Genomic DNA, 133462 nt, shown 5'->3' with positions numbered 1-133462 from the left:
CACAATGTTTCAAATTTACTGTGCCTGTCCTTCTGTCAGTCAGGACCTCTGATATCCAGATGGCATCTTAGGAATCCCTTTCAGCCCTCATCTGCCATAGAGAAATCAACGTGTAACATACTAATTCTCTCCTGGAGAGCTTTTATTTAAAAACGTACCTGAAAAAGTCATCTGTCTGCTGAAAGGAGCATTTTAATTCTGCTCTGTTCCACCTTTTCTCCATTCTCTGCAGTTCACCATACTTTGTACCACAGCCGTACCTGCAGTCAGTAGCGGGTAGCGCTCTTTTGCTGGGGTTGAGGGACGCTGCCAACGTTGGTCAAAGCTACGGGGAATGACAACCACTTTCCGTTCAGGAGAACAATCACATTCCTAGGATGCTTACATTAGGTTTAGGATTTCAAAAGTCAGTAACTGCTTAATACGAAGTTCATTTGCGGAATGGACCGAAAGACAAGATTAAAGGAGTTTCCTCCTTGCTTCCTGCATTCCCCCAAACCTCCCAGGTTCATTTTCTGCCAAATGAATCTTACGTTTCTTGTCAGATGCTAACAGAGTTTCAAGACCCACACTGTCAGCTTCCCTAGGCAGCTACATGGTCTTCCTAGTCCTGTACGTGCTTTCTGAAACAAAGAGCCAGGAGCTGAGGTGGTTCAAGAGCTAAGCTGACAGTTCTCTCTTCAGAATAAAGATGTTTCTCTCATTTTAAATCCTTGAGCCACCTTTTTGTCTGGTCAGGTCCGGTGATAGTCATCAAGTCAGACAGGCCCATAGCAATAAGAGAGGTCCCAGATCAAGCAGGGAAGTCAGTCCAGAAACCCACAGGATACCTGACCAGGCACAGCTGAGGTAACATCACAGACAGGTACACCTACAGCATAGCTCAAATAGGGGCTGGGGGCTCAGAGCTGGGCTTAAACAGAGTCTGTGGGCAATGGGGGTGTGGGTAGAGGCCTCAGGGCCCTTAAGACCTATGAGTGCTCTCAGGACCCTGACACTTATAGTTACAGGAATATTAGAGTTAATGCCAGTGAGAAGGTCAGCCCGTACAGCTGGGATAGGATTTCTGCAACACCAGCCCAGACTCGCTTGCACTGGCCCTCTAGGGTGACATTTCAAGTTACTTCTAAGCTGATCTAACAGCAAGCTGCCCACCATAAAAACCTCTTTTGCTTCTCATATGTTCATCATGACAAGTCCATTCAGCCACTGGTCACATGGAAAACACCCTCTGATGAGACAAAAAAGAGCAAAGTTCCTCCAGATCAGCCAGCTGGGTCACTGCCCCCACAGCTGCAGGGGTGTTAGGTCCAGCAAAGGCGAGTGGGACCCTCGTTCAGGGGTGGAACCGCTGCTTTTGGCAGCAGCCTGCTGTTAGATTCATTTAGCTGTTACACAGGATTGTTTCTTACTCTCCTTGTTTGTTGTTTAATGAAGCAAGATGGCTGTGAGGTCCAGACACCTACGAGTTGGGCCAAGGGATAACCCACTGAGTGTGCCTATGAATACAAAAGATGTCTGTGGCAGATCAGGAAACTAAATGTAAATTCCCCGAGTCTTTGGTTAGTTTCTAAATGTTAGATACACACAGTGTGAAAGGATAAATCATTTATAATTAAAAAACAAACCACTTATTTTTAGCTGCAAATCTACCAAAGTGTATGCAATTAGCAAATATAAATCACTTCCTGGCTTGAAGACTGTTCAGCGCAGCACATAAACGAAAGCTAAAACATACGTTTTGGGAATACATCGTACATCTGCTCTTAATCTGCAGCATTTTGAAATCAATACAAATATTCCCCCAACTTTTGCTTTAACAAACTGCAGTCTGTCATACCACAGTGGAAGAACTAAAAATATATTAAACAAAGGAACTAGGGTGGACACGATCCTAAACACTACAAAATGAATAACACAGAGTATTCATAAGGATCTGATGGCAAAAAGTAGCCAAGTTAACGATAAGCACTGAGCTGGGCGGACAAACTAGAGACAGTTTCTCCTACGTGGTTTGCAGAATGCTTGGGAGATACGATGCTCAGATAAAACTTCAGAAGGTAGCTCTGGGGAGAAGAAACAATTGTTTGATGCATGTCTACATATTTTAAAACAACAAAAGGCTTGTAGTCAATATCTTTCTGGAATTAGTTCCCGCAGGGAAAATGTATTACATGCAATTTTTTTTTATTCTTTTTTTTTTTTTTTAATGAAAAGATATCTAAGAAGCAGACTGTCTGGGAATGATTTGTAAGTACAATAAACCTAACAAGAGGATGATAAGCAAAATATTGTAAGAGAACAGTGTTAGAAGTACAGCAAAGTAGAAGAGAAACATTGCACATTTGTACTTACTGACAATGTGTGTTCTTAAGTATCATGTCACATTAAAAGAGAGCTCTTGTTTTCCTTTCCATCTCTCACTAACACTCCTATTAATCTATTCCAGATCTTTTTAATTTCAGCTACCAAGGCTATAACAACCACCCTTTGCCCATTCGAAATTCAACTAGAATTAGACCATGGTAAGGCTTCCGGAGTGGAAGCTGAAGATAGGGCTAGGCCCTCACATGTATTCCTAGAATCTGTGCACCCATGGAAAGTCTGCATTTAAATCTGATTTCACTGTTGATTTTTAAATGCTGACACAATGTAGGAAACAACAACTGGTGATAGTTTTTGAAGAGTAGAGATTTACATATATCTTGGCTTACACTAACAATTCTTTGGGGTAGGAATTCTGTCTTACACGCGATGACGTTGTCTCAATGTATCCTTCATTTTCTAGCTGTGTTTTCAGGAGCAAATGCAGAACAAATAATGATACATTTCTTTAAACTGAATAGAAGAGTGAATGTAAATTTTATTAATTCTAAAAAAAAAAAAAAAAAAAAAAAAAAGGAAAGAAAAACAGAAAGAGAAACAAAAGAAAATTAATTACTGTCTAGAGAATGGGCATGTACAAGAAAGACATATCTCTTGTTATGCCACTTTTTCCAGCATTTCAGATGCCTTGTAAAAAGCCTGATACAGACAGTTTGGCCAACATGCAAATAAAAAGTATTGCTTTATATGGTCACGTAGCAAAAGCTTGTCCTTTTGTTCATAATTACATGCGAAAACAGTTGATAAACCTGGTGATCATGGCAGAACGCTATTAAGCAATTAAGCCTGCTTTCAGTAATTGTGTTTGCAGCAGGGGTAAGAAAAGACACCAAGAGCAAGGAGGTAATGGATTGCTCTTGATGTGTTGTCTCAGTTAAGAGATAAACCCAGCACTGGTCCTTGTCAGGACGTTTCCTGGCATGCCTTGCACTGCCCGAGCCCGGCAGGTCAGCTGCAGAGACCACGGAGTAGCTCCGGGGTGTCCGTAGGAGGTGGGATACGCAGCCCCTCCGGGGCCTCGGGTTATTTTGAGGCTGACAGGTTATGCCAGTGAGTGGGGGTGTTCATGCCAGTCCGTGCAACAGCTCTGTCCCCTTCTCAGCCTGAAACCTTTGCCGTGAGAGGAAAGCAAAGGCGTGGGTAGCTGTAGGGAACAGTGGGAGAGAGCACTGTCAGGGGTCAGAGGACAGGTTGTAGCCCTAGGGAATGATAGCAGGGAGTATCAGGAGGTTCAGTACGATCTTGTTCAGATAATCTACTTCAGTTCTGTGATCTGGGAGTACTTTGAAAATTGGCAGGAGGCTATGGAAAAGATAAAAGGAAAAGCCTTGAAATAGACCACAATTCTTTCCCTTTCATATGTGTACTACACTGGAATTTTATATATATAGCAGAAGGACTCTGTTCTTTATATCCTTGAATTACATAGCTCCATAACATGTAATGTTACCCTTCTGGAAAAATGAGGGTGATAGAATGGGACACAAACTCTAACAACTACTTAATAACATACGCAAATATCGGCACGCTTATTATGCATTATTTTTGTTGTTGTTTTTATTTAATTTTCATAACTGTGTGCTGGCACATCAGCATTTCATTAGGTGCTGTATCCATTGTGCTGGGCACTTTCAAAGCTTTAATTTAACAACCAGACAAGGTACAGAGCAGGACAGGCAACAGGAGAAGCGTGCTACAGCGATGCTTCCAAATACTCACACAGGCTGGTGATTTACATTTCAGATGCTGGGCTTTGTAGTGATCTTTCGGGAGGAAAGAGTTACAATTGTTTTATCTCTGACTTACTCATTATCCCCAGAAATGAGTCTTGAAAAGAAGGTAATGAATTTACAGCTTGGTTCAGGCGTGACGGGGTTGTACTCTGCAAAATATTTCAGGTAATTTCAGGTGAAACTCCTTGTTAACTTCAAAGGGGCCACAATTTCTCTTATAGAGTTTGTTTGCTTTTCTGCAACAGGGATCACTTAACCCAACCCTCGAAAATCTAATTCAGGGAGGAGGTCATTAAAGCAATAGTCTGGAAAACTAAACTACTGTTACACTCTGCTGCCTCGATCCAGGACTTCACACCGTATTAGACAACTTTGCAGGTAGCCCCAGCCCAATGTGCAGTAAGCAGTCCTGCCAGGAAAGGGCCGTGGCATCTGGTCTTTACCTCCCAGTTCTCAGCATAAATTCATCAGTACGTGGTCCCACAGTCATCAGCATGAACAAGGGAGATTTCACCGCCTTCCTAAACAGTATCATCTTTGTTGCCAGGCCTGCAAGGCAGTAAAACACTTCAGTCATTAAATGAAGAAGAATGTCACAAATTTTGCAGGAGAAAAAATAGATTCCAGAATTCACGGTTTGACAGGTTAATGAGAAGGCCTGTACATTTGCCTTTACAAGTTATTTACTTGTAAGTCTACACAGGGATTTTGTTAGGGATTTGGCATCTTAAACAGGTTTTTATTCCAACAGCATTTCAATTCACCTTTAAGACTTTCAATTAAGACAAACTCAACGAGAGATCCATCAGTGGAATTTGCATGGAAGTTAGTGGGGGGTTGCCAAAACCATGATAACAGGTTTTAGGTATCGGGTTTATAGACTTGTATCGTACTATCTAACATCTCGTATTTTCCACTCATTTTGCATGTAAAACTTTTATTGATATCAGCGTGAGTTTAGCACGCCACTAAAATGGAGACTATGCCCCTAGGACACAAAATGATGTAAGGTACCCCGTTTAGTTATAACAATTTGGCTGCACTAAATCTTGATGTTGAATGTTTGGTTTAGTTCCCCCATAAACTTTGTCTGCTGGATTTATATATTTTGGCTCCTTTTATTTTGACTCTAGTGGCTAAATTTGCAATGGGCTTAAGTGAATGCAATTCCACTCACACCAGCAGCAAATCTGCAGCACAGTGGGTATTTCTTGTTATATAAATACAGGGCCTCATCTGGCAAGATGCTGGGTGGACTGACTTGTTCGGATTTCCATGAGATCCGAGAGTGCTCTGCACCTCGAGGGAGAAATTCCAGCCCTTGCAGCAGCCACATATCTGTGGTCATTTTCTACAGCCCTTTGTCAGGATCAGAATACACAGTGTATTTGCTTATCTTTTTTTAATCGCAAAAAAAAATGAAAGCTAAAATATTTATTTTCCTGGCTCTTATAATAGCACAACTCTATCTGTAACACAAAGTCCGTAAATTATGGGGATGATGCAGCTTTTCTCCTCTCTGAAATTTAGCTTTCACTCGTGTGGGTGTGTTTTTTGAAATAAAGCACCATTTCAATAATGGCTTCAGTGGGATTTTTTAATTCTTTTTCTCTACTTAGAGGTTTTTTGCTTTTTTTGTTTTTTAAATCCATTTCAATTCCAGTGAAAATGTCTCTGATCTGATAAAGGAGATGAAGTCACTGCATAGGCTTACCATTTTATTTCCATAAGGTTTGAAAGTTTTGTTCCCTGCAGTGTTTTGGAGCCCAGGAGTATTCATCTGTTTTGTAAAAGGCAAGTTCTATGGAGCAACATTTGGTCACTGTTGTCTGAATTTCATTATTCTGTTCTCCAGACTAGCAGAGGGGAAAAGTGCAAGTTAGCTGGGTCAAGTCTGAAATGTGAGAGCAGTCAACTTTTTCTGAAGTTTATGGGAATGAAAGGAAATTTAATACTGTTCAAAAGAGAGATTTAAAGTTGCATCATGTGAAAACAATTGGAGAAGTTTAATCCTGAGGTCTAGGGTTATTTGGTAACTTACATGACCATTTGTCAGCCTGCAAAAGATGAAGTTGGCTTTGCCTCTGTTAACAGTTGGCCTCTGTTTTGGGGTGGTACTGCGATGCAAAGGAACAAATACGAGTTATATTGGTTTTATAGACCACGATTAATTCTCTTCTTCTTTATCCTTTTCAGCCCATGCCATTTCTGCTTGTCTCCTCTGGGTTGCCAGTGCAGATCTCCCACCGATCTCAGCAACACGTGCTGACAAGCTCTTTGTGTAAAAGGGACTGCAGAGCTTGAGAGTTTGTTTGAGTTTTTAAATGCTGAATACAGAGCCATAATTTAACCTTTACCTCCCAAACTGCTTTGGGGCTCATACTTTTCACAGTACATGGAATAAAAGCGATGGGACTCTGGGAAGTAACTGAATACTTAATATTTTGTTATGATTCTAGTGTATTATTTATGTTAGAAGATGTTGAATAAAACATTCATTATATTTCTGTTAGTTTCTGTGGAGTAAATGAAATCTAAAATCCAGAGTTTTATATATATATAAAATAAAGATATTTTCCACAAACTCCATCAAATAACCCTTTGCAAAATCTCATATTGTTAACAAAATTCTGAGATGACAGCCCATGCCTTCCCATCCCACCCTCTTTTCCTACCACTGACGCCTCCGTTCTGCTCTTGGCATCCCACTGCTGCCTTCTGTGTTTGGCCACTACTCGATGTCTCACTTGACTCAGATTTAAACTACTGCTACTCCTTATTAATGGGAAAAAGATGAAAGAGGGTCAAAATAAACAAAACTTGTTCTTGAAGGATATTTTGTATTTTTTAACTGCTGTTTTGAGGGAGTTAAGTCCCATGACAAGATTAACTTTTAAGACACTGACCTATGCAGCTGGCAGGAGAGCTGGAGCCCGGCAGCAAAACCTTATATGTAGCACAAAGAAACATCCTTGTTTCTACTTCGGGGTTAAATATTCCTGGTTGCTTGGCAGTGCCCAAGTGCCCCCGTGCATAAGCTTTTGCCCATGTTCAGAGCTGGGCGAGTACCAAAGCTGCTCCCAGCAGTGAGCACACCAGGTTGTGGTCATGAAGCCTCCGTGCAGCAGGACAAGGCATGGTTTAATCCACCCCACTCAAGCTTGCGGTGCCTGACAAACCTCTTTCCCATTGACCCTCAGTGGGATTCGTTTATAAGTTGCTTATACCAGTTGTGAACATTTGGCTTTGCGTGTATTTTTTTCCAGTCAGTGCTTCATTACTCCAATTTTCCTTGCAGCAGGTCAGCACAGTCACCGCAGTGCCGTGAGGTGCGGGGCCGAGGCATTCCCAGATGCTATTGCTACTACAAACACTGCAGTTGCTATGGAACATGTTCTTTGCTTTAACATACCCGTACACATTACAACATCTCTTAGGAGGACAGACCTACACAGCTCAGGCTATATGGCCAAAACTCTCAGGCACCTCTTTCACTCGCAGCCAGCCCAGAAGGAGCCGCGACAGCTCCATCAGCCAGGGGAGCGCTTTCAAGGGACATTATAAAACCTGGATGTCTGGTCAGCCTCTTCTGCACGCTTTCCTGCTAGTACAGTAACTACATAAACATCTGAGCTGGAGTTGTATGAAGGGAATTTTGGTCAATGCTGAAAGCACAGAAAGTGGAAGGGTGGCAGGTGGTGGAGGTAAATACTGCTCTTGAATTCTGTGTTCCTGTACTACATAAGACAAGAAGCTGGAAGGGAAAAAAATATGATGCACGAAGAAGATGGAAAGTTGGAAAACAGTGAAGGAGAATGAAGAAGAGAAAAGTTGGATGCAAAGAAGGGAAAGAAAAAAAAAATAGATAGGAAAAGAAAGTCCAGAAGTTAAGGTGGAAAAAAGAGCCAGTATGCAAGCACTGAGCTACCAAACCATCACACTTAATTTTGCAGGAATTAGTGCATAGTGGGAGGAATCTGCAGCACTTCTCTGCATCTGAAAAGCAATCCCTATAAAATACCCAGCAGTTATAAGCTGTTCAGCATCAACCCACTCGGTCTCGGTAATGGCAGAAAAAATTAGTCGCATATTATTTATACATGAGCCGAGGTATATTCTGTACCTTCTTTCTGCCGCACAACAAGTTTAACATACACGCACAGGGGCATTCAGCTACTTAGTGGGCTTTCAAGGCCTGTATATAAAATTGAAAAATGCAGCTCAGCTGCTTTTTATAAGACATTTACAATAATCAGTTCAAAGTAGAACACAGAATAGCTGCTTAAAAATGACTTTGATTCCCTCTGTGACAGAGAGCTTACCAGTACAGCCTGAGCATTTGAAACCACTAATGTCTACTTTAGTTTCTGCTACTTTTTAATTTGCATGGATCTAATCCATCTCTTTTTCTTTTTTTTTTTAGTGAAAGCAGAAAAATAAAACGTTCTACATCGCCAGTACTGACATAACTGTTATCAACAGTCAATGCTTGAGATGGTGCCAGAAGCTCTACTGTCCCACCTGTTACTGTGAGCTGGACACTAATGAACAGCGCTGTACATGTCGCAGTTTTGCTTTGTAATAAAGCAGAAAATAAACAGCTTCAATTGACATTAAACATTCCTCTCAATCAAAATAAGAAGTATGACAATCAGGAAGTTTCTCCTGAAAATACAGAAGGCTCAGCTTAAAAATACCTCCCCGATTTTCTCAGACCAAAGCAGGCACATGCCTGCAGCATCACAAAGTGAAAGAATAAAGTGCAAATTTTTAAACAAGCTGCAAACAGCACAAGTGACCCCCTGCAGTTTTGTGCCCCTCATCCTTTATACTCACACCTCAGAGGCCTCCCGTGGTGTTTCCAGCACCCATCGTGACTCCAGCACCAAGTTTCCACCTCTTCGGGCGGTCCCAGCCTCTGCCCTCTCCATCCTCACTCCGTGCTCCTGCTGCAGCCTGTGCTGAGCTGCTGGTGCTGCTCACCCACAACTGGCCAAGGGGCAGAACAGGCAGAGGCTGTGGTCACACCACAACTTTTCCCTTAGGGAAATAAGCAGAAAATTGAGTAAACAGCAATGGAAAAAAAAAAAATAGCCTTCCAGCAGCTCCTTCTGCAGCTGACCGAGTGTGGCTGCTCGTTGGTCTGGGCCTAAGGAGTTATGGCATCCCCTTTTGTCGGTGTAAGCACAAAACTCCTGAGTTTGGAGGGCTCCCACTGTGTTAGGGATCATGGAAAGGAGGCTTGATGATGAATAACTGTGACCAGGGACAGGATGAAGCAGATTTCTGTGAGCTCTTCCATGCCCGCTAGGAGAGGAAGGAGAGAGCAGATCTGGGCCAGGGGCCCTGAGCAGCCCCACTACCCCCAGGGGAACAGCAGAAGATGAGGGGAAGCACAAGAACCTCACAACTTCCTTCTGAACAGGCCACAGGCCATTACAAACCAAGTAGCTCCATGGACCTGAGAGCCCACAGCACTTGATTTCTGAGGGTCTGCTGTGGGCGAGCAGTCCCGTGTGGGTTCCTGGTGCCTGGGAAGGGCTGAGCTGAGCTCCTCGAGCGGCCTTCAGAGCTCTCACCAGGGCCTCTCGCTGTGCCACGCTGCGGCAAAGTAGCACTGCCAGCACTTAATATCTTTGCAAACTCTGTGTCTATCCCAAATTGAAGCAAGGCAATAGGCTTCCAGGTGTAAAAATTGGTACTCCTGACAAAGGAGATCAGGGCCTAAGGGGACAGTAGCCATTTTAGCACTCTAATAAACTCTGCTTGTTAAAGAGATTGTCAAATTGTTGTTTAGAATAACACTTACACCCCAATTCATTTCTTGAGCCTAAGCTGCATATAAGTGATGCTTTCATTTTGCTTTGGTTCCTTGTAAAAGGCTGCGCTTCGTGCTAAAAGGTGGAGGCATCTGGAACTAGACAAGGCCGTCATTTAAATATCTATCATTTCTCTGTCATCCAGGAGGTCAGACTCTCACATTGTGAGAGTTCAAATTTCTTACAAAAGGATAAATACCTTCAAATTGTTGCCGAGCTAAATTAAAAAAAAAAAAAAAAAAAAAAAAAAAAAAAAAAAAAGCATTGTTTAAAAATTGTGTTCTTTCATTTTGTGCCATGGGTTGTTAGAGCTGAGCATCTGATTACTGCCATCATAAAATTTCTTCTTTGAGGTTGACGGTAATTACAGAGCATTTTAACGCTTTTATCTTTGGGCTGCACTGGGACAGGGTAGATTCGTAGTCGCAGTCTCCTGTTTCATGCAGTTTTGCATAGTCAGAAGAAGGCACAGGAAACTTTCCCTTTCCCCTCTTTGAGGGGTGATGTGTAGCATTAACAGCCAAAACAAGACTTGGGCAATACACTCAGTTCAGGGAGGAAACAGCATCAATGACCTGAGCAGGAAAACGCTTACAGACGTGCTTGTCTGTGATCCCAAACCTCAGGAAAGCCTCTTTCAGTGTAAGGCTCACTGATGGCCCCAAGGGGAAGGCAGAGCCGGGGCACAAACCCCGCGGCCTTCACCCACCCAGGGAAGAGCTGCAGCCATGTTGCGGGCCGGCCCCATGCACCTCGCTAGGCCGAGCGCCGTGTGGGGGTAAAGCTGTAAAGCTGTTTGTCCTTTCAGCAGCAGCTGTCTGGAGAGATTCAGCCTGCATTTGTCAGGTTAATTCTGCCTGGCTGGATCCTGCTCCGCCTTGCTCGTGGCTGCGGCCTGCAGCCCGAGCTTTGCTGCCGCCAGGTCTGCTGACCAGGTCATCCTTAGCAGGAACGGTGGAGAGGAGTGTTTCTGAGGGTCTTCCAGCCCTGCCATGGGAGGTTAATGTCATTGTGAAGGGATGCACATGACGGGTAATTTGGTGCCAGAAACAACACAAGCATTCTGCTTGCAAGCTTCCTAAACTCCTCCGCTTCCCTCCAGCTCCCCCCTGTCTCTGAGGAGCTGTGGAGAAACGTGGAGTCCAATGGTTCAGAGCTTCACGTGCTCACTCTCTGGACACAGGGAGCCCAATTTGCCCAATTATTCCCCTCCAACTGACTGTTCCCTTCACCTTTCTTTCTGCCGTGGGTGCAGGGAGGTTTGCAGGGCCTGGAAGAGCGGAGGAATGACCCCACATTGGCACTGTGCACTGAGGTGCAGAACGTCTAAATACTGCCCTGTGCCACCAAAACAGGCGCCTCAAGGGATCAGAGCATGAAAGCTTTGTAACAGTCCTTCCAGAATGGGTTTTATGGAGGAGACAAGGGATATAAATTGATTTTAAGTTAGTGCAGAGTCATTTGAAGCAGCACCATGGTATTAGACACAGCCCAAATCCTCTGACAGCTATCGCATCTCATCTACGTGTAGGGACGTGGTGCAGATGTGGGTGTGCAACCCCGGGTGTGTCAGTGCCTTCGTTGTGAGGGATGGCGGCCAGGAGGGGCCTCTACCATTGGAAATGAGAGGGTGGATATTTAATAACAACTTCAGACCCTGTACAAATCCATCTGAGCGGACTGGCTCTGCTCACCTGCTGTTGCACAAGCCCAGGTTGTGCTGCTGAGTATCAGATCTGGGCTGTTGCTCCTCACTAGGAGGCCTCATCCCAATTAAAACCTAATTCATTCCCTGTAATCAAGCTTCATGTGAGCATATCTGATCTTTTAGCCACAGAGGAAAATTTGATTTTACAGAATTAAAATACAGGTTTACAACACATTGCAGCCTGGGTGCTCTCTTAAAGACCTCGGAGGTGTGATTTTGGCTGGTGAATGAACTCCTGGACTTCAGCTGCAATCACACAGAGCCGAGGTGCAGCAAGACCCAGGGTCTGTCACAATGCCCTGAGACTCCTTACCAATACTGCCATCTAGAGAGAAACCGCCTGTCTGGGTGGAGCACTGTCAGGTCCTCCAGAACAACGGGGCTTCAGAGCTTTTCTGCCTCCAGCACAGGAGTTTGGCCTTTGCTGCAGGGGCTCACGCCACCAGTGAGTCAAACCTGGAGCCCTCAGCACTGCCGCCTGCCCTGGCCTTGGGCAACTCCAGCCCTGAAACGCCCAGCCTGGGGCTGGGACAAGAAATCGGGGAGGTAGTGCTGATTGCCACTCCTTGAATGATTGCCACTCCTCGAATCTCTCCGCTTGCTTTTGTCAGGGAGACCTTGTGATATATTTTCATTTTTTGGGCGGTGGGAGCTGCGTGCAGAAATCAGATATTGCATTACGTAAAGTTGGGGTAGAGATTAAAACACGTACGAATAGTGAGACATCTGGATCTAATTGGGCTCCTTGGGGACAGGAGTCTGTAGCGTCAGCCTGAAGAGAAGCAAAGAAAGAGCAGGAGTAATTTTTCATGCAAATATCTGTATGCTCAGAGGGGCTGAGTCTCTGCGAACACCTCCATTGCCACGTCTTTGTCCAACGCGGCCCATTAGGTGCCGGGCGGGCCGACCACGTTTCTCTGGTGCTGCACATAGTCGATGACTTGGAAGGAGTACGCTGTAATCCAGCCCAAGGGTAAACGTGAATTTCCTGAGAAAATTATGAATTACCCAACCTAGTAGCTCAGAGAGGAAGTCTCCCTTAGTCAGAGCAATAGGAGTTACCTTTGGCAATCGGCCGCTTTTGCCTCACTTTCTGCATGTTCCCAGTAAACTCGCTGGCACTTGAGCTGCGTCCCACCCAGCGACACGGCGGGGACAAACCCACACGGGTGTCACCAGGGGTGGTGGCACTGACTCTGCAGTGCCCCGAGACAGCTCAGCTCCACTGCGGCCGCTCTGAGCCCTTGGCCCTCACCCACCCAAGTGTCCCCACCAGGCTGGGGCAAGGGCAGCACAAGCAGAGGCTGAAGCTCTGTGATGTAAATGTGAATCCTTCTTTTGTCTCTCAGAGCACTTTATAATCACCGATTTACTTTGTTTTCAAGCTTGTTATTAGCTGGCCGAGAGATCAAATGTTTCCACGCCATGTGTGTCCCTCCAGAAGAAGCTGTCAAGCAGATTTAGGCTTGGTCTTCAGGCTCTCAGAAGCAAGGCGACTCCCTGCGTTAATTTGGACGCTTCCTTGCTGACTGCAGCTGCCCTTCCCCGGCCGCCCGGCTGGCGCTGGCAAACCCATTCGTTTGGCAACAAGTCCCAGCAGCGCCCGTGCTAACGATGCCTGATGTGTGGTGCCAAAACAGAGCCCTTCGTTAGCACCCCAGCACCTTGCTCAAACAATGGGGAACATCCTCTGCAGATCAGGAAGGGGACGGGGGCAGGGCAGCAGAGATGGGGCATTTTCCTCACAGCCCAGCACTAAGTGCTCTCAGGAAACATCTCAGGGAATTAATTACAGGACTGAAATCGCTCCTTGCAAGTCCATGCGTTAGAAAGGAAAGGAGCTCTCACTGAAGTGACTTGCTTGAATAAAATGAGGGGTCCCACACTACCCCTTTTGAGCTGGACCAGGGGAAGGGGCAGAGATTTGCCAGGAGAGGTGAGAAGCGGCCAGTTTTGGTCCTGTGCCACTGATGCTTCTCTGCCATCCCAGACGGAGATGGCCTGAAGTGACCCATGAGACTCTGCAAGGAGGTAACGTGCAGCTGGTGCCACCCAGAGAAAGGCTGCAAGCGAGGATTTACAAGTGGGAGGCTCCAGGTTTCACCGCCACGCTCCAGCCCCAGCCAGGCATCCTGTCCAACAGAGATCAAAGTCCCAAGCGGAGCATCCCGCTCACCCCTTGGAGGTGCCAGCGTTGCACAGGTCCCTTTGATACACCTTTCACCGTCTGAGGATGTAAGCAATGAACGCGGGCTGGGCCATGTTTAACTTCCATTCAGACACAACTCAGGTTTGATTTAGTGTTTTTTCATTTTCTTCTGTTAACACAGAAGCTGCAGCATTTGCTGGATTTCTGTGTCTCCTTCCTTGTATTTCATGAAGTGACACAACACAGCTTGGGCTTCTGTGCTGCCTGTGAGCAGCAGGAATCAGAGAGCCCCCCAGAGAGCCCAGTGTCTGCACAGGGCACTTCTGGGGACAGCCGGGGGCTGCCCAGTGCTCCCAACACCAGATACGTTTCAGGCTGACCTTTGGCACCAGGTTTTTTAATGATCCCCCTGACCAAAGCTCCTCTCCTCTATCCCCTACCACACACCAGGTACTCTGGTCCATCTCCATGCACACGGAAAACAGGTTGGTGGCTTGGTTCCCTTTTTTCACTATTTTTCATTGTAAAAGCAATCTTTGCTGCCCATTTGTGGCCAGCTCCCGAGCACAAGCATTGCTTCCTCAGACAGATTGCACGAGGTTTATTCAGGTTCTCTCGGGATTCTTCAACATGGGTTTTTAACATGCCCTGCACCAAAACGGCTCTGCTGGCAGAGCTGTTAGCGTGGATTCAGCAGAAGGTCTGTGTCAGAAGAGACACCTCATCTCCGTACAGAAGATGAGATAAAGAGCTTCTTGTCAGCACATCTGTATCGACCTCAGCAGTTTTGCTGGCAGCGTGGTTAAGGATGTTTCACATTCCTGGGAAACAGAGCTGTTCCCTCAGGGAAGCCCAGGGTCCTGGCCCGAATTTGGGCTGTATGGGCAGCGCTGCCGTGGCCAGCCTCATGCCACTGAGCCCAGTGAGGGCAGAGGGCACTGCAGGGCTTGGGTGACAAAGGCATGCCAGCCAAAAGGGGGAAATCCCCTGCTGTCACTCCCAGCACTGCAACTCCTTTTATTGACACAGTTTAAGCCATAGCAGCCTCAAGAACGAGGCGATAAACCATCAGGGTCTTGGGGATTTACCTGAGGGCATCTGCCAGAGCCCCCCTTGCTGGAGAACATCTCCTCCGTGGTTGAGGAGTTCCAAGTCAGCAGCAGGAGCACATCCCATCCCTTCCACCCATCCCGCTGGAACACAGCTCACTCGAAGGGGATGGCCTCCAGCTAAGGGGCAGGGAGCTGTGATAACATCCGATAGCAACAACTGCTTCCGAAGTGACCCCTCTGTGCCCTGGGATAAGATTTTGCACATTAATGCCTGCAAATCTGATTATTCAGAGAATCTCACCACGCACGTTCAACCAAACAAGAGCTCATCAAAACAGTCTTTTGCTCTTCAAGAGGGAGCCTGTCGCGATGCAAGGAAATAAAAGAGCACTGAGCAGTAATTGTAGCCCACATCACTTTAATATCCTACAATGTTTGTTATTGCTTATTTCTGTGGGGAGGGTTTGTTACATTTTTTTATACAGATAGCATGGCAAAGAGACCAATTTACATAATTGGCTTTTGAAAGGGGGAAAAAATCCACACGAGTAAAAAATACTCAGCCTTAATACACAGCTGTTGCTTATTTAGAGACATCAAATTTAAATACAATATATTAACAAGGGTAAAATGCGCTTCTTTTCCAGGACGGTTTCCAAGATAGAACCAAAACCCCTGAATTATTGAAGAATTTAGTCTCTTTGTTATTTCTAGAGCCTTTTGTTTAAGCAAAGAAAAAAAAAAAGTGCATATGCTAAACCAAAAGGCTGTGCTAATGAGCACCATACACAGCTTGCCAGCAGCGCGGTGTGACGCAAGAAAGCAGCACAGCAACGTGCGCACAAATTGTTCACAGGGGCTGGTTTTTATTGTCTATCCGTAGCGGTTCAGTACTGTACTTAAATACAGAGATAAAATTAATTTTCCTTTCATAGTGACAGATTGGACAAGACGGGGGTGACAGGCTGCCTTCCCTCACGCGGCGAGCTCTCCAGCACGGTGCCAGGACCGAGCCTTTATGTTATGACAGTGGGGCCGGTGCGGCCGGTTCTCTCGTGAAGCTGTGAAAGTTTCAGTGCAATAGAAATGAGGGGCGCCAGCATGACCTGCAGAGAGGGGAGAGATGGCTCAGAACTGCAGAGCAGCACACGCACCCCACACACATTGTGCCCACCCTGCCCCTGGCTCAAGCTGATCAGTTTAGTTGCTGCCTCCCAGAACTTTTCCACCCCCCAAGTCTTCTTTGTGAAAAATGGCATCATAAGTTATGCAGAAAGAGGTCAAAGACTCTTTGTGGAATATAAAATGAGGATTCTTTTCTTCCAGTATCTGCTAGAGAGCATTTTTAAATGATGCTGTAAAGAACATGCACCAAACTTAGTATAGAATGAGCCAGTGTCACCTTAAATGTGACTGCAGCATCCTCTCACCCACATTTATTTATTTTAAACAAGTATTTCCTGAATTCTGTAGAGGAATGAGCTCATCTTATCCCTAGAGATGCAACATTTCACCGAAAAGGTCAGTTCAGGTCTGCAAGTGTCCTTCCACACCTGGAACCAGCCACAGATGTAACATAAACAAACAGAAAAACTAATGTGCAACTGCAAAAGAAGCTGTGAGGGGTTCTGAATAAGTAATGCTTGTTCCAGACAGAGCTTTTTTAAAAGCTGTTTGCACTGGGATTAAAGATACCAAAGCCCTTGCTTCCAAAACGCCCAGCACCTCCACAGTGCTCAGTGCTGCCGTGCTTAGGGCCAAGATCTGTGTGCACGAGGAAGGCTGGGAGGCAGCACTGCCGTGCAGCACCCACCTGGGGGTCCTCGTATATCTTCTGGGCGTCTTTCTCGTAGCTGTCGATGTAGAGCCGCACGGTGGCCCCAGCGCTGCCAGTACCGCTCAGCCTGAAGATAATGCGGGAGCCGTCGGAGAAGATGAGCCGCAAGCCCTGGTAGGAGAGAAGGGAAGAGAAAAGCCTCTCAGCCACGCGCCTCTGGGGTACCCGCGGTGCTTCCCACGGCACCCAGCGTGGCCGTGCCTGACCCACACCACCCCTGAGCTCCGTCCTCCTGGGGGAGCTGCAGAAGGCACCTCTGCTGCACACTCCTGGAGGAGCAAAAGTCTCTCTCCTGACCCACTCTGCGCCTCACACAGGCCAGGATCCCACTGCCAGACACAAGGGAGAAGCTTTTCCAGGGGTCAAACACACTGCTTGGCCTCAAGGGAAACACATATGCAACAGACAACACTGATGTCGTGTTCAGCCCAGGCGAGGCCGTGCCCACCTGGTTTCTGGAGACGCTCCCATCCACGGGATCGTTGTACTCAAAGTTGTCGGCTTTCTCGACCGTGTAGACTTTGTCACCAGATGACAACTGCTTCCCCACAAAGGAGCGGTCGAACATCATGGTCTCCAAATCCTTCATCATTTTATTAGCTGCATCTGCATCCACCTCTTCATAGTCATATCTACAACCAGTCACCAGAAAACAGATTAGGAAGGTCTGTAATTAGCAATGTTTTGTGATGCCCTTGTTTAACAGCACTGTGGTCAGCCCCACGTATGTGTTCTACTCTTAATAGAGAAAAGGATGGGAAGAAAAGAGAGGAGGATCCGTGCAGCAGTTTGAGTCCAACACAAAGCTGTGGGACACACTACAACCTAGCACATGGAGCATTAGGAGAGATGAAAGCTCCAATTGTGCTGTCTTGTGCTAGCAATATTAAAGACAGAGAGCCAGACCCCAACAATGCTGACTGCAAAGCATTTATTCTAATTCCACTGATAGGATCTCGACAGGTTCCTCACAATCAGCTTTCCCTGAGCATCCTAACTTGTGTCCCACAGCAAAGCGAAGGTCTGATGGCAGCACATGATAACACAGCAGTGCCAGCTTTGATCTAACGACTGCTGCTAAGAGAGGCAGCAGAGAGCAGCAGCTCCAGCATGTGCTGAAGTGCAAATCAGGACCTGAGACTTTGCACTCTGATTGCCAGTGCGATTTGTGTGGTTTTTATTTGCCCAGCCAGCTAGATGGAGCATGCACGGGCTTGCTAACCTGCCAACCGCTGCACTTCACTTGCTACGCAGACGTAGCTCTGGTGCTAAAAGGCTGCTTTTTTTTATTCTAGACTTTGGCATTTTTTCCACAGGTTTAAATGCCTTAGATGTATGCTGGCTTTGTGGTGTGAAGAAAAAAAAAAAAAAAAGGAAAAAAATGAAAAGGCAAGTTCTTTCACTTGGCAATTTGAGACAAAATTTTCATGTAGGTCTTCCAAAGTGAAAGATTTCTGCCTAACGCTCCCCCTCCAGGCAGTGCCTCCTCTTCTGCTCACGTGCAGCTTAGCTCTTCCCCTTCCCTTTTCCTCTCCCGTGTCTGCTGTAGCTTAAACGGGAGTAGTTTGGAACCGGACAAACCCAACCAGGTAAATAACAGCCTAGGAGCTGGATGCCCATTCCATAATAGAGCCACCACTGAAGGTCCTACAAAGCAACTTGTAGCCTAAAGGAACAGATCACTCTAACAGCAAGAAACACTTGCAAGAAAAAGCCTCCGCTAAGAGAAAAAAGCTACTCTACAAACACAAAAATGCAAAACCTTTACAGAGTTTGATACCGAACAGGTTGCATTCAGAATAACAAACCCTAGACTGGACATCACCAAAGGTTAAGGTGAACATCCAGCTTTAATCAGCCCGGGTACGTTGCATACTGGTGTCAGCCGTGCTTCCCCCACCTGGTGAAGAAGTTCCTGCCGTACTTCTGCCAGTGATCCTTCATGATGTCCTCCACGCTCTGCTTGCGGGTGGCCAGGATGGAGAGCCAGGCCAGGACAGCCCAGAGCCCATCCTTCTCGCGGATGTGGTCGGAGCCTGCAGAGACCCACAGCAGAAACACGTTTCCCACCTCCTGCCAGGACAGAGCCCGCGCTACGGCCCTGCCTCGCCTCCTCTCCTCCAGCGACCTGGCAGCCGCACGGCCTCACAAATGGAAGGCATTTGGTGAGCTGGATCCCCGCTGCATTGGTAAAGCGGTTCAAGATATCGTCTGCTGTCAGCCATGGCCCAAATAAAACATTCGGCCCCTTTTAACACGCGCACACACGCTCATTGTTCACAGATCCTTAATTCCGTTCCCAAGGAAGCAATGGGGAATGCACGCTAAAAAGGTCATCAAAAAAAACAACAAAAAGAGGCAAACGCAAAGCTCAAGAAGGAGTAACAGCAACCTCCTCGAGCAGCTGTCACGTACCGTCTGCCAAATCAGCACACCCTGACCGGCAGAGATGCTGGCCAAGCACCAAGAAAAATGTCAGCCCTTGCTGAGGAAGCCAAACCCTAACAACTCCGAAATCATGCGGCAGTGGAGGGCGCAGACGCCTGTTGGGGTGCACCCGGCACCGGGGCCAGCAGGCAGCAGCACGAGGGGGGACGTTGTTCACACGGGGAAAATCAGCTCAGACCGGCCCCAAAAACCCTAAATCAAGCAGGGGATCACAGAGCAGCCCAGAGCATGTCCAACCTGGCCCCCCTGCTCCTGGCTGGCACGCTCGGTGCCGTGCCCCGCTGATTCACAACTTCTGAGCTTCACCTTTTGGGCTTTGGAAAACCTCCAAGCGGGCATTACCAAACCCCAAGGAGCCAGGGTACGGCTGTGAGCACGGTGAGCATGCCCCAGCCGCCCTTTTACCCTCCCCAGAATTGCCAGGGTGGACGATCGCCCGGGGAGAAGGGCTGGGGCCGCGCGGTGCTCAACACAAATCCCACCATTGTGGCCGCGGCGGTAAATTACCCTCCCGGTCCCGCACGGAGGTGACGGAGAGGAATGCTACATAAACAACGAGTCCCATGTGATGGATCAGCTTCGTGCTGGAATCAAATCCCCAAGAAGGCGGGCAGGAATTCTGTCATGTCGCATTACTCTAATTGCTGCCGGACTCCGGTCCCGCCGGGTCGCAGTTTGTTTCAATTTTTACCGGGTCTGCGTGGCTGCTCCTTCACCTCGCTCCCCTTCAGCACTCACGCTCCGTCAGACTCCAAACAACTCCTCATTAACTTGCTATCAGCCTCCCTCGTCCCTTTTCCTTCTTTAAAGGGCCTTTGCCAGATGGACAAACGCCCTGTGTGGTGCGGGGAGCCCAGCACAAGCCCTTTCCCACTCTGTCCCTCACAAAACTGTTCCGATCCCCAGCCCCAGATGTGATGCTGCACAGCCCAAATCCCAAACCTGCCTCCCAGCCACATTTATTTGTAAGGCAGAGTCACCTGCTGTGGGAGGTGAGAAGCTATGAGCTCATTGCACATGCAACAGAAACTGGAAATGATTTGAGAGCTGCTCGCTGGAGACCCTCTCCTACCAGCAGCTCCCCGAATCACGTGCTGCTTGCTGTCTGTATTTACCAAAATGCCCCTGCACCTCGCGTATCCTCCCGGCTGCCCCGTGGTCCTCAGACAAAGGACAAACAGGATCTCGAGGAGAACCCCAACCAGATAAAGCACGGCCTTTGTGCAGGCACAATGTGCCAAAATCCCTCGTGCAGGGCCAGCCCCGTTTCCCCCGTTGGGATGCCACCACCACGTGGTGGATGCCGTGGGATAACTCAGGCTCCCCGCAGCCTCCCGGGAATTCTGCACATTTTGATTGTGAGCAAAACCCGCTCGCTTCAGCCTCCCTGCACCAGGAACTGCCGTGCGTCACGTGCGCACTCCTAGGAAATTCCTTAAGATGTTCGCTTTGTTTCTCAGTAACCCAATAACTTGCTGCAACTGTTCAAAGGCAAGTGTTAATTTAAACTTTATAAATCATACCTTGTTTTTAGAACAGGAAAATGAGGGCCCTATTAAGCTCAGAGATTTAATAGTGACCTGAAACCTCCCCTAATAAAACTGCATGCTCCAAACCATATTTCTTTCCAGAAATGAAAACATTTAGAAGGTTTTCCTGGCCACCAAGAGTTGAAAAATACATTTAACACTGCACTTAATCCCCAAAGACTCAATGACCGGGCTAGTAAAGAGGCCCTTAAACTTCCTGCGTATCGACGTACGCCTTCCTTACTAACTGAAAGAGACCTAGCTTTTGCCTGACAGAACTCTTAGCATTGTGGACGCTTCCACCAGGGATTCTTGAAAGCTTTTTTGTTTTATTTCAGAAGCATTAACAGCTACCCACAGAAGATAAATCCCAAGTTACCCAGCAAAAAGAATTAAGAGGAGGAACAGCGCCTTCGTTACCGAGCTCAGGAACACCCACTTACCAGTACCAAAACTTTCCTCTCCACACAGAGACAGTTTGTTTGCATCCATCAAGTTTCCAAAGAACTTCCAGCCAGTTGGAGTTTCATACAAAGCAATCTTTGTAGCGTGGGCCACCCTTCGAAGGCAAGAAGGCTACGTCACACCACAGCTGGGCTCTTAGTGCACCCATGTGAAATGCTGCAATAGGAGCCTCGGTTGTTACCAGCATCTCTTTTGGGGTAACGCTGCAGGCAGCTCACGCCTCTGTCTTTTTTTTTGTTTTTTTAAGTGCAGAACTGCTCTTTGTGCAGCAGTGCTCGATTTTATCCTGGTGCTACCTTGTGGGAGATGGCTGGGAAGCACAACTAAGGAATAAATACAAACACACAGCTCTTCTACACCAATTTGCAGTCGTAGATGTCAAAGCATTTAACAAAGAAAGTATCACTAACAGATTTAAATTCATAAAAAAGGGGGGGGAGAGGGCATTTATTTGGGCTTATTTGTAGAGAAGAAAGAGGAAAGAGCAGAACCCAACCCTGCCACATTCCCAAAGAGGATTTAATGCAGCAACCCAGCAGTGCATCGCCCTCTGGGAGGGCCACGCACTCGCTCCCCACCCCAGGAGTGTGTCTGACCACAGGAAAGGGACAGTCCCTCCCCTCTGCCACCCCACGCAGAGGCAGGTGCTACCTATCGAGAGCCCCGCTGGTGGGCATGCTCCGGGCGAAGCCACGGACTCCGGTCTGCTGGAAGTAAGGGATGCTGAAGATATTGGCAGCGATGACGGCAACGGAGTCAGAGGGGTTCACGAAGAAGCCGTGCTTCCCGAGAATCATGTTGCGGTCCTGGCGAGGACAAGAGAGAAAACAGCTCACGTCCCTGCTCTGTGCAAGCAGGCTGCAATCCAAAATCCTTCTACTTCGCAGGCGCAGCCTGTAAACCCCGTGACACGGAGATTTTTGACTGCACTGAACTAAATATGACGTTTGGAAGCAGTTAAACAGCAACACCTCTCCAGTATTTCAACCTTCCTGCTGATTTTTCATAAGCTTTAAAGCTATTTAAAAACAGTTTGGACTTCATTATTTACACAGTAGCCAACTACTGCCGTGGTGGTGAACTGCAGTGAGTGGTTCACATCTGCCTGCAGTTACAGCAGGGAGAGGACTAAAAAAGGTCTTTGCCTCTCTCCATCCTCCTCTGCTGGTGTCCTGTCATGCCCCACGACCAACTAGAGGGTAAGAAGATGATCAGAGAGCAGCCCATTTACCCCATCTCCATCAAAGGCAGCTCCAAAGTCGTACTCTCCCGTCTTCATGGTCTGCACCAGGTCGGCAGCGTAGGTCAGGTTGGGGTCGGGGTGGTGGCCACCGAAGTCCTCCAGCGGGGTGCAGTTCACAGCAGAATTGGCCGGGGCTCCGAGCTCCTCACACAGGATCTTCTTCACGTAAGGGCCCACAACTGTCAGGGCAGAACGTGGGAAGGGAGCGAGTCAGGCACGGGATAAAGGCACCGAGGTATTGGCATGACAGCCCCGTGTAAGAGAATAGAAGGGATGCCTGACTGACAGGTCTCCAGCTGTACAATAGCGTTTTCTGCTCTCAAACACCAGAAACAAAAAAGTGAGAGAGAGCTTTCCCTGGGCAGCAGGAGGCACCTGCAGACCCACAGCCCCCCCGTACCTCCGTGCATTGCGTCTATGCGAATCTTGAGGTGGTTCTTCCCCGAAAGCAGCTCCTTCAGCGCGTTGAAGTCGAAGATGTTCCTCAGCATGTTCGCGTAAGCCTCTACCGAGTCCACAATTTCCACTGGAAAAAGAAGAGAGAAACTAACTGTGACAGCCTGAACTCGATGTAGAAAAGCAAGTTTGCTCCACGTGGCGCTGTGCTGACAGTCCCTGCGTGCAAAGGGCCAGGGCTGGGCATAAAGCCTTTAAACACCCCCTAGAATCATTTCATAAAGACAATGATAATGGTCCTATATTAAGGGCCATTTAATTACAGGCTGCCACTGCTAATCGGATTACAGACCAAACAGAGCGACAGAATCCTGAAGACAAACATTGTTCCCAGCTCTCCGCCGGTCACAGCCTCCATTCAGAGCCCCAGCCCCCCGGACATCCTTTGAGAGGCCTCTGTTCCACTCTGGCTATGTGTAGAGAGGGATTAAGAGGGAAAAAACATACACAAACAGACTTCCACCAACATGAGCACGAACTGTGCACCTCAGAGTCTGAAAAGGTTGCACCTTTGCAACCCATGGGCCATGAAAAAAAAAAAAAAAAAAAGTGAAGACAAAACTATTTACACAAAAATCCTGGTACACAGAAGTGGAAAATGAGAGAAATTTGGATTTTTATCACTTTTGATTTCATTTTGTTTACAATGAGTGATCATCAGGAGGTGGTGAAAATAACTTGCAGTAACTTTTTTGAAAGAAATCTATTTTTTTAGATGTATTTTTATTTTCACTGCTAACTGACAAAAATCACGCGTGAAATGTCACGGCTTTCCAGCTCTCAGACAGTTCTTTTATACATGAAACTCTGGAAAAAGCCAGTCAGAAAGATTAAACACTAACACTATAACATTTAATCTGGAAAATGAACTTTAACTGCAGATTTGTCTTTGTTTCCCACATACGTGTTAATGGGAGCCTTACAGACAATTAGTAGAATTAAAGTATCTAGACAAGGTGAGATGCAAGCAAAAAAATAAAAATAAAAATCCACAGCAACCAGGACAGACAATTTTGCTTGGATTATCCAGCAGCTGAGAAGGAGAGGTCAGAATGGCCGCGTGTCCTTCCAAAATACCACGTGTCCTTTCTTGGCAGGTCCACATCAACTTCACCTGCAACTTTCCACGAGGAAGAACAGTCATTTACCTGTAAATGGCTTAAATTTGTTCTCCAGATCAAACTGCTGCTTCCCAATGGTGCCCAGGTCCACCTGGAGGTCTGGGCAGATCGCATACTCTTCGATTTTCTTGCTGATTTGGAAAATTTTGTCTGTGACACCTTCAGGAGCAGGACCTACAAGATAAAAGGTACAAGAGGGAAGAAGTTAGAGGCAGATTGGAGGAGAACTGCCCTTCAGAGGTACAGCAGAAGACCTGGGGCTGGGAATACCTCACTAGCAGAGGAATACTGGGGAGCAAGGGGAGCAGATCAATCACTCCGGGCATGGTCCCAGGCAACCTGCTCCTGGTGGCCCTACTTGAGCAGGGCTTTGGACCAGATCACCTCCAGAGGTCCCTTTTGACCTCAACCAATCTGCGATTTGGTGTTTGGGGGAACCCCAGTGCTCGGGCCACTGAACCTCTGTGATGTCTGACAGCTTAATCAGGTTCCTTGGTACCAATAAAGAACTGGGAAGTAGAAAGCAAGCAAATAAAAGAGAAGGAAACCTTACCTCCATTGGCAGTATTGAATTTAATACCAAAATCTCCGTTGGGCCCACCAGGGTTATGGCTGGCTGTCAGAATGATGCCACCAATGGCCTTGATTTTCCTGATGATGCAGGACACGGCTGGAGTGGACAGAATGCCGTTCTGCCCTATGACCAAGCGGCCGATCTGAAAATAAAAGGGCAAAACGAACAACTGTGAGTCCCAAATTCTGAACACAGCAAGAGCACCAGACCCCCAAACGTTGGTGACAGGCAAAGCAAAGCCTCCTAAGGAGGCACCTTGATGGCTGGGGTGCTGAAGCACGCAGTGTGTTCCTGGGAGGCCATGAAGCTCTCTGCTGCATAGTTTGAAGGTCAGCAGCCCACCCCATTCTGCTGTGTCTTTTTTTCCCCTCACGAACATCACAGCTCAACGGGAAATGGCAGCCTGCACTGAAGAGCTGAGCTTTCCAGAGCCATCTAAACAAAACAACACACAAAAAAACAACACCCCTTGGCTATGGTCTTGAACTTTGCTTTCAAAAGACACAATGGGGTTGAGAGAAGCCAAAGCAAAAGCAAAATAGATCTTCATCGCTGCTCCCGTGGGACCAGATGCAAATTCTCTTCCTCGCAGCGGGTAACACACCTCCCTCCATAAATTCAGTAATATCACCGAGATTAAATCCAGACCGATGTGCTAAGCACTACAAGGTAATCAGGATCCAGTTCGTGTAGTAAAACAGAAGATAAATATTCTCCTGGAAGAGCATGCCCCTTACCATAGCCCCCAGATGAGGTGACAGAGGTTTAAGAACATACCAGACTACTCCCCAGCAGCCAAGGAGATTAGACCCTGTGTACGACTGAGGAAAGAAGAGGAATTTCATTCAAAGGCAAGAGAAACCCGAAAACAAAAGCCAGCCTGCCTGGAGTGAAGGTTCCTGCGTGGTGCTAAGCCAGCAGCACCAGCACGGGATAATGGGATGTGGTTCCTGCCCCGCAGCACCACGGGCAGAGACCTGGAAAGGCAGCTCATAAACCCAAAGCAAATGCAGCGAGGAGACTCGTATCCATCCAGGCTGCTCTCTGATTCGGGGCCCTCCTCGGCTGTCAGAGGTTTTCGGCTGTCATTTCCCTCCAGCCTGGTGCTATCTCCTTTGGGGTAACCACAGGAGAGGCTGCTCAGCCTAGCGGCGTGCTGAGCTGCTAACACTCAGCGTCTTTTTCAGTTTTCTGGAGTTTCTTACGAGCCAAAGCTAAGAAAGAAAACAGAAACACCTTCCCCAGGATGCTCTGGGCAGCCCCATTCACCCGACCTGCCTCTTGCAGCGATGTTGGGTTACGGCCCCGTGATGCAATCCAGAGCTTCCACCTGGAGTCACCAAAAGCCCCGCTAAGACACACGCAGACAGCGAAGGACTCCTGTGGGTCCCCTCCAGCAACACAAGCTGATGCTTTCAGTGCTTTCCCACCAAACCCACGTTTTCTAGCCGAGGAAGCTGGTGTGCACAGCTCCACTGCCCTCCTGGACGATGCACGCAGCACAAGAGCAATGCCCTGCACCGGTCACAGCCCCCGAGCACAGAGCAAACAACCCAGGTCCCTTCCTTTGATCAAACCACCAGAATTTGAAGCAGGCGAGGTGAATCCCCCCGCAGCAGCACAGCGAGCGTGCCTGGTGCCATTCGGAGATCCTGCTGATGCCGCGTTTGCGGAGGTGACAGCACCTGTCCCTGGCACATGCCGACAGAGACGCTTCTGCGCATCCAAAACACGCCAGGCATGCCCTCCTCGTGCCTTCTTACATTTTAACACATCCTTGGACTCATCCCTTCTGCTCTGCAGAGCGAGGTTAGCACAACGTTGATTAACAAAGTCACAGGATTCAGCCAGACTACATAAAAACAAGCAGTGAAAAACATCAAACCCAGCAGTGGAACTAGATGTTAGCCAGACACGGGCCACGCCGCCGGAAAGAAACGCAGGAGAGAAGCCTCATCTGGTGAGGATCAGCTTAATCTCATCTTTACCATCAGGAAATCTGTCCTGGTGTCAGAAAGCCCGAGCAGCAGGCCTGGCTCCTACTTTGTGCACATTCCCCAGCTCTCCTGCTCAGCCCGTACGCTGACTTAAGTGGAACACATTAATTTGCAATGCCAAAGGATTCATTTTTCCAGCCTGGAAAACTTGCTGATTAAAAAAAACAAAAAGAAAACTCTCTCCTCTTATCTGCCTGCTCATTACAAATTACCCGGTTGTGATCGAACAAGCTTTTCTGCCTAAAAATTCCTATGCCACAACTCTTAGCATCAAGTTTTGCTCTGCGTTAGGAGATCCAGGACAGACGGCAGTGTCTTCCCTTCTTAAAAAGCAAGGAGAAGCAAAGACACAACCCCAGAGGCTTGCAGCACCTGAACCACCCCGTGCCACAAACAGCCCGGTCTCCTGCCCTGCTTCCAGCACAGCCAGAGATCTCTGCAAGGGCTCCCCCTTGTTTCTGTTCTCATCTCATTTCAGTTTTCGGAGGCTCCCCGAGTGCTTACTGCCCAGCCACAGCTTGTAGCTGTGGGGAAGCAGCAGAGCCTGCGTTTTGCCTTCTCCGAGCAAGGCTGAAGGAGCTTTTGCCCAGCTGCCACCGCAGGGAGAGCCGTGGCTCTGCCACCCACCTCTCCTCCTAGCGTTATCAGGGTTTTACGACCTGATGGAGACACTACCAAGTCCACAAGTGCCAACAGCTTGAGGCACGTCAAACCACGAACTAGGAAGGCACAGAAAACGTGGACCTTTTCTGTTCTTTGCTCCGTGTGTTTCCCCATGCTTCTACCCAACTGTACCACTTAAAAGTGAACAAACAGTAATTTCAGCATTTCCAGTTGGATTTTCTGTTAAAAAGCTAACCGTTAGCAATTAGTGACTCCCAGTGACTAATTTATTACGGTTTTCTGCATTTATCAGCTACGCAACCCTAGGAATTCAGCCATTTAACCATTACCAACCCCGTTGGCTGCAGCCATTTGGACTATCAGTTCCACCGCAGACTTATTCAGGTACCTCCCATCGCCTCCAACCACCATAGAAGCTCCTTGTCGATCTCTTAAGTCTATGGAAAAAAATATACTCTGGATAAAGTTCTGCATATAGTTCGTCTTGGATTCAAAATAAAAGGTCTTCTTCCGTAGTCCACTCGTTCCTGGCTTCTGATCGTTGTAAGGAGCCGTGGGCATGGTCAGCAGAGGCAGAGGAGCGTCTTCCATGGCCTTTTTTCATATAAATGCATTTAAGAAGTAAATGACGATGAAACACAAAGGAAAAAATATGTAATTTAAAAAAATAGATCAATCTTGACACCAGCAATGGCACACCTACTGGGCAGAAGCTGAGTGAAGTTCTTGAGCACCCAAAAATAGCTCCTCGAACATCGAGCTGAACGTGGGTTCTGTAACTGAAGCTGTTTCCTTGCACTTGCTGAGGAGGATCAATGTCACGGCGAACACGCAGCTCCACCACGGGCAGGAAAAGGCGAATTTTGCCTCCCTCACCACCTCCTGCTCCCTGCAGGCACGGCTCCTCGCCGCTCTGTGCTGTCACCCGTCCGTCTGCCCGGGTCTCCGTCAGCGCATGGGCAGCTCAGCGCCCCGCTCGGACACCCTGATGCGCTGCCCCAGCGTTTTTGCCAGCCCAGCAAATCTCTGCAGGCACGGCAGGCCCCGGAGGAAAAGCCTCCAGCAGGCAGGGCAGCACGCGGCCGGAGGTGTTTTGCGGAGTCCGGCGAGCTAAAGGTCACTCTTAAAATGGAAGGCAGCAGATCTGTTACCCACAGGTCGCTTACACGAGCCCCGCTGCGACAACCTGACTGCCCCAGGGCTCCCTCCTGGGCACGGGGACGTGGTCCACAGAGAAGAGTGGCTCAGCCTTTGCTGAACTCAGGAAAACCCAGCACGGCTTGAAGCTGCTGAAGGCATGGTTTCAACCGAATACTCCACAAGCTGACAGCATAGGTGCCGAAATTTATTAAAAAAAAAGAAAAAAAACCACAACTATTGAATCCTTTAGAGCACGGCATGATAAAGTTATCGGGTTCGGAACGACTCACACACAGAAGAGATCCAAATGCCAACGAGCTTTTATGAGGCATCATCTCCCTGAGCTTGGGGAAGGTAACTTCAGACACTGGGATGGAACCACAGTATCCTCAAAACCCCTTTAATAACGCTCAGAGTCCCCTGTCCGAGCTGCTGGCAGCGTTTTATGGATATTAGTGGAAAATTAGAGACCGTGCACTTCATAATGACTCATTCATCCCATTATCAAAAAGGGGGAGGGAGAAAGGAGTTGTGTACACAGCTGGATTGTGACAACTTACGAAGGCTTCCACAAGACCGTTTCCTAAAATGCTGCCTCTGTCATTGCTCCAAAAATCATCAGATTTCTCCAATGGGCAAAGAGACGCTGTTATGGCCATCTTTATTTTATACCACCAGCGAGAAGGCCTGGGGTAGGCAGCCAGAAACAACCAGTGCTTATTTCATACCTCCACGCTAATCCAGCATCTGCTATTCCATCTCCTGCAGCTGCGACGCCCTAAATTTCCACGCAAAGGCACAGGTTTCCCTCTAGTGGCACAGAGAACAAAATCCAGCTCCCAGAACGAGCCTCCCACTGAGCAGCCGCCCTGGCAGGGAGAGGCCTGAGCAAGCTCTGTCCCTTCTTCTTCTTCTCTTGACCTGGTTGGGAGCTGGGCCATGTAATTAGGTGTGCACGTTCTGGCCATTCATGGTCTAGGAGGCACTGCTAGGGTGGGAGGCTCACAGCTTCCTCCCCAAATCTGGTGCAGGATCAAATACACCCAGGGCACCCTTCAGACAGCTCCCATACCCCGTTCTTTAAGTCCTCCTCTCCAGGTGAGCGGTGCCCACGCATAAATCACCTTGCAGCCAGGAGCGTGTCCCTGCGAGCTGGCCTACATCCTCCTCACTGTGGCTCAAGCCCTCCCGAGCTGTCAGAGAGCAAATTGAACACAACCTGACAGCTTCTTGCACTGCAAAAAAAAAAAATTTCAGCATACAGAGCCTGAGCATCCTCTGTTTTCTACAGGAAACAACCCCAATTTCCTCAACTTTCCCTCATGGCCACGCTGCTGAGGTGCCTCACTCCTCACCTTTCCCCTCCCTACCCTCCCTGTTTGCTCACGCAGCTCCCCGTTCACAGTCCTGCACTTCAGACAAGCAAGAGCAGAGCCAAAGCCATGAACTGCTGTCCTTTTATCATTAACCCAAGTCAAACAAGGCTATTTGGGGAGCCCTTAAACTTCAGTAAAACCCTGCAGAGCACGCAGCCCCTCCCTCAGCTCGATATTGCTGGCCCCTGCCCCATCCCCTCTCCCTGCTGTGGCTCTGCCACCTCTCCTCATCCCACCCCATCCTGCACTGGGACATTCAAAATAACTGGGGGAGAACACTACACAGAATCCAAGTCAGGTATTTTGTTTCCCAGCCTTCCTTTAAAGCACAAATCACATTTCCCTGCTCCTGCCCACAGCAAACCTGTGTCCTGCTGCTTGTGCAATCCCGCTGGAGGGGCCGGCAGCCCCGATAACCCCACGGCTGCCAAAACCACACACCTTCTGCCTGATTACAGCCTGCTGCCGGCGTGACGCTTGGCACTGCCAAGATAAATGGAGGCAGAGTAAAATAAACCAACTGCGAGCCCGTCGGTTACGCAATTGCAGAAGCTCTGCTTGTAAGATTCTTTGTTTCCCTAAGAATTAATTAAAATGCAGTTTTTGAGGCTGAAAGGGAGAGAGGCAGAGTGTCTGGCACCATCTCGGCAGGCTGAGCGCACACACAGGCACCCACGTATGTGCTGGTAACTCCAGAACTGAGACGTGCTGCTCTGTGCTGACTGTGCACCCCGGAGAGGCTCCGGGGGCAGAAAGCAGATCCCTGACAGGCTGGGAAACCAGCTCTGCAGGGCTAGGGGCGACGCTACCATCTGCAGGGCTGCTGCAGACCCCACAAAGGGCTCCGGGGCTGGCAGGGGCTCGTCCCCCCTTTGCCAGGAGAGGAGCAGACAGCAGCAGGCATGGCTGTGAAGGTTTCTGTCCAAAGGTCAGCTCCGCAGCGCACGCCCGTGACCGCGGGCTGCCCTGGCGTTTGCTGCCCTCCCTGGCACGGGAGAGGGATCTCGGCTGGTTCAGCTCCAGCAGAACCAGCACTGAGCTGGGGATCCTGGCCCTAACCCGCCAGGAGATCGCCTCTGCCCCTAGATCCTGATGTGGGGGCTTCGCCTGGAACAGCACGGATGGAATGGCAGAAAGGGAGATGCACACCAACCTTTTCTCACACACTTACAACGTGCTGGCAAAGCTTCACCTGCAGGCAAGAAGCAGGTAAAGCACATGGGGAGGGAAGGGCTGGGAGTGCTGTAAAAAGCTCACCCAGCCCCTGCACAGGGTAGAACCAGCTCTGCCCAAACCGTTCTTGCTAGAGGTTTTCCCAGGCAGAGATTTACTGAGCATCCCCAGGCAAGGCGCTCTTTCCATTAGCATTAAGCTTCCAAAAATGCTTTCTAACGTCTAGCCTAAGCCTCTCCTGCTGCAATTTTAATTCTTGCCTGGTCCCCAGCCAGCCAGAGAGCAATTTACCTTCTTCACTGCAGCATCGCTGCAGACTGCAAGTGTTCTTCCTACCTCTGGGCTAAGCTGAGTGTCCCTGTGCTTTCTGGCTGGCCACATGCGCCCAACCTCGGGATCTCTCTTTTGCTGCCTGCTGGAATCTCCCCCAGGAACCCCGCATCCTCCCCAGGGGTGTACCCACACCAGGCACCACGCTCCTGGGGAGAATATTTCCAGTTTTATTTTTTATTATTATTTTTTTGAGTTCATCATTTGAAGCATTAATGACTACAGATTAGCTTCGAGATGGGAGGGCAAGGAGAAGGAGCCATCACAATCCTTTCCTGGAGCTGGTCTTGCACCAGCTCAGCCCGGCTGTGAGGCACGCAGGCAGCATCTGCCAGGCTCGGCTCACCTAACCCAGAGCTTGGTGTGACAAAAAGAAGGCGCCAGGCCCTGCACGGCTGCCTGCCAGCACGGCCAGAGCTGAGGAGTCTGCTTAGAGTCACTGCTCCAGGAGATTACGGTTAAACCCCTATTAGTGTGGATTTCAACACTCTGTCTGCTGGATTTGCAAAGATTAACTACAAAGCACCCCAGTTCTTCCCTCCAGAAGGGGTTTCGTTACTGTAGAGGATAAAATTCCCAAAAGCCACCAAACCTGGGCAACCTCACCACTGCCTTAATAACCTTCAACTGTGAACTGATATAAAATGATGAATTTGAGAGGCAAAAAGAAACTAAAGTAGTACAAAAGCAGTCTTTGAGCTGTAGGGAGCTGCTGCATGTATGGTTGTCTTCTAAACCCCACCATAACCTGGAGCCAGGACATACCTGCAGGTAACGCTGACTGCACGCTCGGGATCTATCTCCTTACTTCAGATATCACACCTCACTTTCCTCTTCTGCTTCTGAGAAAAACAGCAACGTAACAAAGACCAGAAATTGAGACTTCTTATCGGCCTGTAGGATCTAACATCACTGCATGTAGGACTGGTTCATAGGGTTTGCTTTTATGGAATAAAATTCTTCTCACTCACTTTAATTTGATGTTATAGTACCAGGAGCTTTTAGTAAATGGGAAGATCTGAACCTGAGGACTGACAGCCTGTTCTTTAGGGTAACGCTGCTGGCTGCTAAGTGGATGAAGGGCTGTAAAGCAACAGGACTGAGGCTGACCTCACAGTCTTGTGCAGAATCAGGAACAGCACAAAATTAAAATGGAGCAGAGCTACCCAAGTAAGCTACAAGAGGGCCCTGGCAAATAACGAGCTGCTGAGCAATGCAACAGAATTTAAACACTTGGTTTCCCTGGGATAATAGGGTGGGGGAAAAGCTTAATAGCAGCCAAGCCAGGAAACCAAACTTTCTGGGGCAGAGAGCAGTGTTTCTAACTGAAGTACCGTTTTGTCCTGCAGCAGTAAAACAAAACCAGGCTAGTATTTACCATGCAAAGCAGCGCCTGGCATTCAAAACACCTTCAAGCAATTTGCTTTAATGCAGATACCTTGCAGCGCTTTGAAATCTCTTTACTTGAGAAGGAACCAGGGGCACGGTACACTTGTTGAATAGCAGGTGACAACGTTCGTGACTCAGCCTGGTATCAGGTGTTTAACCTCAGTTCTGCAATTTGTGCCTGCTTTTGACTTAAAGGTATTGCACAGCCCCAGTTCTACCCCAGATGGCTGGAGCTTTTAAACTTTATTCATTAATTAAGGAGTCAGACTTGCAAACTATGTGTGGGAAAAAAATAAAGGATACTTGGCACAACAGACCAAAACAAAGCAGGTAGGCTCTGCTGGCTGCCAGCTGAGAATGGTGAAACCAACGACTATTTTTGGTTACTTTTATACAGGCAAACTTGTAAATAACACTTGTTAATCACAGAACTACAAATTGAGGTATTGCTATTCAAATACCAGCATTTAGGTATATATTATCCATTCCAGGTGAAGAAAAAAACTAAAACTCACTTTAGCGTCCTCACCTTTTACTCTGTAAAACTAACCATCATGAACCGTACTCCTGTTTCTCCTGCGGCTTTGAGAGGACCACTCAGCCAGATCTTAAAGGCCGAGGATTTTAAAGCAGTGACCCCTTCACCTCTTACTCCCTAGGACCAGAAATACGGCTCTCCAGCACTGCTTTGGCACAGGAGGCGGGCTGGCTGCTGTTAGACGGGTGAATGCATCCTGGTATGACATACCTTGGTGATCAAAACAAGCAGAAAGGCTGTGTTAGAGAGGCCCGTAGCCCAAACTTTATTATTTCTTTATTATATCTTTACTCTGCTACTTGTTTTTCAGTTTTAGCACATTCTTAGTGGATCTATACAGTGGATCCCCTCGCATGCACTGCAATAATCACTTCCCTCCAGAAGTGATTATTTCAGGTGTCCAGTTTTCCTCTATATTACTCACTATTTCTCACCACGAGATTACTGAGCCTTCCTCTGAGACCTGGCTCCCAGAATCAGGAGACCCCCACAGGCCCCAGCACTCAGCCCAAACCAGTTTCCAGGAACCCGCTGCCACGTGCTTGCAGCACGCTTTCTTACACATTAACCAAAGTATCTCGCCCTTCCCTTTGAAGGGTGGGTGACCCCCAGTTACTTCACATCCATTATGAAGAAAGAGGATTTTCATAGCTACCACAGTGCAGTTGAGTAAGAGCTTACCAGAGAACTAGCACTTGCGATTACAGAGAAAAAACACGAAGCAAGCATCCCCTAAGCACTCCAAAACACAAAAGCAAGTGCTAGAAATTCATTAAAAACAAGTGTTTTGCACTGAATAAAGGAACTTTCTGTCTTTAGTTACCTCATTTCTTGGGACCTGAAGGTTTTGCCACACTGGAGTATTGCATTGCCGAACTTTAAGCCTGTGCAATTCAAACTTAGCCAGCAATTGTCACAGTATCACAGGATTGTCACAGAATTGTATCAAGCTTTCAATGGCCCAGCGGTCTGCAGAGCACCTCACCGTGCCTCCTTCTGGCTCCTTATTCAGATTTACATCTGCTCTTCAGTTATTAAAGAATTTGGGGGACAGTTTCCCCATTTCTTTAATGACCCTTTGAGGTCTTTTTCCCCCTCTTTTTTTAAATAGGATATTTAAATCTGTGATTTTGCAGCACTTCTGACCTGCCAGTCCTCCTCAAATTTTGGAGGGTGGTTGGGGAGGGGGGAGTTTATTTCATGGCTCCCTCCAGCACCCCAGAAAACCCACACCACTGTCTCTGTTCTGCCGCAACAAGGGCACAAAGAACCTGCAAGCAGATGAAGTAGATGACTGGCAGTGCTGTCGTATCACTTAATTTTTGCTTGAAGAAGTCTAACATTTTGTCTCAGGCCACGGCTGTTTTCTTATAAATTAACAATTCAGAATGAAAAGCTTTTAGAGTAAAACTTCCCACTTCGTATAGCCATGCCTTGGCTCTTACCCCACGCATTCACCCACCTGCTTTCTCCTCCTGTTTCCTCTTGCCTTTCCAGAACGTTTTTCTCTTTCTTTACAGACGGTTCTGCCCTAACACTTGGAAGCAAGTCAGACAAACCACCGCAGGGCAAATACCCGCTGGTGAGCGGACCCCTGGACACTGCACGGCCACAAGGACAGGACTCGAGCCCCTCCTGAGGGGTCTCCAGCTCAGCCACAGCCCTCGGCCCCTTACCCACTGTGGGGCTGAGGCAAGGTGCAGGAGGGGAGCCCCTCAGGCCCTGGTGGGCCACCACGTCCCCCGACCTGCTCAGTCACTGGGACCTGAGGTGCTGTCAGCACACATTTCAGCCGCAATTCACCTCAGACATGATAAATAAAGCAGTGCCAGCCGCTTTTCTGGCGGGGAAGGCCACATCGCCCGTGTGTGCGGGTGCTGTCAGGGGGCGCGGGCTGAGCGCTGGGCACCCACCCCGGGGCACAGGAGGCCCAATTTTGCACAGCTTCCAGAGACACTCACCCACTTCCTTATTCCATAACGAAGCAGCAAGCTCAAATTTGTGCCCCCGAGTGACTTAGCCACACTTTTACCCCCCTAATCACAGACACGGAGACATCCGAGTTGAGCAGGGCAGCACGGCAGCTTCCCCCCAGCGCCTGAGGCTGCCCCCCGGCATCCTCAGCTCCACTTTTCTGTCAGAGGAAGCCTTCCTCATCCTCCTCCTCCTTCCTCGTCCTCCCTGAGCCCGGCCCCGAGCCGCACGTACCCCGTTGGCGGCGGCGATGCGGACGATGAGGCGGATGGCGTCCCGCATGTAGTAGCGGCCGTCTCCCCCCACCACCAGCGTGGCCTCCTGGCGCTCTGCCGGCGGCAGGGTGGCCAGCACGCTCTGGATGAAATTCTCGGCGTAGTGGGCATTGCTCTGGAAGACCGAGACCCGCTTGCGGAGCCCGCTGGTGCCGGGCTTTTGGTCCCCGTACGCCTTGGTCTTCACCGTCTCGATGCGCACCATGGCCGGCAGCCGCTGGCAGTTCCGGGCCGGCCTCAAGGGGAGCGGGCAGGGCTCGGCACGGCTCGGCTCGGCACAGCCCCGATCCACGCCCCTTAAAGGCACAGCCGGGCCGGGCTGGCCCCATTCGGCCCCTTTCGGCCCCCTTCAGCACGGCTCGGCCCCGTTCCGCCCGCCGCTGTGAGGCCGCCCCCCGGGGGTGGTGGTGAGGGAGGCCCGGGCGGCCAGGCCGCCGCCTCATCCTCCTGTCACGGCTCCGCGGTGTCGCGGTTATCGCCGCTTTTTGCCCCAATTTCCAACCCCCCCGAGGAGGGCAGCCGGTAGCTGACTCCTTGTGTGACTCCAGAATGGTTTTAGGGGGCCTGGAGCAAAGGGGAGAACACCCAGCAGATAGGGCTGAGGTCTCGCTTCTGAGCTCCTCCTGAGAGGGGTGGAAGCTGCCTTGGGGCAGAGAACTTGCTTATATTCCCCTCCAAAAAGTCAGATAATAAGATTTCTTAACAACAAGATCAGGACAGCAAAGGGGTTCCATGCCCTGCTGCTGTGTCATATTTCACTCCACATTAACTGCAGCAAACCCAAGTCCTGCCTCACGCGCTGAGTTCTCAGCCAAGAGCTTCTCTCAGTTTTAAGCATTCCTGTCCTGAAGTGCAGGAAGAACAGCACATCGATTCCTGCTGCGCCTACCGAGACTAATGTCATAAACAGACGAAGGGCAAATAAGGGAGAGCTCATTTTGTACCTCATAATTTCCCTGTTCCTTCTCAGAGATGCAGCTAGGAACTTGTGATGTATCCACACGTTGCCTGAGGCAGCATTTACAGAGCTCTGTGTTGCTGGCAGGAAGTTACCAAAAATGTGTAGAGTCTCTTAATACAACTTCTACTTCTAGACAGTTCTGGAAATGAAAACGATATCTGCCGTGCTTGCTATGGGGGGACCAAAAAAAAAGAAATTAAAAAAAAAGAACGATCACCAGTAGACCTCCTTGAGCACCAGTTGCTGGAGTGCATAAATCACAGCCAGCCTCGAGCAGCGCTCTCTTTTTGTAACTGACATTTACTTTCCCAGTGTACGATTACAGCAGAGGAACACCAGAGTACAAGAGTCGCTGGCAGATAAATATAGCTTTTCTAGACTTGCTGCCCTTGCAGATGAGGTCACATACATTTAATGGCTATTTTAAACTCAAGCACTTTTTAAGCATCAAGTGACCAGGGTTATCATTTTTTACATTAACAGACATTTAAAGGAACTAGAAAAACATAACAGCCCAGATATTTTTAGTACCTCAAAGTTGTTTTTCATTTCTATTGCAGCCTATATTAGTGGACTTTAGCCTCCTTATTTCAGCTACCTTTGAAATAATTAATTGCAGTTAACAGTCAGGAGCACAAAATAAAATTGCCCTCCTCAATTAATGTTATTTCCTTATCACATGTGAAAAGCCAGACTTTATTTTATACAAAAGAATATAAAAACAGTTGGTAATCATTTAGAACAAGAGTAAGGTAAGTATTATTAGGTTACAAAAATAAAAGAAAATAATATAAAAAAGGGAAAAATCAAATCCTTTACCAGATGATTAAAGAACCCCACCCCTTTATATTTCTCACATAAAAATCACAGGAGTGTTGAATTAGGAATCCATCAGACCGATTTAACAAAAGTTTTTTCTCAGTGAAGCAGCTCCAGCATGTGGAGCTACCTTACATATTACAGAAAATAAGGGCATACTTTGGGAAACTAGCCCTTATAAAGCACAATTATGTTACAACTGTCAGCTATATTACTGAACAGTACTCACTTTTATTGTCTCTCAACATTTTCATGCCAATGTATTTCATTAGGCAGTATGTCAATATCCTACTCTGTCAAAGGATTTTACATACTTACAGTTATTCTGTCCCTATGCTATTGCTATTCATGTTTCTTAAAAGTCATTAGCAAAAGTGGGATACCAGAAATAAGTACTTATGTGATTCATTGGCTTTAACAAATGAAGCTCTGAGAAGCAGCCAGCTTTGGAGAAGGACAAGACTAGAAATGGTCCAGCAGAAGGAGCCAAGAAAAAAAAATCGTGGCTTAGTTTGAACACTGCCAAGAAACAGCTCTCTAACCAGAATGTTTAACGTAAAAGGGAATGTACACAATTGTAAAGCCATTCTTCCTGCTCGTTCAGTGGCATCACATGCTGAGAAACCTGTATACAAGAGAGAAAACATAGGTGAAACAGATGTTTATTGAAGATTTGTGTGTATGATACCTAAAATAATATGGAAGCAAAATTAAGTGCTTCAGAACTTATATCACAAACATTAAATGACAAACATTCAGCATCTCTAATGAGAGCTTAGTATTTAATTTAATGACAGCAAAAAATCCACAAGGGATGCTGAGCCTACAACTTGTACTGAATGAAGCAGAAATTAAAATTAATAAAACAACTTACAGGAGCAGGCTATAGATATCTAAATTGTCAGTAGCAGTATTAAAATAGGTCCATAACCTGCCAGTATCTTGGGACTGATTTAAGTGGATCTGAATGCACTCACACTAGAAAGTTGTGAAATATAAAATTGTTTGGATGTCTCTTCTTTGAAAGGGAGAGGGTGTACTTTTAGAATAATAAAAACTATATTTTCTTCATAAATGAATAAAGAAAATATCACCATATTTTTGCCTCAGACTAGCACATGCTTGGTGTGCTTCTCAAAGCCATCTATATACCTAAATATAAATTGGTTAAGTAAAAAAAATACAGCCTCAGAAAAATGATATTAAAAAAGTATCAGTAAGTGGCACATGTACCTGTTTTGGTTCAATGCATGTATGAAAAACTGAACAGCTACATACAGCGATCTGCACTGGGAAACATGGATACATCAAACACGCGTGCAGCTCTGCAATATCAAGAGCTGTATCTGATCTGTACTGGTGATGAAGACAGACTTCTCCACTTGCAAAAGGAAACTGTAAGGATGTCACATGATTTTTTGCTTTTTGCTCAGATTTTGAATTGGCTAAACTAGAAAAATCTTACCGTCATGGATTTTGGTGCCACTTCCACAGCAAAAACGGTAAGTCCCCTGTTACTTAGGCAGTTCTTACTCTGCTCATTGTTGACATGAATTATCACTTTGTTTTCAGACTGCAAGTGAAAAAAAAAACATGAAGAAGCCCATTAGCCTTAAAGGTTAAGTGGCTGCTCTTTATGTAACAATCACACATTGCTCTTACTTCCTCAACGATGCTATTTTTACAGGATAGGAGGACTTTCAGGATGCTGACGGCTATTCTCTCTGAAGAGTAAAAATTTCAAATGTACCTTAGCATCATCAGAACCCAGACCCATTCTCAAAAGCCACTTAAGACTGATTGAATTAACTTCAGCACTTTTTAAGGTGCAACTTGGGAACACAGCTAAGTGAGACAACTATTTGCCATACAGCGTTACAGATGCTAAAACTTTACATAGTTTCAAAAGATGACTGGACAAATTCTTAACAAAAATAATAAATAAATACAAATAATAATAATTAAAAAAATGCAGAGGGTTTTTAAGCACAAAGAACACATTTCTGTCTCAAGTAGTCCTTGAGTTGCACATCACTAGTGGCTAGAACTGTGATCTGGAGAAGTGTCGCTAGATTTGCCCAGTTTTTGTACTTGCAATATCCCCTGCAGGTTATTTTTTGAGGCAGGGCACTGACTTAAAATAATCTTTATGTGATATGGTGTAGCCATTCTGCTTTTCAAAAATCCTATCCCTCCAGCAAAACACCACCACCTCAGGAGCTCATATTATATGTTCTTAAATTCTCACCAACCATGTAGGCATTCAGCGGAGATGAGGCTCCTAACAACTGACGTTAAATGCCCAACGTGAGGAGTAGGAGCACCCTCCCTATTTCACTTCTTTTCATAAATAAATGACCACTTGGACTGCCACAAATCTAAGACACACCACACACAGGTATTTGTAAGAGATGCTCGTCAGGATGTGACCCATCACAATCTGCTGCTCGTGGTTTGATCCTAACTCTCCCTTGGGAAAAGCAGCTAACCTTAACAGAGATTTTAAGAAATATCTTGACTTAATTAATAAAGTACAGCCACTCAAAGAACAGACACTCTTACTAAAAGTGTGCAAATGCTTCCCAGAAGGATCCAATATAAAACTGAAAGCTGAGGTGATGGAAAATTCTTTAACCACCAGTTTACCCCAGGCAATATGCAGACTCGCGGCCTAAGGACATGCTACTACACCCTGTATAGTACATTTTCTTAATTTAATTACAGAATAACAAAGACACAATTATTTCCATGGAAATCAGCAGCACAATAACTGAAGGCATGATCAGACTGCTTACACTGTGGAAAGCTTAGAAGAAGGCAGATGCATAAAACTGCATTTTTATTATTTCTTTCCAGATGTTTACAATACAAAAAGTCTCCAGCCAGCAAATTCTCTGAAGAGATTTGCTTCAATGCAGAGCAGAGCTATTTATGAAATGGTGTAAATGGTAACGGTCAGTGATTTTAACCAGATAGCATCCAGTTTCCTCAGCAGAGAACTTGTCTCCTTCTCTGACATATCCCCAAACATATAAATAACTCCAGTATATCTACCCTAAAGGGCGAAGTGCACATCTAAAGCTGTGGTTCCAGAGAGCCTCAGCATTCAGTCCTAATATTAGTCCACCAAACCACACCCTTTTGCGTGTCTGCCCAATTAAAAATACACTTCTTTATGTGAACTTTTAAGGTTTAAAGCATTCTAAATTTAGCATCTTACTGGCATTTATTTACTCAAATAAAAATGGCATTTATTTACTCAAGGTTCCCGTTCTAATGAAATTAAGAATGAACGGAACATCCACTAGGATCTATGCAAAAAGGTTTAAAATCTCTGCATCTCACCAGCCACTTTTGCCTGGATTTATATTTGTTAGCACAGATTAATAGTGAAGTAGACCTGTAAGACTAGAAAATTAAAAATTCTTTCACAATATGCCTCTGAAACACAATCAGTGCAAATCACTTTCCCATAAACACTGAAAATATAAATGCTGTAGTCTTTGCTGTTTCTATAATTCTATTCCCTGTTCTTAGTAGTATTTGTGTTCTATTATAAATCCGTCTCCAATAATCATCAAAATATTGAAAAACTGAAATTTGAAGACAAATATTCTGCACTGCTAATAGAACCTCATTACCATAAACTGTCCTTTCCAAAAACACTGGAACTTTTAAGACTTTTGAACTGAGTCACATCTCAAAAAGAAATTTGTATCAAGCACATAGTTATTTTTTAAATGAACTAGATATAGTAACTTGCTGTCGGAAAATGTAATTCTCAGAAATGAAGTACAGAGGGAAGAAGAGCAACAATCATAGAAATTAACACAAAGTACCTTACGCAAGTATCATGCCATACCTTATTTTCAATGACAGAAGTGATTCGCGTGCCCGTTCTGTAGGTATAGACAATTATGTTTTCACAGCCATCCATTACTTTGGCATCTCCTTTATTAGCAACAGACTTGCAAATAGCCCTGTTGAGTTGCCAGCTGCCTGCCTCTAGATATATGGCTTTAATTCTGGGTTTGCATTTTTCTGCATAGATGTCAATGACAAAGGGGCATGCCTGCAATGGAGTAAAAAAGAGTTTTATCATTAATTTACCCTCAGTTTTTCCCTTCAGATTTTCATCCAGAGCTCGTAAGTATTTGCATATATGCTCTGAAGAGAAATTATCCAAACATAAGTGTGTCAATGAATAGTAAAATTTCAAAACCTGAAGCTGTGGTGATCTTTTAAATGGATCGTAAGGTAAGGACAGATGAATGTTCTTCATGCCAGTTACAGTACAGTCAATAAATATGCAGTTTGGTAACTTCCACTCCAACATAACCAACCCTTCCTCAATTAGCAAAATATATAGGAATTAAGATGACATATGAATGTCAGTGTCCAAAATACAACCGCCTGCTTTACCTGTCACACTGTTGCTATTTGTGCCATTTCACACAGATTTAAAATATCTGCAATGCTGCATTAAGCACTCTGCTCTTACCATATTTTGGCCTAGAACAGTAGGCATAACAAACAGGAGTTTGAATTTTCCTAGATTAAGTAATAACAGCTTGGTTTCTTCAAAAAGCTGTTGAACCCACTAGGATTTTTCAGTACTGTCTTGAACTTGTTAGGCTCAATGTTCCTGAAATATCAGATACTAAGTCTTCAAAAATCCAGGAATTAAGAGGTTAAATTACAGACACAAGTTAAGTAGATACACATTTTTAAATGAAAAACTAAAGCATTCAGAAAGCTATGTATTCCTTTAGAAAGCAATAACTATAGCCATAAACCACAGTTAATAATAAGGACAATATATCTACAAGATACATCTAACTTGATAAAAACCTCCTCAAAAATCTTCTTTCTTAGAGGATAGCTCCCTCTTATGGGTTAAATGCAGAAAGACAGTTTTGTACTTGCAATGTTGATCATACTTGCACGAAAAAGAGAAAGTGCTACCTGTTACATAATCATTCACCATGATGTCTGGATTTTCACTGAAGCCAGCTTTTCTTGGAAGGAAAAATGAATTATGAAATTATCTACATATTTAATGTTTTTAATGATTTTTTTATATTTTTTTCCCTCTTCATTCAAAACATCTTATTTCTTTAGTAGGAACTATTAATACCAACACCAATAATATTTGAAACAAACAAACAAAACAAAAAAAAAACACTGATAAGCACACAGAAAAAATAAAGAAATAATACCTGGTTCGTTAAGTAAATGGTTTGCAACCCAAAGCCCTTTCATTAAAATTTTATGTTAAACATGTTCAGACACTGTTGTGAAAGGCAACAGTGAGCCATGTCTGAAAATTTTTAACTTAATCATGTTAAAAACAAACTTACCCTCTTCAACACAACACACTCCAATACTTTCTAAATCCATTCTAGTCACCTTGTTCTCCATCTGATGTTTCTGTATTGATTTCCAAGTTACTATAAGCAGTAACAAGTTGTTTGCATTACAGTAACATTTCTGTTATATTGTGACAGGATATTCACCCTGGGTATCAGGAAAAGGTTCTTCACTGAGAGGGTGGGAGTTGGACTTGATGATCATTGTGGGTCCCTTCCAACTCAGATATTCTATGATCCTATGACTGTTTGCTTCCGTTATGGTTTGGGCCAGCAAAATAACTCTTTTACATAGAGCAAGTCCTGCATTTTGTAGGTTTGTTGACAGGTCACAGTTCTGCCAGTTCACTGTCTTCTTATTGCTGCTCACCAACAAGGTACGTAGATTCTTTCAACAGGTATAACCTGTTGAAGATTCCTTCCTGTACAATCCACAAAATACTGACTTTCTCTAAGACAGAAGGTGAATTCTTTATTTCAACAATACTAGGGTTATCCTAAGAAACAGAATGAATATTTACTGAAAGTCTTAGCGTAAACCCTGTATTAGCAGTGCTTGCACTGGATCACTGACATACTGAAATCAATTTATGATGGAAATAAACAATACTGCAATTAAACACGCGCAGCAGGTTGTATGTGAAGCAATTACTTTTGCTATACAGCTATCATACCTCTGTCATTTCTAATTTTTTATTGTAGCCCAGTGACAATAAAGTGACCCAAAGGTCACTCGGATCCCCTTCACGGTCATTGGCTTCCATGAGATTCAGATCCAAAAATCCCTGTCTTGTTAGTTCATTCTTCTTCATATCAAAATTCTCTGTTCAAAAAGAAACACAAGGTAACACTTCAATGTCTGATCTCTCTGCAAACACCCTTTGTCTTTCCAAAGCCAAACTCCCACTTAATGTTAATGAGGTCTCCAAGAGGGAGCCATCTTGCAGCCTCAGGCTGTCCAAACATGATTTGGGAAAGAATGCCCTAGATAAGACGCATGCTTTTTGCAGAGATTCGCTGCGGGTTTTAGATAACGACAAGAAACAGCTGGCCCCTTGTATTACCTAAGAGAGGGTGAGGTTTTGAAACAGAAATAATTCTTATCGTTTTATTTATTTATTTGCCAGCAGTATCTGTTGTGGCTGAGATTTGCAGAATAGGGTATATTAGGAATGGAAAATGAAAGTCTGGTGGGGCCAGCACCCTTAGCGCTTGAGGTCCTTGATATAGAAATGATTTACTTAGTTCTTAAAAAGCAATAAAATGCCAGTAATCCTAACAGCCCTCTCTTGATAGAATACGGTAGATTGACCACTCTAATGTCAGCAAACACATAATTGAAATGTCCTTGTGTCAGGGATTTTTAAAAATGGTTTTCTCATCTTCATAACAATGCTAAATCTTTACTATATATTATTAAAAAGGGATTACCAATTTAATAAATCTATCTAAAGGTACAGATGCTGTAATAAATGGCTTGAACTTTGGTGTCAAGATTTATGATATTCGTCTGAACCCTTCAACTGATTAATGACCTGGTAATGCATTCACCATATTCTCTTCTTTCCTCTCTTTCACTCTCCACACACCCACACCCCCCTCCTACTCACATTACGACTAGTTCACAAATGCGTAACACTGACAAAGCAACCAAGTGGGGAATAACATGTAAAGGGATGAAAGAGAAACTGATTTATAGAAAAGTATTTTTGTATGATCTTTCCATAATTTGGGAAAAAACTCCAATATCTTTGAGTGATTTGGGGAGAAACAGTTGGCAGAACTTGCCAGATCTCAGGTATTTTGGCCCAAATTAATCCATGCGTCATAGGCTACAAAGCAGTTGTCTCTAACAGATGCTATGGGCAGGTATGTGATGATATGCCACACTGGCATTTCAGACACTGGTTGCAGAAAAAGTGTATTTTATACAGAAACTTCTAGATTTCGTACAATGCCTTAGAAATTTCCAGTTTGTCCAGTCACTTCAGCTAAACTATCAATGCTTTGAAACCACTGCTTCTACACACTGTGTTATCAGGGCAGCCTACGGTCACTGGTGGTTATATTTTCCTAGCCCTGTTATGAGGTGAATATGTCAATTATAAAGGCCTTTGCGATGCCACTGAATTCCTTTTTTCTCAAAATTGACATTTGTGGCCCAGTGCTGCTCCTGCAAGCTGGCAGGATGTCCAGTAACATCGACGAGATGTATCTGCAGACAGAAAACAAAGTACAGCTGGAAGAAGCTCAGCTATCTGTCAGCTTCCCCATCTCACTCACGGAAGCCTCAGAAATCTCCCAGCACTCATACAGCACACCATGGACAAACTGACACACCGTATATGAACCTTTGAAAGACAGATTTCCAATGAAAAAACTGCTTACATCTGAAAAAATGTATAGTTGAAATAGGTGTTTTCTAATGTCTAATTTTCTAAGCAACCATAATAAGCTCTAGATGCCTTTGTAAGCATCTTACATGATTTAACGTCCCTCTCAACACCTTGTGAGATATGAAAGCAATATCAGCTTAAACTACAGAAAGGAAATTGAATCAATAAATACCTGTTACAGCCCAATTCACTATATGATCTGTGATTAGAAAACCTGTGCTTTTTGGCAGCCACAACATCTTTAACTTCCAGAACTTTGCAATTAGCAATGGGAAGAATTTTCTTAATAGGCCAGTGGCACACAAACCAGAACAAAGCAAAACAAAGGACAGGAGATTGGAAAAGGAAGGAAGAAAAGGGGGGGGAGGGGGGAAGAGAATAATATCATAAAATGGTAAAGAATTTCTTCCTAATATCTAACCTAAAGCTACCCTTTTTTAGTGTAAAACCATTACTCCTTGTCCTATCACTACACTCCCAGACAAAGGCTCCCTCTCCTGTTCTTAATATAGGCTACAAAATACTTAGCCCTTCCACACTATATACCACTTCACACATAGTAGGGTGCTACAGACAGGTTGCAAGTAGATTTATAGCCCTAATTAGTTGTATCAAGTGCAGCAACAAACTTACCTTTACATACAGCCCACGCTTCCTCATCACATTTCTCACCACTAGTTCTCAGCTCAAAGAAATTGTATTCCTCCAAACTCAGGAGGCCGTTTCCATCCAAATCAATTGTTTCAAATATATCCAATAAAGCTGCACTGAAAGATGAAAAAGGCAGAATTATTTCCAAATACTTAAATTTTTTCTACTGTTTCATAATATTGTTGATAGCTATTCAGTTTATAACTATTTTAGTAACGTACAGCTACTAAAAAGCTAGGTGTTATTTACAGTGCATACTTCTGTAGCAGTTACTATGCCTATTTGAGAAAATGACTCACCGGCACTCTTTGGTAAGAGCTAATTCACTGTCTTCACCTCTGTACACCAGTTTTGCTTCTCCAGTAATCTGTGTTTTCACCCTCTTCAGCCTACAGCCCGTTGTGAATGGGAGTAGCCAGTAAAATCCTGATGCAAGCTCCCCTTTCCATCCAGACATCTGCTCTTAAAAAGAAATCTAAGTTACTTCTCAAATGCTACCTTCCTTTATTACAAGTAATAGTCAAACAAAAGTGATTAATTACTTGAAAGCACTGGTAATGCTAGATTCTTTCCTAAAAAAAAAAATGTCTACAGTAAGATGCCGTGTGATGTCATTTTGAAGACCCAAAACTAGTGAATCTCCTAGTTGCAATAAAAGTTATGAGATTTTTGGGACGAAAAAGGAGAGGAGAGCAACTGTTACCGTAAATGTCTAATAGCAGTCCTATCGTTTTTCAGATCTGTAACTCTTTACAAATCTTAAACTTCAAAACAAAAGCAGTCAGAAACAGGCTGACAAAACCCACTGAGTTTTTCATTTCCTCTCTGATTTATCAGGTTTGTTCAAACTAGCAACTCACTATGTAAAAATTCACAAGCAACTTGGGGTTTAAGAAGCAAGTTGAATACTTCCTGAGTACCAGTTCCTTCTCCTCCCTTCTTCTTGCTATAGTGTAAGAACGTTCTGTGCACTGTGAAGTTTAAGATCTTATATATTTCAAGCAGAAAGAAAATAAAAGGGAATTGTAACAAATATTACTTTTGGTTTGGCATTTATATGAACACAACTGAGCTTCCACAGTTATACAGATAACCAGTAATTTGGCCACACTTGCCAACACACTACTTCCCCTACATGAACTTCATTAAAATTCCAAACACGTGGCTTTCAATTCACCCCATCCAAAGGTAATAACTTAGACGGTATTACATAATACCTTGTGTAAATTCTGTCCATTTTGAAAATGAACAAGCACAGAACAACATTTCTTCTCTCTTTTTTAGCCTGATTAAGTATAGTTTTGAATTCCTTGCCAACATATGAGGACTCCCATACAGCAAAAACAGATACATTGAAGATATAAAAAATAAAATAGGAATATAACAGAAACACCTAACCTCTTTGTTTTGTTGCTCGGTAAAGCCCACAAGCTGTAGATTTTCTTGGGTTTCATTTTCCTTCAGAACATACAAAGCTGTATCCACTGACAACCAATAACAAGATTTTCCTAAAAGAAAAATATCCCCAAAACAAATGCTTTACATTAAAAAAAAAAAGTTTTGCTTTGTTTTGTATTGGACTTCCAAAATTGATATTTCTATTGTATTTACAGCATTGATCCCTGTTAATGTAATAATAAAAAAATCTGTTCTATAGTTCAATGTTTTCTGCAATTAGTAGAGCATTACAACTTATTAGGTCTTTTTATACTAAGGTTTCTTGATCCCAGATATTTGCAATTAAGGATTTTAGGAAACTTACATCATATTCTCTTCTGAAGCTCTATAAAATATTTTAAAAATATTTCAAAATTTATAAAAATTTGCAATAAGCGTAATATATCACAAAATACTGTGAGAGATAAAAGGAAAGTTGTATCAGCAGGAGGAAAGAAAATATTTTTTTAGAGAGGAAAATTCTCCAAAGAGATACAAATACATTTACCTTCTACCTGACGAAGGTTTAAAGGCTTGATAGTAATACACACTGTAGACCTTTGAGGTATGTGCAACCTGTATTTGTGACTAATGATTTCACCATCTTCTTCTAAGTAGAAGCATCCTCTGGATTGTGCACATTGCCATTCCTGGAAACCAAACAAATACAAGGGTTGCCTTGATCTTTTATCAAAACAAAGACTCCTTTTCTGAAACATATTGACTTGATAATTTAATGAATGCTGCATAAAATTCACCACAAGGTGTAGCACTGATCTACTGCTCTTTTTTAAAATGAATTTTCTCGCATAGTCCTTTTCATAGTCAAGTTTGTGTATCAGTTAGTAACATTGCTTTGCTTATGAAAATGCTTAAAAAAAATGTACAGATTACCCAAAGCTCTAATGGTTGAAATTAAATTTGAATTGTCATGAAGAACCAAACTGTATTCATGAAATCGTCTAGTTGTGTGGTTTATCACTGAAACACTGGAATTTTGTTACTTTACTTCTATCAGACCAATCAAGCAAAAAACAAAACAAAACAAAAACAAACAAACAAGCAAGCAAAAAAACTGGTTAGGCAAACAATGAGGAGTTATTGCTCAGATGAGTGCCAAACAGAAGTACTCATAAAATCAAGTGATTCTTCTTGACTTCTGTTAAAGCCATTGGACAGCCACGCGCAGAAGATAGCAGCGTTTGTGAATAGTACAGTTCCTAGAGAAGTCATCATCTTGCTAAAATGTTAAAACAGCTACAAGCTTCAAAACTTTTTTTTTTTTTTTAAACAGTAAGTCACTATTTTCAAATTCAAATATCATTTAGCAAAAGAAAAATAAAGTTCTTATAGACATGTTGTATGCCTCAAAGAAAGGAAGACATCCTTGATTTTACTTCCCTGGCCTTGACTAAGTCCACTATTTCTAGTTATTTTCCTAGCAATGGAAGATTAAGTTTCTGAGCACAGCCTAGCAGAAGAACATGGTGTAATCTCAGCAGAGAGCTCTGTCCAGGTGGCTGTACTTATCTATGCAGTGTTCAGTGTAAGAGATAAATTAACCCAGATATCAGAAGTGAGCTTGTAAAAAGTGGGGGTCTGCAGAAAGTCTGCATGCAACTCCCAGTAAGGAGACTGACTCCTACCTAACTCAATTTAAGGCCAAACAGTCTTCATCAGAGTGCCATGTCTCATTTCACAGCTCCAAAAGTTAGTCCTCACTGCAATGCATTCACAGTTGGTGGTACTTTGCAGGCAATGACCTAAAGGCATCAGGCAAGAACTGGACTTTGCTAATGCACTTATACCCAGGATGCCAAATAACACAGTAACAGATGCAGCTCTGATCCTCAATTTATATTTCTCCACTCAGAACTCTACATTTCTTAAGAATATTTATATATTCTTATATATTATATATATATATATATACACACACACATTTCTTAAGAATATAAATTACTCATTACTTAAATTCATCACTCATGAATTAAAGAACCCTCAGGCCTGTCCCACAGTTTCTACAGAAATTCTATAGAAACAGTTAAGTAAGAGTTTGACAGTGTGTTAGAAACCAAATATTAAACTGTTATCCTTGCAGAGAGCATAAGGTGGTGCTATATTCTCTAAATTATCCATGTCAAACTAGTAACAGGGATGTAAATGTAGGGAGCTAAGTGATGATTGTGTGTTGGACTGGATGATCTTTGAAGTTCTCTTCAACCTGAATTATTCTAACCTATTTTCTTTCAGGGAAAAAAAATAATATATAAGGGACATACAAAATGGTGTGAGAGGAGAGGAGAGCTATGAACATATTCATGGGTTTTGAAGTGTTTAAGTGTAGATGTTCACCATGTTTTGACTTTCACTGTAATCTTCTGCCAGAGAAATGAAATTAGAATCAGTCCAACTTCACAATGGCAATCATGGAATGGTTTGGGTTGGAAGAAACCTTAAAGATCATCTAATTCCAACCCTGCTGCCACGGGCATTGACACCTTCCATTAGGCCAGGTTGCTCAAAGTGCCATCCAGCCTAGCCTTAAACACTTCCAGGGACGGGGCATCCACACAATGTTTATTTCTTGTCCCCAAAAGACACACGAACTGCAGAAAAAAAATTACTTTTTCTACATACTTTTATACTGTGGTCTCAAGGTGCACATTTTTAACACATCTTAGAAGTTTCCTGTTAATGTTTTAAATTTCTACAGCTGTTCTTACTTAACTTGCAGAATAAATATATTTTCTACATATAAGATAAAAAAGAAGAATTTGGGGGCTCTAGGTTCCAATCTATAGCTCAAATGACTTATTGTGTATAATAAGTTCATTGATTTTGACAGAGCTTGTGTTGGATCCTTAATAGTTAGGGTGAACATATTTAGCAGTTCAATTTAAACTTATTCATGTTTATTGATTGATTTAATTTTTATATGATGCTTGTCAATAGTATTCAATATCCGCAGCTGCTTTTTTTCAAGGCAGTTCTTACTGGCTTGTACAAAGAAAGAGGGATCCAATATTGGGAAACTGTGCAATGGTTTTATGTACTACATATCATGTTTGAACAAGGTGAAATTGCAGGTTAAATTGCATGGAGGTCCAGATACCTAAACAGACTGCAAAAAATTCCTTTGAGATTATGTTTTTAAATTTTAATATAGAACAAATGTCACTGTATGGCAATGCCGAAGATATAAAGGACTTCAGAGTTCAATAACAAATACAGAGTTGTTATTTGAAACAAAAATGTAACTCATGAGAACAATCAGTTCAGTTTTCTAGCAGCAGTTATACTATGTGGTCATAACCATTTTTTTCCTTTTATACAGAGGTCTCAAGGTGCACATTTTTAATGTATCCTAGCAGTTTCCAGTTAATGTTTTATATTTCTACAGCTATTATTTTCTGTTGAAAGAAAACTAGTAAAGGTTCAGTCGAGAAAGGGAAAACAAAGGAAAAAGATCAATATTAACACTCTACAAATATTGACTTAGCAAAGTGACTTTGTTGTCTTTCTCCCACAGGAATTATATTGAATGAGTGATTTATTTAAAAGAAAATACTGATAGAACATATTAGTCTAACTAAAAATCAATATTTTCAAGCTACAGCATATATTTACAAATTAATGCCCAGCAAACTGAATATGCTCAGAGATCTGTTATTTATTTCCAATTACCTTTCATGTAAAGGTTTATGATACACAATCTTTCAGACTACTTAAGCATTTAAAGTTCTCACCAACCTAATAAATTATTCAATTTTAAATTTCTCAAAAAGTCATTAAACGTTTTATCCAACAGTGGTTTCATTTATAAAAAACACACTTTGTTCTATTAAACCTTCACACCTGAAAAATTATTTTCAATAATTAGGTGTCAGCAAAACCAACAGTATATAAAAATGTTAGTAATAACACGTATCAGGAAACCTCTTGATAGTTTATAGCTGCCCTTGACAAACTGTTAATAAAACATAAGCTAAAAATCAGAGAAAAACAGTTTCTTATTTAAAATGCAGTAACATATGTGCCTAGAGGAAAACAGAATAATCTCAGTAGGACTAGCTTACATGATACCTTTATTGTGTGTGGCTCAATTAGCTTTGTGTTTCTGTTGCTACTGGCATCCATGCTGATAGTGGAAGAAACGGATGCTTTGCAACCTTGAGCTGATAAGGGTCTTGAAGGAGTTCTGCTGTCACCTAAAAACAGATATTTAGTTATTATTGCATGATTGTATCCCACCTCTACTGCTATTTGTCATGAAACCTTACACAGACAGAAAAAAAAATTGGGTAACAAGAACTTCAATCTGATAAACTGACTTCCCTTACAATAATTTAACACAATCATTCATTAACCAAACGTGTTTACTTCCCTGACTGTGCATCCCAGGTGAATGGGCATACAAATGGAGAACCTTGGAATCCAAATCTGCCTGAAGGACAAGAAATTGTTACCACGGGATTCCATTTACCTTAGAATCAAGGTAAATCTATCCTAAGTGGATAAGTTTAACCTGCTTCAAATGCACAGTTGCCCAAAGCAATTACTTCCAGGCTTTTACTTTCTGGTTCCTTATGTTCGAGCAACTTTGCTAGTACAGTTGTTGATTTAGCTACGTACATTCAGTTTGCACTGCTGTTTTGTCATCTGTGCACTTCCTTAGTATTTCTTAGAATTGAAGTAACTTAAACAGTATAGACTCCATATAAAAGTAACTGTGGACATTTAGCCACAGTAGAAATTAATGTTAGTTGACAACAGCCTCACTAATCTGAGAAAAATTAGAGCAAATACTCAACTGCTCATTGACCCAGAACATGATCTCTAAAACAATGAAAGCTCCTGTTACGAAAAATAAATACCTTTTGTTGGTGCTAGTTTGTGATCAGTCTTCCTGGAGATTTTTGGTGATGGTTTCAATACTGGCAGCGTGATCCCTTCAGTGGAAGTTTCACCTTCACTTCCAAACTGCTGACGCTTCAATCGACCATCAACTTCCAGTTTCTCTAGTGCAGTCTTGCAGCACTGCTCACTGGTTGCCATATATAAGTCACAGAACTTGGGACAAAGAAAGGTAATCTGGTAAGCAAAATATTCCTTCTCAGTTTTAAAAATTAAGATGTAACATTAGTAACCAAATGTCAGTCGTTGCATAGAGATGCTGTCAGAGTAATCAATAAGATGCTGCATCTTGAAAATTAGATGCTCAACATATACATGTTGTATATATTGTCCCCCCATACAAAGAATTGTGAAATATTACACACACAATCCTCATAAGTTAGCTAAATTTGCTTTCAATTCTCATCTTTATTCTTCCATTCCTTTAACCCTTATTTTCAGCCATGCTGTTAGGCTTTGCACTTACTCTTAGCCTCTGCCTAATGCATTAGGTTCACTTGCAGCAAGGAAAATGGCCAGGGCAGTACCCTGCCAGAAAAAACGAGGGAAACAGAAATACATACCAGAAGACATAACCATGTTCCAGAACATAGGGAGATGGTGGGCTGGGGTAAGGTCATCACTGGACCAACACATGTACTGCATTTGATAATACCATTAGTGCCCATAACATCAAGAACACACAATATCACTGTTTGCCATACCTTCTTGTAGTCGAGTTTGCCACTGCAGTTAAAATCAGCTAGGTTAGTTATAGCACTCACTTCATCCAAAGTCATTTTTTCACCCTTCTGCAATTAAAAACAAAAAACATCTCAGGTTTGGATTCTAGTGAATGATGTCGGTGATCTATTGATCAATCAATCAATAGATCGCCTACAGCACACATTTAATACAAACACAAAGGAAGATTATTTTAATATCCTTTCAGGAAATCTTATCTTGCAATGTATTTAAATGGATTTTGATCTAATCATCAAAATAGAGGTCAGAGTAAAAAAATATGACCCTACAATGCTACTAAATACTGAACAGATTAATTGCATCAGTTTATGCCATTTTGTGATGCCTTCTAGAAAGCCATCGTGAATGACACTTAACTCGATTTCAGATCTTCCATAAGCTGAGGAATACCTGTTCTCAGTCATTTGTACTTATAATGTCTTCTCCTATATGAAGAATGTTTCCTTACCGTTGCAACTCTATCTTTCTGATCACGCAGAATGAAGACTGAAGGTTCTGTCACTATGCTCAAGGTGAATAAATAAGTCTGCCTTGTTGGGTCAACCACAACAAATACGGTATGTAAATTGTTTTTTCTTTCTGTCCCAGTTTGCTCTCCTCTGCATTTCCTTAAACTTGTTTTATACTCACTTTGGAGCACTCTACTAGAATTCTACTACAAGCCATTTTTTAACTGTTCCTGCTCCTTGGTGTTTGTCTCGGTTTCTATAATCTCAGAATACCACAAAAATCTCAGCTGCTATTTTAAAAAACGCTTTTCTAGCCTTTCACATTATACAATGAAATCCAATACTACGGTGGCAGTTCAGTAGCTAAATAGAAAGCTCCAGATATTTTAAAATACGTCATTAATTTGAGGCATATTGACATATACAAGTAAATATTGCAACATCTGCATGCATCATGTTGACAATGCATCATCTCTAACCAAAGTATTGACTTAACCCCACATAGACTAAGACCATGATGAACTAAATACAGGATCCAGTGAAATCACAGAAGTGACATAACATCATGGCTGTGATAAGACTAAAACATTAACCTTAATATTTTACGTATAAGGTAGATAAATGTCATTAGTTTTTAAACTTTGTATCTGAATACGCATAGACAACTTGTAAAGGAAAAACAGCAAACATATGTCATTAACTCTCTTGAGAAAAGCTGATAACCCCAAAGGGGTGCAGAGGGACCCTGTAGAGAATAGAGGGATTTGCACTATCTGAATCAAGGGAGAGACACATACACGTGCTTCCCCTTCTGCTGCTCCTTTGCTGTACAGAGGGGGCTTCAGCAAAGTATGAGAAAGTATTAAAAACATCCTTCTGCCAGTTTCCATCATCAAGGAGCAACTGCTGAAATAGGCAGACAGGTTATCAACTGAAAGACTATATGGAATGGAAGAAAGATCATAGCTGGCCACAGAAAATAAGACCCAAAATTGGAGAAAACACAAAACTAAACACTTCAGTTATTGATTCTTTTGATCAGGAATAGTTTTACTATCCAATTTCCAAAATCTCTACTAAGGGCTACAAATGGATAATTAAGTTTCAGCTGATACTTACTGTTGTAAGAATTTTATAAAGTTCATCGTGTAAAATATATCCAGTGTTATCTGTGTCTATTTTCCTAAATGCCTCAAGCAATTCAGTTTTTGTGGCTGGTGTTTCTTCTTTTAAAATACTACAAAAATCATCAAAATTCAGTGTAGTTGTTTGAGAAGTCCAGTATTTATTAACTGTCTTCTGAGATGGATTTCTTCCAGCCTGTTGAAGTACTGAACAATAAAACACAATATTAAGCATATACTCCATCTATCAGTAGAGAAGTTACCTCAAAACATGCTTTAATCACTTCCCATGTTCAGATTTTTTTATTATTATTTTTTAAGCACCATCAATCCAAGGGAAAACTGGCTCTAAAAGACAGTTTTGTTTATAATCTCAATCCTCCGTTCTACTGATACAGACTGACAGAGACCTTCCCTGGCCTTCAGTTCTGTGGTTAGTACCAGGCAGCTCAGAGCAGCCTGAGGGGCAGCTGAGCACATCGGCTGCAGGCAGTGCCTGTTTCTAGGCCTGTATTCTACATAATCCCTCACAGAGAGGACATATCCATGCTGTTGAGAACCACTTTCTTCTACAGAAAAAGGAAGAAACCGGACAGCAGTCTTCTAATAACAGAAAAACATCACAAGAACCATTATTTTGCTTAAAGCTTACATCTTTACCCATGCTAACCTTGGGCACATAGCAATTGTAGCACACTGTTCACTTACATTTAACAGAGTACCCTTCAAATTTGCTGTATTTTTATATAACCTGAGAGATCAGCACTTGCTACACACTACGTCTCCCGAGTTTGTAGTTTTGAAAGTTCAATTAGACTGAGCTTTTTATTTATACTTCTTTACAGACTGATTCTGCTGAATACCCTAAGTAACATTACAACACAGGAAATGAAACTACTACCTGTAAAGCAAAACTCCTACAAGTAAAATTTTGCAGGGCCGATCTCTAAGTGAATGATGCACAGTTTAGATTACTAGCCAAACAGCTGCTTCAAAGGTAGCACCACTCATGATAATTGCCAGAATTTTAGTTGCAACGTAAGTCTATAACAACTGTCAGTAGTTACACGTTTTAAAAGAAGCAGATTCTTTTATATCTCTGAAAAGACTGGGAGCCTGAGCTACTACTTGCTCTTTCTGAGTTGACCTTGAAACCAAAATGCCCAGACACCTGGTACATACAAAGTGCCATATGGACAGAGATGAAAGCAAACCATATATGAAAGAGATGACACTTGTTCACACCACTCCTGTTTTAAAATCCAGATTATCCAAAACTATCATTAGGATGTTATAAAAGCACTTTTATTGCAGCCCAGAAAGCCTGGACAACACTAAGTCATAAGTCATAAGGTGGCTTATGTGGAGGCCTCGTGTACTTTAGGCACGGATGATGCAGCAGTTAGTGAGAAATGTTTCCTCACATATGCAGAAAAAAAATATGGTCACTAGAATTATGATCTAACTAAATGATTTGATAACACAGCATGGTTTTGTCTTTAGTCATTGCTTGGTTTTCCTTACAAAAGATTGCAATGCCACAAAACACATACCTCTTACTGGCATCATAATCAACGAGGAGGACTTTAGAAAGCAACCTGCAGTATCAACAATCCCAAGCGTATTATGAGCTGTACCTCAAAACCCACAAGATCAAAATAAAAATGATGACTTTTTAAATGACACATTTGGGGTCTTTTCATCTAACTGAAGGTTTATGTCTCATACTTTCTTTGTCAACTCTGTGGGCTAGAAACATTTCTTTTCAATAAAGTAAGCTATGATTTTCACATAACCGCAAAACTCCAGGTAGAAAACAGGACTGAAAGACACTTCATGGGTTCTCTAACACAATCCCATGCTACTACATACAACACAAATAATCCTTTTCATGAAATGACAAAGATATAATACAGATGGGAAAAAAAAATCATTTAATCTATGGAAACATTTTAACTCATGGGCAATTTTAATAAGAGTAAGAATCCTTAGGAAATGCCAATGTCTGAAATAATCCATTTGGTCCCAAAATTTGGCATAGTAAAGGCAGCATTTTCACATATTACTCAAAGTAGCTTAAAACTGATCTGTGAGACTATCTTTAGGGATGGTAAATTATCATATCCACACCTCTGACAAAACCTCTCCTATGGGTCTGCAAAGCTTTGTGTCACTCAATGCCAGTTACCACTGTGATTTTCTGTGATGATAGGGGTAATAGTCCACTAGAAACTGAACTGAGGTCAACTCACTTCATCATGTGTCAGGAAAAGGCAACTATTGCAGAAATGTCACAGTCCAACAGCAGAACCTATGCCCACCTCATGTAAGCAACAATGCTGCCATCAAATTTGGCGGTGTTAAACAACTCACTTAGGTCCCCTGTAAGCTGTCAGCTGGTATTGACTTTTGCCCCTTCACAGTGGTGATTTAGAGCTGAGAAGCTCTGTATACTATTCCCAGTTCCATGGGCCATCCAACACCTAGCAACAAAGATTAAGGATTTGAGGAAAATGAAAAGCATTGAGGAATGGTAGTTTCTATAAACTTTGAAAAATCACTGCATGACACGTTTTACAACAGGTAAGTGATGGACGTGTCTTCAAAGATACAGAAACCAATGCTTGAAATCCGAACCCTAGCTCAAACTACTGTAAATCCCTTAAAGTACGTACAGAGTTTATGCACTGGGACACTCTCAGTGCTGAATTACTGGCTGCTGTTAGTAAACTACCCATGGCAATCACCGCACACAACAGTTATGGGTGGGAAAAAAAATCAAATCATTACCTAAACGGAGTTGTTCTTTTGATTTAATATTTTCTAAACTGCTTTTTAAAACAGTTAGATAAGCTGCTCGGCAGTTCTTGTAGAAGATTGCTTCCTCTGCTTGCTGGGACTTCTTTGCTTGAGGACTTTCTGAGTGTGTGACTTTCTGGTCACAGAGGGACACATTATTCTCAGGACTGCTGGCCATTCTGCAAAGAACACAATCACATTTAGAATTTGTTACTCATTTGCCTGTTTGATAAGAGTCTTCTTTGTCCTCGGATGCATGGATTAGCACAAATTATCCTAACATCTAGACTCAATGCTTCCCATTTTCTAAATGAGATACTTATCTACATTTGTAGGTAAATGCCATGAGATCTGCAAACAAAAATAGCTTGAGTTATTGAGCTACTCATTATGCACAATTTGTTTGTTATTGACAGTAAAAGGTTTTCTTTTATGGCATTTTATTTTCATTTCAGACATTTGACACCACAGTGATTACAAGTTCATGTTATTTGAAAGCATAATAGCAAATTTTCAAGTTATCATATCTGATGCAAACCATTTCTATCCGTGTTTAGAAACAAATCAATAGGACTTGTCCTTATAACATATTTCCAATAGAACTTCCACTCTTGCCACGCTAGCTACATTCTCCTAATGACAGAAACAATGGAAAAAATTGTACAGAAGTGCACTTGTTGGCTCTGATGAACTCACCGCTATTTTGCATGATTTGTCACAATGGGAAAATGAACAAAAATGCTATATAGCATACCTACGATTGTTTTGCTCCCAGCGCCACTCTTGTTGTTGCTTAGTGATCACCAGCAGCAGCAAAAATGGAGTGGTTTGGGGGAAAAAAATGCCATTTTAAGCATGGCCACAGGTTGCGGGAGGCACAGACTAATTTAAAAAGCTTTTTGACCAAACAGCAATAACAAAGTGAGTACCATATCCATACTTGATAGTATTCAAGAGCTCTGTGGCTGCATGATCACTACTGACTTGGTCATGGGGGACTCCTAATTACACTTGTTGGTGTTAGCAGCAGAATAAAACTCCCCTTTGCCCTCCAGAGAAAACAGCAGGTGAGTGTGTTTATGTTGGACTGTATTTGTCAGCATTCCCTCTATCACCTAAAAGTTGACTTTCGTCTTCTGAACTAGCAGAAAAACTGGATAGTTTTATACAGCTTCAGCAGAGACACTATGTAACATCATAAACACCATAAAACATTCAGTGTTTAAAAAGTGACACAATTATTAAATTGATTACATGCTTTTTTTTCTTGTGCCACCCCATATCAGAAGGGGCTTTTGTTTTCTGTTTTTACAGTTACAACTCCTTAAAAAGAATGGCCAATAGTAGAATTGGTCAAAATTTTAACCCATCAAGCATGAAGTTAAATGCTTAACCCTACTTTTAAGACTTATTTATTTCTGTTCCTTATGTAAGTCTGAAGTTAAGCACGTACAAAACTGCCTTAGGACTTTTAAGTATAAGAACGCTAGCAATATAATTGTACAATAATTTTTGAAAAATCATTACTTTAAGTGATTCAAAGCAGTAACCAGCATCGTTTACTAATGGCCGGTAAACTTTAAGAGCAGCTTTCTGCTTCCACCAAAGGTGATCAGGGTTTTTAGACCACCACAGAGGGACACTAAATCGTGCTGTACTGTTGGTCTAACAGCCTCTCATATTATTTTACCCGATGTTGACTTCAGAAAATATATTCCGGTATAATAAATTGAATATCTCAAGTTCAGCAACAAGACAACAGCATCGCGGGGTCCCCTTCAGGACTCATTGGATCCTTACTTGGGAGGCCTAAATCACTCTCACCTCCTTGAGTTATATAGGTCTTTTACACTTGGGAAAGAAAGATAATAATCACTTATCATGGATGAAGTACCCTATTTATTATACACAGACCGCCTGCCTGACACTTTAATATTACACCGGCATTAGAAGGACCCCACAGGGACGCGGCGATACAGTCTGGCTCCTGCAAACGGGTGTCACTATAATTAAGCACCAGCGGTACACACACACACACCACGCAAGTAGGTTAAAGTCAAGGAGGAAAAGAAGAAGAAATGTTAATTTTCCAGCAACTTGTTTATAAAATGTGCGCCCTCGCGTGCACCCCTCGGGCTCCCTGTTACAAGCCAAGGGTCCGTGGCTGCAGCTCTGACGGGAAGAGGCGCCACAAACAGCTCGGAGCTCCAGGAGAGAGGTTTGAGGCCGGCAGGACACGGCCCAGAGCGGAAAAAATAATGAAGTTTTGGACAAAAACCAGAGTGAGGCGCTGCTCGGCGGCAGAACAGCGCTGCGGGATTTCACCCCTCAGGTCCCAAGACACAAAAACCCGTGGCAGGACCTCGGAGTCCCCTCCTCGGCGAGGCACCTACCGACCTCCTGGGCTGGCTGCCGGCTGAGGGGGCAGCTCCCGGGACTCCCCTCACCACACGAGCTCCGTCCCGGTGGCCTCAGAGGGCTCCGCTCAGCCCCAAAGCCGCTCAACCCGCTGAGGGACCGGGTAGCGCCCGACCTCCCCGAGACCCCCAGCGGGGAGAAGCTCCGCGCTCGTCCCCGGGCCCCGAGCACCTCCCGGCCGCTTGAGGGACCGGGGGCTCCCCGCCCCGACCACCGCCCCCGTCCCGCCCCCCAGGGCCGCCCACCGCCCTCCCGGCTCCGTTTCCAGCCGGCGGCGTTTGGCCGCTGCACGGCGGGGTTCGGGCGGGAGAACTGCGTGAGGCGGCGGCTGGAAGCGCCCTCATGTCGTAGGTAGCGGGAGCCTTGAGGGGGGGGGGGGGGCTCGGTTCTCTCCTCCTCCTGACGGGGCAGCTCGGGCAGGGGAGCTTGGTTCTCCTTGTGGGGGGTTGGAGGGGTGGCAGGAGCCCTGTGGTGGGGTTATGGGGTCGTGCTGGATCCAGCAGCCGGGCTGTGTGCTGCTGGGGGAGCTCCTGCTTGCTGTGGGGAGGGTGCGGGGCTGTGTCTCTTCATGTTGGCTCTGTCTGGAGTAAATCCTGTCCGTTTCGTGATGCTGGCCGTGTTTTGTGGAGTTTTGGCCTTCTGAAGAACAACTAGTGGGGAGAAAAAGTGCAGGGTGTTGCTGATTTCCACCCCACTAAAGTGAGGCCGTGAGGCACCAGCACGCCGCCTGCGTGTGGGTTTGGGGTGCTGTCCCGCTTCACAGCTCCTTACAGCTTCAAAGTTAACTTTTGTTAAATCTAGCACAGGTTCCAGCTTCTGTCACCTTTTCTGTGGACTGCTGGAAGTTAAAGTAATCGTAGAATGGTCACAAAGAGAAATCGATCAGTCCACAAGCTTTGATTTCTGGTGTTTAAGTCTGTTTCTGAGTTTAACTACCAATGTGGATAATGATTGTGCCTTCCTTCTGCTTTTCCAATTAACAGTACAGTTCTGTACTGTACTGTTCTGGCAGGTTTTAAAGATGGAGCAATACAGAAATAGCATAGAGGTGCTTTATTTTTTCCCCCAGTCAAAGCAGAAACTTACGAGGAAGCTGAATGAAATGGCCTCAAAGTGGGCTACAATAATCCCCAGAGTATTTTTAATGAAAGAATATAGTCATAATATAGTTTTTTGTATCCTAATCCGTCTGTGACTGCTACGATTACATTCATTAATAGATAGATTATGATGGAAAGAAAGAGAAGGATATGTGGAGTTAAAAAGAAAATAAGAAATCCATTTCTTTCTATAAAGTTAAACTGCATACCTAGACTCACAGTTAACCTCAGATTAGTGGTTTCACCAAAACAGTATGTGAGTGAGCAAAAATCTCTGAATATTATTGAGGAACTGACAACGTGGCCTAGAATGGTAGGTTAACAATATGCTATAGCAGTAATATGCAGTTCTTACACCTGATAAATATTATGGGTAAATAAACTTTGCAGGGTGCACAGCTAGCTATAAACATGTGTTGTCATACTCTGCATAGTTCAGAAAATACAATAAGCCTTGTCAGGGAATTTTGAACCAATTCAAGACTAGGAAATTCAGATAAGTAAGTTGTTGTGAACTGTAATCACTGTATCATCTTTCTACCTCTTCTTCACATTCTGGCTTTGGATTCTACTCCAGAGCCCTAGCAAGGCTTTTCCAGCCATATAAAAAAAGGTAAACCAAACTAAGGTTGGTGCTCTTCCTCCATGGTGTTTCCTAAAATGGGAATTTTGTTTGCACTTAGATGTGAACATCAAAAGATGTTCATCTTTTGAAAAATCTGAGAACAAAGGCTTTGGCTGACTGGGTCTCCAAAACTCACCCAGACATCTAACGTGTTTTGGTGGTCCTAGCCAAGGAGTGCGTTTAGACTAAGAGCAGAGATGCTAACTTGTTTTGGCTGAACAGCAAATGCCCAGAGATTTTTGCATTCTCTTGTTATAGAATCAGAAAGACAATTGCTAAAAAGAAGACGACAAGGAAAAAAGGCTGCTGGGTAGGACAGAATCTGACTGGGACGAGCAAGGCTAAGCTGACCTCCTGAAGCCAAACTTGTATCCATACTGCTTCTTCTAGCGTAAAAGTGCTTGTCTGGAGTGAGGCTGCTTCTTCAGCGCCAGGGCTCAGGGTGTTTGCTGAGGTTTTGCAGGCCAGCAGAGGGCAATTCGGGCTGTCTACAGCTCTATTGCCATACACAATATTTGACAGACTTTAAATAACATGGTCTTGACCAATCCACAACTTCTTCTGTACAAAATTTTCTAAATGTTTATAATTTAGTGCATTTTTCATGCAGTTTCTCATTTATCTTTATCCTACAGCTATGTTCAGTCCAGATTCTCCTTTACTTTGGCTCCCAGCATCTTTTGAAGTCCATCATAAAAACTTCCATCGTCACAGGCCTTAGTATAACATGCAAATGCATTGGCCCCTAGAGCACCCTTTCGGAGTAGATATATTAATAAATATAATGTTTCCCTGCTGCCACTGGGGTGGAAGATGTAATGGAGTCTGCATTCCTTAAGCAATATGGGTTGCTATTTAAAAAAGAAATACATTGTAAAGAATTCCATCAAACCAGTCCAGCTTTGACTGCCCTTTGGCAAGATTTTCAGTCGCTTTTTTATTTAATTTAAATGTTACATGTTTACTTGTTTTTGTTTTTTTTCAAGATAGAATACTTCTTTTCTTCTTTTTTTTTTTTTTTTGTGTGTGTGTGTGTGTAATGGAGATGATTGTAAACCAGTGTTCACTAAAAACCTTTACCTGAGTTACATTTCAAAGATGTGTTTTCCACGTTCCAATTTTTACAACTCTTTAATGCAGGTTTGGAGCAGTACCATAAATTAGAAGAGGATGTGTTTGGAATAAGGTCATCTTAATTCCTTACAAGACAAAACATTCTTTTCTGAGATGAAAATTGCGCTAAATTCTTGAAATATGATGTATTTTCCAAATCTTGTTTAATTTGATACAGTATATATGTTTCTTGGGGACTGTTCATATAAAGATTTTAGTTTTTTTTTCTTCATTGTTTTATATAATGCTTTAAACTGTTGTTAAGATTTAAGAATGTACTTTAAAAGTTTCAGTTGTCTCTGGGAAAAATAGTCTTAATTTATGTTGACCTTTCTTTCCTTTGAGCTTTTAGTCTGCATTCAATAAAATTTTGATGACTGCTCTTTAGAAGACAGCTGTACGATATAAAGTATTATAAATATTCAGCTTTCCTCTTCTAGCGTTGCCATTAACAGCTGGGCATCCAGTTCAGCAGAGCAGATTTTGCAGAGAGAGCTTGGCATGTTCCTGAATCAGTATAGTGAAGAAGACTAGAAAATAGTTTCTTATGGTTTGGGGACCTGTAAAGACATAGAGCATCTGTTCCCCAGTTAAGTCATAGTCTGGTAGCACTGAATCATGTTAAGAGCTAAAATGATGGGAAGAACTACTTTTTTCACCTTGGCTGTACCTGTGCTTTAAGTGCCTGATGCGTTATTTCTACTAATGGAAAAATAATTTCAACCCTTGCTCAGAAGGTAGGTAAATAATAATGCTTTTGCATTTTTTCATTGTTTATAGTCTTTTAGAAAGAGACAAATGAACATTTTGTGTTCTGAGCAATTTCACTTAAGTGTCTTAATTTTTATCTCTGGTATAAAATGGAATATTGGATTTTCCTGCGCAAACACTTTATCCTTCTAAACAAGCCATGTTTTTGTTGCACAGTATTTTAATCAGTTAATGTATTTGTTTTAGGTGAGATTAGTTTTCTTGTGCAGTATAAAAAAAAAAAAAAGCAAAACATATGAAAAATAAAAATGTCTTTAAAATTACAGATTATAAACCTTACTACCAGAAATCTTTGTGTCTAGATGACCATAAAATTTTTCCGTATTTTTATCTTGCAGAGCAAAGAGATCACTGCAGTTGGATGGTGTTAAAAAATGTAATGTAAGTACTTTTGGTTTATGGAATAATTTAGGATACGTGTGTGTGTACATGCACATATATCTGTATATAAATGTGGCATTTCATTAGTTATGCTTATGTTACAGATTGGTTGCTGTCTAGAAAAAAATCTCAGGAAGGCACAAAATTACTGATGGAAATATTAGTATAAAATCTGTTGTGTTCTATTTGTCACAGAACTGCCTGGCTTTAAGTAATGTATAACTGAATGAATCATTTGAAAATAATGGGTGAAATATGCATATTTTTATTGCCTTCCCTATTTACCCAAGAGCTGAATGAGTTAAGATCCTTGGTGAAATCATTTATTAGAAGTTAGCTCCGTTATCCTGGAAGCAAATGTTCTGCCATGTAATTGTACATGTAACAATATGGAATTATGATAATGCTGTAATCTGCATATTATAAACTGCAAAATTGAAATGAAAACATTAAAGGCATTTTCATGACAAGGATATAATTACCTCCCTCAGCAAATCTGGCATAATGAAACAATAAAGTACTAACACTGCAATAAATTTCACCACAGTTATCACAATAAAAATAAAATTGTACTGTTGCTATTATTTTTTGTAAATGCAGCTATAGTATACTCCCAGTACCAGCATGTCATGACATATGTCAGTTTATTATCTGCTTCTACCAACAGTGGGTGTTGCTGCAGACACCAATGCAGAGAAGCTTGTGAGGATAGCAGTATTTAAAGGAAGGAAAAATTTGGAAAAGTGTATAAAGAGGAAATAGCTGGTCGGTAAATGAGCTCCCAATAAATCTCCACGTCTGTGTCCTTTTGAAGAGCTTTGTTTATATGCAGCACGTACTTGGAAGTCTCGCTGGTAGTTTGCAAAATAGAAATGTGCAATTCTAAAAATTTGCTAGATTTTTTCTTTCTTTAAAGAAAGATGGCAAAATACTGCAATGGCACTAAAAAAAATCATTAGCAATTTAATTAGCAGCTTAGTGTACCATTACCCAACTTGTTCTGCTCAGAATGCAGCTGTGACTGTAATTTTGCATCTGTTTCTTGGGTTGTAGTAATGTTTTTGTAGATGAGTGGTCCAGCTGAAATTACACACAATTCTTTTTATGCCTTAAAGCTATTCCTTCCCTGCCTCCCTCCCCACAAGATAAAAAGGAAGAGTTGCTTGGTGGTTACCTGCGTTCAAGAAACCTTGTTCAGCATAAAGCTTAACAAAAGCCCATCTGAATGATGAAAACTTTTATTGGAATCTCAGTAATAATGTGGGCTTCCACTATGATTTTTAGTTCATACAATGCCTCTAACAGGTACGTAACAATGATTTAAAGTGTGCTGTGATTAAATAACAGTATTGAAGGTAGAAAGGAACGTAAGGTAATAAACACACAAGGTTTGTGTGAAGTACCTCTCTTAGTTCTGCCCTTTCCATTGCCATTTCTTCAGATCCTCTCCTGTTATTCTGGAGGACCTCATTCCACCTGCTAGTCAGACTACCGAAAGTATGCTCAAACTAACCAGATCAGAATCGAGTATTTTTCAACTTTTTAATTTTGGTATGCTACCATTTATTTATATATATATGTGTATGTGTGTATAACTGGACTAGGACCCTTCAATCTAGAACAGAAGTTCCTATTGTCAAATAAATACTGTCCTAAGTACTACAGTAACTTTTTTTTCCAGGTAGCTGCTCAAAGGAGTCTTGACTTATATCCAGAAATACGGTGGCTGAGGTGACTGCTGGTCAGTGTTAAGCAGGAAAAATGTTCTGAAAGTGTAAGCAGATTGCAGATTGTCCCTGTTTCAAAAGAAAATTTATGTCAATTAAATGCCTAAAGTGGTATCAATACTTTACAGTAATTAATATTTCATTTAAAAAAAAAATACGCACACATTTCTTCAACCTGGGTGAACGTGGCGTAGTATTAGTGCTGACAGACTGATGGTTTCTATCAGGTACTGTTTAAAATACCAGTAGTCTGCAAAGAGAGTATGAACAGCTGATGCAAAATGATTTAGGGTATTCAAGACTAAAACAAGACAGATTGATTTCCAGGTGGTATAAGAAAGCTAGGTAAGTGGGCAGCAAATTATATCCTTTGAAATACAGTGTAAGTCATAATCCTGATGACCAATACTAACACTGTTAGGTTCTAAATTAAGGATAACCGCTCAAGGGAGAGTAAGGGAAGAAAGGCATCAGAACTGCAGCTTTTTGTAAAAGAAATAGAAATAGCATAGCTAGCAGCACTGGAGATATAATGCTGTTCCATGAATCGGTATTACATCTTCACTTGAATTAGAATTAAATGTATTGTCACTGTTTTAAAGTATAATTGCAGAAATTATACTTGGAACCTATATCATTCTGTGAAATAAAATGAGTGTGAACATAGGTGGCGGTACAAGTGGCACAGGAAATGCTTTCAAATGAGAGATGAAAAGATCAGGAAGCTTTAATACGAGTTCGGTGCATAGACTTCTGGAGCTCATGCTGGGATTTTGGTGAAGCCTAGAACATAGTAGAAGTTGTGATAAAAACACTCGTTTGTACGGATAACCATAGAATGCAGATCTATGTAGGTGTGAAAAATTGAGTATTGTGCTTTAGGACAGCTAAATTAACAGCTGGCTGGAACTGAGAAGAAAACTTCTGAGGGTTACATAGTTGTCTGTTATGCTTATAGCTACAACTCATGTTCCTAGTTTACTATTTATTTCACCTGTAAGCATAGACTTTTTAAACAGAGTTTACTTGTTAAAACACTGTAACAATTTAAATCTATAAACATTAATATTTTCTTTTATTAAATTACTCAGCAATGAACTACAGCCTTTTCCCTGGGCTTGGATTCTTCCTGGATTGTAGAGTTTTGAGTAAAACCAATGTTTGCACATGTATTATGTGCTTCCCATAAACGGGAGTAAAGTTTGGAATTACTTAGAAAAAAAATCTTTCACCTGATAGTAAATTTTCAGAAAGGCTTTGGCTGATTTGGGATGCAGTATGCAACTCTGCTGATAGGAAGGGTAGAGGCTGGAATGTATTTGCTTTGCAAAAGGAAAGTTTGTTGTGGGTTCAGATGTGCATAGATGCCCCTATATCTTCAGCCAATGTTGATCCAGATTCTCTGTCTCTTATTACATCACAGCCATCTGAAGCAACACCTTTGACCAAAAAGAAGAATCTAAACTTGTACTCACCTACAACAGGAACGCGCCAGATAAGTCCATTTTCATCTCCCACAAGTCGTAATGCACGAGATCTCAGAAATGGCCTATCAAATGGTTAGTTGAACATTTTGTCTTTCTTATTGCAACGTTTTTCTGGTTATTGGCCTGATTTAGTAATTTATGTCTCATATTTGAGTTCTTTTTTGTCTTAAAGCTTATGTACTTCCCAGTTTGGTGTGGAGGGGCAGGCTTAGCTGTTCGTGCCAGAAAAATAAACGCATGCATCCATGCACATATACTGCATTTCTCAGTTCTGAGTCTTCCTGTATGAATATTGAAAGTTATGTAGATGTTATCAGATCAAAGCTAAAAAAGAAGCTGAATTAGACTAACTATTCTTCTTTGCCTTCTTTTATGTAATTTTTGTACCATTGTTTTTCAGAGTGAGGCAGTGTTTAATTAAGTTGACATAACGCTGAATGTCACTAGCTCTCAGAAAATATACCTTTACTGTGCAGTAAATGGGAAATAACCATTCAGTTTAGGACGTATGCCCACTCACACAGTCAGTTTTTCATGCAGACAAAGTGTGACTGCTCAAGAAGTATATTTTCAGTAGACTAACCTGCTTGTATGCTTATATACGTTGTGGATTTTAATTGTGGAAGAACCACTTACTCAGCTAGTGTGACTTACTGTATTAAAAAAATAATACAAAGAGATTTGCCATCTTTCCCAGATAAAGCCCAAGAGCTTTTTTTTTTCCCCTGTAATATAACTCCTATAAAGATGGTTGTCTCAATATGAAAACTTGAAATGATTTAAAAAACAACAATAATAACAACAAAAACAATAATAATAATCTGTCAATTCCCTTATTAGCATATTCCTTGTTAAATTCCGTCACTATCTTAAAAATAAAAATAAAAAAATAAAAAATCTTGAATTTGTCTGGCTTTAATTTTCAGCCATCAGTTCTTGTTATGCCTTTTTGTTGGGTTAAAGAGCTTTTTATGCCCCATATATTTTGGAATTTATGTGCAGTAATTGAGGCCTCACTAACATTCATGAATTATGATGAGTAGAAACATTCTGAGCAGGATAGAATAACCACTGTTTGAAATTTATCTAGATGTCTGCAGATTTTTGTACTAGCTATTGCACCATTATGCTCTCATGAGGATCAGCAAAAGTGAATTTCTTCACACACGCACACAAATAATAGATTTTTATTTTTTTGCAAAGGAATGTTGGAATTCTGTCAAAACTGGCCAAACTAAAAACGAAAATTACTAAAATATCCTGCAAGTGGAAGGTACTATAGTCTGATCATTACATCCCTTTACCTTAATAAAAATAGCAGAGTACCAAAGCACGCAAGTGTTTTGGTGGTAGTATAGCTATGCAGAGTTACAGGGTTTTGTGTGGTGTTTTTCTTCGTTAATTTATTTTTTTTCTCCTAATTAGTAGTCATGCTAGAAAACTAAACAGAAATAGCTATATACTAATTCTTTATTTTGCTGTGATTATTCCTTATGACCTGTCTTTACATCTTCCTTGTCTGTTTGTCAGACAGTTCTAATGTCAGTTGAGTTTTTCTTGAGCATTCACTGCCAATTGGAAGGTTCACAACTTTCCTACCAGGTTGACTGCTGATTTCTGTTCTCCCTAGAGTAGCGGTTCTTCTATTTCAGCTTTTAAATTGGGCATTTACCCCCAGAACTAGTACAAAAATGACTTTCAGCCATCAACATTCCAAGAAGCCTTTGGAGGAATAATTAGACTAATTTCTCTCCACTCTCATGGTGAATGATATCATCTCTCAGTTGTAGAAGCCAGGTGTTTTAAGATAGTACCTATATTTTAAAATACCTTTGCGCTCACAAACTGTGAACTGGATTATGTGAAGAGTCTGTGTGTCCTTTTTTCCTTTCTGACAAATATAACTTTCTGTATCCTGTACAAAGAAACCTGTCAATGAAGAGAGTTTCCAAGAGGTGTTCTCCATCCCATCAGAGATCTTTTATTGCAATCAGTTGATATACCTATACTGGCATCTGCCATGTCATAGAAGGGTCAGGTTTTTTTCCTCACTTAAGTTAATTGTTTTGTCTTGACATGGCATCCTACATCCAGAATGGAACAGCAAGTAATCAGATTCCAGCAAAGTGACTGCACGTTAAACCTAGTAGCTGTTGATCACTGAATTAGGACTGCTTGTATCCTGAGGGAAGAATCAGATTAGAATAATCTATGTCCCCTTTCTATGTTATCCTTTTTAACACTTAGCTTTGCAAAAAGTTTTTAATTTTTTTTTTATGATGGTAGCAGTGAGATACAAGATTAAAAATACTGTGGATCATTAATTATTTTCTCTTGAATATTCCTCTGTATTTGTATTTATCTGCTTTAATGACTCTTTCCTTTATTTTGTCCGGATGTCCTTCTGTGACACAACACATGGTAGTGTTTTAAAACTTTCCTTCAGCAGCTCAGCATTTGCATTACATGCCTTATCTCTTAAGTAAAATCAAAAAAGGGAGCAAAACATCTTGTACTAAAATGCCTATCTACTCCGATGTCAATGGGAAAGGTGAACATGTACTGCATTTCCATACTATTATTAAATATGGACATAAGGGAACATTCATTTTGCCTATAAAAAGACAGATCACGTGATCAGAGCTGACATTTAGATGGGTAATTATTCAGTAATGTAGTACGAGCCATCTTTGCCCCCATGTTCATATAGCTACAAGCTGGTGGAACAGACTTCTTATATCCCAGCTTCAAGTTGTCCTTTTAAGTCCACCATTTCTCTTCTTCTGAAAAGACGCTTTCATTTTAAGTGTTGCAGTGTTTTATCAGATTATGGATATTACCTGTAGGTGAGGTATTACTGTGTAATCTGTATTCTGTTTTTCCATAGGAATGAATTTTTATTACAAAATAATGCCATTAGCTATAAAACAGACAAACAAAACTTAATTTGTGTTTTATAAAGTATAAAAAGTTCTCTGAATCCATCTCGCTGGAGGCAGAAGGAAATTACTTGTCTAATTTTTGAATAACAGTGTGTTGGAGTGCCTCAAAGAAGACTAAATCCCTACAGAATGCTCAGACTGTTCAAAAGTAACATTTATTTTATGAGAAGACAGGAACCACCCCAATCAATTTACTCTATATTTAAATCAATCCAAGATTCTGTCATTCCATAGCACTGGCCTAAAAGTGCTATCTCTTTGATAACTGATGACTGATTGAAATGAAAGTACTCTAGATTTAAAATGAAATCTTTTGGGGTCTTAACCTTTAGCTACTGTGGTGGAACAGCTTGAACTTCTATAGCAGCTTGTCATTCTGAGGTATTTCTAAATGTTTTACATAATATTAAAATTAAAACTTAATCTATCCCTGTGCGCTGATACTTCTGTGTAATAATTCAGATCTAGGTAGAAGAAATCAAAATGTTTAGTTCTTAGTGTGGCCTCTTTCTCAGTCTAATGTCAGAAAGGAGAGAGATTGAAGTAAAATAGGGAAAATATCTCATTCTGGAGGGTCTGTTCTGGGATGAATGCATTTGGTAAGGCCACAGTAAAGACCTTACGTATCTGTTGTAGGGATGGATGTAAACTGTCTGAAAATACCTTGCTGTGAACTTCTTTGGCACTGTTTGGCTACAAGTACAGTGAACTAAAGCTGAGTGTTATGCAGTTCAAAGTTGCTAATTATTAAATGTGCTAATGGTTTAATTTTTTTAAGAGGAATACTGTCACCAGAAGAAGAAGAAAAAAAAAGAATGTATCAATTATGCCTCTGCCCCCTCATAGGCATGCATACACCTCCACCATTCTCTCCTTAATGACTGTCAGATCCAAATGAAATCTGTTGCAAAGCAGGATAAAACTGCCAAAGAAGTGAAATTGTACATTGCAACAGAAAACAAGAATGATACTGTCATGAAAAAATGAAAGTGTTTCTGGGGGGAATTCTTAAGGTGGGAATTACTAAAAACTCACGTTATATGACGTTTTTGACTTCAGCCACAATCAAAAATAGTCTCTTTGGATGTGACCTCTTTTTAGGTGGAGCGTAGATAGATACAACACCTGAGGTGTGGAAAGGTGACCATATAGGCCGTGTGAAGCACAGGACTGTGAATAGTTATGGCCTCGCTAGTTTCAGTAGACTCACCAAATACTTTTGTGCTGTGAGATGAAGTGTGATAGTATACACTACATTTTGAGAATTAGTTGAAAGAGATGCAGTACTCTTTCTGCAAGAATATCACCCTCCTGATGTGCTAACTGGAAGGCAAGCAGAACTGACAAGCTAATGTACTGACTTTAAAAGCAATGGTAATGGACAATATGAACAATATTTAGTCTGTTTTGTTCTCATGTGATTTGTCTGAATTGTATAAGTAGTGATAAGTTGTGTAACCAGATGGAAGTTCAGAAAGCCTGTTGTGATCAGAGATAGATTGCGTATCTTGTGTGTTATACATAATGAGGTTATTGAGCCACTTCAGCCAGCAGCCAACGAGCTAAAGGTGTTATTTTGTTCCTGCTCTACTTTTCCTCATCTCATCTGCTTCACTGAGAGCATCCTCCCTGTCCACCTGCTGTGGGAGAGCAGCCTGTGATAGACACACTAGATCCTGGTCATTTGAGAATGCCCAGCCTACAGTGACAGGAGGACAGTTTGTTTCCCTTACATCACCAGTGAGTCAAGATTTTGCTAACAAATCCACAGGAATAGACTTTTATGGTAATAACCTATTCCTGCTCCCTCACAAAGCATGCAACTGCTCAAGGTATTGGTGCACTGAAATATAGAAATATGGCTCGACATGCAGAATAATGGCAGCTGGCATATGATTTATCACGCCCCATCGTATGACAAGTTAGAGTATTATATTGTCAGTATGGTATGTCAGAGCCTTTGGAAATAATTTGCACTGTCTCCTTGTAGTTGTTTACAAGACAGAACTAGGGGCCAAGCCTTATTAAAGGGAATGGAAGTTTCATTGCTCAGTCATTACGGTGTTTTCATGGTAAAGCTCTGTGCTAATATGTTGTATTTAGGCAGCTAATAGGATTAAAAAAAATGTAGAAAACAGACATTGTCAAAATTATACAAAATTCCATTTATTAATATGATAATGCCGAGCTTTTCACAAATATAAATGTCATGGGAATTGATGAGAGATCAAATTATGAAAGAATAAGTAATAGTCAAGTTAGGGTGTTTCATTACAAGGGAATCTGCCCTGCTTCATAAGTGAGTGTTTTTCTCTATCTAAAAGATCATTTATCAGTCAAGGTTCATATTAACACCTTCTTCACGTGCTTCAAATACTCAGTGTTTGTTTTTATCATTTTTTCTTTCCTTGTAGACCTCCCAGGAGATGGAAACAAACAGAACGAGTTGGAAATCAGATTATCCAGAAGAGGGCAGTGTCAAGCAGAGAAGGATGCGTAAGCGTGTTAAGTGCTTTGTGGATGCAGTGCCGTGATTTTTGTTTAGGAGAGACTGGTATTTCATATAGAATTAAATTAATAGCGATTATTTTTTAATACTTGCAGTTCCTCAGGATTGGATATGTGAAGGCACTGAATGGCAGGCTTAGTTACAGGTACAAATTAATGCAGGGTTTGCAATACCGCTGTCCAGCCACTTCTGGCTTTCAGTGGTAGTGTGGGGCATATGGCACTCTACCAGTTATACACCCGTAGTACTACATCATGAGGTATCATAACAAAGGTCCCTAAATGAAGATATGCTTTGCCTTTCCAGACTCTTCTTGAAGTATACATTCTTTACCTTATTTTTGGAAGTATTAACTGCCAAAGCTAAAGGGCCGGTAGCCACGGGACACTGAAGTTGTACATGGTGTCCCAGATGAAAATTCTGTTGTGGCTCGATACTCTAATTCATATGTATGTTTTTACTAACAAATAATATTTGTGACATTCAGTCAACTAATTATTATGTTTCTTATACTTGAAGTTGTAGCTCTTCCTTTTGATTATTCCAGATGAATTTTTGATGTGTGTGTGTCTCCCTCTCTTTTTTTTTTTTTGTGTGTGTGTGTGTGTAATGGACACTTCCCCACCATTAGGTAGAAATTCCCTCATTGTTGAATGGTACCTTCTTAGGGATGGAGCTTGACAGACAGTAGAATTGTCTGGATGGTATGCTAGGTAGTAAAAAATTACATCTTACAGTAATATCAGTGGGAAGCTGTAAACTCTGATAAAAAGGGTTTTTTGGTTTGGTTTGGTTGTGGGTTGTTTTCTGTCTTTTTTTTTTTTTTTTATTTTGGTGTTATGGCAAATCCCTTGATCAGTACTTACAGGCGCGTTTCATAGTGATAGGAACCTTGAACCTGCAGAACAATTTGAGTAATCAGAGTCTCCCTTGATGTGTAAATGTTTGCATTCAATAACTCAGTATGTTTTTTTTAATACAAGATTTTTGGAAGATTAGTAGTTAGTGACATGTCAGAAAAAAGACACATTTGTAAACTAATATTTAATTAATATTAATATTAATTAATATTTATGTGAACTTCCCTTCACTTTATTTTTGTAGGTGGAGAATACACGGTACAATACACAGACATTGGTGTTTTCTTCTCTGCATAGCAAAGCCTTCTGTTGTCACGTTGAAATGCAACGATGATACTTTTATTTGCTCATACTGTAGTTGTCTTTCTAAGTACTGAAGTACTGTCTTTGGGATTTCTTATGAGCGTGATTCTCCCTTCTGTGGGAAGAATTAGCAGAGAGATGATTTCTGTTGTCTCTGATTTACAAGTTTGCATGCTTCCAAGAGAAACGAGCCTAAACCTTTATTATAAGACTTTTTTCAATACATATTCAGTGCAAATCCTTAGCCATGCATTAAAGTCTGCCTTTTAGATCTAATCTGCTGGTATTTTATTTTAATTTTTATTATAAGAATCATTCATCTCTGAAAGCTGGCCATCTTTACACTGGTAGTAAAATATATTTGTGGTGTGAAAGAGGAGATAGCACAACAAAGCTGGAAAAATGACCTTGTGCTATTTTGTCCCCATGGAGCTCACTATTAACTTCTTGTGTTTCTTGTGGTTTCAAGCAGTGGTGTACGATCTTGGAGCCCATGGACCTGGGGAGCTTGAGCTGTTGATAAAATTCCTGTTCTTGGGAATAAATGAGTTAAAATCCTGTTTTACCATTGCTGTCCTTTGTGATCATAAGAAAATCCTGATAGCTGAACTTGAGTTTCTGTCCTTAAATTTAAGATACATCCTTTTGATATTTCCTATGTAAGTCCTTACAAAAGGCAAGCTGTATTTGGTGTTTATATGACACAACCAGGTTGCATAGTCCATCTGTTCACAGTTTATCTCCATCCATCCTGGGTACGATGTTAAGAAATTCTGGGAAACATTGTAAACACTGATTTTTCAGTAAATTGTGATGTGACTAATTGAAATTGTTTTATTTTATTTTTTTATGCAGGTTTGCAGAATTGCAGTCCAAAGTGAAAAGTTCATTGGTTAGATTTCTGAAAACGAGAGCAAGTCTGACAAACCTACAGGTCTGGTTTACACCACTTTATTTATTTTTAATCTACATTTATTATAGGAATTGAAATAAAAATGAAATCTTGTATATAACATTTGAGTTTAAAGGAATAAGGAAGCAAAAAAAAAATTCTAGAAACCAGGAAGACTTGACCTGGAAATAGAGAAAACATGCTCTCCAAAAAACAGAACTTAGTAGCTTTTTTTTTTTTTTTCTCTTAGAGAAGTTGATTTTCCAAGAACACCATTTTAAATTTGTATCTCTCTCCTCATTTTGTACAGGAATAAAAGCATATGAAGTAGTTTCCAGCTATTATTTATTAGTTGAAGTATGAATTATTACTGCATAGATTTTTATGTCCTTGAAAATTAAATATCCCTTTGTACTATTTAATTTACCTCTAATGTATCAGCATTTAATAGAGTCTATTTAATACATACTAAAATGCAAACCATTCTTCTGGTTTATTCAAATTTTGTTTCCTGAATAAATTTAGCACAAGGTTGCTTGCTGTGTGTCAATATCTTGAAATAGTTCAGTGTACTCAAAGTATTAATTTATTTTACTTGCATGTGTAGTCTGACAATGTATTATTTACAAAAAAAAAAAAAAAAACTACTACTAATTTAAAATCTTTTAATTTAAATGTTTATTTAGAATCCTATTGAAAAATCCTTTGTATTTTTCCTAAGATTGATACCGTAAGTTTTCAGATCTACCATGAAATGCTGGGGAGTGTATTCAGTAGTGTTAGATGCTTGTAGATTTCCATTTTACTTACATATTACAGCAAGCTTGTACATGCTCCAAGATTGCTTTTCTGGGGATCAAGTGCTAATCTGTTTAAACAGCTGAAGACTTACGAATGAAGCGCAAATAACAGGAAATTTTTAGGTAATACTTTTAAAGGTACCTGAATGCCGTCTTCAAAAATGACATACGTTCCTACACACTTAAACTCTTTAATCCCTCTGATTCTGTGAGGTGAAGTCTCATGCATCGTTGACAGTTTATGAAAAAATCCCCCAAATTCTGTCTTTCAGGTGTAGTTACTAAGTTGTTGCCATCTAAGTAGGTAGGTTGAGAATGAAACTTAACAGTGTCTTTTAACTGTGGTTTTTGTTTTTTTTTTTCCAGGCTTTAGAGGGCAGTAGAGAGCTTGAAAATATTATTGGCGTCTCAGACTTGTCTTGCATCTTGAGTGCTGAAGTGCAGAAAACCCAAGTGCTAAGTAAGGAGGATTTTCGATAATATTTATCCCCTTTATAAAAATTTAACTATGACAACTCCAATTTTTTCCTGGATTTATACACCGCTCTGTGTTATGGCGGAGTGTTGTACTCCAGGCCTCTAGCATGTGAATTCTTCTGCTCACAACAAATACACCTTAAATGTCCTTGTGCATCCAACTAGGGACATAAAAGAAAGGCAACCCCAACAGCTCACTCTTCTAACTCAGTCACAGATGGAGAGGAAAAACTTGCAAGAGCAACACCTTTTCTTATGTAAATGATTAGATACTTAGTGGGCAGTTAGCTAGTGATTAGGCTAAACGTTTGCACTTTGATTGCATTGCCTTTCTTCTCTTTTTGCAAGGAAGTTGTTTTGTTTGTTTGCCTGTTAGGAGGATTAGGCTGAATATAGGTTTCCAGGCTTTAAAAATTGCTATTCATGTGTCTGTAAATGATGGACATACCAGATGCTTATTTTGTTGGGATAAGAGCACTTTACAAATGGCACATCTGTAATACTTTTCCAAAGAAAAACAGAAAGATCAAGATTTTCTTTTTAAAATTTCCTAAAATGGACACACAGATCCTTACTCCAAGTCAGAAGTTTTTGGGAAAAAAATAAAGATCTTCCTTACCAGGTCATTCTGTAGAGACAAAAGCAGCTGTAGGCAGCAAAAGGTTCTGTTGGTGTTCAGGCCCTGATCTTTATGCCTCAGTTTGTTCATTTGTTTTCACAACAGCAGCATAACAACATCTATACCCACATGGCATGCTTGTAGTACAGCTGTGTGTCTAAGATCGTACACACCAAACAACTACTTCTCCTCAAAAATTTGCATATATGCCATTGTTCCTTCAGATATTTTTTTTACCACCCCCTTATAATCCAGTTCCCAGCTGACCAAGAAATATAAATAATATATACATAACATGTAGTCACTGTATCCACTCCATGGACAAGCATTCAAATAAGGTAAGTATGCAAAGTTTCTTATCCTGCAGCGAATGGGATATTTCACTGGTATGCGTTATTCTGCAACCCTTCTGATTGCTCTGCTTTCTGCAGAGCTCAGTAACACTGAAATTAGCTGTAGGAGAGCAGAACAAATGCTGGCCGAGACTGCTACGTATGTTTGCAGCTGGAAACAGGTGGACAGTAAAGCCCCAGGTACTAGAGGATGTTTCTGACCGAAGAGCACTGTGACTCCTTTAATGCATTAGGTGAATGCACCCCAGCAGTGGAATGTGTGCACCACACAATTCCAGCAGTTCCTGTTGTTTAAATTAACATTTCTTTCCTGACTTATTCCAGTGCTCATTCAGTTTTTATTTTGCATTTGTATACACTGTACGAGTTCCCACTGTAATGCATATAACCGGATGCTTTCTTAAACAAAACGAAGTTTTGTGAAAACAGTCTGTGTTTACATTACTACCCTACACCCTGGATAGGGCAGTAAGACCACCATATCCAGGAGAAGGTTGCAAATGAGATGCCAGACCTATTGTTGACACTTTCTGTTATGCCCACTGTTTCTGTTAGCTTCCTGTTGCCTTTAAAATGGGAAATAATCCTCTGAATTGGAACAAAGCACCATGTCAGCACTGGAAGACAAAAATGGGAACAAAATGTAGTCTGAGGCTTGTAAGCATAACTTTTCAAAATTTTGTTCATATTGAAATATTTGTTGTTAAATTTTTTTGAGCACAACATATAGATAAGTTTGTTTTTTTTTTCTGTTATCACTTGAAAAATACGAATGCTTTGAAAGCGAAAAAGAAGATGTATTCTTCTCTTTGAAATCTCTGGGGAAACATCTATTGATTTTTATTTTATTTTTTTTTCTTCATTTCTTCACTAGTGGGTCAAGCAGAAGAACTACAGCTGTTGGAAAGAAACCATGGAAAACTTCCTGCCCAAGGTATATAAGTTCATACACATACATATATATATGTGTGTATGTGTATGTGTGTGTATATATATATATATATACACACAACTCATATGTAATAGATGCTGTGATGATTCCTTTTAGTTGATTTCTTCTTATTTTTTTCTACTTTAAATAAGTTGGATAACCTTTAGCATATGAAAATTGTAATAATCAAATATATTTCTTCTGAGCATGCAAGCCAGCCTAAACTCTTGCTCTGTTCAAATGTAAATTTAATCTTTTCAGCTATTTGATTGTGTTGGGTATTTTTCCATGAAATTGTGAATCATTAACAGTCCTGCACTTGAGGCATGGTCCAGAAATAAGTGTAGTCCGATCCCAGAGACATTACATACCCTTTATATATACCAGTTATCCTTGTTCTTCCTCATTCTCTTCCCTTCCCCTGCATTTTCAGTGTATAAGCCAAGTAACATACACTCTGCAGCAGAACCTTTATCACCTTATATGTATTGGGAGGTATTTAGCACACTCCAGGGGACTGTGAAATCCTGACTATTAGGTTTCTTCATAACTGGTGCTGTGAAAATATTTGAAGTTGGTGGCTTTTAATATAGCGTGGCCCACATAGCCACTTTAGTGCCTTGTCTAGCTGGGAAGGTGGCTGGAGGGGATACAAACAAGATTTTTTTTTCTTTTTCACTCTCACTAAAATCAACTCACATTCACTTGCTGTTAGTTTCTTACGTTCCATATTGAAATAGAGCGAAACCAGAATCAAAATCAGCAATGGCAACGTGCTGCTTTGTCTGCCAGCAGTCCCAACAAGTGTTATTGCTTAGTGTTTCACAAGGAAACCCTTGGTTTTGTTTCTATCTAGTGTTCCACGGGCCTAAATTCTTTCTGCTGCGCGGAATTCTTTCATTATAGTGAAGAACACTGATCAAACTTAAGTTCTCCTTATTACCATGGAATGAAAAGGAGTGTCGTTATTTTTTGAGGAATCTGATTCATTTGTGCAATCTGCTCTTTCTGATTTACCGCTTCTATTCCCCCTGTCCTTCTGTTCAAATGATCACAGCCCCATCAGGCAGCGATAATGGTGAGCACCGTGGGCCACTGCAGATTTAAACAGGCTGCTTCCTTTGTGCGCTGCTTTTTAATGATCACCAGGATACACATTTATAGTCCCATCTTTGCTCTAGAAACTAGCCCATAACACTAAGCATATATCTAGTGATCAGTCTTGTTTGATAAGAAATGGTGTATTTTGTGAAAGTAGGATGAGAAATAGAACGATGAGCTTAAGCTGACCAATTTTGATGAACTTTCGATGTCAATTTTCCTTTGATAAAGAACAGATTCCATTTTTGCAAACTTGAAAATGTAGGAGTAGGAGAGATGAAAGATAAAAGAAAGCATTTAGAAATGTTTTACTTTGCCTTTTAATTTTGGATGTGGTTTTCTGTAATTATTTTTAATTAGTTATGCTCAAAATTTAAAACCTATGACTATTCTGTGGCTTGATACAGATGGAATGTCACATTATCATCACATGGTGAGGCATGAAATTTATTTACTTTACATAAACAATCTCTACATAAAACAACTTAATACAAAACATTCCTTGCTCAATGGGCAGCATTATGCAGGACTCTGTATATCATCTTGTGTGACCAACATAAAAAATGGCATCATTGTTTGTCCATGACTAGCATTTACAGTAAACAAAATGTTTTTGAATAGAATGTAAGCAAACTGTAAAACAGCTGCCAAGAGATGAAATCTAGTCAGTATGCTGCTCTCCAAAACATGCTTTATGTGTGTTGAAAATAAATGTGTAGGTTGCGATATGCATATTTTAAGGGAAAGTTTAATCGTTTCTATGTTTGAAGGAGTGAAGACAATATTCTAAAAAAAGAAAACTACTTAAGCTGGTTGTTACGAACTGTATTAATAATGTCTGTTTCCCCAAAAGATAAACGCTGACATAAATCATGTCCATGACTGTGCTGCCCAATTAAGAAACAGTAAGAGAGTGTTGTAGAAGATCAAATAGAGCATTAGGGAAACTATTTTCAGACTGTATCCTGTAATGAAATTAAAAATACTTGATATTTTGTCTTTTTGTTCATCTCACAAGCCCAAGGCCAAATATGATCATCCCTATTAAGTTTAGTTCTAAATGTTCCTAACTTTCATATTATTTTCAATTAAGTGATTTGAGTTTGTACTCTTGGTAACAGTAATGGTTGCTTTCCAAGAGACCAGGTCAGGGTTAACTAGATGGGTTTTCATCTAACCCTACGTGAAATTAGGAATGAAAGCAAAATGGAGAAATTAGAGACAAAGTACTACTGAGTTCCCATTCTTCTATCCAGTTTCGCTGTACTTTATAGAGCGGACAGTGAAAACGTTGACCTCTTTGTTCAAAAATAAGTAAGTGGTTCCTTTTTTACTTTTTGTTTAGTTTAGCCTTCTTACCTGTGATTTTCTGTGTCCAGAACAACTATGTATATATCACAAAGCATGAGAGCCCATTTCAGAGACACTGCAAAATACAGAAACCTTCTCAAAACAGATAAAATGGTAAGAACACAGTATTCCACAGTTTAACCCAATTTATGTCAGTTTGAGTCTGGACTTTTTATTGTGTCTTTGTGTATAAGCAACTGAATAGCTTGGGTCTGGACTGCTTTTGGGTTGCTGTGAGTGAAGGTAAATCAATTTTACAATATATTTGTAACTCATTCTTAAATGAAGTAGAATAAATTTGTTGAGCTTTAGAGATACTTGGGTGTTTGTCTCCCACCTATCCTTTCTCCTCCCCTTCCTGTGGAATCTTCTGGGGAAAAGGGAAGATACCAGAATTTAGTTGTATGTTTTCTGTAACATATCTGTAGTTTTTTTCTGACTGTAAAAACTAACATAAAAAACAGGGTTTCTCTCTGCCCAACTTTGCATTCACTTGCAGGTAAGAAATTATACCTTTATTGGGAAAAGTAAGTCCAATGAACTGGCTAATCAGAAATTATTAAGTGAACTGAATTAATTCACAAATTAACTTAGTCAGAAACTGAGTTTCTTTCCAGAATTTCCATTCCTTGAAAGCAAATGGAGCGAAGAGAGGGGATATCTAGATGAGATGTTAGGGGGAAATTCTTCACTCAGAGGGTGGTGAGGCACAGGAACAGGTTGCCCAGAGAGGCTGTGGATGCCCCTTCCCTGGAGGTGTTCAAGGCCAGGCTCGATGGGGCCCTGAGCAACCTGATCTAGTAGGTTGGGCCCTTTCTTTGGCAGTGGGGTTGGAACTGGATGGTCTTTAATGTCCCTTCCAACCCAAGCCATTCTGTGACTATGAAATACCATGATTGTCTGCAATACTCTCTTTTCAGGGAAGCAATGAGATGGATGCAGTGGCTGGACCTAGGTATTAGAAAAGATCTTTTTATTTAACAAACCTACAGTCTTCTTTATTGAGAACCAGTACGTGAGCTGAATGTAAGAACGAACAACGCGCTTTCCTTGTGCCAGTCCCACTTACAGGCATTTGTGAGAGGATTTTCTGAATTTCAGTTCTTCTTAATCTGTTTGGGAGAAGCTGCTAATACTGACCAAAAAATAAAAACAACAACAACAAAAAAAGGCAAGTTAGACCCTTACGATGCAGGCAAATGGCAGAGGTCAAGAAGAGGAATGTGCAGACCCACAGCACACATCCACAACTGGTGGGTGATGCCTTGGAGCTGAAAGCAGCTGATGAAAATGAGTGTTACATTGCGTGTGATTTGTCAGACAGCTTCAAAGAATCGTAACTTTGTTTGTGTGATGGGACCTGGCCTTGTTCATCTTTTCTTTGTGGGACAGCTATCTGTGCTTCTGCTAATAAGGATTCTTCTGCAAATAGACATGAAGAAAAACTAATCTCAGTTTCGTTTTTAAGTTATACCTCAGTGAGAATGCTCCTAAGTGGGCATGCATTAAGCAAAACTGAATTAGGACTAGTTCAGTGCTGAATGTGTGAGTGTGCACGTGCACACAAAGACTTACTGCAACTCACCCATTTTGTTTCCTCATAAATTGTTTTGAATTTCCCCGAGCAGAGACCCAGAGAAATCATTCTGCCCTCCTGTATTTACAATCAAAGCTAATTGTAAGATTCCCCCCAGAATGAACTGTAAGGAGGCGAGTGTCGTGTACTGATTTGTATTTGGTTGGATTAAAGCCTGTTGCCTGGGCTTAATTCGACAGCACATCTCCTCATTCAGTGCAAGAGGGCTTGTTTTAGTTTGTACCCGTGCTAGTCCTTTACAGTCTAGAAGACAGAGCAGAAACCACTGCGCCTGGTGCCCAAAATCTGCAGTGCTTGTGGTTTGCCCAGTACAAGTGAGTAATGCTGTCTACTGAAGGAGCCCTACAGCAAGGTAAGGGAGCTGCTGGACACGTCTCTGTTGGATCCCCCACCACCCCAGCAGGTCCCAGTTCTGTGGGATGTGCCTGCACCTTTCGAGTACGTATTTTAAAATACAGCCTGAGATTTGAGAAGTATCCGGGTCTGAGGTTGCAAGCATGATAAGCTTTTTGGATAGAAGGGGGCAATTTACAAAGCTCTCCAATGATTTAACATCTTCTGCTATGTAGATGAAATATTAAGCTATTAACTTCGGTGGCAGATACAGAAATGCACATGAGACGTATGACTATAGGCCTCGGACGTATATACATACAGAACTGTCAACCTGCATTTTATATCTAGGTGTCAACCACACTTATTCATGAGTTTCACACTTGTGTTTATGCTCTATTTTCCTGTGTACCTTTTTACAGACTCAATAACTATTAATTTTTAATTCTAGTGGCTCTAGACTTCAGCGTATTAAGTTTAATGAAAAATTAAAGAATTGTAGTTCCTTCAACAGCTACATGTAGTAACTCCTACATGAGAATAAATGCTGCTTTCTCCCATGAATATAATTATTTTAAACAAAAAAAAGAAAAGAAACATTAGTTTGGACTCACTTAGTAGCAATTATATGTTTAAGAGGTGTAAATAACTTGCTATCCAGACATTACAAATATCCAGGTGCTCTGTATGTGCTGATGACAACAAAATTGAAAAGAAAGACTGTAATAATTCTGACTGGTTTTCTCTGCAGAAGATATTGATTATTTGTGTGTGGTGAGAGATTTGGAAAATTCAATTAAAGGAGTTGTGCAAAGGTTTCATAAATTTTCCTTGTACAGCGTGTACACAGACATTGTTGCGTATTAAATCAATGCAGCACTTCACAATATATTTTCTTTGAAACATAAAAATAAATAACATTTAAACAGTTCTGCTTACTACAGAAACAAATTTTATTTTCTGTGAAGCATTTAGTCATGTGCTATCACTGACTCATACACATTTGCCAGCTGTAACAAATTTTATAGACGTTTTCTCCAGAGACATAGCTCATATACTATGAATTTTTAAATGAGCAAATGGTGAAGAAGGGATGTCAGCAATATAAAAATTGATCAGTTAAAAGATAAAAGCATAAGTAAAGAGATTTGTATGGTAGTCTTAATAGGTTTTATTAAATAAAAATACTATAAAAAGACAGTAATGAATAGACTGAAGGTTTTAACTGTGGTTGAGGTGGAGAAAAATTATTCTGGCACATTTAGTAGAAGATTGGTTTTATATCACCTGACAGGTGAACATTTTTTTTCTCTCTGCTTTTTAGATCCGTAAATGTTTTAGAGCAGTCAAACTTAGGGAAGAATGGTGGTGGAAGTAGGAGGGGAGAAGAAACTCAGGAGGATTCTGCCCTTTTGGCGCTGTTGCGGGCCAGGGACAGGAGACTTGGTAAGGGGCAGCGAGGCTTTTAACAACCCACTTGCACGGGGGGGTGAGGTTTCTGGTGACTGTCCAGCTGCTGCCTTGTGGTGAGCAACCCTAAAACATTGAGCTGATGAGAGGAGAGCGAGGGCAGGCTGGTCCCTGCACCCAGCCAGGGCTTGTGCCGCACCCCCAGGAGTCTTTCAGGTCTCCTCCTTTCCTAGCTGCTGTGGTCACAGCGGGTTTTCCTCGTATTTGGTGTCTTTGCTTTTATGTACTTGAGCTCACACATGAGTTCTGCATGTAAAATACCAAGAGAGAGGGGTGGTTGTTTTGTTTGTTTTGTTGAGGCATTTTTGAGCAACTCATTATCCTCATTAACTCACCAAAAAAAAAAAATAAAAGCTTAAGCTGCTATGACAAATGTGTTGTTTTGGAGCATCTGAGTGGTAAATAGTATTATTTGGCTCTGAATATCTAAAACTTAATGCCATCTCTATAAATATTACTATAAATATGACATATCATGGTATATATTTGGAAGCCTATGGTATATATGGGAAAAAGCTTGAGTTAATGAAGTTATGAACTTCATTATATGAGCCTGGGCAGCTTACATTTTTTAAGACCTTCTCAGAGTGAAAGGCAGACCTTGGCGTGGTTGCTTCAGTGTGTCGGGTTCTTTAAGTACCGTGTGGTCTGAATGCTGCAATCAGTGAGTAAAGGGTTCATGAGGACTTCTGGATTAGTTGCATTCAGCACAAAGAAGCCAAAGAATAGCAACTTGTCATTAAATCCGAGTCTTTTTCTGTTGCTTGTCATACAAGGCTGGACGGTTTTCTATTTTAAGCGACAGTTAGTGGTAGTTTTTTTATGATAATTTGTATGAACAAAGGGTGTTTATTAGGCATAATGCCGAAAAGTTGGACCTGAGGCAAAGCTGGGTTGGACGCTTTCTTGTGGAGTAACCTCAGAAGCCCTACTTCAGGGCAGAATTTCCGGCTTACTCCGGGACTGCTCCAGGTAATGTCCCTGGCACCTCCCGGGAGGCACAGACGGGGATTCCACATCCCCTGAGTCCACCAGGGCACAATGGAGACACTGGAGGGAGTCTCCTTGCCATCACCCCTGTCTCTAGCGGCTTTGATGCATCTCTGTGTAGGTTTCTGTGCAGTCCCTTTCCTCATAGGAGGAGTCTTTTTAGCTATAGGTGCTGCAAATACTCTTGTTTTCCTCTGTATGTTTAATATATAGCAAGTAATTCTGAATTCTTTCACCCTTTTGTGGTGGGGGAATCGCAGCGTGAAGCATCAGCAGCCACTACAAGCCCTGAGAGCAGAGCTGATCATCTGCTGCAGGAGGCCATTCAGAAATCTTGGCACTCCGAAGCACCTGCTTCAAGGCCCTTCCCCCTTATGTTCTCATTCCCTGAGTTCCTTTCTACCCTTGCACACTTTTCCTCTGCTTCTTCCAGCCATCTGCTTAGCCTTTCACCCCGGCACGGCCCTCTGAGCAAGGGGAACAGTCAGCAGGGCTCAGGTACGGTCGCCTCTCTTTGCCATCCTCGCAGAGGACTCGGGATGGTTGTCCCTCTTGCAATCCTTGATACAGGTCTGCTACTGTGGTCTTTATAGCTTGTTATTTCTTCTTTTGTTATTAATAGAAAAAAAAAAAAGACCAGGCTTTAACACTGGTAATACATCCTATTCTGTTTTGTCAACGTTGCTAAAGACGTGGCATTTGTGCATACACTTGCAAGTAATTCAGACTCTCAACTTACTGTTGCTTAGCTGGGGCACAGTAACTGTCTGAAGTAAAAGGAGTTCTGCTAACCATTGCAGAAGTTTGTTTAACTTGTATTTGTGTGGTGATTTTCCCAAGTTCTGTACAAACACCATTGTCCTGCTCATGAAACACTGCTTTTCTTCCTGCAGAGTATGCTCGGGCTGCCGATAGCGCCACGTTCTTCAGGTTGCTCCTCGACTCCCAGTAGCCTCTCAGTCTGCTGCATACCCACCCGCTGCAGGTGCAGGTAGTGTAATCATAATGACTGAGGTAGTTTTGTTTCAAGAACAGCAATCCAATTGTAACACGTTACCAAAGTAAGAAAACTTGTGTACTGCACAAGTACTGATTATGCCTTCTTAGATGCCATGATAGGTTCCTCAGAATGCACCAAGGAGCATGCCTGTGGCAGCCCTGCTGTGCTGTTAGCAGCAGGAGAACCTCACTGCCCGAGCTCAGGGCCAATGCTCTCCTGCAAAGCTGCTGTGTGCACCCCTCGCTGTGTTGGCAGCGCGCAAGTAAACGGCTCAGCTCCCTGCTGGCAGGCAGGTGCAGCCACCCAGAACAAGTCAGCCACCGAGGGCCTCCAAGCAGTTCCCTTTTTCCGAGAGAGCGCAGTGGGCTGCAGGGCAGATGGCCTGGCTGAAGCGGCAGCTGCAGCAGCTCGCTTCCAAGCAGCAGCTTTCCCAGGAGCAGCTCATGTTCCTGTTCCATCCCTGCACACGCACCCCAGGCTGGGCGGGCTGCATGTGCGCTAAGTCAGCCCGCGGTGCAAATGCAGAATCTGCGAGAAGAGGCAGCCTTGGGAACGCTCTGATCCAGCATCTTTACAGGGCTGTAGCAGAGCTGGGATGGAGCAAACCCACTGACACACAGCTGTAGTCTAACAAGGAAATTAAGGTAATCGTTGTTAGAGAGTAAGACTTTTGATCAGTGAAAGGACACCTCCCTCTTCTGTGTGATTTGTCTGATTAGTCCCACTGGGGTTTGAGCAGGGGCTGCCCAGTAGTAGTGAGGTGAGCAGGTTTCAAGTCCTGTTTCTGTATGTCCAGGAACAGAACACGCAGGTAACAAGGGGTACAGGGAAAGACAGCACAGAGAACCTGGCACCTTCGAGGGTCAGTTATCACAATTTTTTTTGCAAATTTACGCACATCTTTTGCAAAATTAGATGTAAACTCCTCTCATTCTGCAATCCACTGCATCTCCTTTCTTAGCATTCCCCCAGCAGAAAGCATAAACCAATGCACTAACAGACACCTTGAGACATGTTTTATGGGTTTTGAAATTCTTCCTCCTTTGGCTAGCTGTCTGTTCCACTGTTGTAAGCAAAAGCCCAGTTAGAGACTGACCTTGTCTATCATCATATATTACCTGGGCATGGGAAAACTGGCTGCTGTTATGTTTTATAAATTCCAGCGAGCCAAAGAAGTCTCTAAAGAAGAGTATCTGCAGGTTACGTGGCTTTCCTTTATAGTGCGAGAACATCACTCCTTTTGGAAAGTTAAAGTATTTCAAGTAATATGAAGGAATATGAAAAATCAGCTGTATGGCTTTTACAAGCTGTATAACTGTGTCAGTAAGGGTAAGCTCAGACATGTACATTTTGCCTCTCAGTGAAAGTTAAATTCTATTGTGTAATCAAAAGTAACCTAGAAGAGAAAAAAAAAATTAAACCTGCTTGATGACAAGCTCTTATGCCAGAGATTTATCCTACAACCCAGCTACACGCCATCCCCATGGCGCCTCACTCCCTGCAGTGGGCAGAGCACTCCTACACCTTATGGGCTGGGAACAGAGCAATCAGGGATGGAAAGCAGTGCAGGAAAGCAGAGTTAGCACCGTGTTCAGCAGCTCATTTTCTCCACTGAGGTAATTTCTGACTCCTACAAAATGCAGAGTGGCCTTTTTATGCTAAAATAATGGATTTAAGTATTACAGTGGCTTAGTAGCTTGAGTCAAACTCATCTTCAACATGAAGTTAACTCAGGCAGCCCTCACGTCTCTACTATTAGTTCCTCTCTCTATAACTGGATAGGATTGTTTACTCACTGACCATTGTGTTTTCACGCTCACTTTTTCAGGTTCTCTGTCCTCTGCCACATGACCAACACTGCAGAGCCCTTTGCTTTCTTATTGGTTAAGTTTATAGCTGTGATAGCTAAACAAATTAAAATAATTGCTGAAGTTTTTCTATAGCTAAACTCTCAAACAACTTCAAGTGTTACTACAGCTCACGGGAGACCATCTGTTGTTCTGCATTGCCTCAGGATGTGTGTGTCTATTTTCTATGCAGTGAGGCTACTGCTGGACATCGGACAGACCTATAATTGTGAACAGATCGTATGAATGATGCTGCTGCTCTCTGATTGCTATTTATTTTAGTCATTCCTTATCTCCCCACAGATATTATGTGAAAAATGCATTCCACATCAACCCAAACTTCTACATCTGCTTGATTGTACTTAAAAGGCGAGAAGAAACGGCTGTAAACCAATCTCCCCTACAAATACCAGTTCGGGATTGCTCATTGCGCTAGGCAGGTGCACATCTAGATAAAATTTCTGGCATCTATTTAAACTTAACAATGTGCACAACAAGATAATCTCAATGTAAATAATACATTTCTTCATGGGTGTTTTATGCAACTGTGTACAGAAGGCTGATTTAGATTTACCGATGCATGGAATACAAGCTATTTTTTCTGTATGTTCTTACCACAAATATGTAATAGTTACGCTGCCTTGGCTTAAAAAAAAAAAAAAAAAAGAAAAGAAAAGTACTATAACCCTCCCTCCAGGAACTGGATGAGAAGAAGCTATGTTAAAAGATGAATATTAGATCCCACGCCTCCCGGGAGCGATGTAGAACTTCACAGAACTAAGGTGCTCCAGGAAAGGGGTGCTTCCTGCTGGGGCAGGGGGTGCTCATTTAATCAATTCATCACCCTGCCAAGAAGCCTACAAAATATTATCTAAATGAATGTGTCAGGCTTTGCAACAAGATTCCTAAAAAGTTAGTGTTTGACAGATAACTTCTTCTAATGCTGATTGTGACCAAAAGATAGAGGATGGAACACAAAGAATTATTTTGATTACTGAACACATTTCAGTTGTTTACCCACAGGCAATTAACTGGCCATAGCTGCCTGTTATGGACACGTCATCTGTGAAGATGTTTCCTCTAACATTAACCTGAGGCACGCTATATAAAGGTATTGAATTCAAACCCACAGTTAAAACACGGGACTCTAATTTAAACATTTTCATTTTAGGTCAATGTTTTAGTTTAGTTATTTAATGATATATGGGGAAAGTTGTTACAGAACTGTTTCTTCTCCTTTATCATGCCCAAAATCGCCCCTACAGCATAGTGAATACCACACTGCTCAAATTGGTGAGTTAGGGGCGGCTTCTCTTGTGTTGAAAAAGTGATTTTAAAAGAAAAAAAGAGCAAAGTTCAGGATAAATGCACAAAATTGAATGTCATTTCTTGCTACCCCTGCAAAGTACTGTTACCAAAACAGATCAACTAATTTTTACACCTCAAATTCTGAGAATCAAAGTGCTAAATGTGTTGCAGTATATGCTTAAACACGTATGTATCTAGCTTTGGGAATTTTTATTAATAAACGGCTTTTTTTACACTTGTATACCTGTGCAGTTTGATAGAGAAAAATAACATTTTCCAAAAAATTTGTTTGAAGAAAGTTGTGTCTGTTACTCTGCTCAGTTTCTACGCCATTCTCATCAAGTTTTCTGTGCTGTTTTTCCATTATATACATGGGATTCACTAGCTGATTGCTTCCATGATAATGGAAAAATAAATAGTTAGGATGAACTGGTAATAGTTTATATAACCTGACAATAACCTTTGTAGCTGAAAATTAAATAATTATTGATCTGAAAAGAGCCTGTAAATGAACTGTATGCCATCCTACATCAAGCTGCCCTGCACAGAGCCTAGAACAAAAAGAAAATACTTTATAGCGCATAAGAGTAAGGATGAGGGTGGACAATCAGCTACAGCAGCAAATTACAGAATTGTCACTATCAGAATAAGGAACGTTGGTATTTAATCATTTTTTGGGAGAGGGAAATGTTTTTACCCTAAGCTTCTGCTACAAATACTCCTTACACATGCCTTAGCTATTTAAGCAGTTACTGTTTCTTTGACCTCTTGGTGTACTGGGCTTCTGCCTTTCAGAAACAGCTGGGTCTGTTAAGAACCATTTCCAGTTCCACACAAGGTGGATCGTATGACTCTCACTTTATCACCCCTGGAGGCCATCTCAAGGACAAAGAAAAGAGATACACGCAAAACTAATGTTTTTATATGGGTGGGAAGGACTCTGCCCTGATCTGGTGATGAGTACAGGAAAACAGGCTAATTAGGACCTGAAGCTCTTCTGCTTCCTTCCATCTTAAGCGACTACAGAGAACCAACCTATATACTGGTAAAAAAAAAAAAAAAGCTAGCAAGCAAGCTACTGGCTTTGTTAATTGCTCCAATTCCAGGAAGGGCTCAAACAGTAAATGGTGTGACAATACAGAGATACAGCTCCTGGTGAAGCCTGTAGGAATGGCGGTCGGTATTATCAGAGCACAGAAACAATCACTGACTGTTAGCTTTTAGCTGAATGTTCTTTTAGTTAGGAAAAACTTCTTAACGTTATTATAAGAATAGTCAGACTCCTAAATAAACCACCACAAATTGCTTTTTGATTTACTTTATGCTTTTTTATGTATGTAATTATTCAATCAATTTGTGTTCTCTGAACTATTGGCAGCTTTGGCTGCAATATGCTGAGGGAAAAACGCAGTTTAACTCAATTTACATCTGCAAATTGCTGTAAGAGGTAGCAGGGTTTTTGGTTGGGTGCTTTGTGGTATGCTTTTTTTTGTTGTTGTTGTTTTTTTGGCTGTTTTTAAACTACATCATAGTAGCTCAGCTTTTACTTCAACAGAACCAAGTTCTTTTGGATGTTACTTTTTTGGTCGTCTCCCAGCTAACCTCAAAAAAAAAAAGTTCTTGACGTATTTAACAGTGAAACCTAACCGTGCTGAAAATACAAGCTTCACTGTTTGTTTTTGGTGAGTAGCTGTTGAAATGGGCTTTTCAGTTTTGTTAGAAACACTTGTTGAGAGACACGTAACACCACAGTGTTAAAACCAAATCATAGCTGCTGATTTAAAACAAAAGCACTCCAGCTCCCCCCAGGAGCAGGAGCCTTCCCCTTTCCAAATGATGCAGCCTCTGCTTCTGCACACAACATTAACTTTGCAGCTTATGCTACTCTTCAGCATTCTGAAAGCATTGGCATTGTGGAAAATAACACGTCATAGTATCTAAAAAACCACCTGTGGGTGAACTACTGCTGCTACAGCATTGTCGTGATGTGCTCCAGCACGTGGCTGAGTGCCCAGGTCACCTAGCAGTGAACAGTGAATTTTTTTCCCTGCAATGTTACCTGAAGAACCAACTGTTTTGTGGAGATTGTAGCAGCCAGAGGGTTTCCCACATCGCTGCGCAGCCTCGTGCAGCAGCTGGGATAATCTGCGGCGTGGTAGATCGCAGAATGCTGCAGGACAGAGACAGACTACACAAGACAGTTTGTGCCATAAAACAATTCAGCAAGACAACTCCAAGTTGCCACTTAATATTTAGTGCTTAGCCTGTATTTCTTTGAACTGTTTGTGTTTCTTATGCTGGGAAATGTAGACGGTTAACACTAACACAACAGTTTGCTGTTTTGCTAGAAAAGCCAGGGATTTTAGCGTTAATTCAAAATTTGGTCCTTTATTGGGTATTTCAGGCTTACAAATGGCAACAAGTATTACAGTTCTGAAGAAAACACACCGACTTACATTTTCAAGTAAAAATACTTCTTCAAAGTACTTCGCCTTTAAAACAGCCTTTACACATATTTAAACACAAAATGATGAGTGTGTTTTCTGATTTTCTTTAGATCACAGGAATTGTATTACATCACAAACAAGTTCACCTGCAAGGCCAGACACTGTTCACTGAAAATACTGTCCTGTCACAGTCTAATCCTTGATCTTCACAGATTAACTGACTTTCTTCTGACTTCTACTATTCTTTGAGTCCCATAGTATAATAATATTAAAATATGCCAAAAAGAATAAAAAGTGTAAGCAAGAGATACTGGACACCAATACAGGGAATAAATCCGGCAGCCTCTGTGGAGGACGCACTGTAGCACTCGTCAGAGACAGGACACCCATCAGGGTTACAGAAAACAGGAACTGTAAGACACAGAATGATGTATTAGCTAGTATTGATTTAACACCTCAAATGAGTAAGCTGCTACTTTCGTTACTTGTGTGCTCTGTATTCTTCAAACTATATATAGATGACATCACAGGAAAAAATTATAGCGTACCTCTGTACTGACACAGCATGGCTTTGCCTGTATGAGGATTTATTCAGAGTTATGGATGTCAAACTGGTTTATGCAAGCATTTCAGTACCACAAAGAGCTGCAAATAAGAGTTAGAGGAATTAAAGTTACTTACCAGACTCCTGAAAATCCTAGGAAATGACTTAAACCACGAAACGTATCTCTTCAGGAAAAGGGAGAACGGTTTCAGCTGCAGGTCCTCTACTGAGGTCTTTTCAAATATTGAGAAGGAAGCCACGCAGGCCAACAGGAACGCCAGCATGGTCACAGTGTAGGCCAACATCAGGCCATCTTTCAGAAGAAGAGGCAACATACTGTTAAAGCAGAATTACCCAGAAGTGAGTGAGTGCACGTTGAGTTACATTCTAAAGTGTATGAAAGAGTAGCAAAAGAATGAATTTATACTTACTGGGATCAGGGAAGAACATATAAAACAACATTTATGGTGTCTGACTCACCTGAAGGTTGATACAAGTAAGAACCACGTGGCCATAAAAGGGATTTCATTTAGGATTAAGCAGACTGGTCTAAAAGGTAGAAGAAGAAAAACTGATACACAAACACAGAAGTGACAGCACTTTGTCATCTCAGCCTTTCACATGGATGCTACATGCACCATTAACAAGGGCTGTTCAACAACAGGACTTCGTGCAGGCCTTGAGGAGCACCTATACTGCAACATCTACGCAACTGCCTGCAGAGATAACAGCAGTTTTCTAACTACTGGTTCAGGCTTCCTTTCAGGCGTGAGCAGGAAGTATTAAGAGGGCTGCCTCTCCAAATCTGCCGTTATCAGACACTCCTTCCAGGTGCAGGGGAGACAACCACACACAAGACTATGTGTCTGCTGATTATGGCAGCACACCTTGTCTTTAGAATGGCGCAGGAAAGGCCAGCATGATTGTATTTATATATTTTCATTTACAAGTTATTCAGAAAAGAAAGTGTGTAGAGTATTTAACATCAGATATATTTATAAGCGAGAAAGCAGCATGCAGTAAGATGAGGAAAAGAAGATCAGAATGTATGTACAGAAAAATAATTTACTTACACTGACACTAGAAGAATAGATTTTTCATGTACTTGAAAGGAGAACAGGAAAAATGACAACGCACAACTAACCTTAGAAAAGAAATCAGAGATGTATTAACATATGTGACTGCAATGCAAAGCACTGTTCTAGTTTCTCTGCTGGCACAGTCTTTGCATGAATGTATGAGCTAAATGATGTGATTTTTCTAATTAACTGCTACATTTACTCCAGTGCAATTTGCAAATACACTGAGCTGCTTCTGTAACCACCTATACACACAAAGAAAACCACATTGTTTGAAAGTTTACCCAGAATTACTCATAAAACACTTTGTGTAAAGAGTCCCCAGTCTTGCTTAGCTTTACTGTCAAGAGCATCCCCACTAACTACGCCCAATATTCACATACAGTAGCATTGGCAAACTTTGGTAACAGAGAGAACACATTTTTTTTGACAAATTCTGTTTGTCATCATGAACAGCCAATACCCCAAAGGAAACAAACTTTTTTTTTTCTGCCAAACAGAAACACGCTGGAAGACATGCACCAATTCTTAGAAAGGCTAAATGTTAGTTTTAGGTAATATTGTGATCAAGTCTTAAGCACCACTTATGTAAAATTAAAAATAGAAAACTGTGTTATAACTCTTGAGACCTTAGCACTGGCTCCAGACAATTTTGATTTCAAAGCAAAATGATTTTGCTTTTAAGTAATGTGGATGTAAATGTTAATTAATTCAAATATATAAGGAGACTAAGCAAACGTAAACATTTGAGAAAATAGCATCATTTTCTTTTGGAGGCACTAATGAGCTTACAAAGTCCACCACTGAGCCTTTTTATTGAATCTTGCAGCCAACACATTAAGAAAAGAATAGTGCTTTGGAAATTAAACAAAAAGAGGGGAAAACAGGAAAAAAAAATCAACTCCATATTAAGTTCTGTTGTGTAGGAAATCTTCTAAGAACTCTCCAGAGGAAAATAATAAAAATACAACATTAATTTAAAAAAAAGGCTAAGGTAAGAAGTCTGGATTTAAAAGGCCAGTCAGACCCTCCTGGATATCTCTGACAGCAAAACAGTTTTAAACCAATCTGTTCAGCAGAAGCAACACAGCATTTAATGCTACACACATCTCTGCACATTGTAGAAACCAAGTAGAATGGTTAGTCACACACCAGCACTCAGGGTGGATGTAAAATAGGGAACAATTAAAAATATACACTTACCAAAGCTAATTTAAATCCTCGTAGAGATGGCTGGACAGTTAGTTTTATGCAAGTAGGAAGCAGGCTCAGGAATGTTACAGCAAAACTAAAAAAGCATGCAAGAAAAACAGTGTGAATACTTCGTTGATCATATGATCACTTTTGAAATCTCTGCGAAAGTTACAAATTTAATTGTAATTTTCAGAAGTACAAAATCCCTCAAGGAGACTCAATTACAGAAGAACAGCACTGAATGGTCTCTGTTGACATAAGTGCTTTTGAAAAAAGATTAAAGCACTTCCATTAGTATTTCAGATGCTGTAAACCTAAACTCAAATGGTTTGCTTATTTGAAAAAAACATGAACTCCTATTTTTAAGAGCATTAAAAAATGTAATTATTCCTCCAAGAGGAGAGTATGTGAATTTTAATTCAGTCTCAACCAATTACATAGTTTAAGTCACTACATAAACAAGCAGAAAATTTTGTAGTCATAAGTATTCCTAACAGTATTTGGGGAAACCCTTATCACTTGGAAGAAAAATACAGTATAAAGAAAACATTTTTTGAAGATTTTAAATGCCCTTTCCCATAATTCTTCAACAAAAATGACTGATGTGAAAACCCGTCCAGACAAAAAGCTACCTAAAGCACTTCAGCTATGTCTTACCTTAGTTTGAGCTGAGTCTGAGGTGATACTACATTCTTTATCTTTATAAGGACACTTAGACTGCACCAAATATTGGCTACTTTATCCTGGGGAAGAAAAACAAACAGATAATTAGTCATTAATTGCATCATTTAAGCTTATGTTAGTGACAGCAAGTTGGGGGGAATAGCTGGGTTCTTATAGCACTGCAAAAAGACTATCGCCAGTGTGTATCATATTCTGAGATGTAATTTAAATGATTCTCATCTTCAATCAAATATGGAAAATTCCAGGAGACTCAGCTACAAGTCCTGATGAGAAGCAGCTCTTTAGTGCAAGAGACTATGCCTCAACTCATGAGACCACGCATTTTGAGAGAGCAAGGCTCTGAAACCACCTGTCCCTAGGAAATCTCTGATTAAACAATGGCAAAATACGAGCCTTTGTTCAAATGTGAAGGCATTCTACGTACTGTCACATTTCATTACATACCTGAAAGTATTTAGCTGTGCTTACTGCTTGCTAGCAATGACAGAGTTAACCACTAATAAATCAAGAAGTCTAAAGACATTAGCAGTTGTGCTAGGATCACTTTCAAAATTAAATTTGTAACTACAGCTATCATGCTCATGAAACTCATCCCTAAACAGCTGCTTGAATCACAGCTGTGTAGACATAACAGCAAGAAAGCTACTAGCACCAGCAACTGAGCCATCTTCCTCACATGCTCACTAGCAATACAGAATATGCACTTCAAATCTGCTGAGGATTACAAGTGAACAGAGGGTTTGGCAGCACCAGCAAACACACAAGACGCCTACTTAATAGCCAATATGATTTTACAACCATCAGCATTTGTTACTGCTTCTGTAAATGGGAACCAATTCAAAGAACCTGTTACACGCACCCCAGTATAAATTTACTGCGCGTTGCTTACGTGGACAATTTCTCATTTTATCTACATTAGCATCCAGCAAGTCACTCCCCTGATCAACTTAGAAAATATTTGGGCTAATATTAGACTAAAATCCTTAAGCTTTGTCAGACTTGATGGTTATTGTTTCTTACAGATTTCAAGCTTCGCACTGGATAAAAAGTGTGGTGACCAAAACTATTTAGTTATGAATTTCAGATAATTCCCAAGGAATAGGGTCATTGGTTTTCAGGGAGGTGGGGAGGCTTTTTGTGCATTTGGTTCTTAAAAAAAAGGAAGGGAAAAGGAAAAAAAGATTAAAAAAATTCAAGATTAATCAAAACGTGTATTTGCTTAAATCCCTGTGACATCAATAATTGAAAATTTGAAGTTACATTTCAGTGGTTGTACTTGAAGTCGAGAATTTGCCTTTAAAAGTGCGATACTGAGATTCATGCCTGACGAAGCAAAACACCTACAAATCACTGCTACTTTGGAAATGAGCACCCTTTGTTTTATCAGTGAGGTAAGCGAGTAATTGCTTTACTGTACTCAGGCCGCAGTACTCAGCACCTTGCAATATGCAAATGTCAGCAGCCTGAGGAAAGGTAAAAGCAGAACTGCCTAAGACTTGGAACATACTGAGGGAACTTGCACTGAAAATACAAGCTAGGTCGATAAGAAGAACTAGTCTGCACCCAAAATGCTTTTTATATAATTAAACGTGTCAAAAAAAAGCTGAGCACAGGCAAAGATAGAGACCGAATCTATTAACTTTTAAGGTTTTATCTTCTGACACTGTCAATTACTATGGAATCTATGTCAATGGAAAAATGTATGGATTGAGGTATGGGTTTGATGATGGGATAAGTGTTGTCTACTCAGATAATATTCTGGAAGATGCCAGCTGAGCTGGGGTTAAATACTGGATTAAATAACTGGCAAGAAATGACTGCTGAAGAAGCCATCTCAAATTACTAGTTCTGTGGTGTGTCTCCCACATGAAATCCCTAAAGGTCATGATGAAGGTTTCTCAAGGGATCTAAGAATACAGAACATTTACAGCAGGGCGGGGGAGAAGAAAACATGCATGCCTCAAACAAGCCTCGGTCAATGGGAAAGAGTCTTCTGAGTACTTGCATCATTTGTTCCACGTCGGTACAGAACGGGAGCCAGCACACAGCAAAGGAGACCACCACTGTCCCTGCTATTTTAGTTAACAAAACCAACCTGCAATAAAGAGAAAAGCTTCCATCAGAGAAGATAAATCCAGCTACTCTTAACAAATCACAGCGAACCTAAATCTTTTTTTTAAAAAGAGAACTGAAGGTAAGAAGTCTGAATGAAAAGGGCTACCAGTACCACAGAAAAAGTTCATCATTCCCTGATTAATGAGAACAACACAGAGCTCCTGCTGCCCATCTAACCTAACTGCCCGTCACAGCCCACATTTAATTTAGAGGTCAGAATGAATAGTGCTAAGAAAAGACAACGTAATAGATTTTGCTATCTTTGCAGTGGAAACACTTAATGTAGATCTCAACAAGAAATGCTCATTCTACAAGAGCGGAGTGTACTGTGACAAAGCAAGTATCTTGCACTAGAAATTAATTCAGAAACGAGAACATGCAAATAAGGAGAATCACACTCTCAATGCCAGGCTGTGTGGGTGTGTTCTTGAACAAGATAAAATGATTTAAAGCCACTTACCCCTTTCCTTTCAGTCCCTTCTTGAAGCATTTTCCAAGTAAATAGCAAAAGAAAGGCAGAGAATGGTAGAGTTCCATTTGCTTATAATTTAAGGCCAAGCAAAACGCCACTGACCCCAAAAGGTCCCAGTCATAAGACAACCACAGTACACCCCACAAGGCAAAGCCGAGGCTCACTGAGTTGTATATGTTTTTTTAATGTTAAGGACAAAAGACACAGCTTAGTACTGGAATTAGTAACAAATGCCCTGAGGTACAAGTGTAAAGGAGCATGCAAAATAAGTTTTTCCAACTTTGTTTTAAAAATATGTTGATAGTTGTGACTATTTTCTTCGGAGGAATAATTTTACTTCTATTTAAAGCTTTGATCTAAACTAGTGAGAGTACCTAGTAAGGTGCAGAGTAACCCCTTTTTGTTTGTTTTTCAAACAACAGTATTTAAACTGTGTATTTTTTAGTTCAAAGATTGTGGGTTGGTTTTTTTTTTGAGATTATATTCTACTTGCAATACATCCATGAGCAGACCCTGTAGTTGCTAATACTGTACACACAACAAATAATAGCCACTGAAAGCAACATTATTTCCTTCAGACTTTGAAAACAGGTTTCCCTAGTTCAGTGAAGTTTGAAAAGACAAAGATACTATGAAAATGCAACAAAAGATTCGCTTTGTCATTTGCTATTGTTGTTACACAAGGAGAGAAACAACAGAATGCTTGTATCCTCAGAAATTTCAAAATATTTTGTTTTCCTTTTGTCAATATAAGTAGCTGTGACAACACATTCAGATTGTTGTTTTCAACCCACTCAAATTTCCCACGCAAGATCACCACATACACTTGAGATCACATCAATTTCACATCAACGCGTTGTTAAACCGCAAGGCTATGATCTTTTAGAGATGTGCAGCAGCAGCAAAGTAAATCTTTTGACTTCTGGGAGTCGGTCACAGACAGTAAAGTTATTCACACCGGAGTCACCGGGCTGGCAGAGACTGCACGGTACGTTTGTACCCTTCAACAGGGTCTGCTGCACCTGGGCTGTTACCTACACAACGTTTGCTGAACCTTGCCTTAAATTTGACACAGGAGATTCCACAACTTCCACAGACAACCTATGCCAGCACATCATTGCAATTAAGGTTTAAAATATTTTTCCGTGTATTTGAAAACCAAATATTCCCTAGGTTACTTTAGGAACATTTATTGCCCTATCCACCATAACACACACAAAAACCCAACAGATTATCACTCTCCTCTTTGTATCTCTCTTACAAATCAAAAACCTGACCCTCAGCCTTCTACTGTCTCACCAGCTTCTCTCATCTAAGATGAACTACGTTCAATCCCAGCCCTCTTCTTGTAAATGATGGCTCCAGCCGACCTCTCTCTTTAAAGGGTGAGGCCAAAAATAGAATTTCAGAATTCCTGAACTGTAACTCCAATATCCAATAGCATTATGATTTTTTTTTTTCCCTTCCAAAGCTGCTTTCTAAGACACATTGTCTTCCAAGTTCACCATACACTCTCTTGGAAGAAAAACACAAATTAGTAAGTTATTGGGTAATCAAAACTTGATTTAGTAGATGCTGAGATTTAATATCCCCTTGAAATATTTAAGTGTCCATGTTTATCAGCTCCAAGATCACGTCCCTCTGCTACGTGGCACCAAGCAGCACTGCCTGGAATAGCCAACTAACAGCATTTACTTGCTGATGTGCAGGGTAAATGTAAGAACAGAGATTTTATTAAAAAAAAAAAAGAGACCCACCTGTGAAGGTGTCTACCACCAACATTGACTACAGTTAGCTCCAACAACACAGCTTGTAGTAGATGCCTAATTTTTAACTGGCTAGGCATGAAGTGAAGTGAATCCAATCTCAAGTAATTGCACAGACAAGACAGAACAGCACATTCGACAGAAATGAACATTTTACACTACTCTGCTTGACACACTCCTCTGCCATCTCAAAAAGATCTCAGGTGACTCCTTCTCCAAACACAAATCACAGGAGCACAAGCCATTACTCTTTTCACTGTTGTACTACCGTTGACGTTTTCTGCAATAAAGTGACTGACAGAAATATGAGCTGGAGGTGCAGAAAGAATGCTATTCATGTTTGGATTGATTTGTCCCAATAGCAGCTCTTTATCTCCCTTATATTCTAGACTTTACGTTTTTCTCTAACACTTCTGCTTCGGGGTAGGCAGAAGCCCCTCAGATGCCTTCATGTACAAAGGTAACCTTCCCCCCAGCTAAAGACAAGTACCAAAGAAGAGTGTTACTTCATAAATGGAAATTCGTTTCATTGCACAGCAAAACAAGGATACTGGAAGTGTCCATGGTCAATCAGAATGAGACCTGGGTAAAGCAGTATACAGAGAGCGCTGGAAACCTGGAAGGATCAAAACAGAGAGGGGAAAATAATTATTTGTAAATTAAACATCAGACATGGGAACTTATACTATTTCTCCAACAGAAAAAAATGCCCCTCCATCATGCATCCTCTCCAATTAATCTTCTGTCAGTAACATTTTAAGGAATAAAAATAGATAAGAAAATATCGAAGATGAGCCTACCCTTCACCAATCATCTCAAAGATCACCCACACCCATCTTAAACTTCAAAAACACTCAAAAAAATCAGAAGACTTAGTACCCCAGAGGAGTATTTGTTCTACCATAAGGAGTGCATGAGACAGAGCAGCTCCTAGATTCCCCCATGTCACATCACAAATCTTGCTTTTACTACCCAAGCAATAAATTCAAAAAGAAATACAATTCAGGAGTTCATGGCTACTAAACTTCAGTGCATCCTGTTATTGAAGACATTAAAATAATTGCTGTAAAATAAGTTAATGGCTTTTTTTTTTTGCCTGAGAAGTCTTTCATATAACATATAGTGATCATCATCAGTTTTATGTCAACTGAAGCCATCACAATGTTCTATACATTAATTAACTCTTATCCTGTTAAATTTCTACTGTTTTAACAGTATGGGTTTTATCGTTTTTGCTTTTTAATTGCACACACATCAGATACTCACCTGCTTTTTAGTAGATGTTTCCTTTAAGGAACAACAATATAAAATAACTGCCGGAATATAAATCAGCAAATCAGCAACAAACACTGAAAAACAAAGACCACCTTTATATTAGAAATCTCCCACACACCTCTTAGTGCAATTTGTGCTGCATATTTATAATTTTTTTTTTATTTGAATTGAAAGTTTTTGTTTACAGTTTTAGCCTCCTAACACTCCACATCTTGGTTGTGCTTTGTATAAAAACTCGGATAACTACAGCGTTGGGTAACTTTTTGCCTCTCTGTTGAACGTGGGCTTTGCAGCTGTATCTTGACATGAAAACTTCATTTTAGTCAATCACCTCAACCAAAGTTCAAAAGGCAGGTGGTCACAGTTTCAGCTGAATACACTTTTCCATTGTCTTATGTTATGTTACAGTAGGTACCATTATTTTAAAAGATAGCTCAAGTTTAGCAGTTACAACGAAGCTATTTTTTCCCCAGTTAATTCTGGGGAAGACAAAGGAAAAATAAAGGCAAATAAACATTAAAAATATCAGAAAGTCCTTTGTTAGAATAAACTAGGTAGTTTCACTTTAAAGGACAAAAAGAAATAGGTCTACAGAATTTGATCTCGTTAATGTTTCTAACGCTATCATTTCTGATGTCCAAAAGCTGCTGCTTCCATGTGTTCAGCTGTTTTGACTTCTGGCACAGCCTCAGTCAATAACAGAGTGTACACTAGTTCCTCACATGCCAAAACGAGAGAGGCATTCTTAATTCTCAAAAGAAATCAGCTATGAGAAGATCCATGCAAGGTTTTGATTTTTTTTTTCCCTTTCAACAGAATGTATAGTTCAAAGGCACAAATAATTAGCAAGTTCTAAGTTATAATCAATTTCCAACATATTTTTGTGGAAATTACCAGTGATGTGGTTAAATAGACTAAAATTATTTGGGTTTGATCATCTGTCCATAGCACATACGTGTAAGAGGGTCAGTGAGAAAACAAGAACCAGCAGGTTCACCTGCCTACAGCTATGTCAGATCCTGCTTGAGCTTAAACCACCGGGTGAATTCTTCTTGAGCACTGCCTTAATAGCTTGTGGAAAGTCTCAGATTATTTCTATAAACAGATTTCAGAAAGCGTGCTGTTATCACAAGATAAATACCCATTGCTTTTTTGGTCATGGACTTTGGAAGAAAATGTTTAAAGAAATCAGTTATTCAGTATAATAATCATTTTGTAAGCTTAAGCCACAATTAAACAAATATGGCCTAGGCATTAGCAAAACAAATACACTGACGCTTTATAAAGGTGTAACACCAACAGCTGACACTGAACACTCTGAATTATTTCAATGCGTTATTTTAATGGTTATTGTTTAAAAAGTGTTTATCATTCCTCCAAATCCATCAGTGGCTTGTCAAGTGAGTTGATTTCAAAATTAATAAAGACCATTTCAAGGATAATTAAGTTCTAGAGATTTTTTTTGTTTCATTTCAATCAATTATAAGAGACCAGAGAGGTTTGGGAAGTATAGAAAAAAAGCTACTGATGAACAACAAATCCTGCCACTGTTATCAGGAAGCATTTGTGGAACTCTATCCTGTTACATGAAGCAAAAGAGAGATTTAAAATGAAAGAAAACAGTAACAAGATAACTTGGCATCTGCCATTGCACAGAGAGCAGAATTTCACTGGATACATTGTTTGTTGTCCTACTTTAACAGCTAATGAATTAAGTTATTTACATGTTTTTAGCACTTGTTTTTTACCCTTTTCTTTTGTAGGGGCAGTTCAAAATAATTAAATGGCTGGAAGAGTGACCACAAGAAAATGAGACTTAGTATAGAAGCGATAAAATACATTTTTACTTTTTGTTAACTCAGGTTTATTTCCAGAAAGTAGCAACCATTAAAAAAAAAAAAGACATCTTTAAAATATCGAGTACGTCCCTTTTTCGGATAAGGTATAAAGCTCACAGTAAGGATCCTTCAGTGAAGGCTAGTCTATGTATGAAATATTTTTACCATAAATAATAAAAAAAAGCTAAATTGAAAGTAAAAAAAAAAAAAAAACATATCCATTGGAGTGAAAGGGAAAAGAAAATTTTAAAAAATGGTTGTAGGCTACCAAAAAAGTAGCCTTGTTTTAGAGTTTTTACTGATTTGGCTTGGTTGAAAACTTCTCTGCACATTTAACACTATCAGCTTCACAAGTGACAGCAAGAGAGAAGAGAACAGAGAAGGTTGGTCCATAACACATGGACCTTGCCAAGCCACCCAACCGATCAGAAATTGGTAAAGACTGAGAAGATGCACGAAATGAAACATACTAGATTAGTAAACCAGACAAATCTGTGTAATCTTCCTAAGAAATATATTTTTCCTACCTGTTGTACGCATAAATAACTTATGCAGCTGACTCTCATACCCTCGAGAAGTGTGGAGAGCAATCCAATCAGGATTTATTAACTTTGCACTGTAAAACAAAGTACAGGCACATCAAAATGTGAGACAGTTCTCATTTCCCTTTACACTCCTTTCAGCAATAAAGATGACATGCACAGGAGCATATTCCAAGAATTAAGATGAATGAGGAGAAATATTTCAAAGAGCAATAATGATCAATGAAAGGCTTTCTTCACTTCTAGATCTGCTTACACTATAGAATTCAGCTGCTAATTCACAATTAATAAAAACATTTGAGAAAACAGAACACAGCATTTATTGGGACAAGATAACTACCTTCAGTCCAGTTCCACTGACTTTTAAAAAAACAATTGTAAATACTTCTCATGCTTAAGTATTAAATATAAACCATTTACAGTTCACATAGATGCCCCACATAACTGTGCCTGTGCACTTTAACCTACATTCTTATTCCATAAGTCTCATTCCAATAGCAGTAAAGCTCTTGTGGAAAAAGTATTCCAATAACAGAATTCTATTTACATGATATCCAGTCATCAAATGTCACTCAGGCTCCCAATACAAGAGAAGTTTCCCATGCAGCACACTCAATTCCTACGACACTTTTTTTTTATTCGCTGATCCAGCAATGACTTACGTGAAAAACTAAAAGCTAAGTCACATATAAATCTGCTAAAATTTAAGGACCTAGCAGAATAATTTAACCCTTCAGTCCCCCTTACGGTAAATACGAAGCAGAAAAATAGTAGTATTAGTTTTAAGCGACAGGGATACTCAAAATTTATTTCCCTAGCTTTAAAGTAGCAAACAATACTTTCAATTTCATCAGATCAGTGATTTTTAGCTCCTAGTTTCTCTCCTCAGGCAGGAAAAAAAAAGTCAATTTGGTGTTTTCTGTTCCTCCCAGTAGTAAATACTTCAAACAATGAACTTACATGTAAGCACACAAAAAGCTGTGGTAGGCAGTAAGAGGTGGATAATCAAGGCCCCAGTACAGGAGGTTGTTATCACTCGTATTGAAGTACCTGAGAAAAAATACATATACATGCATAAATATATTGAAGAATCTACCTTTCCAGCTTTGTTTTGGCCCAAGAAAAAGGCTGAAGAGTAAACCAAATATTTTTTACCAATGTACTCAAAATTCAAGAGGAAGTTTGCAACTTCTTTACCTGCCTTATTTTACTTTACACAAAAAAAAAAAAAAAAACAAACTCAAGCAACATAACAAAAGCAAAAGGTATTCAGAATATACTCACTTGTATTTGCAGAATAGATTATTAAAAAAAACAAACAAACAATAACTGTTAGAACTTACCTGAAAGGGGAAAAAATACTTTATGAGAACCACATTTGATAAAAATCCAGAGATTAATACAAAGCCTGCAAAAAAACAGTATCTACAATAACTCTAGATACTTATGTGGAAGGCTTCCGAGGTCCTCACCTTCACCTACAAACAAAACTACATTTTTCATACCTGTCAATTACCCCAGAAGACAGCACTCAATTTGCCAATAAGGAAATAGAAATAAAGTAGTTAAATGGAAATTTCAAAAGAATGGGGATTCACTAGTTATTTTCCTTATAATCATCCTAGACTCCTCTTTTTCTGGACTTGGAAGGTATATTTAATAAGCAACAATGATTCCTGTATAGTTAAAGTTTACCTGTCACTCTTTTACACTGTTGTTTAACAAGCTGCGGACTGCTGCTGTTCGAAAGATCTTAATACAAAGTTTTGAAAAAATATCAATGGAAGTTATGCTGCTGAAAAGCAACTAAACAGAAGTTAAAAAAGGTGATGTAAAGGTATTTCACAGAAAAACAAAAAGCAATGTAGGGGGCTAAAAAAAAAAGTTTCTTAGAAGCTCCAAGTTATCAGAGTTATGCCTCCTGAACTGCCAACACAAGTCATGAATCTCCACCAGTTATGTCAGCCACAACCCCTTTACCTTTTTCTACCTCAGAAGAAAACTCAGGAGGACGTGAGAGACAAAGGAAAAGGATTTTCCCATTTGTAATTCCACCGTGTCTGTATTTCTACAGAAGGCTGGCAGCAGTTAGAATTAAGTCACCTCCAAGGGAAGAACAGAAGGCTTTGTCCAAGGAAAACAGAAGTTACAAAAAGAAGGCATCAGATCCGTTACACCGCACAGTGAAAGAGACTGACTAGTCTATTCTACCGCCAAGGGGCACACTCTTGGCTTTTCCAGTTTCTCCCTTCAAATGTGGTGAATTTTTGACATTTATTGTTGTAAATGATGTTTCTTGAATTCCTTATGAGCTGTCTGAAGTACCTTATGAACTCATGATAAATCACAGTTCTTTGAGCTACATCTCCGCGTCTTATCCTACCATTCAACATTGCTCGTGCCAAGGCAGTTCAGATTTTTCACATGGATTTTAATAGTCTGCAACTTAGTAGAAAGCTTTCCAGTTATGTTGTGGGGTGTTTATTATTTTATTTTACCTTCCATATACTTGTAGCTCCAAGAAAACCAGTAATACTTAGCAAAAAAGCCTTCACAGTTCTAATTAGCAGTATAAGAACAAAGGATGTCTTTTGATACATCCTCTACAAGACTCTAAAAAAATATACTAGAACTACTTAAATTCTGGCCTCTGGTTCAGAGAAAACTCACATAAAGAAACTAAGTACCAACCATATTGTGGTTTACTCCAGCATTTAAAAAAGTCTTTTTTTTTCAGGTCAATGAAACCATGCATGGGATGTGCAGCTGTATTACCTACGCAGGGCTGTTTAACAACAAAAAGTCTGTCAAAAGATCGGGAGATCCAGAGATCTTCCAGGACTACGTCCTCACAAGAGACCTTCTCTCTACATTTACCTCGACAAATCCACAGCACATGTGCTTGCTGCCTAGGCAGCTTTTCTAAGCACTAAACAAATAACACTGGAAGCAGTCAGAATCTCAGCTTCAGATCTGAACGCTGTCTCTAAGTACCAGAGTATAACATCTTTTGATATTGCAAATCTGTATAACACAGGAGGTGAAAGAGATCTTAGCAGTCTTCCAAGTAATCCCTCCTATGTCAGCTGAAATGTTTTTTTCCAAACTCCCCAAACCAAGTACGACCTCACTGGAGATTCAATTCCCAAAGCAGACCCAATCTGAAGAACTCCTGTTATAAATAAAACGAAGAGCTAATACAACAAGACCGAGAAGCCCAACTGGCAGCCCATAGGCTAAGCACAGCCTGCAGTACAGTTTCATCTGACCCCTGGGAATTCCTAGAAATAATGACTGCTATAACTCTTAATTTTAGGTACATACAGTTCTGCGTAGCAGAGGGGATCGAAGCTGCCAACTCTATTATTACGTCAGCTCTCCATTATCCCACCTCTGGCACAACGAGAGGTTTAGACATCCCAGAAAGAGCGAAACAAAATGGTAATACAGACACTATATTGTGACTTCAGATGATCCCGTAGAGTCATCTGAAAAGTTCCACACAGTGCCAAACTTTCAGGATTGGCCCCACATATTTACATAAATAGTTGAATTAATATTTTCTTCTACTCTAAAGTGCATCTGTTCCCCAACAGAGAACTGAGGGAAAAAAAAAAAAAGACTCCACAAACAGAACATAACTATAGCTGCTGAAGGATAAGCCAGAGTTTCAATTTGTTCTGGGTTGCATTGTGGCATATATATGACTAAAATTTTACTGTTCCATGCAAGTTCTAAGGAACATTACAAATAATATAAAAGTAAAGATATTGGGAATAATTTTCCTACTTTTCCAAGTGATCTGTAGAAATACGTTCGCTATCCTTACATCTATATTCCAAGCACCCCCAGTTTAAAATCTATATAAAGAACACAGGTGTGAACAAAGAATTCATGGGTGTAAAAAACAAACTGTGCCTCCAGCACAAGAATTCAAGCCTCTACGCTTACTGGCAGGCCCCTGCCTTTCAGCTTCAGTGAGATGAGCAGAGCTGTGGTTTTGTCAGTGCCGATAATCATGAGAGCTTCTGTGCAGCAGAGAACTGGTTGACACTCGGGAAGACACTCAGTTTCAAAAGAAATCAGTTTAACAAACCTTCTCTCACATAAGCTTACTTAAAAATTGCTTCTTGATCTTTCCAGTCAATTCCAAACAAAGTTGGAGCTTCACAACAACACAGTTACCTACCAGCCAGAACGTCACATTGTATAAGCTAATACCTAGCAAGTCAAATTCCAAATTTTAGCATGTTTATTTTGTGAAGAAAAAAGTATTTAACTCCAAGTACAGGATGATATTGTATCACCACAAAAGGATTTTTAGAATAGTTCTGGGAACAGTAAAAGATGTTGCAGAGATCTCAGACAAATGTATATTTAAGTAAGGCATGACACAAAGTTTCATTACATTTACCCCTTTGTAACCTGAACCACAACAGCACTACTTACCACTGTCTGATGGGTAAATTGTAAGTAACTTCTTGCCAGTGTCTCTGGGCTTCATAGTCCCCATACATAGGTGGTTTTCCTGCACCTAAAAAAGAGGTTACGTATTCATTAATGTATTCTATTTAAACAAGTTGCTTTTCCTCAGGATATTTATTTGCATAATTACATAAGACTAATTTTATTCTCCATTCCTCTATTATGTTCGGGAATAAAACAGAGACCTCATCTGCTATGCTGTCTAACAGTTAAAAAGTGTTAGACATTCTTTTGGCTTTCTGGATATTTCTGTGATAAGCATTTATCAAGATATTCCGCTGTGAAGAATGGCTTCCTCATCTGACAAAAAAAAAAAAATCATTACCAAGTAGAGATGAAAAATGTGGCACATTCCCTGAAATAAGAAAACATTCGTAATAGACATCTCATGCTGATTTTGAACAAACTCTGCTCTTTCAGTAAACAATAATTGACAATATTCCCACTTGCACTGCAGCCGTGTCATGTGGTACCTCGCTATTGTAATTAGCGACCAGGCTTATTTTTAAATTTGCTTAGAACTAGCACCTGCCACAAGCCCCCAGCTCCTCTCCCTTTCCTCTGCTGCCTGCTCTGCCACTCTAGCAAGAACACGGCATATTCTGTCCCTCTCCCCGTGACTCTTAATAGAGTTAGCACAAGCCATTTCCTAAAACAGGCTGTCCGGTACACAGAATAGGTTCAGAAGAAGAAAAAAAAATCTTGTAATCTACAAAACCTTCTAAATAATAACTGCTCCATTTGAGTTTACAGGAATTCTCTCTCACTTTTTTTTTTTAACTGAGTGATTGTTATGTAGCAGTTTGCAAAGGGAATTATCTTAAAAGACACTTTTCCACACATGCATACGCAAGTCTCTCAGAAAGCTAAAGATTTTTTTCTTTTCTCGATGGAAAAAAGCTTTATCAATACAAATACTTTGGGTGTCTACTCAAAAACAATTCCTTAACATAAACCGAACTCCGATAAAGGCAGTTTGTTAAGCATCTTCATCACAGAGTTTATTTACTTCTATTAACCTGTGCTTATTGAGAACAGAAACTGGACTGATAGTGCTTCCAGTAAAATATTGACGCTAAAGAGACAGAGATTTAAGAGTTTCCTTAAAATACAGGGAAGCCATCTATAATTTTTTCCCTGTGATCTATGTTTGCGGGAGACACACAAGCTCCAATATCTACTATTTATTCCTGAGTAGTAGAGAGAGTAGATTACCTCCACTAATTTATTCCTGGCTAGGAGGAAGAACAGATTATCTTCACTGCGTACAACATTTAACTAAAAGTTTCCCAAATAACTGAGGTCACTGGAGAATAGGAGTTTTATCAGGGTCCATTCTATACCTAAAAATCAAGTGGAACAAAGAAACCTGTCATAGCACTGCTGAAATACAAGAAGGCGTTATCCAGGGGTACCATACACACACACACATTTTATTTCAGCTTTACCCCTTCTCAAAAAAAAAAAAAAAAAAAAAAGAGAAGAACAAAAGAAATTGACTTCTGAATGATAAAATGAGATCTTAATCTAAAAGTTCCATTTCTAGAAGACAAATACAGAGATTGACACACTTCAGTTAGTTTGAGAACTGGTATTTTGCTTCCTTCTGCAGCATGCATCAAGTATGTAGACAAAATAATTCAGAATTAATAAAAAAATTGTTTTTTTTTTTTTTAAAGGTGTCACAAATGCTCTAAATTTACAGTGGTCTCAATCAGTTTCAGTATTAACAGGAAACAAATTTTTAAAGGTCTGAAGCTGCCTTTCAACACAGGTATTTAGCTTCTACTCATTTAGCAGGAGCTTTGTAACGCATAATAAAAAACTCAGATCTACGAAGCCTGGTTTTTCTCAATAATGAGGCAAGACCAACTAATCTAAGGTCATCATAATTAGTAACCTTGCAAAGCCAGGTATTAGTGTTCTGTTTTAGAATCATAGAATAGAACCATAGAATTTTTGGTTATCCCCATCGTGACCTTAATTCTAGAGACAGATCCTAAAGAATGCTAGATGGCAAGCAACAACAGAAGGGAAATGATACAGGAATCCAACCCTATACAGTAAATTAGGGCAGAATTAACGTCCTCACATCTGGCCATCCATGCCACACATGGTTTCAGAGTATGCTGAATCAGCATTTCTACCAGAGCCTGCGTCGGAGAGCGATGACTACTTCTGATCCTTTGCTCAATTATACTGCGCTGAACAGCCGTGAAAGCAAAAAGGGACCGTGTCCGTTTAAACGCTGCCCTGACCAATTTTTTTCTTGTCCCTGTAATTAAAGATTTATTACGTCTGAAGGAAATCAAATCGGGCAGGGGGAAGGTTCTGATGTACTTCTGCATTTGACAACTCTAACATTCAGATTTGTCTTTTTTTTTTTTTTTCCTCCAGACAGCTAGAGCTGAAAGCCTTAATAATTTGTTCAATTGGATCAGACTCTATTTTCCCTGTTCCAAAAGAAGTTATACGGTTGCTCTGTATGAAATAAGCGTGTGAAAGAAGTGTGCGTGCACATGAAAAAAAAAACTTTATTTTAGTTCAGGCTTTATTTTAAGACTCTTTCAGAATCTGGACTGGCTTGAAGTTTGTCAGCTTAAAAAAAAATAGTTCGCAATGTAAATGTAAATATGTGCAGCGCAAAAATTTACTCTCTTTTGGCAAAAGAGAGGCTGTTTTTCTGTATGTGGGTGGGTAGAAGAGAGCCTCAGCTATTGGTAGAACGGATCTTTTATGATGGCATTTTCAGGAAGCGAACTAAAAATAACTATTTAAGAAGGTACGCGTGCAATTTATCTTCAAGCAAACTACTTCATGTAAATAAAACCCAGGAGTTACCACTTTAAAAATCCTTAGAACAGTACTGAACTGCTCCAGCTGCACAGGGGATGAAGATCCCAATTGCCTTAAAAATAAATAAATAAATAAATAAATAATAACAGAGCTGAATTTGACTGAGCTTATGATTCTTTTAGCTGATGGAGATTGAATGTAACAGTGCATTAGAAAAAAAAATCCACAGAGAGCAAGCTTTGTGCAAGTCTGTGCTAAGCGTAGCACTACCACTGAGAGGTTTGAAAAAAAAATTTGGTAGTTCTTTGCAAGTATTAGGAGATGGGGAGGAGAAATACTCATCTATTAAAAGAATATAGCTCTCATTCACGCTGTAAACAATCTGAAGCAAGTCCAGCTACGGGGCACAACATAATCACTCACTCCATGTCACCGTTGTGCCATCTTCATTACCACCAGTACAGTCTTATCTAAAAATAATTTAAGGTTAAATCTGCTACAGAACTTAATGGATAAGATTAAACAAATATATGTCAGGACTGTGGTAACACTGCAGCTACAGCCAGCTGTTCTTTTGCTACTCTTAAAACATTACTGACCCTGCCTCCACCCCTAAGTCGTATTTTTTTTCAGCATTTTGTACCAAATGGCTGTGAAATTTAACATTGAACGCTCCAGAAAAATAAGAACAAGGTACTATACAAACCTTAGGGAAATAGGCCCTAAAGCACAACAACACTTGAAGTAACATATCCCTTCCTACTTGCATGATTTTACATACAAGTTTACTTTAATTTAACACAAGCTCCACGGTTCACTTTCATGTGGTTATTTTACAGACCACAAACAAGTATTACCTGAGTAAGAACTCAGTGATACAGTCCAGCGTACGGTAAGGGCCAGTAAAACAGTAACTGTCATTAAGCTCCACTTCTCCATTGCTGGTCTTTGTAAGAAGCCCAAAGGTACCTGAAAAAAAAAACCACACCAGAAACATTGCTATGACACTGTCTGGGTTCATTTCTTAGGCATTTAATGGCAGTAGCAATAAGTTCTCCTGGTTCTGAGCTATAAACTGACCAAGCATCTGACAAAATTTAGAGAAACATACATAGGCTTCATCCTAATGAGCACCACCGAATCTGTTACGCAAACATAGCACGTTTCAACATGAAGTTGTTAAGTATCTTTAGTAGCTCGTGAACTTGTATTTGGAAAAAAAAAAAGTATTTGAAAAGAAAAATGTTTTCAAGGAAGTGTTGAGGAGCATGCAGTTTATAGTGGTGAATGAATGCCCTGGTATTGGGTCAACATCACTTAATTTCTGGACTAAACACAGCACAGCTGAGTTATGGAAGGCGTAGATGGGATTCCCTTCTGGTTTAAATTTATGCAAAAAGTTATATAAATGTTAGCTACATGTAAAAACACAAAAGGTTGCTACATCCGCCACATGCAACCTTGGGACAAAGTAACAGGAAAACGCCGATGTTACCCCATGCCAAAGCCACTAAGAACAGAAAACACAAAAACTCGACCCAGAACACCAAAACTATTTCGCTCTGGGTTAGAAAAGAAGAAAAAGACGAAGAAACTACTTCAGGCTCGGCAGCAGAGCCCAGGAGCGCACCGCCCTGCGCTACACCTGTGCCTGAGGGGACCGGGGTGGGGGGGGGAGCTTATTTCCCTCAGGTAGCCGCTGGCAGGACCCAGGGGGCACATGGGGCACACCTGGAACACCCCACGGTGCACACGAGGGGCACACCGGGCACACGAGGGACGCCCCACACGGAGCACACCACAGCGACGCCCTCCCCTCAGCGCCCCCCGCCCGCCCTGAGGCAGCGGGCAGCGCCCGCGCCCCTCTACCCCCCACACACACCGTGCCCCGCCCCTCCCCGGCGCGCGCCCCCTCACAGGACCCAACGGCCGCGCGCGCGCGCGCTTCCGCGTTCGACGAGGCCGCCGGGCGCGCGGGGCGGAGAAAAGGCGAGGGGCGCCGCAGCGCGCATGCGCCCAGGCCCGCGCGTGCGCAGCTGGGCTCGGAGCCGGGCAGGGGGGCGGGGCTCGGGTCCTGTCAGCGGCGGGGCGCGGGGAGGGCGTGAGGGGGGAGCGCTGCGCGGGGTCGGTGCTCGCCTCAGGAGAGAGCCCGGCTCGCTGCTTTATTTGTTTGTTTTAACAAGAGGGAAGCGGCTGCTGCAGGATCTGTGCTTCAGCTACGACTTGGGGAGGTGCTCCTCAGGCGTTGAGTGTGGGTGGCAACGTCCAGGAGCCGGACTTGAGGCGCCGGGGGCTGCTGCCTGACGGCCTTTATCGGCTGTATTTCTGTGGTGCCCCTTCAGGTCCTGACAAAGTGCGTAAAATAAGGTGAAGGAGCCCACATCGGCCTCACACAGCCCGTACCAACACCAAAAAGTGCGGTCTCTGTTCTTTAGATTGATGTTTTTCCTCAGTTTCCACGTCTAACTGAGATCAGGACATCCAATTTAGTAGAAAACATATATATAAATATATATATATACACATATATATATACATATTTAAACCAACACCACATACTCAGACTTTCATGACTTTCCACAACAACTGGTGCCCGTGCTCTCCTTGGGCTGGAATCCCAGGACGGAAACTTTTAAGGGATTTAGAGTAAATAAATAAATAAATAGATAAATAAATACTATTAGTTCAGTTGGAGGGGACCCATGGAGAGTCCGACTGCCCGACCAGTTCAGGGCTAACCAAAAATTAAAGCATAAACCCAACCTGTTTAAAACCAAGCGCTGCAGAATGGAAGTGTGCTCAAGAAGCACCTGATCACTTCAAATATTAGGGTTTAAAATTAAGAGATTGTAGGAAAACAAAATTCTCCGTAGATTTTTTTGACATTTACGGGTTATTTTCAAAGTATACGGATATCGGGCAATATGATTATTATTAAATCGGGCTGAGTACTGCGTGCCACCAGAGATCGCTTTTTTCCCTTCAGGTTTTTCCAACGCAACGAGGTCGCAGATTTCCATAACCCCAGCTGTCTGCCAACTGAGAGCAAATTTTTAGAGATGTCGGTGTCTCTCCACCTGCAGTCACCTCAGCATTTGGGGAAATTTCCTTCCAGCGTCACCTCAGCAGGGAGGGATGGAGAGACGGGGAGTTCAGGGGGTTGTGTGGGCAGCAAACCCAAATCCCCCTGAGCTGACCGCCCTCTCCAGATGCTGGGAGCCCCAAACCTGTTAGAAATGCCCCGATACTGTCCTCAGCTGTCCCCATCCCTGTCCCCGTCCCGTCCCCGTCCCGCACCCCATCCTCCCAGTTATCGCAGCCCGCCTGGTCTCGAGGTGCGATCGTTCCCTTCCCGGGAAAAAAAAAAAAAAAAAAAAAAAAAGCTTTTTTATCGAACGCCCCCGAAATACTTGCACCGGGTCGCGTCGCCTGGAATCGAGTCCCTGTCACCAGCATTTCTGCCGTGACTTTGAGCGGATCAATGGCTGGGAAAGGCAGCGCGGGCGCATCGAGCAGCGGGGCAGAGCCGGCAAGCGGCTGCCGCTCGGCTCCCGGCAGCAGGGAGAAGCCGATAAGGAGCGGACAAACGCCTTTCTTTAACCCTTTGCAAGCAGCTCAGCCGCCTCTTTGCCTTCCCCCGGCTCCTGGGGTGATGGAAAGCCGAGTAGAGGCGAGGCAAAGCCCCCCCCCGGCACTCCGGATCTGCGGCCGGAGCAGAGCTCCCGTTCCCCGATCCGAATCGAGTTCCCCGAGCCCGAATTCCTGAAGTTTGCTCAGCTCTTCCGACAGACGAAATGTCACGTTTTAAACGGGAGGGGAAGGTTCTGCCTTGCTGACCTATTTTTCATTTCTGATTTAGGAAAAAAAAAAAAAAAAAAGGCGAGATTAGCATGGATATTGCATTTTCAAGGACCTCGCCACTATTAAATAGACTGTTAAGTGCATTTTATGGCTGAGGAGTCTGTTCCCAGCTCAGTCGGGGAGACGTGCTAAGTTCATCTCTACCTGCTACATTGAACATTCACTGACTTAAAATACTTTCGGTGGGTGTAATACCTATGCTCTGTGTCTTTTAAGTACATAACGCTTTATGTTTTAGGACTGCCACAACGTAAATTCACCGCGAGTCCCCCCGGAAAGCCGCCCTGCTCCCTCCCGGCTCCGAGCCGCGGGCGCGCATCTTCCGCGCATCTTCCGCGCCCTCCTGGGGCGGCTCGGGGGGGTCGCACCGGGTCCCTCCGGCCCACGAGCTCCCACGGGAGGCGTGAGCGGGGTCCCGGCCACCCCAGCAAAAAGCCACGGGGGTCGGGGCCGGGGCTGAGCTGTGCGGAGGGCGACCCCCCCCTTCCCCCCCGTGCGCCCCAGAGCGCACCGGCGCTCGGGGCATCCGTCAGCGGTCAGCGGCCGCGTCCAGTTTTGCCACACGGGGCTGGGGAAGGAAAAGGAAGAGAAATAAATAAAAATATATATTAAAAAAAAAAAAGAAAGAAAAAGGCTTTCTGCTGCCCCCCGCGCCCCGCCGCCCGCTCTGTGCCCGGGGGATGCCCAGCCCGGCCCCGCACGGCGGGGATGCTCCCAGCCCCCCGGAGGGGGGGTCCCGACCCCCGGGGGAGGTTACGGGGGGGGCTCCCGGTCCCCGCGCCCCCTGCAGGCCCCGTGCCGGCACTGCACCCCCCCCCGGGAGCCCTCACCTGCCCGCGGGGCCCCGGCCCCGGCAGCCGCCGCCGCCCCTTCCCCGCGATGCTGCGGCACCGGGGGTGCTGCCGGCCGCTGTCGGGAAGGCGAGGAAGAGGGGACGGAGGTGCCGGGGGACGAAGGGCAGCAGGGGAGGGAGGGGGGGACACACAAGGTGCCGGTTCTGCCGCCGAGCAGCTCCCGCCGCCGGGCCCGGAGCGCAGATGCCGAGCCCGAGGTATTGCTGCTATGCGCGGAAATATGAGCGAGCGATTTTCTGAGCAACAAAGGCTCGGGAATGGAATGAGCCCCTGTTATCCAGTGTCACTTGGAAGCCCTGGATCAGCAGCTTCTTGAGCCGAGAAGCGAATTCAAGCAGAGGCTCCTTCCTCTTTTCCCAGGGGGATCCGCTAAATATAGCAATAACCCCCGCGCGTGTTGCCCACATCACGTACCATTTGCTGTTTGTGTAAAACCGATTAGCCAGACACAACTGTGAAACTCCCCGCGACTTTTATGGCCGCAGCACGCCGACGGCCCGCGGGGCTCTCCCGGACCAGGGGGGCCCCCCCCGGTGCCCGCTCGGTGCCCGGTCCGGCGGCTCCCTGCCTGCAAACTTCCAGCACCTCCTTTATCTGGGAGCATATATGCGGAGGTGCAAATATTGACTTAGGAAAAAAATAATATTTACTCCTCACCAGGAAATCAAGGACTTTTTTTTCTTTTTTTTTTTTTTTTTTTTTTTTTTCATGTTTTGCTTTTTTTCCCCCGTTTTTCCCCAAGCTGCGCTCTCGGTTCCTCTCGCAGCGCCCGCCGCCCGTTCCCCCCGCAACCGCAGCAGCTTTTTAGGGCCCGAACAAAATCCACCGAGGCTTCCAGCACCGACGAAACCCAAACGTTTCGCCAGGGAGAGAATAAAGCAGACAGCCCGGGCAGTGCCGAGCGCCGAGGTCTCGCCTTCCCTTCGCCAGCCCGAGCCCCTCCGCAGCCGGGCTTTAAATCCTGCAACGCTGCGGTTATTTTCTCCTCTCGGCGGTCTCTGTATTTTAGCCACGAAAACGCCCAGAAATGTACATTTTTCGCAGCCGCCCTCCAAACTTAGTTGCCGGGAATTAGGTGAGAAAGGCCGTTCCCTGCCGTCGCCACGCCGAGCCGCTTCCCCAGCACTTCTCCCTCCAACGAAAGAGCCGCGCTCGGACCCCGCACGGGCACGGCTTTTCGTTTTTTATTCTCCCCCAAATAAATCCTAGATTTATTTGGCTCTTGGATGGCCCCGGCGTTTTATTTAAAACCAATTCCCCCCCAAAACAGCCGCGAAAGCCTCCCCGATGCGTGCCTGTGCCAGCAGGGAACGGCCAGCATCCCGCCGCACCGCCGCGCAGAGCCGGGTCGGGCACGAAAAAATTAAAGAAATTTTGGGGGAAAACACGGCGAGGCCGGGAGTCAAAGCACGGGGGAGCCGCGGCGATGCCGGCCCCGCAGCGAGCGGTGGGACCCGGACCCGGCTCGGCTCGGCACGGCTCGGAACAGCTCAGCCCGGCTTAGCACTGCACAGCTCGGCTCAACCCGGCTCGGAACGGCTCAGCCCGGCTCAATAAGGCTCGGTACCAGCAAAGCTCGGTTCAGCCCAGCCCGGCACGGCTCAGCCCGGCTCGGTTCCGCTCGGCCCCGCAGCCGCCGTCGCCGCGCCTGTCAGACAAAGCCGGGCAGAGCGTTTTAAAAATTTATTTACAAAGTTGTGTACAACACGAAGGGATAACATTTAGAATACATATATTCATTCATATATAAACAGACTTCTATAATAGAATGACAGCGTTTTCCTCCTTTTTTTTTCTTTTCGTCTCCAATTATTTTTTTTCTCGCTGTTGCTGCTGTTCGTTCGTTTAATATTTAAAATTTCCCCCGCTTATTTCTTTATACATTTTTTTTTTCCCGTTCTTTTTTTTTTTTTTTTTTCGTTCTCTCGCTTATTTCGGATAAAACCGCTCGGAGCGCCGGAACCTTCAAAAAAAGTGAAAGCCCGCGGCTGCTGGTCGCGACCGTCCTTTCGCCTCTTTAGAAAAATAAAAAGCCCGAAAAGCAGCGGCAGGCGCTGCCGGCAGCGGTCTGTCTGTCTGTCCGGCCGGCCGGCCGTCTGTCCGTCCGTCCATCCATCCATCCATCCGAGGGGCACGGCGGGGCTACCGGGCCGGCCGCTTAGGCTACTGGGCCGGCCACCTTGGGGCTACCGGACCGGCCACCCTGGCTACCGAGCCGGCCACCCGGGGGCTACCGGGCCGGCCACTTGGGCTACCTGGCCGGCCACCCTGGCTACCGGGCCGGCCACTTGGGCTACTGAGCCGGCCACTTGGCCTGCACGGCGGCGGCCGGGGCGGCGGGCTGCAGGAACTGGCCGGCGATGATGTTGGTAGGCACGCTGAGGATGGGGGCGATGGCCGCGGTGGTCCGGGCGAGTGCCAGCGGCTGGTGGGCCACGAGGGCCGACTGCACGGTGACGGGCGGCCGCAGGAAAGTCTGGGCTCCTGCCGCCGAGCTGGCGGCGGGGCCGCCGATGATGTTCTCGATGCTGAACGACGGGCGGCTGCTGGGCTCCGACTTGACGATGGAGCCGGCGGCTCCCAGGCTGCCGAGCTGCAGCTGCAGGCTGGGGCCGAGCTGCGAGTTGAAGGCTTTGCGGCTCAGCTCGCTGGACGGCAGCAGCGGCACGGCGGGCGGCAGCATGGGCCCGACGGGGGGGATGTAGGGGTACTGCAGCGCGGCGGCGGCGGCCGCGGGGTGCGGGTAGGCGCCGGGGTGCAGCCCGTAGGGGCGGCCGTAGGGCCCGGCCAGGCCGTAGGCGCCGAAACCCTGCATCATGAGCGCCGTCTGGTCCCGCAGGTGCTCCTGCTGGTGCCGCTTGAAGCGCTTCCTCCGCCGGAGGAAGCTGCCGTTGTCGAACATGTCCTCGGACTGCGGGTCCAGCGTCCAGTAGTTGCCCTTGCCCGGGTTGCCGGGCTCCCGGGGGATTTTGACGAAGCAGTCGTTGAGCGAGAGGTTGTGGCGGATGCTGTTCTGCCAGGCGGGGAACTTCTCCCGGTAGTAGGGGAAGCGGTTGCTGATGAACTCGCAGATGCCGCTCAGCGTCAGCTTCTTCTGCGGGCTCTGCAGGATGGCCATGGTGATCAGCGCGATGTACGAGTAGGGCGGCTTCACCAGGCTGCTCTTGGGCTTGCTCTGCCCCGCCGCCGCCGCCGCCGCTCCGCTCGCCCCGTCCTCGCCGCCGCCGCCGCCTCCGCCGCCCCCCTTGCCGCCCTCGGCCGCTCCGCCGGGGCCCGCCGGGGCCGGGCTGCCGCTGCCGCTGCTGCCGCTCTCGGCTCCCACCTCGGCGGGCAGCGCCGGCTCCGCCGCCCCGTCCAGCGGCGGCGCCCCGGGGCTGCGGGCCTCGCCGTCGCTCTCCTTGCCCAGCCCGTCGTCTCCCTCGCCCACCACGTCGATGTCCACGTCCTCCGCCGCCAGCGCGCTCTGCCCGGCCATGGCGCTGCCGCCTCCCGACAGGGTCATCCCCGCGCCTCCGACGGGGCCCCCCGCCCGCTCCCGGCGGCGGCGGCGGCCCCGGGGCGGCCCCGGCGGCGGGCCTCCCCCTCGCCTCCCCGCCGCGGCTCCTCCGAGCGCCGCCGCCCGCCGCTACACCCGAGCGGCCCGGCTGCCGCCCGCCGCGCCGCCCCCGCGGGGCATGGGGGGGCCGCGCCCGCTCCTCCTCTCGCGGCGGCGGCGGCGGCGGCTCGGGGCCGCCCTCGGGGCTCCGGCGGCTGCGGCCCGGTCACCTCCGGCTGCTCCCGCCGCCGGGCATCGGGGCTCAGGCGGCTCCGCTGCTCCCAGCCGCCCTCCGCGCCGGGTGCCCGCCGGGCATGGGGGCCGCCGGGGCTCACCGGGCGCCCTCCGCTCCACCGCTCCGCTCCCCGCTCCGCACCGCTCGTCCTCGGGGCTGCTTTTGCCCTTCCTCTCCCCCCTTTCTCTCTTCTTCTTGTTTTTTTTTTTTTTCTCCTTTTTTTTTTTTTTTTTTTTTTTTTTCGGAGGGCGGAGGGAGGGAGGGAGGGAGGGAGGGGACGGGGTGGGGGGGGCGGGAGGCAGCTCGGGGAGGCCGGAGGGAGGCCGAGGAGGGCGTCGCGGGGCCCTCGCCGGGCAGCGTGGCGGCGCGGCGGGCCGGACTGCCTGATCGATTACTTTCCCGTTAAAGATATACTCGGAGGCGGCGCCACGTGACCGCGTGACGTCACGCTCCCCCGCCGTGACGTCACGCCGCTGCCCGCTGAGCTCACACCGCCGCCGCCCGCCCCGTCGGGCCCCGCCAGCCCCCGGCCGCCCCCGGCTCCTCCTCGCCCTCCGCGGCCGCCGGCCCCGGCCCCGAGCCCGGCCCGGAGCGCGGGGACCCGGCGAGCCCAAGCTCCGGGAGCCCCCCCGGGCGCTTTCTTTTCCCTTTTTCCTTCCTTTTTATATTTTTTTTATTTTTTTCCATTTTTTTTTCCCACCAGCTGGGAGCGGAAGATCAGAGCGCGGCTATTGATTGATCCATCCCATTAGGTGCTGGGAGAAATAAAAAAGACGTAAAATAACAAAGGGAAACTATAAATAAAGAGGCTTTTAGCCGGCTCCTTTTTCTTCTTCTTTTTTCCCCCCACCTTTTTTTTTCCTTTTTTCCCCCTTTTTTTCTGTCTTTTCTTTCTTTTTTTTCCCCTTTCCTTTTTTTTCCTTTTTTTCTATTTTTTTTTCTTTTCTTTTTTTTATATTTTTTCTTTCTTTTTTCTTTCTTTTTTCTTTCCTTTTTCTTTCTTTTTTCTTTTTCTTTTTGTTTTCCCTTTTCTTTTTTTTCTTTTTCTTTTTTTTTCTTTTTCTTTTTGTTTTCCTTTTTATTTTTTTTTCTTTTTTTTTCTTTTTCTTTTTTTTCCCCTCTTTTCCCGAGGTGTTAACGACTTAACGGTTGCGGGCGTTAGCATAAGAACACGTAGGAAATGAGGCAGTGCGGGTGAATGCGAGGAGCGCGGTGCCGCGGCCCCAGGTAAGCCCCGGCCCGGGGAGCGGCGCCCGGCACAGCCCCCCCAGCCCCCCCCCCCCCGGCCCGGCCTTTCCCCCCCTTGTCTCCCCCGGACGGCTTTGGGGATCCCGGTAAATGCAAGGAAATGAGCGCATAGGGTCAGGACAGACCGTTTTCCGATCTTTTTTATTTATTTATTTTCAAGGAAAAATAAAAAATAACAGCCCCGACAAGCCAAGCACCACCGGCACCCCCCAGGCAGCCCTCTCCCCCCCCCAGGGAAGCTCACGGAAGGCTCCGCCGTACCCCGGCCCCCCCCGGCAGCACAGCCCGGAGGAGTTGGGGGGTCCCAGCGGGGGAGGGGGGGGCAGCGGGGCTGGGACCCCCCCAGACCCCCTCGGGGCTTCCCCGGTGCCCTTTTCAGGCGTTTGGCGGCGCAGCCCCCGTTGCCCCCCGGGGCCCTTTGGGGGCAGGGGAGTGCCGCCCCCCCCTCCACACCCCTGGGCCCCTCTTCATTTGTTGCGCATTTCCTCGGCACGAGAAAAGTCTCAGTAATTAATCGGTGCCGTTAATTACGGCGAAGAGAAACTCTTCTCCTCCCTTAGGGCTGCGTTGAGCCAAGTCCGGCCCGACGGGGCGCTCCCCCCCCCCCCCTCCCGGCGCCCTGCAGGGCTGGGGGCGAGAAGTTTGGGAAAAAAAAGTTTTTGGGAAAAGTTTTGGGAAAAGGTTTTTGGGAAAGGTTTTGGGGAAAAGTTTTTGGGGAAAAGTTTTTGGGAGCCCAGCCAGCCAAACCCGCACCCAGAGCAGGGGCGAAGCTGTCACGCCGGGCATCATCCAGGAGCAAATCCCCCACATAAACCCGGGGAGGGGGCTCGGAGCCCCCCAGCAGGCACATTTCGGAGCTTATCACCGGCAGGGCCAGTGCCCTGCGAAGCAAGGAAATAATTCGGGCTGCGGGAGCGGAGGTGGCGACCCCGATAATGACAACGGCAGAGCTGGAAAGTGGGCGCCCATATAGACAGATAGATTTAGCGACGGGAGAAAAACAAACTGTATGGTCCGGATCGATAGCGAGTCAAATAGAGACACGGCAAGCGCCAGGGCGAGGGAGGATGGAATAAGTTATGGTAGAGAGGGAGAAATTAATTACAGCTCAATTGGGTTCTAATATGGCCAAGCGAGAGCCTGGCTGCGGGGCGAGTTAAAAATAAAGCCGGAGGCTGGGGGGGATCGAGGGGGAACGGCAGCGCCGGGGCAATTTCTGCTTCTGTAATCGTTTTAAAGGAAGGAGAAACCAAAGGTGTCCCCTTTCAGCTCCTTAAGCCTCTTACTTTCACTAAGGACTTCTATAAATCGTTGACCTGACCCGGCTTACACCGGCCCCGCCGGCTGGGGCAAGCGCACCCCGGCACGGGGGTCTCGCCGAAGATGCGCGTTTGGTGACCCTTTTCCATGTCCCCCCCAACCCCTTTTTCTTTTTTTTTCCTTTTTTTTTTTTTCTTTTTTTTTTTCTTTTTTTTCTTCAAGGCCTCTATCCGCACGTGTTCGCTTTCCTTTTTTTTTTTTTTTTTTTTTTAAAAATCGCAATAAATCGCCTGGAAAAGCGGCGGAGCTCGGCGTTAAAACGAAATCGGTCGCGTTTCCAAAGCGCTTTCGGATTTATTTGGATTGGAAATGTACAAACATCCATTCCGGGAAAGGCAACACGTTTAATTAACGATGAGAGAGCAGTTAGGGGCAGAAAGCTAGTAAAATTGTGTGATAAATTTATGGCATTGTTAGCGTGCTTTTAATTATGGCTATTATGTTAATTATTTCACATTAGCATGGAGTTATCAGCGGCATGTCAGATTTAATCAAAACGAGCCTTTCTCTCGAAAATTGTGCTTCGCATTCGCCGCCAGCAGAACGGGGGGTCCCGAGCCCAAGCCGCCCTCTCTCCCCCCTCCCGACACTTCTTCATTTCTTTAAAAATAAATAAATGGAGGCTTTTAAAAGGAGGACTTCCCCTGAAAAGAGCGGCTGGACGTGCTGCGGGCTGGTGCAGGCGGCGGATCCCTTTAGGCTACGGCGAGCAGCGCAGGGAGGCAGAGGCGAGAAGCGGCTCGCTTGTTTTTTAGGAATTCACCATTTTCGCCCCCCTCCGGAGAAGGCACTTTATCATTTCGGATCCCTCTGTCAAACAATATGATGTCGCTCGTTTTTATCCGTCCCGTTTTACAAAAGCCCCCGCTCGCCCTGGCGGCCAGGGCAAGGCGCCTGAGTACAAAAGGAGCAAAAGGGACGAGGAGGGAGGATGCCGGAGGGCTGCGGGGGTCGGCGAGGGAACGGGGAGGAGGTGGGAGCGGGGCTGGGTGCGGGTGCGGTGCGGGGCTGTGCGCTGCGGGGCCGCTCGGAGCCCGGCGCTGCGCCCAGGAGCGCGCCCCTGCTCCCGGCCCCGCACCGCAGCCCCCGCAGCTCCCCCCGGGGAGGCGACCCAAGCCAAAAAAAAAATAATAAATACATAAGTAAAAAAGGAAAACAGCAACATCACCAAAAGCCGGGCTGGGAGCAGGCGGCGGCGAGGCAGGAGGCGAAGTTTTGGGGGGGCCCCATCCGTGCCCGGGTGCGGAGCTGCCCCGCACAGCCCCGCGGGACCGGGGGGCTGCGGCCGCGGCAGCTGCTCGCTTATTTTTAGAGCATTTCCATTCCTCCGGTTAATTTTAGATCGATTCATTATTTAGCCCCAGTTCGCCTTCAGGGAAACCCAAGCTGGGGGGGAGGCCGGAGCCCCGCGGGACTGTGCGGGGCTGCCCCCAGCCGGGGCGCTGCGGGACTCGGTGGGTGCGGGCAGCCCTGTCCCCAGGGAGGGGGAGACCCAGCCTCTGGGATGGGGTTTGGATGGTGGGCATGGACACGGAGAGAGGTGCGTGGGGCTTGTGGGCAAGTGGACAGGGGGGTATGGGTGGGAATGGATGGGTATGGGTGGGTACGGATGGGTATTTTGGGGTATGGATGGTTACGGGTGGGTATGGATGGGTATAGGTGGCTATGGATGGGTGTAGGTGGTTATAGGTGGGTACAGATGGGTATCGGTGAGTATGGATGGGCGTGGATGTGTACAGGTGGGTATGGATGGGTATGGATGTGCCCCCCATCAGGGCCAGGCACCGTGTCCCTCCTCCCACAACACTGCTCTCACACCAAGCCTCTGCCTGCTCCCACCTCGCAGGTGTTGGCAGGATCTAAGTGTCAGCCAACAGTGGTGTATGTGTAAAATCATGAATCCAGCACTCGTTTTCCTTGGGGTGCTTAATCCCACTGGCTCTTTGTCTCCTCTCTGCCTTCCCATGCCCTGGGAGCTGAATGGCACAGGGGGTCCCGGTGGTACTGGTCCTGCTGAGCTCACAGGGGGCACCCCACTGGCTTGTGCACCCAGAACTTGGGAGATGGTCTCAGGCAGGGACGTCCCCATGACCTGGCACAAGCAGGTGGCAGTGCTCAGGTGTCCCCACCAGGATGTAGGCTCAGGTTCCCAGGAGACAGCCTCCAGGGATTCACAAAATAAAGCCAAAATCATCAGAAGGAAGAGCGGAGCCCAATAGTGCTCAGAGATTTGGATGCTTCACAAGCAAGGACAGATCAAAGATTATTGAATAAGTCAAAGCACCAAAGTGCTACTGGGCAAACTGGTGTGTGTGAGCAGAGGAACTCTGCTGCCTTTTGTGGAAGATGGCTGCAAAGTTCGCTGTGAATTGGTTGGGGAAAAAAAAATAAAAAAGTAAGGACAGTTGGCAGACGTTCAGCCAAGATTCATTTATTCTTCAGATTTTCATCTTGCAGCCCCACCCTCTAAGCAGATCAATAGGTGTCCCCAGCTTGCAGCCCGTGGGTGCCCCATGCATCCACTGGCGGCGTTTCTTGGAAGTCTCCTGCTCATGTCCCTCTTGAACAAAACACCTGAAACTCATCCTCTGAGTGCCCTGCTGGAGGCTTCTGTACCACGAGGCATAAAACCCTTCCAGACCCGGGGTTTGCTTCTCCGTGCACGGAGGGAGCGGGGAGGCTCAATGGGCTCGGGCAGGAAGTTATATTTTATCTGAAGACACCTTTATTTGTCAGAGGAAGGGGAGTAAATCAACCTGACATAATCTTTTTCCATGCATCTATGCAGAAACTGCAGCCCAAAGGGATGGTGCGGGCACTAAATATTTGGTGGAAAACATGGGGATGCAACCCAAAGTGAGGGGCTGCAAGAGGCTGCTGGGGAAGCTCAGTCTAAGCCCTTGATGATTTGGCACTGACTCTGCAGGTAGGGAGAAGGTGCAAGGAAGGCACAGTGGTGTTTTGCTCAGTTTTATCCAGCAAGATGCAAATTGTGCAGAAGGAGCTAAGAGGATTCCCAGGGCTGTGAGGAAATCCCTTTGGTGGCTGCAGCATCACTGGGAGCCCTCCATGCGCTGGCCCCATCCTCTCCCAGCACGAAGCCAATTCCTACGAAACTCCGAGATACTCCTCTGAGATTTTGCATATCATGAGAGACCCCTGGGATCCCTGAGCTTACTCAGGGTTTATTTTTATTAACCAGCACAGCCAGGACTCTTGTGCTTCCCCGGCTGGGAGGAGGCTTCGTTTGTTTGTTTTCTTTCCCGGATAGTTTCGCAAGCCGCTCCTCTGGCACACGCGTAACACCCTCGATTCCCTTTAGTAAGCACAGAAAGACAAGCGGTGAATTAGCGCCGTTGTTAATAAAACCACTCTGCTAATATTTTTCCCCACCACGTTGAGCATCATCCATCGGCGGCGGCTGAACCCCTTCCGCGGGCGGCCGGCACAGGGCCAATGCATCACCGGAGCGCCACGTGCGCCACGCAAATGGTGCCTTGGTGGGACGTAAGTGGTGCGCGGGCCTTTTATGGGCCTTCTGCAGAACGGTGAATTTTACCCAAAATGCAGGTTAAAACCCATGCTAGGTATTTATGCAGTCAGGTCCATAATATCTCTTCCAAACCTTCCCCAAGCTGCTCTTCACCTGCTGAACCAGGTAGCTCCGTATCTGGAGAGCGCTGTATGGCATTTTAGGGGATTATTTTCTTTTCTTTTGGCAAAGAAAAGCTGTGCTGCAAAATCCCTCTGTGTCCTGATGTGGTGTTGCCAAGAGCCCATCCCAATGGACCGCCTGTCCCAGCAGTTTCCTCCTCCACCTCCTGAGGAGAGAAAACAGCAGAGTTCTTCGTATAAATAGTGGGTGCCCTCCACAAATGTCTTGGAAAGAGAACTGACAGCTTCAGAAACTGAAATTTCTGCTAGCTTTTGGCCAAAAAACTCTTTGAGGAGCCCAAATCTTTCCTTTTTTTTCTTTTTTTTTTTCTTTTTTTTTTTTTTAGGGGCCAGAAGGAGCACCACTCAGAACATTTCCAGTCGGACTCCTTCCTGCCATCCCCCACAAAGCCCGTTGGTGTGACCATTACAGTACTCACTAAATTCAATTTAGATCCTTCACCTTATTAGAAGAATCTTTATTAAACATTTTATTAAAGTATTTTAATGCCTTCCCAGGAATGCCATAAATCCCCGCAGGTTTCAAAGCATCTTTGAGGAGTTGCAGATAGCGCGGGGGGCCTGGCTGAGCATTTCCAGTGCTTGCATGATGAGAGCACACGTGGGCAACACTCCTTAAACCACACCAACATCGTTTTTGTGTTGGGTTTCCTGCCTTTGCCCAGGTGAGAAAGGAATCCTGCAGGATTCACCCTCCTGGGGGCTGTGCCATGTCCCCCTCATCCATCCCTGGCTTTTACTTCTCTGGAATAATGGCTAAATATCCTTCCTCCTGGAAACCCAAGAGGAGTCACCCATTGAGACCCACCTCCAGGTATGTGCCTGCAGCTCTGGGGTCTGCCAGGGCCCTCCTGGAAGCCCAGGGATGAACGAGGAGGTCTCCTCAATGCTCTCCCTGCCCCAGAGCCCGTGCTTCCAGAAATACTCACCTTAGCATTTAAACCTTGTAAATTAATGGGACTTAAATATATGCTCCGAGTTAACTGTATTCTAAACCTGAACTAAAGCTTCATTTTCCAAGCTAAGTCTTGTTCAAATTTGTAAGGTAAATTCTCATCTTTGTGTAGATGAAACACGATCGTCCTTCCTCCCCAGTTTTCTCTTGGCAGTTTTTACCGTTTTATTTCCATTTCCCAGGGAGCCTCAGCCCAGAGCAATGGTCATTCCTGCATTGGAGCTGCAGTGAGGGCAGCTCCTGAGTATCCTAAGCAGCAGTGAGAAGGTTTCTGCAGGGCCCCTTGGTGTCAACACGTGGCTCCCCAGGCGATGATGACCAGAGCAGGCACACAGCCGGGACTTTGTCACAGGATCCTGACATTTTGGCTTCTACCATTAACTAATGGCCCACTCCTGCATCCCCTGTGTGCTCAAAAAAGGGAAATTTTCTCAGAAAGCTGGGCCAGATCCTGACGGGCTTTGCTCATGAGCTTGCTTCCATTGCAGTCATTCTTCGCACGAGTCCAGCAGGATTTTGTGGGCTGTCGTTCTGGGAAGGACATATGTCCAGCATAGCTGTAGCTAACATGTCCTGCATGTTTTACGTGTTTCTTCTGCGTGTGAAATGTAATCTACTATATGTTTTGGAGCCATGTATTTAGATATGATCTCATATAAGTTTGGCAGATAAATATGCTCATATCATATAGCACGGGCGTATTTTTCACTCAGGACTGCTGGTATTCAAGGACTTCTCCTGTGCCTGGTGGAGCCAGCAGGACCCTTGGCATTGGCAGAGCTGGAACACAACTAGGTCCAAATCTTCCCTTCGCATTGCAGCCACTCCTTTGGAAGAAAAACGTGAGACTAGACAAGCCTCTGAAGGAGGAGCAAAGTTTTGTTTTCCACCCGGGACACCTCAGCAACCAGTCTGTGTTTCCTTTGAAAACGGAGAGGTTTAGAAAAACTCCCGAGGAGAAATGAAATAAATAAATGTGAGGTATAGAAGTCAAACGTTTGCTCCTGGCTTCTTCTGGTACAGCTTACAGACACAACTTTAAAAACAGGGGCAGCTCTTCTGTAATTAGCTGCTCCCCAATCTACTGCATGAATTGATGCCCCAGCCCCACGCCTCTCTGCTAAACGCAAGTCAGGTGAGAGCTTCATATTTAGTTTAATAAACCATAATTTCCGACAAAGGTAACTGTCACCTTTTGTTTCATTCTGCGCGTTTATTTTTCAAGCACCACAGCTGACCTCCGAACTCAATCTGCACTTGCCTATTGATGCATAAATATCTGTAATATCACAGTAAATTAAATTCAGTTTTAAAGGGTTTCTATTTAACAATCTGTCAGAACTTTCACAGCGTTTGATTTCTAGTTTCCTCTGTCCACTGACAGGTTTATCTCAATATGGCTTGATTAATGAAACCTTTTATTTGGAGTAAGCATGCCTATTATTACCATAATCTCTTAATGCTTGCTTAGGCAACATTGTACTCTGACAGCAGGGCTCCAAAAACTCCCAGCCCCTTCAGCGGGCTGCAGGGCTGGGGAAACGCAGCCAGGCACTTGCAGGGGCTCTGAGCAAAATCAGGCAGCTTCCCAGTGTAACAGGCTTGGCAGCCCTATTTCCACAGCCGTTGGTGTTAAACGTGCCTTATTACTAAGTATTTTTAGTGAAGATCAGCAAATGCACACTTCATTTATGACGGGTGTTATACCAGGGAGGATGTGAATGTTGTGAAGATGTGTTCTTATGAAGAATTCGTTGAATTTAGGGAAAAATACTGTAGCTTAACCTAGAAAACAAACAAACAAACAAACAAAAAACCATATAGATTTGGATATTAGTTATTGACTTCTAGTCCTTGGCTTTCCTGTCATACAGCCCTGGGTAAATCATTTCATCTGCTGGTGCTTTAATCCCATTTCACCAACAGCCACATGTGCACAGAGCTGCACCTGTGTGAACGGCAGAGCAAAACTGCACCGGACAGAGAGGAGCCAGGGCAAAACACCTCCTTTTTCTCCACTGAGCAGGAATAATAGTGCTTCCTTGCTGCACGGGAGGGCGTGCAGGCTGGGTGCCCGACCTCCCGCACTGCCAGCACTCAGTGTTGTTGCTGCTGCTACCACTGCGGCTGCGGGTGAAGCGCTGCGGTGCCGTTTACAAGACAGAAGCAAGGAAGTGACCAGCAAGCAGCCTCCCTGGATTAGGTATAGATAAGGACTGCGCTTTTCATCCCCAAGAGATCTTTCCATTGAGGCCAGTGAATGGTAACAGTGCCTTTTCTCGGGCTCCCCAAGTGTTAAGCTTCTTCCCAGCTCACATAGGCACTGGGTGAACGCGCACATGCAGGGCGCAACAGGAGCTGTGACACTGCCTTCAGCTGGACCAGGGTTCATGGGGAGTTTGATCCCATTTGTGTTCTTATTTACATTTTTTTTTTCTTTCTTTCCTTTCTTTCTTTTTTTTTTTTTCTTTCTTTCCTTCAAACACCTGAGATTTCTTCATTCAAGAACTGATGGTCAGGCTCTGTTAGGATCTGCCGAGTCCAGTGCTTCCAAGAATGAAGACCTCATCTCCCAGCCTGACTGCCTAGAAAGAGACTGAATAACCTCAGAGGGCCCTGACATCTGAGTTATCTACAGCTTTGTGAGGACACCCTTTGCTTCTGGAGCTCCTGAAGTCTCCGTCCCGCTGCAGCCGGGGACAAAGCCACCACCAGTGTCAGCAAAGGGCTTGTTGCCTCCACGCCAGCGCGGGGGCCACATGTGAAATGTCATGTGTGCTGTGTCACTCCGGACTCACATAGTGTTTTGTGTAGAAAAATAAAGAACTGCCATGTCAGCGTTATGTAACTCTTAAAGACGAGAATAATTATTAAGGTGGTTTGTGTGCTCGCTTCTATGGAATTAAAATATTTCAAGACACTTACTTCATTAAGACATTAATTGGCATCAGGAAATATATTCTCTGTTCTGCATTAATACCCTGAGAGGCTCTGGCATTCATATATAAATAACTCACATATGAGGATATATTTATCTATAGTGTGCACATACAAAGAGCACAGACAACAACATACACAGCACTTTGCACATACATACTCAATCACAGAATATATCCACGGATAAAAAGTTGGAGAAACTCATTAGAAGCAAATTGTATATTTTCAGTCAATAAATGCAGTATGGTTCAATGGCATTGCATAGGATGTGTGCTTCTGCAATACCAGGAGCAATACTCTCAATAGCCGAATGCTTTTGCCTGTCATAAAAATGTTTATTTGCTCGAAAGTACAGACTGCTGCTCATGAAATCCTCCTTGCAGAATTATTATAATTCTCCAACACGTTTCAGACTTTTTGGGTTGTTTCACACTCTGCTTTTTAACCTTCAACAACAAATATTGTTGTATCATGAAGACAGCAAATCCAAACAATTACATATGTAGTCCAAAGGCATACACAAGAAAATCAATATTTGACATCTTTGCAACTCCCTCTTTGGAGCAGCGCTCAATAGCTCTTATTCATTATACACTTATATCTCTTTCAGATTCGCCTTTGTCACCAGAAACCCATTTTTTTTTCTCCTTTGACTTCCACATAACTTCTTTGCCCTGTACTTTTACAGATGCCTTCTGGCTATAAATACTAATGAAATCTCTTTGCTTAATTCAATTTTGCTGGTACACTTACAGTTATGACCTAACTTTCCCACGAGAGAGACTGATTGAACATTCCAATACCTTATGGATGGGAGCAAACACTGCACAGAACTGGACTGACAATTTCCATAATTATAGAATTCACAGCCTAATGACCTTAAAAAACAATAAAAAGATCTCTTGTTAATTCCATTTCTGTTACTGACATTCAAGATATTTCATTTTTCACAGGACAACAAATTTACTTTTTATTTTCAAAAGAGCAGTCTATCCTTTTACCCTAGATTAAATTTTCTGAATATTGAAGGATTTCATTGAATATTTAGCATTTCTTTGTCTTTTAAAAGTTAGAATATTTATGATCCTTAGAATGCTTCTGACTGATTTATAGCAATCAATTATAAGAGTGCGTTTTCAAATAGCCCTTTTAAAAATGAAGAATAGAATAATTAAAAAGATCAGAAGTCCTCCCTTGCATATAATTATTTCATTATTTCATTACAGTGCAGAAATTGTTTTTGCTGACTGCGAACAATTTTAATTGAGCAAAATCTGTATTAATATACGATAGCAAGCAGTTCTTCCTAAGAAATAAGATCGCTAATTGCCTAAATTTTTATTCAGCACAGTGAGCCTTAAAAGCCACATTGCAATATAAACCTAATCACCAGGTACTGCGGCTACCTATGCCTTAGCGGAGACGTTCCCCAAGCATAACCTTGCCGTGCAGCTAATTTATTCCTTCAACAGGTTTATTGCCACCTGGAACATTTCCCTGGGGCTGGCTGGCCGACGGCAGAGCAGGGCTGGCCATGCCACGTGGGCCTCGAGCTGGCCCGTGCCATGGGGTATGACTTGGGGGGCTGGTGGACACACTTGTCCCCAGATTTTGGTGGGGACACTGCTGTGAGTGGCCATGCTCCTTGACCATGTTGGTCTTGTTCCCCATGTACCCATCATCAGGCTCCTCTCCAGCTGCTCTGGGGTTTCTGTCTGCTCAGTGGAGAGAAAGAGGAACACCAACGGGAAGAAATCAGTATTGGGAACCTGACTTTGGTGTCTCGAATTTGGTGGGCTGGCTTTGACCATCTGGAGATAAGGGAGAAATTTTTCATGGTGAAGGTGGAGAGAAGCCAGAACTGGTTGCTCAGAGAAGCCGTGGGTGCCCCAGCACTGGAAGTGCTCAAAGCTGACTTGGATTGGGCTTTGGGTAATCCAAGCTAGTGAAAGATGCCCTGCCCAGGGCAGGAGGGTTGGACCAGGTGGTTTAATGGTCCCTCCAACACAAACCACTCTACGGCCTTTGCAGCGGGCACCAGCCCTTGGTCTGCTCGTGCTGCTGCTGATCTTGGCATCGAGTGCTGTGATCATTGGCACCCCCAGGCTGACATTCACCTGAGGAACCCTGAAGAGACAAGGTTCTGAAGGGGCAACACTATATGGACTAGGCTATAGGGGCAAGGGCTGCTATATGCTATAGGGGCTAGGCGATGGGGGCTTTCACCAGCTGCTGCTTGCCCCCAAGGCCTCCCCAGCCACCAGGCTGTAATATTCCTGAGTGCCAGGCACAAGCGGTTCTTGTGTTCACCTCCCAAGTACATCAACATCCCACCTGAGCTGACGGTGCAGACCAAGAAATAATGGTGAGGTAGCTCAGACGCCTTTAGCTTCATCTGAGATGCTTCCCTGGAAGGAAGAACAGCCTCATTCATAGAGCCTAACACCTCAGCAAGGGCAGGTGGCTCACGGTGTCTTTTGCCTGCAGCCTCCAAGCACAGCAAGAGAAGCATTGCAGGTCCATGCAGGAGCCTGAACAGTGCCTGGCAATGCAGATATGATGTTTTCAGGAAGCGGTGGCTGCAGGGGAGGCCTGGAGTTTGTCTGACGTGCGGGAGTCTCCTGTCACTGCCCTGCTGCTTCTGGGGTGCCGGGGGACGCAGCGAAGGGGCTGCTGCTGGTTGTGAATGGGGCCCTTTGTCAGCGCCCAGCCTGACCCCTCTGCTCGGAGGCTGGCTGGAGCCCGTGCAATGGAGAGAAGTGGGAAATTGGAGATAAAACTCTGGGCCAATGCAGCAGCCTTAATATAGTGTCTGAATGGAAAAGATTTATAATTACCTCGAACCGAGGCTGGAATTTTCCTCTTGAGCTCATTGCTTTCCCGTAAGCCTTAAATGCAGCTTTGGTGGCGAATTAACGTCGTCGTGTTAAAGCACGAGCAGAAGCCCCAGTACCAGCAATCACACACGTCTGTGTCAGGGCTCGCCTGGCAGCAGGCGTGATGTATCCCCCTGCTGTCCTGTGGTGGCAGCCCACAGGTACGGAGTTATAATTCCTGCGAGGGGCAGGCTCTGGAGATGACAGACAGAATAGTTGCAATCTATCACGAAAATTTTTCAAGGATGAGTTAATGATTGTGTGCAATTTCCAGACCAGTTTGTGGAAGCTGGATTCTCCCTGGGCTACATCTCTCCAGGATGAAGGTTTTCCTCGTGCCTCAGTTTCCCCATCTATAAAATGGGGAACAGCTGCTGCACTGCTCACCCAGTGGCTTGGTTTCTCCAAGCAAAAATTTGGGGGCAATGAAGAAGTTCCTGCCTCCAAGACAACTGGTGGCTGGGCTGGCAGGGTGCTACGGTGTGAACCCCAGGCCTCCCTCAGAGCCCTGTGCCCAGGAGGGCAACTCAGGCATGGAGAGGGACCAGTGCTGCCTGCACATCATCCTCAGGGAAAAGAAGCCAAGCTTCTTGATGATAACTTGATGATAAACCAGAAGTTTTATCAAGAACAACAGAAATTTCACCATGGTCTTTTCAATCTGTACACATCAGGCAAGACGACAGTGAGCAGAAGCAGCCAGGCAAACGTGGAGTGAGAATCCGTGGTTTTTAAGTGTGGGGAACGACTCAACAAGTGGCCTGAGTTTTTTCTGGCCATTTTAAAATTAGTTTTTGAATTTCTCTGAAAGCGGTGCTGGTGTTTGAACAAGATTGTCTGTGCATGTGATGTGAGACTGTGGGATGCTCACAGCTCTCCCTGGCTTTGAGGGCCAAGTGCTGTCCCTGCCCTCATCTCCATCCCTGCTGCAGGGCCAGACCCTCAGTCTACACTGCAAAACCATTTCTGCACCACCCACAGACACACACTGCTCTTCCAAAGGCAAAAGCCAGAATATCTCTCCTAGAAAGGCTCCAAAAAATCCACTTTTCTTTTATAATAATATTTCCACAGGCCAAGCAATTGATGGCTGGAGCAGGGGAAAACATACATCTTTGCTCCCAAGTAATAGGCTGCAGATTTGCAAGACTAAATCCTTTTAAAAAGCCAGAATCACATCCATCCAGTCCGTAAAAGAAAAAGAAGTCTAATTTGATAACGTTATATGTAAAGCGTTTTCTTGACTGAGATATATTTTAGGTGTGCCAGTTATATAACACAGAACAAGCAGGGGAAGGGAGTTGATCACATTCAGATGATACTAAATTATCTTATGACACAGGCTGTATCTTTTTTACAACAGAAAATGGAAACAACTGTGTCCTTGACCTTCAAAAAGGAATTGACTTCCCTAGCTTAACTATTCAAACAAACAACTGTGTACTCTCTTCAATTCCTGTGATAATTTTGATTTACTGTAAATGACTGAATTTAATGAACTAAATTATGCTATTTAAATGCATTTTGTGAATGGTATTGTAGTTTGTTACCAAGCATTATGTCTATGCTAAAGTGTGCTGTAAATGATATGATATGGAACATATGTGCTGTATTCATAATTTAACTGTTGCTATGGAGTGCCTTCTTCAATAGGCTCCTTTGAAAAACGAGTTCTTTATTTACCTGGTGAAATGAAGGTGATTTCTCAGCAAATCTCTAGGTCTCACTGACCTTGACAGAATTACAGTGCTAATATTTTCACATGGATGAACTGTTCTTCAATAATTTTTCCAAAATAGATGGCACAAATAGGTTTTCCATTAATGCCGGGACATATTGCGTGTTTTCTAATCTCACTTTTCTTTTTGTTTGAACAAATGTTTATTACAGCTACCGCAAAATGACTCCCCTCCTCATTAGCGATAACAGGTTTCTGAGCTCAGAGCTGGATCTCAGGGTCTCGGACATGATTTCCACAAATGCCTTCAGCCTGATGCCGCGGAGACAGACGGCGCGTGGCTCCCGTTGGCCATGCGATGTGATGTGAGCTGCTCTCCTTGAGGAAAGTTCTGCTGTGGGGAACAGAGAGAGACTTCTGGCCTTCATGAGCATCCCTAGCAGCCTTGACGGGGCATCAGCACTGTGCTCAGGTCTGCTCTGAGACTATCCATGACTTTTTTTGGGATCCAACCTGTCCTTGTGCTGCTGGGCAGGCACTCCTTGCAGCGAGTCCTCCTTGTCCCACCTCCCCTTCTGTATCCAGATGGCAAAACCACCCCTCTCTTTTGGGAAGGAACACTGTAAATTATGAATTGTACACAAAAACCCAGGAGGTTGATAATTGTTTATGATTCTAACCCCGTGTTTGAGCCTTACGTTCAGGCATGTCAGTGATCACTGATACATGGTTAATACCCAGTAATC

At 43.2% G+C, this 133462-nt stretch overlaps 5 protein-coding genes and 2 long non-coding RNA genes across 26 annotated transcripts; 2 read left to right on the top strand and 5 right to left on the bottom strand.

Moving 5' to 3' along the window:
- Positions 1-3044: 3044 nt before the first annotated feature.
- On the bottom strand, positions 3045-7470 carry LOC140003138 (uncharacterized). Of its 2 annotated transcripts, XR_011811162.1 has the most exons (6): positions 7346-7470; positions 6794-6893; positions 6160-6235; positions 5833-5974; positions 4562-4667; positions 3045-4267 (listed from the first exon to the last, which is right to left on the bottom strand). It is a non-coding gene; the product is annotated as an uncharacterized lncRNA (long non-coding RNA). The 2 variants fall into 2 exon arrangements; XR_011811163.1 differs by lacking the exons at positions 5833-5974; positions 7346-7470 and having other exon boundaries at positions 6794-6903.
- Positions 7471-15247: 7777 nt separating this feature from the next.
- On the bottom strand, positions 15248-35643 carry PGM1 (phosphoglucomutase 1). 2 transcript variants are annotated; one of them, XM_038183362.2, is made up of 12 exons: positions 27844-28100; positions 27474-27734; positions 24499-24661; positions 23973-24119; positions 22769-22894; positions 22357-22547; positions 21777-21931; positions 21104-21219; positions 18584-18719; positions 17132-17315; positions 16660-16794; positions 15248-15952 (listed from the first exon to the last, which is right to left on the bottom strand). In XM_038183362.2, exons 2-12 carry the CDS (start codon positions 27729-27731, stop codon positions 15863-15865), a joined length of 1701 nt encoding a protein of 566 aa, XP_038039290.2. In that variant the 5' UTR covers positions 27732-27734; positions 27844-28100; the 3' UTR covers positions 15248-15862. The 2 variants fall into 2 exon arrangements, with proteins under 2 accessions (XP_038039290.2, XP_038039289.1); XM_038183361.2 differs by lacking the exons at positions 27474-27734; positions 27844-28100 and adding an exon at positions 35295-35643.
- A 1311-nt stretch (positions 35644-36954) lies between these two features.
- Positions 36955-59626, bottom strand: EFCAB7 (EF-hand calcium binding domain 7). Of its 2 annotated transcripts, none has more exons than XM_005022888.6 (14): positions 59395-59626; positions 56993-57180; positions 54198-54409; positions 52590-52676; positions 51846-52041; positions 51055-51179; positions 47477-47618; positions 46930-47039; positions 45831-45988; positions 45514-45647; positions 43159-43307; positions 40978-41187; positions 38581-38688; positions 36955-37740 (listed from the first exon to the last, which is right to left on the bottom strand). In XM_005022888.6, the coding sequence occupies exons 2-14, from the start codon at positions 57177-57179 to the stop codon at positions 37666-37668; spliced, it is 1893 nt and encodes a 630-aa protein (XP_005022945.4). In that variant the 5' UTR covers position 57180; positions 59395-59626; the 3' UTR covers positions 36955-37665. The 2 variants fall into 2 exon arrangements, with proteins under 2 accessions (XP_005022945.4, XP_005022944.4); XM_005022887.6 differs by having other exon boundaries at positions 59399-59626.
- Positions 59627-59639: 13 nt separating this feature from the next.
- Positions 59640-87673, top strand: ITGB3BP (integrin subunit beta 3 binding protein). Of its 9 annotated transcripts, none has more exons than XR_011811154.1 (10): positions 59640-59766; positions 63367-63409; positions 66560-66695; positions 71980-72061; positions 74093-74171; positions 75296-75389; positions 77253-77312; positions 84584-84648; positions 85044-85135; positions 87301-87673. XR_011811154.1 is itself a non-coding variant. In XM_072041976.1 (9 exons), exons 1-8 carry the CDS (start codon positions 59762-59764, stop codon positions 85100-85102), a joined length of 558 nt encoding a protein of 185 aa, XP_071898077.1. In that variant the 5' UTR covers positions 59640-59761; the 3' UTR covers positions 85103-85135; positions 87301-87673. The 9 variants fall into 9 exon arrangements, 5 of the variants coding, with proteins under 5 accessions (XP_071898077.1, XP_038039295.2, XP_071898076.1 ...); XR_011811153.1 differs by having other exon boundaries at positions 85044-85141; XR_011811155.1 differs by lacking the exon at positions 84584-84648 and adding an exon at positions 83015-83136 and having other exon boundaries at positions 85044-85141.
- A 3000-nt stretch (positions 87674-90673) lies between these two features.
- Positions 90674-112002, bottom strand: ALG6 (ALG6 alpha-1,3-glucosyltransferase). Of its 5 annotated transcripts, none has more exons than XM_038183363.2 (15): positions 111465-112002; positions 110400-110511; positions 106711-106795; positions 103222-103311; positions 102247-102335; positions 99873-99955; positions 99158-99222; positions 96829-97014; positions 96213-96348; positions 94227-94312; positions 93579-93663; positions 92370-92440; positions 91777-91845; positions 91434-91632; positions 90674-91163 (listed from the first exon to the last, which is right to left on the bottom strand). In XM_038183363.2, exons 1-15 carry the CDS (start codon positions 111552-111554, stop codon positions 90966-90968), a joined length of 1644 nt encoding a protein of 547 aa, XP_038039291.2. In that variant the 5' UTR covers positions 111555-112002; the 3' UTR covers positions 90674-90965. The 5 variants fall into 5 exon arrangements, with proteins under 5 accessions (XP_038039291.2, XP_038039292.2, XP_038039293.2 ...); XM_038183364.2 differs by having other exon boundaries at positions 111425-111545; XM_038183365.2 differs by having other exon boundaries at positions 111460-111540.
- A 3923-nt stretch (positions 112003-115925) lies between these two features.
- On the bottom strand, positions 115926-118247 carry FOXD3 (forkhead box D3). The gene has a single exon (XM_013110037.4). The coding sequence runs from the start codon at positions 117757-117759 to the stop codon at positions 116551-116553; it is 1209 nt and encodes a 402-aa protein (XP_012965491.3). The 5' UTR covers positions 117760-118247; the 3' UTR covers positions 115926-116550.
- A 2569-nt stretch (positions 118248-120816) lies between these two features.
- Positions 120817-128073, top strand: LOC110353331 (uncharacterized). 5 transcript variants are annotated; one of them, XR_002403678.4, is made up of 5 exons: positions 121782-122135; positions 124597-124681; positions 124769-124935; positions 125408-126360; positions 127717-128073. It is a non-coding gene; the product is annotated as an uncharacterized lncRNA (long non-coding RNA). The 5 variants fall into 5 exon arrangements; XR_011811157.1 differs by having other exon boundaries at positions 121783-122135; positions 124597-124663; XR_002403677.4 differs by having other exon boundaries at positions 120817-122135; positions 124597-124935.
- The last annotated feature ends 5389 nt before the right edge of the window (positions 128074-133462 follow it).

This window comes from Anas platyrhynchos, chromosome 8 (assembly GCF_047663525.1).
Source record: "Anas platyrhynchos isolate ZD024472 breed Pekin duck chromosome 8, IASCAAS_PekinDuck_T2T, whole genome shotgun sequence".
NCBI lineage: Eukaryota > Metazoa > Chordata > Aves > Anseriformes > Anatidae > Anas > Anas platyrhynchos.
Note: the sequence above shows the minus strand (reverse complement) of the source record. Positions and strands in the feature narration are given on the sequence as shown.

Excerpts from the sequence above, each read along its gene's own strand:
- ITGB3BP (XM_072041976.1), top strand. Across the intron at positions 75,390-77,252 it reads GCAGAAAACCCAAGTGCTAA|TGGGTCAAGCAGAAGAACTA; the intron begins GTAAGGAGGATT and ends TTTCTTCACTAG. Across the intron at positions 77,313-85,043 it reads TGGAAAACTTCCTGCCCAAG|AGTATGCTCGGGCTGCCGAT; the intron begins GTATATAAGTTC and ends TTCTTCCTGCAG.
- ALG6 (XM_038183363.2), bottom strand. The coding sequence starts at position 111,554 with ATGCGCGCTGCGGCGCCCCTCGCCTTTTCTCCGCCCCGCGCGCCCGGC. Across the intron at positions 102,336-103,221 it reads AGCTTTTTGTGTGCTTACAT|TGCAAAGTTAATAAATCCTG; the intron begins GTAAGTTCATTG and ends TTTGTTTTACAG. Across the intron at positions 99,956-102,246 it reads GTTATTTATGCGTACAACAG|TGTTTGTTGCTGATTTGCTG; the intron begins GTAGGAAAAATA and ends TTTGTTTTTCAG.
- PGM1 (XM_038183362.2), bottom strand. The coding sequence starts at position 27,731 with ATGGAAGACGCTCCTCTGCCTCTGCTGACCATGCCCACGGCTCCTTAC. Across the intron at positions 24,120-24,498 it reads ATTCAATACTGCCAATGGAG|GTCCTGCTCCTGAAGGTGTC; the intron begins GTAAGGTTTCCT and ends TTTATCTTGTAG. Across the intron at positions 15,953-16,659 it reads AGATATACGAGGACCCCCAG|GTCATGCTGGCGCCCCTCAT; the intron begins GTGGGTGCTGCA and ends CCCTCTCTGCAG.
- EFCAB7 (XM_005022888.6), bottom strand. The coding sequence starts at position 57,179 with ATGGCCAGCAGTCCTGAGAATAATGTGTCCCTCTGTGACCAGAAAGTC. Across the intron at positions 45,648-45,830 it reads GCTCTTACCAAAGAGTGCCG|TGCAGCTTTATTGGATATAT; the intron begins GTGAGTCATTTT and ends TTCATCTTTCAG. Across the intron at positions 38,689-40,977 it reads CTTCTGTCATTGAAAATAAG|TCTGAAAACAAAGTGATAAT; the intron begins GTATGGCATGAT and ends TTTCACTTGCAG.
- FOXD3 (XM_013110037.4), bottom strand. The coding sequence starts at position 117,759 with ATGACCCTGTCGGGAGGCGGCAGCGCCATGGCCGGGCAGAGCGCGCTG.